Source organism: Somniosus microcephalus, chromosome 18, assembly GCF_052327205.1.
Source record: "Somniosus microcephalus isolate GS21.2 chromosome 18, FLI_Smic_1.0, whole genome shotgun sequence".
NCBI classification, from domain to species: domain Eukaryota; kingdom Metazoa; phylum Chordata; class Chondrichthyes; order Squaliformes; family Somniosidae; genus Somniosus; species Somniosus microcephalus.
Genome location: NC_141004.1, coordinates 78,309,918 through 78,454,096, shown reverse-complemented (window position 1 = coordinate 78,454,096; position 144,179 = coordinate 78,309,918). Strand labels below are relative to the sequence as shown.

General features: G+C 46.3%; 1 protein-coding gene across 2 annotated transcripts; it reads left to right on the top strand.

The window, feature by feature from the left end:
- The first annotated feature begins 85,441 nt into the window (after positions 1-85,441).
- Positions 85,442-129,985, top strand: LOC147105393 (uncharacterized). Of its 2 annotated transcripts, none has more exons than XM_086011701.1 (4): positions 85,442-85,746; positions 106,299-108,061; positions 117,852-118,676; positions 129,095-129,985. In XM_086011701.1, exons 2-4 carry the CDS (start codon positions 106,499-106,501, stop codon positions 129,578-129,580), a joined length of 2,874 nt encoding a protein of 957 aa, XP_085867827.1. In that variant the 5' UTR covers positions 85,442-85,746; positions 106,299-106,498; the 3' UTR covers positions 129,581-129,985. The 2 variants fall into 2 exon arrangements, with proteins under 2 accessions (XP_085867827.1, XP_085867826.1); XM_086011700.1 differs by lacking the exon at positions 85,442-85,746 and adding an exon at positions 87,210-87,312.
- Positions 129,986-144,179: the final 14,194 nt, after the last annotated feature.

The window sequence follows — 144,179 nt, the reverse complement described above, 5'->3', positions numbered from 1 at the left end:
ACTGTGTATTATAATGTCCCACATCCCGCGTATTTTACTGTTGCAGTCACAGAATCACAGAATCATAGAAACCCCACAGTGCAGATAGAGGCCATTTCGGCCCATCGAGCCTGCACCGACACATATCCCACCCAATCCCCGTAACCCCACATATTTAATCCCCCTAACACTAAGGGTCAATTTATCATAGCCAATCATCCTAACCCGCACACCTTTGGACTGTGGGAGGAAACCGGAGCACCCGGAGGAAACCCACGCAAACACGGGGAGAATGTGCAAACTCCACACAGACAGTCACCCGAGGCTGGATTCGAACCCACACCCCATGTATTATATTATCCCGTGCCTCATGCATTATAGTGTCCCACACCCCTTGCTGTATATACTGTCCTGCATAAAGTGAATTATATTGCCCCACAATCCTTGTATTATACTGTCCCACTCCCCGTGTATTACACTGACCCACACCCCGTGTATTATATTGCCCCACCCCGTGTATTATACTGTCCTACTCCCCGTGTATTACACTGACCCACATCCCGTGTATTTTACTGTCCCACTCCCCGTGTATTATACTGTTCCACACCCCATGTATTATACTGTCCCGCACTGTGTATTATATTGTCATGTATTGTGTATTATACTGTCCCGCACATGGTGTATTATATTGACCCACTCCGTATGTATTAAACTGTCCCACTCCCCATTAATTATACATCCCACATCCCGTGAATTATTCTGTTCCAAAGCCCATATATCATACAATCCTGCGCCGTGGTTTATACTGTACTGCACCGTGTATTATACTGTCCCACACCACGTGTATTATACTGTCACACACACTGTGTATTATACTGTTCCACTCCCCATTTATTATACTAACCCACTCCACGTGTATTATACTGTCCCTCTCGCATTGCATTATACTGTCCCACACTTTGTGTATTATACGGTCCCACACTCCTTGTATTATATTCTCCAACACCCGTATATTATACTGCCCTGCACATTGTATTATACTGTCCCACACCCCATGTATTATACGGTCCCACACATCATGTATTATACTGTCCCACACCCCATGTATTATACTGTCCCACACCCCATGTATTATACTGTCCCACACACCATGTATTATACTGTCCCACACACTCTGTATTATACTGTCACACACCCCGTGTATTATACTGTCCCACACCCCGTGTATTATACTGTCACACACCCCGTGTATTATACTCTCCCATACTCCGGTCATTATACTGTCCCACACCCCGTTTATTATACTGACTTCACCCCGTGAATAGGAGTGGGTCTTTGGTGCAGCGGTAGCGTCCCCGCCACTGGGTCAGAAGGTGTAGCGTTTCGAACCCCGCTCCAGACAGTCCTGGCAAGTGGAGTCGGAGCTCCGGCTCTAAATTCTGGGTTGACATCCAGCGGGATACTTGCGTCCGTGGGTGTGGGTGGCCCCCCCCTCGTATGGGTTGTGGGAGCCCGTAAAATCCTCCCGCCATAGGACTAACCACCCTAATGGCTGGTACGAAGATGGTTATGGTCACAGAAGGAGCGTAATCACGGCCAGTAAATCCTTCCACCACTTCATACAGTTCCCCAAAGGGAACAGTGTGAAGACACGTATGACGACGACCCCATGAATTGTAGTGTTCCAACTCGTGTATTATACTGTCCCACCCTGTGCATTATACTGATCCACACACTGTGTATTATACTGTCCCACAACCCATATATTGTACTGTCCCATGCATTATGAATTATACTGTCCCACACCCCATGCATTATACTGTCCCACACCCCGTGTATTACACTGTCTCACTCCCCGTGTATTATACTTTCTCACAACCCATGTATTATACTGTCCCACCCTGTGTATTAAACTGTCTCGCACCATGTATTATACTGTACCGCACCGTGTATTATACTGTCCCGCACCATGTATTATACTGTCACACTGCATTTTACTGTCCCAAACTCTTTGCATTATACTGTCCTGCACTGTGTATTATACTGTCGGGCACTGTTTATTATACTGTCCCGCACTGTGTATTATAATGTCCCACATCCCATGTATTTTACTGTTGCAGTCCCCATAGATTATATTGTCCCACACCCCATGTATTATATTATCCCGTGCCTTGTGCATTATAGTGTCCCACACCCCTTGTTGTATATACTGTCCTGCACAAAGTGAATTATATTGTCCCACAATCCTTGTATTATACTGTCCCACTCCCCGTGTATTACACTGACCCACACCCCGTGTATTATACTGTCCCACACTCCGTGTATTATACTGTCCCACACCACGTGTATTATGCTGTCCCACACCCCGTGTATTATACTGTCCCACACCACGTGTATTATACTCTCCCATACCACGTGTATTATACTGTCCCACCACGTGTATTAGACTGTCTCACACCCCATGTATTATACTGGCCCACTCCCCGTGTATTATATTGTCCCACACACCGTGTATTATACTGTCCCACACCCCGTGTATTATACTGTCCCACACCACGTGTATTATACTGTCCCACACCCCGTGTATTATACTCTCCCATACCACGTGTATTATACTGTCCCACACCACGTGTATTATACTGTCCCACACCCCGTGTATTATACTGTCCCACACCCCGTGTATTATACTGTCCCACACCACGTGTATTATACTGTCCCACACCCCGTGTATTATACTCTCCCATACCACGTGTATTATACTGTCCCACACCACGTGTATTATAGTGTCCCACACCACGTGTATTATACTGTCCCACACCACGTGTATTATACTGCCCCACATCCCGTGTATTATACTGTCACACACCCCGTGTATTATACTGTCTCACACCCCGTGTATTATACTGTCACACACCCCGTGTATTATACTGTCTCACACCACGTGTAATATACTGTCCCACACCCCGTGTATTACACTGTCCCACACCCCGTGTATTATACTGTCCCACTCCCCGTGTATTATACTGTCCCACTCCCCGTGTATTATACTGTCCCACACCACGTGTATTATACTGTCCCACACCCCGTGTATTATACTGTCCCACTCCCCGTGTATTATACTGTCCCACTCCCCGTGTATTATACTGTCCCACACCACGTGTATTATACTGTCCCACACCACGTGTATTATACTGTCCCACACCCCGTGTATTATACTGTCCCACACCCCGTGTATTATACTGTCCCACACCACGTGTATTATACTGTCCCACACCCCGTGTATTATACTCTCCCATACCACGTGTATTATACTGTCCCACACCACGTGTATTATACTGTCCCACACCACGTGTATTATACTGTCCCACACCACGTGTATTATACTGCCCCACACCCCGTGTATTATACTGTCCCACACCACGTGTAATATACTGTCCCACACCCCGTGTATTATACTGTCTCACACCCCGTGTATTATACTGTCACACACCCCGTGTATTATACTGTCTCACACCACGTGTAATATACTGTCCCACACCCCGTGTATTACACTGTCCCACACCCCGTGTATTATACTGTCCCACTCCCCGTGTATTATACTGTCCCACTCCCCGTGTATTATACTGTCCCACACCACGTGTATTATACTGTCCCACACCCCGTGTATTATACTGTCTCACACCCCGTGTATTATACTGTCCCACACCCCGTGTATTACACTGTCCCACACCCCGTGTATTATACTGTCCCACTCCCCGTGTATTATACTGTCCCACTCCCCGTGTATTATACTCTCCCATACCACGTGTATTATACTGTCCCACTCCCCGTGTATTGCACTGTCTCACACCCCGTGTATTGCACTGTCTCACACCCCGTGTATTATACTGTCACACATCCCGTGTATTATACTGTCCCACACCCCGTGTATTATACTGTCACACATCCCGTGTATTATACTGTCCCACACCCCGTGTATTATACTGTCCCACACCACGTCTATTATACTGTCTCACACCCCGTGTATTATACTGTCCCACTCCCCGTGTATTGCACTGTCTCACACCCCGTGTATTGCACTGTCTCACACCCCGTGTATTATACTGTCTCACACCCCGTGTATTATACTGTCACACACCCCGTGTATTATACTGTCTCACACCACGTGTAATATACTGTCCCACACCCCGTGTATTACACTGTCCCACACCCCGTGTATTATACTGTCCCACTCCCCGTGTATTATACTGTCCCACACCACGTGTATTATACTGTCCCACACCCCGTGTATTATACTGTCTCACACCCCGTGTATTATACTGTCCCACACCCCGTGTATTATACTGTCCCACACCACGTCTATTATACTGTCTCACACCCCGTGTATTATACTGTCCCACTCCCCGTGTATTGCACTGTCTCACACCCCGTGTATTGCACTGTCTCACACCCCGTGTATTATACTGTCACACATCCCGTGTATTATACTGTCCCACACCCCGTGTATTATACTGTCCCACACCCCGTGTATTATACTGTCCCACACCCCGTGAATTATACTGTCCCACACCACGTCTATTATACTGTCTCACACCCCGTGTATTATACTGTCCCACTCCCCGTGTATTGCACTGTCTCACACCCCGTGTATTGCACTGTCTCACACCCCGTGTATTATACTGTCACACATCCCGTGTATTATACTGTCCCACACCCCGTGTATTATACTGTCCCACACCCCGTGTATTATACTGTCCCACTCCCCGTGTATTGCACTGTCTCACACCCCGTGTATTGCACTGTCTCACACCCCGTGTATTATACTGTCACACATCCCGTGTATTATACTGTCCCACACCCCGTGTATTATACTGTCCCACACCCCGTGTATTATACTGTCCCACTCCCCGTGTATTATACTGTCCCACACCCCGTGTATTATACTGTCCCACACCACGTGTATTATACTGTCCCACCACGTGTATTATACTGTCTCACACCCCGTGTATTATACTGTCCCACACCCCGTGTATTATACTGTCCCACTCCCCGTGTATTATACTGTCCCACACCCCGTGTATTATACTGTCCCACTCCCCGTGTATTGTACTGTCCCACACCCCGTGTATTATACTGCCCCACACCACGTGTATTATACTGTCCCACACCACGTGTATTATACTGTCCCACCACGTGTATTATACTGTCCCACACCCCGTGTATTATACTGTCCCACACCCCGTGTATTACACTGTCCCACTCCCCGTGTATTATACTGTCTCACTCCCCGTGTATTATACTCTCCCATACCACGTGTATTATACTGTCTCACACCCCGTGTAGTATACTGTCCCACACCACGTGTGTTATACTGTCTCACACCCCGTGTATTACATTGTCTCACACCCCGTGTGTTATACTGTCTCACACCCCGTGTATTATACTGTCCCACACCACGTGTATTATACTCTCCCATACCACGTGTATTATACTGTCTCACACCCCGTGAATTATACTGTCTCACACCCCGTGTATTATACCGTCCCACACCACGTGTATTATACTCTCCCATACCACGTGTATTATACTGTCTCACACCCCGTGTATTATACTGTCTCACACCCCGTGTATTATACTGTCCCACACCACATGTATTATACTGTCTCACACACCGTGAATTATACTGTCCCAACCTTGTATTATACTGTCCCAACCTTGTATTATACTGTCCCACAGCCTATGATTGATACTCTCCCACAACCCATGTTTTATACAGTCCCGCACCATGTAGTATCCTGTCATGCAACTTTTGTGATACTGTTCTGCACTGTGTATTATACTGTTGCGCAATGTGCATTATTCTGTCCCACACCCCTTGTATTATATGGTCTCGTACTCTGTGATTTAATCTGTCATGCACTGTGTATTATACTTTCATGCACTGTGTATTATACTGTCACGCATTTTGTATTATACTGTCCCACACCCCTTATATTATACTGTCTCACTCTCCGTGTATTATATGTCCCACTCCCCATTTATTATACTGTCTCACACCACGTGTATTATACTGTCCTGACCTGTGTACTATACTGTCCAGCACCGTATTTTATACTGTCCCACACCGTGTATGAAACTGTCACGCACACTGTATTATACTGGACTGAACTATGTATTACACTGTCATGTATTGTGTATTATACTGACCCACTCCCCATGTATTAAACTGTCCCACTCTGCATGTATTATACTGCCACATGCCCTGTGCATTATACATTCCCACACACCATGTATTATACTGGCCCACACCCCGTGTATTTTACTGTCCCACTCCCCGTGTATTATACTGTCCCACACCCCATAAATTATATTGTCCCACTACCCATGTATTTTACTGTCACACACCCCATGTATTATACTGTTCCACTCCCCATGTATTATACAGTGCCACACCCCATGTATTATACTGTCACACACACTGTATTATACTCTCCCAGAACCCGTGTATTATACTGAGCTGAAAGGATAATTACTAGTCCTAGCACCTTTAAGGCTACCCCGGATCAGACGTATTCCTCAGACGTTCAATTTCAACTAAAGTTTGAGGTAGCTGAATCCTAAAGATGCTTAATTGGGTCTAACGGTCTGGACTATCTCTCCCTAAATGAAAGGAACAACCTGAACATGTTACCATCCTCCAGATAGCACTTTTAATATGTTTAGATAGACTGTAACGTTCCGGATATTATGAGGGTCTGGAAAAATCCCCCAGAATTCTGCAACTCCTCAGCAAAGCGTGTACAGAGATTGAGTTTGCGAGTTTGATACAGAACTATTATGTGAGTCAATTCTAAAAATATATAGATTTATTAAAGAACCGACATATAATTTATACTTGATGAGTCAATCGCAACATTAACAGTTCCAAAACAAGAAAGCTTACAATTCTATTAGCAGGGAACCTACTCTCAAATCTTAACTTCGCTGCAGTTTTACATTTCCTAGTTTTATTCAGGATATCCACCAAAATCAAATACAGTACCTTTGATCCCCGAGGTACAAATAGTTGGAGACTTACAGAGCTGGCTCTGAAGCCGAGAATCGCTTTGCCCCTTTAAGTGACTCTACTATCCCATTTGAGATTTTGATATTTAAATGCTGTTCCAGTGGTATTTCCTTTAAGGTTTTCTGCTGATGTAGTCTAATTATCTCTAGTCATTTTTCTGCTGACCCCTGCAATTCTTAGTCACTAGAGAGCCATGTCTCTCCTCTAGGTTTTCTAAATTTATCATAAAAAATGAAGTAACAGCAGGCGCGCTTTACTTGGTATCATTTTTATGAAGGCAGATGTTTGTTACTTTTATGTGCTTCTTTAGGAGGTGTAAATTAGAACACCTTATATAGGGTGTACTATTGTCTTGTTCCCAAAGGTTCAGGCTTCAGGAGCCTTTAACCTTCTGTTTCAATAAGGTTATTGATTCAGTGTCAACAACTTATCTTATCTCAATAGCCAGAATACTATCAGAGCGTTTTCATCGTTCGGTTTCTCGATTTCCAGACCCAGTTTGTCGTGTTTTAACAAGGCCAGAATTCTTTCATAGAATGGTGTATTTTTCTGAATAGGTTTATGGCTTATTCCTTCACAGAGCCACACCCCTTGTGTTATACTGTCCTGCACCTTTATTATACTATCCCACACCACCTGTAATATACTGTCCCACTCCCCATGTATTATACTGTACCACACCTTCCATTATACTGTATTGTACTGTCAATCTTCCTGTGTGTTATACTCTCCCACACCTCATGTATTATACTGTTCCAAATCCCGTGTATTATACTGTCCTGCCCTGTGTATTATACTGTCACACACTCTGTATTATACTGTCACCCACCCCATGTATTATACTGTCCTACCCTGTGTAGTATACTGTCCTACCCTGTGTAGTATACTGTCACACACTCTGTGTTATACTGTCCCGCACCCCATGTATTATATTGTCCGGTACTGTGTATTATACTGTCATGCACTCTGTATTATACTGTCACCCACCCCATGTATTATACTGTCATGCACTCTGTATTATACTGTCACCCACCACATGTATTATACTGTCCTACCCTGTGTAGTATACTGTCACACACTCTGTATTATACTGTACTGCACCCCATGTATTATACTGTCCTGCCCTGTGTAATCACACAGAATCACACAGAAACCCCACAGTGCAGATAGAGGCCATTTCGGCCCATCGAGCCTGCACCGACACATATCCCACCTGATCCCCATAACCCCTACACCAACACATATCCCACCCTATCCCTGTAACCCCACATATTTAATCCCCCTAACACTAAGGGTCAATTTATCATAGCCAATCAACCTAACCCGCACATCTTTGGACTGTGGGAGGAAACCGGAGCACCCGGAGAAAACCCACGCAAACACGGGGAGAATGTGCAAACTCCACACAGACAGTCGCCCGAGGTCGGATTCGAACCCGGGTCTCTGGCGCTGTGAGGCAACAGTGCTAACCACTATGCCACCGTGCTGTCACACACTCTGTATTATACTGTCACCCACCCCATGTATTATACTGTCCGGTACTGTGTATTATACTGTCATGCACTCTGTATTATACTGTACTGCACCCCATGTATTATACTGTCCTGCACTGTGTATAACACTGTCCCACACTGTGTATTGTGTATTATCCAGCCCCGCATACCGTGTATTATACTGACCCACTCCCCATGTATTAAAATGTCCCACTCCCCGTGTATTATACTGTCCCACTCCCCATGTACTATACTGTCACACACCCCGTGTATTATACAGTCCCACAATCCATGTATTATATTGTCCCACACACCATGCATTATACTGTCCCAGTCCCTGTGTATTTCAATGTCCCACTCCACATGTATTATACTGAGGCACACCCCGTGTGTTATACTGGCCTGCATCTTTAATTATACTATCCCACACCACGTCTATTATACTTTCCCACTCCCCATGTATTATACGGTTCCACACCCCGTGTATTATAATGTCCTACACTGTGTATTATACTGTCCTGCAATGTTTATTATACTGTCATATATTGTGTATTATGCTGTCCCACTCCCCGTGTATTTTACTGTTCCACACCCCATGTATTATACTGTCCTACACGGTGCATTATACTGCACCACACTGTGTATTATACTGTCACATATTGTGTATTTTACTGTCCCACCCACCATGTATTAATCTGTCCCACTCCCCATTAATTATACATCCCACATCCCGTGAATTATACTGTTCCACAGCCAATGTATCATACAGTCCTGCACCATGTTTGATGCTGTCGCACAGCATGTATTGTATTGTCCCGCACTGTGTATTATACTTTCCCACACCCTATGTATTATACGGTCCCACAGCTCGTGTATTATACTGTCACACACCCCATGTATTATACTGTCCCACACTCCTTGTATTATATTCTCCTACACCCCGTGATTTTTACTGACCCACGCTCCATGTATTATACTCTCCCACACACCGTGTATTATACTGTCACACACCCCGGTATTATATTGTCCCACTCCCCAAGTATTTCAATGTCCCACTGCACATGTATTATACTGAGGGACACCCTGTGTGTTATACTGTCCCACATCTTTTATTATACTATCTCACACCATGTCTATTATACTGTCCTGGTCCCCATGTATTATACGGTTCCACACCCCATGTATTATACTGTCCTACACTATGTGTTATACTGTTCCGCACTCTGTATTATACTGTCCCACTCCCCATGTATTATACTGTCCCACTCCCCATGTATTATACGGTTCCACACCCCATGTATTATACTGTCCCACACACCATGTATAATACTGACCCACTCCCCGTGTATTAAACTGTCCCACTCCCCATGAAAATTACATCCCACATCCCGTGAATTATACTGTTCCACAGCCCATGTATCATACAGTCCTGCACCGTGTTTGATACTATCCCACAGCATAAATTGTACTGTCCCACACCGTGTTTTATACTGTACCGCACCGAGTATTATACTGTCCCACACCATGTGTATTATACTGTCCCACTCTCCTTGCATTATACTGCCCCACTCCCCGTGTATTATACTGTCCCACTATCCTTGTGTTATACTGTCCCACACCCCATGTATTATACTGTCCCACTCTCCTTGTGTTATACTGTTCCACTCCCGTGTATTATTCTGTCCCACACCCCATGTATTATACTGTCCCTCTCTCCTTTCATTATACTGTCTCACACCCCGTGTATTATACTGTCCCACTCTCCTTGTATTATACTGTCCCACTCTCCTTTCATTATACTGTCTCACACCCCGTGTATGATACTGTCCCACTCTCCTTGTATTATACTGTCCCACTCTCCTTTCATTATACTGTCTCACACCCCATGTATTATACTGTCCCACTCTCCTTGTATTATACTGTCCCACTCTCCTTTCATTATACTGTCTCACACCCCGTGTATGATACTGTCCCACTCTCCTTGTATTATACTGTCCCACTCTCCTTTCATTATACTGTCTCACACCCTGTGTATTATACTGTCCCTCTCCCCCTGCATTATACTGTCCCTCTCCCCTTGCATTATACTGTCCCACACCCCGTGTATTATACTGTCCCACACCCCATGTATTATACTGTCCCACAACCCGTGTATTATACTGTCCCATGCCATGGGCATTATACGGCCCCACACTCTGTATATTACACTATCCCACTCCCCATGTATTAAACTCTCCCATACCATTTGCATTATAGCATCACACACCCCATGTATTACATTCTCCCATTCCCCGTGTATTATACTGACCCACACCCCGTGTATTAAACTCTCCCATAGCCTGTGCATTATACTGTCACACACCCTGTGTATTATACTGTCCCACCCAGTGCATTATACTGACCCACACTCCATGTATTATACTGTCCCACACCCTGTGTATTATACTGCTTTACACCCTGTGTAGTATGCTCTCCCACCCCTTTTTTAAAATGTCGTACAATGTGTATTATAGTGTGTCTCACTGTGTCTTATACTGTCCCGCACTGATAATTATACAGTCCCGAACCATGTATTATACTGGCCTGCACTGTGTATTATACAGTCCCGCACCATATATTATACTGTCGCACACTGTGTATTATATGGTCCTGCACTGTGAATTATACTGTCCCGCACTATGTATTATAATGTCCCGCATGGTGTATTATACTGTCATGCACTGTGTATTATACTGTCATGTTCCTTGTACTATACTGTCCCACACTGTGTATTATACTGTCCCTCACTGTGTATTTTACTGTCCTGCACTGTGTATTATACTGTAGCGCATTGTGTATTATAATCTCCCACACTGTGTATTATACTTTCATGCACTGTGTATTATACTGTCCCACACCATGTATTATACTGTCACACACCATGTATTATACTGTCACGCACTGTGTATTACACAATCACGCACTGTCTGTTATACTATCACGCACTGTGTATTATACTGTCATGCATTGTGTATTATACTATCACCTTGTGTATTATACAGTCCCACACCCCATGTATTATACTGTCCCACACCCCGTGTATTATAGTGTCACACACCCCGTGTATTATATTGTCCCAACTCGTGTATTATACAGCCCCACCCCGTGTATGATGCTGTTACTCACTCCGTGTATTATACTGTCCCACAATGTAAATTATACTGACCCACACTCCATGTATTATACTGTTCCACAACCCATGTATTGTACTGTTCCAACTCATGTATTATACTGTCCCACCCCGTGTATACTGTTACTAACCCCGTGCATTTTACTGTCCCAAACTGTGCATTATACTGGCCCACACTCCGTGTATTATACTGTCCCACAACCCGTGTATTGTATTGTCCCGCACATTGTGAATTATACTGTCCCACACACCGTTTTTTATACTCTCCCACACCCCGTGTATTATACTAATCAACACCCTGTGTAGTATACTGCCCCACCCCGTGTATTATGCTCTCCCACCCCTTGTATTATACAGTCCCACACTGTGTATTATACTGTCTCTCACTGTTTATTATACTGTCCCGCACTGCTAATTATACAGTCCCGCACCATGTATTACACTGTCCTGCACTGTGTATTAAACAGTCCCACACCATGTATTATACTGTTGCGCACTGTGTATTATATTGTCCTACACAGTGTACTAAACTGTTCTGCATGGTGTCTTATATTGTCATGCACTATGTATTATACTGTCATGCACTGTGTATTATACTGTCCCGCACTGTGTATTATACTGTCATGCACTATGTATTATACTGTCATGCACTGTGTATTATACTGTCCCGCACTGTGTATTATACTGTCATGCACTGTGTATTATACTGTCATGCTCCGTGTATTATACCATCCCACACTGTATATTATACTGTTGCGCATTGTGTATTATAATCTCCTGCATTGTGTATTATACTGTCATGCGCTGTGTATTACACTGTCCTGCACCATGTATTATACTGTCACACACTGTGTATTATACTATCACGCATTGTGTATTATACTGTCACACACTGTGTATTATACTGTCACAGACTGTGTATTATAATATCACGCATTGTGTATTATACTATCACGCACTGTCTATTATACTGTCACACACTGTGTATTATAATATCACGCATTGTGTATTATACTATCACGCACTGTCTATTATACTGTCACACATTGTGTATTATAATCTCCTGCACCATGTATTATACTGTCACACACTGTGTATTATACTATCACGCACTGTCTATTATACTGTCACGCACTGTGTATTATATTATCATGCACTGTGTATTATAATATTATCTTGTGAACTATACAGTCCCACAACCTGTGAATTATACAGTCCCACAACATTTTTTATACTATCCCGAACCATGTATTATACTGTCCCAGACCCCGTGTATTATACTGTCCCACACCCCGTGTATTATAGTGTCAAACACCCTGTGTATTATGCTCTCCTGCACCCCATGTATTATACTGCCCCATGCCCCGTGTATTATAGTGTCAAACACCCCATGTATTCTAATCTCCTGCACCCTGTGTAATATATTGTTGCACACCTCGTGTATTATATTCTCCCACAAGGCGTGTATACTCTCCCATACACTGTGTATTACACTGTCCCACACCCCATCTATTATACTCTCACACACCCCGTGCATTATACTAACCCACACTCCCTGTATTATGCTGTCCCACAACTCGTGTAATACACTGTCCCACACATTGTGAATTATACTCTCCCACACCCCGTGTATTATACTCTCCCACCCCTTGTATTGTGTATTATATTGTCCCACACTGTGTATTATACTGTCTCTCACTGTGTATTATACTGTCCCGCATGGTGTATTATACAGTCATGCACTGTGTATTATACTGTCATGCACTGTGTATTATACTGTCATGCACTGTGTATTATACTGTCATGCACTGTGTATTATACTGTTCCTCACTCTGTATTATACTGTCCCGCACTGTGTATTATACTGTCATGCACTGTGTATTATACTGTTCCTCACTCTGTATTATACTATCACGCACTATGTATTATACTGTCACGCACTGTGTATTAAACTATCACGCACTGTGTATTATACTATCAAGCACTGTGTATTAGTCAGTCGTGCACTGTGTATTATACTGTCCCACACTCTGTGTAATATACTGTCACGTACTGTGTATTATTCTGTCACACACTGTTTATTATACTGTCCCACACTCCATGTATTATACTGTCACATACAGTGTATTATACTGTCGTGCACTGTTTATTATACTGTCCCACACATCATGTATTATACTGCCCACACAACGTGTATTATACTGTCCCACACCCCGTGTATTATACTGACCGACACCACGTGTATTATATTGTCCCACACCCCATGCATTATACTCTCGCACACCTAGTATTATACTGACCCACACTCCATGTAATATACTGTCCCACACCCCGTATATTATACTGTCCACAATTCCTGTATTAAAGTCACCCACACCTCGTGTATTGTGCTGTCCCAACTCGTGTATTACACTGTCCCACACCCCGTGTATTACACTCTCCCATATACCATGCAATACCCTGACCCACACACCATGTATTTTATACTGTCACACACACCATGTATCATACTCACCCACAACCCATGTATTATGCTGTCCCACCCTGTGTATTGAACTGTCCCACACATTGTAAGTTATACTGTCCCACAGCCCGTGTATTACACTGTTCCACAATTCGTGTATTATGCTGTCCCAACTCGTGTAATATACTGTCCCAACTCGTGTATTATGCTGTTCCACACCCCGTGTATTACACTCTCCAAATCCCCGTGCATTATTCTGTCTCACTCCTCGTGTATTATACTGACCCACACCCTGTGTATTATACTGTCCCACCCCTTTTATTATACTGTCGCACAATGTTTATTGTACTGTCCTGCACTGTGTATTACACTGTTGCGCATTATGTATTATAATCTCCCACACTGTGTATTATACTGTCATGCACTGTGTATTATGCTGTCACACACCATGTAGTATACTGTCATTGTGGTAAACCACTGTTAAATCTGTACAGATCCGGGCATGTCTCCGCCCCTGGCTCCACCCCTAAGCCCGGGTATAAAGGTGACTCACCACCCTTCCCCCGGGAGCTCTTAGGATGGATCCACTAGCAGAGGCATGCTCCAGTTCTTAGTCAATAAAAGCCTACTTCATATAAGTTCAACTCGTAGTCTTTGGTGTTGTTGATAGTGCATCAATTTTATTGACTAAATTTTCGACATGGAGCTAAATCTTGAAGCCGAAACGTTTAGACCTGGATCCTCAAGCAGCAGATGCAGCCAATAACTTTGAACACTGGCTGAGCTGTTTCGAAGCCTTCCTGGAGGCCTCCAGCACTACCATCACTACAGATGACGCGAAACGGCTTGTCTTGAACTCACGGGTGAGCCACCGAGTCTACGCGATCATCCGAGATGCCACAACTTACGCGGCTGCCATCGCGACGCTAAAGGAACAATATGTGAGGCCTGTTAACGAGGTCTACGCCAGACACCTCCTGGCTACCCGAAAACAGCGCACCGGGGAATCGGGCGCTGAATATTTACTGGCACTGAGAGTCCTCGGCCGGGCCTGTAATTGCAAAGTGGTGATGGCCAAGGAATGCACGGAAGACCTGATCCGAGACGCCTACATAGCTGGCATCAGTTTCAACTATACTCGGCAGAGGCTGCTGGAAAAGAGGGAGCTCGACCTGCAGAAGATGGTGGCCCTCGCTAACTCATTAGACGTGGCCCTCCAGAACAGGGACGCCTACCCCCCTGACCGGATGGCCACGTGGATGTCACGGGAGCAGCCATCTTGGGACCCGGTAAGGCCACAAGCCGCCAGCAGCCCAACTACAGCTGCAATGACCAGAGGCCAGAAATGCTACTTCTGCGGCCAGGCCAAGCACCCCAGACAGCAATGCCCAGCAAAGGACGTGACCTGCTCCAAATGCGGCAAGAAAGGCCACTACGCGATAGTGTGCAGGGCGAAATCGACCCCCAATTCCAGCAGCGCTGCGTGTGAACCGTACAGGCCGCCATTTTGGACCCCACCAACCACGTGTGAGCTGTGCGGGCTGCCATTGGGCACCACCAGCCGCGGGGGAGCCGCCATCTTGGACACCATTTCAAGACCAGGCCCCCGGCGCAGGCAAATACTATAGCGACCCACCGACCTCGACGATGGCCTCCATCACCCTGGACCAATCTAGGCCCCATCAACTAGCCAGGTCCATGATGAACGTAAAGGTAAATGGCCATGCCACAAATTGCCTTTTCGACTGCGGAAGCACGGAGAGCTTCATCCACCCCGACACGGTGCGACGCTACTCCCTATTGGTTATGCCCACATGCCACCAGGTCTTTATGGCCTCAAAGTCCCATACAGCGGACGTCGGCGGCTACTGTGTAGTGACTCTGACAGTGAATGGCGTGGAGTACAGAGATTTTAAATTCCTCGTCCTGCCACAGCTCTGCGCTCCCGTACTGCTAGGATTAGACTTCCAGTGCCATCTGGAGAGCATCACGATGGCATATGGCGGGCCCCTGCCCCCACTTACAGTCTGCAGCCAGCAGAATTTAAACACGGCGCCGCACAAAGTATGCAGCCTGTCCACCCTGAAGGTCAAACCCCCCCCCGTTGTTCGCTAACCTCGCCAAAGACTGCAAGCCAAATGCTACTAAAAGCAGGCGGTACAGTGCCGGGGATAGGAGCTTTATTAAATCAGAAGTAGAAAGACTCCTGAGGGAAGGGATTATCGAGGGCAGCACCAGCCCATGGCGAGCCGAAGTGGTGGTAGTGAAGACCGGCGAAAAACAGCGCCTGGTTATTGATTACAGCCAGACGATCAATCGATACACGTAATTAGATGCATACCCACTTCCCCGCATAGCTGACATGGTCAATCAGATAGCACAATATCGGGTACTCTCGACGATTGATCTGAAGTCGGCATACCACCAGCTCCCCATCAGGCCTGAGGACCGCCAGTACACGGCATCGAGGCCGACGGTCGCCTCTGCCACTTCCTCCGAGTCCCCTTCGGCGTCACCAATGGGGTCTCGGTCTTCCAAAGGGTGATGGACCGGATGGTTGACCAGAACGCGCTGCAGGCCACCTTCCCCTATCTAGACAACATCACCATCTGCGGCCATGACTGGCATGACCACGACGCCAACCTAGAAAAATTCCTGCGTACCGCCCAACGGCTGAATCTGACATAGAACAGAGGAAAATGTATGTTCCGCACCACGCGCCTCGCTATTCTTAGCTGCGTGGTGGAAAACGGTGTCATCGGCCCCGACCCCGACCGAATGCGCCCCCTCCTGGAACTACCCCTCCCCCACTGCCTAAAAGCCCTGAAGAGATGCCTAGGGTTCTTCTCTTACTACGCCCAGTGGGTGCCCAACTATGCGGACAAAGCCCGGCCCCTCATCAAGTCAACCTCCTTCCCCCTGATGGCAGAGGCCCGTGCGGCCTTCACCCTCATAAAAGAGGACATTGCGAAGGCCACAATGCATGCAGTGGATGAGTCCATCCCTTTCCAAGTGGAGAGCGATGCATCCGACTTCACCCTAACCGCAACCCTTAACCAGGCGGGGAGACCCATGGCCTTCTTTTCAAGGACCCTCCAGGGCCCCGAAATTCGACACTCCTCAGTCGAGAAGGAGGCCGTGGCGATAGTGGAGGCTGTATGGCACTGGAGGCATTACCTGGCCGGTAAACGTTTCACCCTGCTCACTGACCAACGGTCAGTAGCATTTATGTTTAACAACAGACAAAGGGGGAAAATCAAAAATGGTAAGATATTGCGGTGGAGGATCGAGTTATCCACCTACAACCTCCCGGCCCGGGAAACTTAATGAGCCCCCAGACGCCCTATCCCGTGGGAAATGTGCCAACGCACAAGTCGATAGGCTACGGACCCTCCACAATGATCTCTGCCACACGGGGGTCACCAGGTTCTTCCATTTTATTAAAGCTCGCAACCTGCCTTACTCCATCGAGGAGGTTAGGACCATGACCAGGAACTGCCAGGTCTGCGCCGAATGCAAACTGCATTTTTATATGCCAGACAGGGCACACCTGATTAAAGCCACCTGCCCCTTCGAACGTCTCTGCGTCGATTTCAAGGGGCCCCTTCCCTCCTCTGACCGCAACACGTACTTCCTCAATATTATTGACGAGTACTCCCATTTACCCTTCACCATCCCCTGCCCGGACATGACCAGCGCCACAGTCATCAGCTGCCTCAACGAACTGTTCGCCATATTTGGCTTCCCCAATTACATCCACAGCAACAGGGGCTCATCATTCATGAGCGACGAGCTGCGCCAGTACCTGCTCGAGAAGGGCATAGCCACGAGCAGGACTACCAGCTACAACCCCCGGGGTAACAGACAGGTAGAGAGGGAGAACGCAATGGTGTGGAAGACTGCCATGCTCGCCCTAAAATCCAAGGGCCTCCCAATCTCCCGCTGGCAAGATGTCCTCCCCGATGCGCTCCACTCCATACGATCACTGCTCTGTACTGCCACAAACACCACCCCTCATGAGAAGATGTTCGTCTTCCCCAGGAAATCCACCTCGGGGACATCACTACCACCATGGCTGACGTCTCCAGGACCCGTCCTGCTCAGGAAAAACGTGAGGAGCCATAAGACGGATCCCCTGGTCGAAAAGGTTCACCTCCTCCACGCCAACCCACAGTACGCCTACGTGGCGTATCCTGACGGGCGGGAGGACACAGTCTCAATTCGAGACCTCGCACCCTCAGGTACCACCCGAAACACCATCGATCACCATCCACTACCTCCACCCACCACCACTACCCACAACGCACCACTGGGGTGTCTACCATGAACTGACGACATGCCGGTGCCATCCCTACCCCGAGAGGATGACACGCCAGTGCTCCGTCCCACGCGAGAAGCGGCCACGGGCAAAGAACCACCGCAACCGGCACCACGAAGATCATTACGGCAGACAAGACCCCCGGAGAGACTTTCATATACGAACTTTTGAAACACTTCACCCCGCCGGACTCTTTTTTAAACAAGGGGTGAATGTGGTAAACCACTGTTAACTCTGTACAGGTCCGGGCATGTCTCCGCCCCTGGCTCCACCCCTAAGCCCGCGAGCTCTTAGGATGGATCCACTAGCAGAGGCATGCTCCAGTTCTTAGTCAATAAAAGCCTACTTCGTATAAGTTCAACTCATAGTCTTTGGTGTTGTTGATAGTGCATCAGTCATGCACTGTGTTTTATACTGTCATGCTCCGTGTATTATACTGTCCCACACTGTATATTATACTGTTGTGCACTGTGTATTATACTGTCGTGCATTATGTATTATAATCTCCCACACTGTGTATTATACTGTCACGCACTGTCTATTATACTGTCCCGCACTGTGTTTTATACAATCATGCACTGTGTATTATATTGTCACACACAGTGTATTATACTGTCCGGCACTCCGTGTATTATACTATTGCACACTGTGTATTATACTGTCATGCACTGTTGATTATACTGACCCAAACTCTGTGTATTGTAGTGTCCCACACTCCATGTATTATACTGTCCCACTCCCCTTGTATTATACTGTCCCACTCCCCTTGTATTATACTTTCCCACACCCCGTGTATTATGCTGCCCCAGTCCCCATGTATTATAGTGTCCCGCACCCCGTGTATTATACTGTCCCACACATCGTGTATTATACTGACCCACACCCCGTGTATTATATTGTCCCACACCCCGTGTATTATACTGTCCCACACCCCATGTATTATACTGCCCCACACACCATATATTATACTGTCCCACAATCTGTGTATTGTACTCTCACACATCGTACATTGTACTGACCCAAAGCCCATGTATTATACTGTCCCGCACCTTTTATTATACTGTCCCGCACCCCATGTATTTTACTGTCCCGCACCCCGTGTATTATACTGTCCCACAATCTGAGTATTATACTCTCCCACACCTCCTGTATTATACTGTCCCACAGATTGTGAATGATCCTGTCCCACACCCCGAGTATTATACTCTCCCACACCCCCTGTATTATACTGACCCACACATTGTCAATTATATTGTCCAACACCCCGAGTATTATACACTCCCACTCCATGTATTATACTATCCCACCCCTTATATTATATTGGCCACAACCCATGAATTATATTGTCCCAGAACCCGTGCATTATACTGTCCCAGAACCAGTGTATTATACATCCTGCACCCCATGTATTATACTGTCCCGCACCGTGGATTATACTGTTCGGCACTGTGTATTCAACTGTCCTGCACCATGGATTATACTCTCCTGCACTGTGTATTATACTGTTATGCACTGTGTAGTATACTGTCACACACTGTGTAATATACTGTCACACACTGTGTAGTATACTGTCAAGCATTGTGTATTATACTGTCAAACACTGTGTATTATACTGTCACACACTGTGTATTTTACTGTCATGCACTTTGTATTATATTGTCCCACACTGTGTGTTATACTGTCACGCACTGTATATTATACTGTCCTGCACCCCGTGTATTATACTGTCCTACACCCGGTGTATTATACAGTCCCACACCCCATGTATTACACTGTCCCACTCCCCATATAATATACTGTCAGTACCCTGTGTATTATACTGTTCCCACACCCTGTGTATTATACTGCCATGCACCTTGTAATTTACTGTCCCACAATCGTGTATTATGCTGTTCCACTCCCCATGTATTATACTGTCTCACACACCATGTATTATACTCTCCCAACTCGTGTATTATACTGTCCCAACTCTTGTATTATACCGTCCCACTCCCCGTGTATTATACTGACCCAGTCCCCGTGCATTATACTGTCCCACTCCCCTTGTATTATACTGTCCCACATGCCATGTATTATACTGCCCCAGTCCCCGTGTATTATAGTGTCCTGCACCCCGTGTATTATACTGTCCCACACATCATGTATTATCCTGGGACACTGGCACCAGTACTGGGGCAGGAGGGAGCTGTTCCATTGGGATGGCCTTCACTTGGCCGGTGCTGGGACTGGAGTCCTGGCGGATCATATAACTAGGGCTGTAGAGAGGGCTTTAAACTAACTAGTGGGGGGGAGGTTCCTAGAGTGCAAATAATAAAAATGACAACAGAGAAGGTCATAGACTTAGGTAGCAGTGGGGAAATTAAAAACCAGAGCGTGTCAGGAAGGGGCAGAAGGTATGGAGTAAAAGGTAAAGTAATAAAAAGGGCAAAAGCAGGAACTAAGTGTCACAAAACATATTTGAAAGTTCTCTATCTGAATGCACGTAGCATTCGTAACAAAATAGACGAGTTAATGGCACAAATAACTACATATGGGTATGGGTATGATCTTGTGGCCATTACAGAAACATGGCTGCAGGGTGACAATGCCTGGGAATTAAACATACGTTAAATTTAACGATCAGGAAGGACAGGCAGGAAGGAAGGGGAGGTGGGGTGGCTACGTTAATAAAGGAAGGAATCACTGTAATACAGAGAAATGATATTGGGTCAAAAGATCAGGATAATGAAACAGTTTGGGTGGAGGTAAGGAATAATAAGGGGAAAAAACACTAGTGGGCGTAGTCTGTAGGCCTCCGAACAGTGGCAACTCTGTTGGACGGAGTATCAATCAGGAAATAGTTGAGGCTTGTAATAAGGGAACATCGATAATTATGGGGGATTTTAATTATCATATTAATTGGACAAATCAAATTGGGCAGGGCTGCCTTGAGGATGAGTTCATTGAGTGTATTAGGGATGGGTTTCTTGAGCAGTATGTAACTGAACCGACCAGGGGGCAAGCAACCTTAGATCTGGTCCTGTGTAACGAGACAGGATTAATTAAAAATGTCCTAGTAAAGGATCCCCTTGGAATGAGTGACCATAACATGGGTGAATTCCATATTCAATTAGAGGGTGAGAAGGTTGGATCTCAAACAAGCATGCTAAGCTTGAATAAAGGAGACGATGAAGGTATGAGAGCGGAATTGAGTAGAGTGGATTGGGAAAATAGATTAAAGGGTAAGACAATACATGATCAGTGGTGTACATTTAAGGGGTTATTTTGCAACTTCCAAAAAATATATATTCCACTGAGAAGAAAAGGGTGTAAAAGAAAATACAGCCATCCATGACTAAGTAAAGAAATTAAGGATAGTATTCGACTAAAAACAACGGCATATAAGGTAGCCAAATCTAGTGGGAGGATAGAGGATTGGGAAAACATTAAAAGACAGCAAAAAATAACAAAAAGATTGATTAAGAAAGGGAAGATAGATTATGAAAGTAAATTAGCAAAAAATATAAAAACAGATAGTAAGATGGGAGGGAAAGTAGTGAGTGAGGAGGACATAAAAAACCTGCAAGGGGACATGGGCAGAGATTTGGCAGATGGAATACAATACTGGAAAGTGTGAGGTTATGCACTTTGGCAGGAAAAATCGTAGAGCAAGTTATTATCTTAATGGCAAGAAACTGGAGAGTACTGAAGTACAAAGGGATCTGGGGGTCCTGGTGCACGAAACTCAAAAGGTTAGTATGCAGGTGCAGCAAGTGATTACGAAGGCCAATGGAATGTTGGCTTTCATTGATAGGGGGATAGAATATAAAAATAGGGAGGTATTGCTTCAGCTGTACAAGGTATTGGTGAGACCGCACCTGGAATACTGCGTACAGTTTTGGTGTCCATACTTAAGAAAAGACATACTTGCTCTCGAGTCAGTACATAGAAGGCTCACTCGGTTAATCCCGGGGATGAGGGGATGGACATATGAGGAGAGGTTGAGTAGATTGGGACTCTACTCATTGGAGTTCAGAAGAATGAGAGGCGATCTTATTGAAACATATAAGATTGTGAAGGGGTTGGATCGGGTGGATGCAGGGAAGATGTTCCCGATGATGGGTGAAACTAGAACTAGGGGGCATAGTCTTAGAATAAGGGGCTGCTCTTTCAAAACTGAGTTGAGGAGGAACTACTTCACTCAGAGGGTTGTAGGTCCATGGAATATGCTGCCCCAAAAAGCTGTAGAAGCTACATCATTACATAAATTTAAAACAGAAATAGACAGTTTCCTAGAAGTAAAGGGAATTAAGGGTTATGGGGAGCGGGCAGGAATTTGGACATGAGTCTAGGTTCAGATCGGTCATGGCCCTGTGGGTAGCGGAGTGGGCCCAGGGGCCGTGTAGCCTGATCCTGCTCCTATTTCATGTGTCTAATTCTGTTAGATTCAGGAGATGGTTCTGTGATAGTGGATTGGCGGTTAGGATCAGATCAGCCATGATCTTATTGAATGGCGGAGCAGGCTCGAGGGGCCGATTGGCCTACTCCTGTTCCTATTTCTTATGTTCTTATGTTCTTATACTGACCCACACCCCGTGTATTATAGTGTCCCACACCCCGTGTATTATACTGCCCCACACATCATGTATTATGCTGTCCCACACTCCTTGTATTATATTCTCTGACACCCTGTTTTTTACTGACTGACACCCTGTGTATTATACTCTCCCATACCCTTTGTATTATACTCTCCCACACCCCATGTATTATACTCTTACACACCCTGTATATTATACTGTTCCACACTGTGCATTATACTGACCCACACTCCATGTATTATACTGTCCCACAACCCGTGCATTGTACTGTCCCACACATTGTGAATTATACTCTCCCACACCCCGTGTATTACACTGTCACACTCCCCGTGTATTACACTCTCCCATACACCATGCATTATACTGACCCACACTCCATGAATTATACTGTCCCACAACTCATGCATTGTACTGTCCCACTCATTGTGAATTATACTGTATCACACCCCGTGTTTTATACTCTCCCACACCCCGGTTATTATACTGACCCACACCCTGTGTATTATACTGTCCCAGCACTTGTATTATACTGTCCCACACTATTTATTATAAAGTCCCGCACCATGTATTATACTGTCCTGCTTTGTGTATTATATTTTAATGCACTGTGTATTATAATCAAATCAAATCAAATCAACTTTTATTGTCATTGTTAGTGCACAAGTGCAGTACGACGAAATGTAGGCTTGCGGCTCCCAAGAGTGTACATTTAGATTAAGACATTTAAACATTCAACATACATTTGGCTTGTAATACATTAACATAAACATAACCATAATAAAGTGCATTGGCAGATGTGCGGGCTTTAGAGTTTATTTGTGGAGTTCAGTAGGATGACAGCCCTGGGAAAGAAACTGTTCCTAAATCTGGTCGTACGGGTGCGAATGCATCTGTAGCATCTCCCAGATGGCAGGAGGGCAAACAGACTGTGGCTGGGGTGGGTAGGGTCTTTGATGATGGACCGTGACCTCCGTATACAGCGTTTCTGGTATATGTGCTCTATGGTCGGTAGCCGGGTGCCGCTAATGCGTTGGGCAGTTTTGACTACCCGCTGCAGGGCTTTCCGGTCATAGTAGTTACAGCTGCCATACCATACTGTGATACAGTTTGTCAGGATGCTCTCTATTGTGCAGCGGTAAAAGTTAGAGAGGATCAGGATGCATGTGTATTATACTGTCATGCACTGTGTATTATATTGTCATGCACTGTGTATTATACTGTCATGCACTGGGTATTATACTGTCATGCTCCGTGTATTATACTGTCCCACACTATGTATTAAACTGTCCTGCACTGTTTATTATACTGTCGTGCATTGTGTATTATAACCTCCCACACTGTATTATACTGTCATGCACTGTGCATTATACTGTCCCGCACAATGTATTATACTGTCATGCACTGTGTATTTTACTATCACGCACTGTCTATTATACTGTCACGCACTGTGAATTACACTATCATGCACTGTGTATTATAATATCATCTTGTGAAATAAACAGTCCCATAACCCGTGTATTATACAGTCCCGCAACCTGTTTTAAACTATCTCACACCATGTATTATATTGTCCCGCACTGTGTATTATACTATCACACACTCTGCATTATATTATCACACACTGTATATTAGACATAGAAACATAGAAACATAGAAGATAGGAGCAGGAGTAGGCCATTCGGCCTTCGAGCCTGCTCCGCCATTCAATGAGATCATGGCTGATCATTCAAATTCAGTACCCTGGCCCTGCCTTCTCCCCATATCCCTTGATCCCTTTAGCCTCAAGAAATATATCCAACTCTTTCTTGAATATATTTAATGAACTGGCCTCCACCGCCCTCTGTGGCAGAGAATTCTACAGGTTCACCACTCTCTGGGTGAAGAAGTTCCTCCTCATTTCAGCCCTAAATGGCTTACCCCTTATCCTTAGACTATGACCCCTGGTTCTGGACTCCCTGGCCATCCGAAACATCCTTCCTGCATCTAGTCTGTCCAGACCTGACAGAATTTTATAGGTTTCGATGAGATCCCCTCTCAATCTTCTAAACTCCAGTGAGTATAAGCCCAATCGACACAATCTCTCCTCATATGTCATTCCTGCCATCCCAGGTATCAGCCTGGTGAATCTTCGCTGCACTCCCTCCATGGCAAGAACGTCCTTCCTCAAGTAAGGTGATCAAAACTGCACACAATACTCAAGGTGCGGTCTCACCAAGGCCCTGTACAACTGTAGCAAGACATCCTTGCTCCTGTACTCGAACCCTCTTGCTACGAAGACCAACATACCATTTGCCTTCTTAACCGCCTGCTGCACCTGCATGCTTACCTTCAGCGACTGTTGCACAATAACAGCCAGGTCTCTTTGCACTTCCCCTTCTCCCAATCTATTGCCATTCAAATAATAATCTGCCTTCCTGTTTTTGCCACCAAAGTGGATAACCTCACATTTATCCACATTATAGTGCATTTGCCATGTTTCTGCCCAATCACCCAACCTGTCCAAATCGTATTGGAGTTTCACGACATCCACCTCACAGCTTACCCTCCCACCCAGCTTTGTGTCATCTGCAAATTTGGAGATATTACATCCAATTCCCTCATCCAGATCATTAATATATATTGTGAACAGCTGGGGTCCTAGGACCGATCCTTGCGGTGCCCCACTAGTCACTGCCTGCCACTCGGAAAACGATCTGTTTATTCCAAATCTTTGCTTTCTGTCCGCCAACCAGTTCTCTATCCAAGTCAATACCTTGCCCCCAATCCCATGTGCCTTAATTTTGCATGCTAATCTCTAATGTGGGACCTTATCTAAAGCCTTCTGAAAGTCCAAACACACCACATCCACTGGTTCTCCCTTATCTATTTTACCAGTTACATCCTCAAATAATTCCAGTAGATTAGTCAAGCATGATTTACCTTTTGTAAATCCATGTTGACTTTGTCCGATCCTGTCACTGCTTTCCAAGTGCTCTGCTATTACATCTTTTATAATAGACTCCAGCATTTTCCCCACTACCGATGTCAGGCTTACCGGTCTATAATTCCCCGCTTTTTCTCTACCACCTTTTTTGAATAGTGGGGTAACATTAGCTACCCTCCAATCCATGGGTACCGTTCCAGAGTCTATCGAGTTCTGGAAGATGACCAGCAATGCATCTACTATCTCTAGGGCCAGTTCCTTAAGTACAATGGGATGTAGACCATCAGGCCCTGGGGATTTATCAGCCTTCAGTCCCATCAATTTTCCTAACACCATTTCACTACAAATACTGATTTCTTTCAGTTCCTCCCTTTCATCAGACCCTATGTTCCCCGACATCTCTGGGAGGTTATTTGTGTCCTCCTTTGTGAAGACAGAACCAAAGTATGTATTTAGTTGGTCTGCCATTTCCTTGTTTCCCATTATAAATTCCCCTGATTCTGACTGTTAGGGACCTACGCTTGACTTCACCAATCTTTTTTCTCTTCAAATATCTATAAAAGCTTTTACAGTCAGTTTTTATGTTCCATGCTAGCTTACTCTCATATTCTATTTTCCCTTTCTTAATTAATCCCTTTGTCCTCCTTTGTTGACTCCTAAACTGCTCCCAATCCTCAGGATTATTGCTTTTTCTAGCCAATTTATATGTCCTCTCCTTGGATCTTATGCTATTCCTAATTTCCCTTGTTTGCCACGGTTCAGTCACCTTTTTTGTTTTATTTTTATGCCAATCTGGGATGAACAAATTCTGTAGCTCATCCATTCGGTCTTTGAATGTTTGCCATTGCCTATCCACTGTCAACCCTTTGAGTGCCATTCCCCAATCAATCCTACCCAACTCGCTCCTCAGACCATCGTAGTTTCCTTTATTTAAATTGAGGACCCTTGTCTCTGAGTCAACTACTTCATTCTCCATCTTAATGAAGAATTCGATCATATTATGATCGCTCTGACCCAAGGGGCCTTGTACAACAAGATTGCTAATTAATCCTTTCTCATTACATAACACCCAGTCTAAGATGGCCTGATCTCTGGTTGGTTCATCAACATATTGGTCCAGGAAACCAGCCCGTAAACACTCCAGGAATTCCACCTCCACAGTATTGTTACTAATTTGGTTGGCCCAATCTATATGTAGATTAAAGTCACCCATGATGACTGCTGTGCCCTTATTGCACGCTTCTTTAATTTCCAATTTAATGCCATCCCCCACCTCCGCCTTACTGTTTGTAGGTCTATATACCACTCCCACTAATGTTTTTTTCCCCTTAGTATTTCTCAATTCCACCCATACAGATTCCACATCATCAGAGCTAATACCCTTCATTACAATTGTATTAATCCCTTCTTTAACCAGTAATGCTACCCCACCTCCCTTTCCTTTTTGCCTATCTTTCCTGAATATCGAATACCCCTGGATGTTGAGTTCCCAGTCTTGGCCATCCTTGAGCCACGTTTCCGTAATCCCAACCAAATCATATCCGTTTACCTCTATTTGCACAGCCAATTCATCCACCTTATTACAAATGCTCCTCGCATTAAGACACAAAGCCTTCAGGCTTGTTTTTTAAGTGCTCTTAGACCTATTAGAATTATTATTTACTGTGGCCACGTTTGTTTTAAAATGTTGATTTCTCTGACTGCCACTTTTGTTTTTCTCCTTCCTATCTTTTGCTTTTATCCCTGTTTTCCTTTCCTCTGTCTCCATGCTCAGGTTCCCAACCCCCTGCCATTTTAGTTTAAACACGCCCGAACAGCACTAGCAAACACTCCCCCTAGGACATCTGTCCCAGCCCTGCCCAGGTGCAAACCGTCCCATTTGTACTGCTCCCACCTCTCCCAGAACCGGTTCCAATGTCCAAGGAATTTGAATCCCTCCTCCTTGCACCATTCCTCTAGCCACATATTCATTTGAAATATCCTCCTATTTCTACTCTGACTAGCATGTGGCACTGGTAGCAATCCTGCGATTACTAACTTTGAGGTCCTATTTTTTAATTTACCTCCTAACTCCCTATACTCTGCTGATGATATTGTATTATACTGTCGTGTAATGTGTATTATACAGTCCCGCACTGTGTATTATACTGTCTGTCACTGTATTATACTGTCCCGCACTGTTTATTATACAGTCCCGCACCATGTATTATGTTGTTCTGCAGTGTGTATTGTACTGTCCTACGCCATGTATTATACTGTCCCACACTGTATATTATATTGTCCCACACTGTGTATTATACTATCACGCACTGTGTATTATACTATCACGCACTGTGTATTATACTTTCATGACCTGTGTATTACACTATCACACACTGTGATTATACTGTCACGCATGGTGTATTATACTGTCCCACACTCCATGTATTATATCATCATACACTGTGTATTATACTGTCCCACACTGTATATTATACAGTCCCGCACCATGTATTATACTGTCCTTGTGCATTATACTGTTGCGCATTGTGTATTATAATCTCCCACACTGTGTATTATACTGTCGTGCACTGTGTATTATATTGTCCCAAATTGTGTATTATACTGCCATGCTCCATGTATTATACTGTCCCGCACTGTGTATTATACTATCACGCACTGTGTATTATACTTTCACGACCTGTGTATTACACTATCAAACACTGTGATTATACTGTCACGCAAGGTGTATTATACTGTCCTGCACTCCATGTATTATATTATTGTGCACTGTGTATTATACTGTCCCGCACTGTTTATTATACAGTCCCTCACCGTGTATTATACTGTCCCGCACTGTTTATTATACAGTCCCACACCATGTATTATACTGTCCCGCACTATCTATTATACTGTCCCGCACTGTGTATTATACTGTCATGCACTGTGCATTACACTGTCCCGCACCATATATTATACTATCAGGCACTGTGAATTATATTATCATGCACTGTGTATCATAATAACATCTTGTGAATTATACTGTCCCACACCCCATGTATTATACAGTCCCACACCCCGTGTATTATACTCACCCACACCTAGCATTATACTGTCCCACACCCCGTGTATTATACTGTCCCACACACCATTTATTATACTGCCCCACCCCGTGTATTATACTGTCCCGCCCCTTGTATTATACTGTCACACAATGTGTATTATAGTCCCGCACTGTGTATTATACTGTCTCTCACTGTGTATTATACCGTCCCGCACTCTTTATTATACAGTCCCACACCATGTCTTATACTGTCCTGCACTGTGTATTAGACAGCCCTGCGCCATGTATTATACTGTCTCTCACTGTGTATTATACTGTCCAACGCTGTGTGTTATACTATCCCGCACTGTGTATTATACTGTCATGCACTGGTATTATACTGTCGGGCACTGTGAATTATATTATCATGCACTGTGTATTATAATATCATCTTGTGAATTATACAGTCCCACAACCCATATATTATACAGTCCCGCAATGTGTTTTATATTATCTCGCGCCATATATTATACTGTCCCGCACTCCGACTATTATACTGTCGTGCACTGTTTATTACACTGTCCCACACCAAGTATAATACTGTCGCACCTTCCATGCATTATACTGTCACACACCCCGTGTATTATACTGTCCCACACACCATGAATTATACTGTCCCACACGCCATGTATTATACTGTCCCACACACCATGTATTATACTGTCCCATACTCCGTGTATTGTAATGTCTCACACATCATGCATTGCACTGACCCACACCCTCTGTATTATACTGTCCCACAATCCGAGTATTATGCTCACCCACCCCCCAAGTATTATGCTGTTCCACCCCGTGTATTGTACTGTCCCACACATTGTGAATTATACTGTCCCACAGCCCGTGTATTACACTGTTCTACAATCCATGTATTATACTATCCCACAACCCGTGTATTGTACTGTCTCACACAACATGCATTGTACTGACCCACACCCCATGTATTATACTGACCCCGTGTATTACACTCTCCCACACCCCGTGTATTATATCATCCCACCCCGTGTATTATACTGTTACACACCCCATGTATTATAATGTCCCACCCTGTGCATTATACTGACCCACACCCCGTGTATTACACTCTCCCACACCCCGTGCATTTTATCATCCCACCCCATGTATTATACTGTTACACACCCCATGTATTATAATGTCCCACCCTGTGCATTATACTGACCCACACTCCGTGCATTTTACTGTCCCACAACCCGTGCATTGTACGGTCCCACACATTGTGAATTATATGGTCCAACACCCCCGTGTTTGATACCCCCTCACACTCCGTGTATTATACTGCCCCACCCCGTGTATTTTACTGTCCCACCCCTTGTATTATACTGTCGCACAATGTGTATTATACAGTCCCGCACTGTGTATTATATTGTCTCTCACTGTGTATTATACTGTCCTGCACTGTTTATTATACAGTCCCGCACCATGTATTATACTGTCACGCACTGTGTATTATACTGTCCCACACAGTGTATTATACTGCCCTGCACTGTGTATTATACTGTCCCGCACTGCTCATTATACTATCATGCACTGTATATTATTCTGTCATGCTCCATGTATTATACTGTCCCACACTGTATATTATACTGTCCCGCACTGTGTATTATACTGTCCTGCACTGTGTATTATACTGCTTTGCATTGTGTATTATAATCTCCCACACTGTGTATTATACTATCACACCCTATCTATTATACTGTCATGCACTGTGCATTATACGGTCCCGCACACCGTGTATTATACTGTCGCGCACTGTGTATTATACTGTCATGCACTATTTATTATACTGTCCCACACCTCAAGTATTATACTGTCCCACACACCATGGGATTGTGGGACAGTATAATACACAATGTGTGAGACAGTGCAATACATGGATTGTGGGACAGTGTATTACAGGGGCTGTGGGACAGTATAATTCACAATGTGTGGGACAGTACAATACACAAGTTGTGGTACAGTATGATACATGGGGTGTGGGACAGTATAATACATGGAGTGTGGGACAGTATAATACACGGTGTGTGAGACAGTATAATACATGGAGTGTGGTACAGTATAATGCAAGGAGTGTGGGACAGTATAATACTAGGTGTGTGGGACAGTATAATACTAGGTGTGGAAGAGTATAATACACAGAGTGTGTGACAGTTTAATACACGGGGTGTGGTACAGTATAATACAAGAGGTGTGGGTCAGTATAACACATGGGGTGTGGTACAGTATAATACACGGGGTATGGGGCAGTATAATACATGGGGTGTGGGACAGTATAATACACAGTGTGTGATACGAAAATGCACAGTGCGGGACAATATAATATATGGTGCGAGATAGTATAAAACACATTGCGGGACTGTATAACACACGAGTTGTGGGCCTGTATATTTCACAGGATGATATTGTATTATACTGTCACACAATGCATATTATACAGTCCTGCACTGTCTATTATACTGTCTCTCACTGTGTATTATACAGTCCCACACACCATGTATTATACTGCCTCACACATTGTGTATTGTACTGACGCACACTCCATATATTATACTGACCCACACCTCGTTTATTATACTGTCCTACACCCCGTGTATTATACTCAACCACACCCCATGTATTATGCTGTCCCAACTCGTGTATTATACTGACCCACACTCCATGTATTATTCTCTCCCATACCCCGTACATTATACTGTCACACACCCCGTGTAGTATATTTTCCCACACCCCGTGCACTATACTCTCCCATACCCGGTGTATTATACTGTCCCACAACTCGTGCATTGTACTGTCCCACACCCCGTGTATTACAGTGACCCACACCCCATGTATTATACTGATCCACACACACCCTGTGCATTATACTGCCCCACCCCATGTATTATACTGTCCCACCCCTTGTATTATACTGTCACACAATGTGTATTATACAGTCCTGCACCATGTATTATACTGTTCTGCACTGTGTATTATACAGTCCTGCACCATGCATTATACTGTCATGCACTGTGTATTAAACTGTCATGCACTGTTTATTATACTGTCACAGACTGTGTATTATAGTATCATGCACTGTGAAATATAATATCACCTTGTGAATTACACAGTCCCACAACCCATGTATTATACAGTCCCACAATGTGTTTTATACTATCCCGCACCATGTATTATACTATCACGCACTGCATATTATACTATCACACATTGTGTATTATACTCTCGTGCACTGTGTATTCTATTGTCCCACACTCCATGTATACTATCCCACACCCCATGTATTATAATGTCCCACACCCCATGTATCATATTGCCTCACTCCCCGTGTATTATAGAAACATAGAAACACATAGAAGATAGGAGCAGGAGTAGGCCATTTGGCCGCTGGAGCCTTGTCCGCCATTTAATGAGATCATGGCTGATCATCCAAATTCAGTACCCTGTCCCTGCTTTCTCCCCATATCCCTTGATCCCTTTAGCCTTAAGAAAAATATCTAACTCCTTCTTGAATATATTTTATGAATTGGCCTCAACTGCCTTCTTTGGTAGAGAATTCCACAGGTTCACCACTCTCTGGGTGAAGAAATTCCTCCTCATCTCAGTCCTAAATGGCTTGCCCCTTATCCTTTGACTTTGACCCCTGGTTCTGGACTCCGCTGCCATCGGGAACATCCTTCCTGCATCTAGTCTGTCTAGTCCTGTTAGAAGTTTATAAGTTTCAATGAGCTCCCCTCTCATTCTTCTAAACTCTAGAGAATATAAGCCTAATCAACCCAATCTCTCTTCATAAGTCATTCCTGCCATCCCAGGTATCAGTGTGGTGAATCTTCGCTGCACTCCCTCCATGGCAAGAACATCCTTCCTCAGATAAGGCGACCAATACTCAAGGTGTGGTCTCACCAAGGCCCTGTACAACTGCAGCAAGACATCATTGCTCCTGTACCCGAATCCTCTCGCTATGAGGGCCAACATACCATTTGCCTTCTTAACTGCCTGCTGCACCTGCATGCTTACCTTCAGCGATGGGGCACAAGGACACCCAGGTCTCGTTGCACTTCCCCTGCTCCCAATCTATTGCCATTCAGATAATAATCTGCCTTCCTGTTTTTGCCACCAAAGTGGATAACCTCACATTTGTCCACATTATACTCTATCTGCCATCCATCTGCCCAATCACCCAACTTGTACAAATCATACTGGAGTTTCTCTGTATCCCCCTCACAGCACACACGCCCACCCAGCTTTGTGTCATAAGCAAACTTGGAGATATTACATCTATTTTCCTTGTCTAGATCATTAATGTATATTGTGAATAGCTGGGGTCCAAGCACCAATCCCTGCGGTACCCCATTAGTCACTGCCTGCTAGTCTGCCACTCTGAAAAAGATCCATTTATTCCAACTCTTTGCTTCCTGTCTGCCAACCAGTTCTCTCTCCAAGTCAGTACCTTAGCCCCAATCCCGTGAGCTTTAACTTTGCACGCCAATCTCTTATGCAGGAGCTTTTCAAAAGCCTTCTGAAAGCCCAAATACACCACATCCACTGGTTCTCCCTTATCTATTCTACCAGTTATATCCTCAAAAAATTCCACTAGATTAGTGAAGCACGATTTACCTTTTGTAAATCCATGTTGACTTTGTCCGATCCTGTCAGTGTTTTCCAAGTGCTCTGCTATTACATCTTTTATAATGGATTCTAGCATTTTCCCCACTACTGATGTCAGGCTTACTGGTCTATAATTCCCCATTTTCTCTCTACCACCTTTTTTAAACAGTGTGATTACATTAGCTACCCTCCAATCCATGGGAACGGTTCCAGAGTCTACAGAATTTTGGAAGATGACCAGCAATGCATCTACTGTTTCTAGGGCCACTTCCTTAAATACCCTAGGATGTAGATTATCAGGCCCTGGGGATTATCAGCCTTCAATCCCATCAATTTCCCTAACACCATTTCCCTACAAATACTAATTTCATTCAGTTCCTCCCTCTCATTAAACCCTATGTTCCCCGACATCTCTGGGAGGTTATTTGTGTCCTCCTTTATGAAGTCAGAACCAATGTATGTATTTAATTGGTCTTCCATTTCTTTGTTCCCCATTATAAATTCACCTGATTCTGACTGCAAGGGACCTATCCTTGACTTCACCAATCTTTTTCTCTTCACATATCTAAAGAAGCTTTTACAGTCTGTTTTTATGTTCCCTACAAGCTTACTCTCGTATTCTATTTCCCCCCTCTTAATTAATTCCTTTGTCCTCCTTTGCTGAATCCTAAACTGCTCCCAATCCACAGGTTTGCTGCCTTTTCTGGCCAAATTATATGTCCTCTCCTTGGATCTTATGCTAGCCAAAAATTCCCTTGTTAGCCACAGTTGTGTCACCTCTTTTGCTTTATTTTTATGCCAAACAGGGAGAATCATATTCTGTAGTTCATCCATGCGATCTTTAAATGTTTGGTATTGCCTATCCACAATTAACCCTTTAAGTAACGCTCCCCAATCCATCCTAGACAACTCATGCCTCATACCATCATAGTTTCCTTTATTTAAATTCAGGACCCTAGTCTCTGAGTCAACTACTTCACTCTCCATCTTAATGAAGAATTCTATCATATTATGATCGCTCCTCCCCAAGGGGCCTCGCACAACAAGGTTGCTAATTAATCCTTTCTCATTACATAATACCTAGTCTAATGTGGCCTGATCTCTAGTTGGTTCTACATCATATTGGTCCAGGAAACCGTCCCGTATACACTCTAGAAATTCCTCCTCCACAGTATTGTTACTAACTTGGTTAGCCCAATCTATATGTAGATTGAAGTCACCCATGATAACTGCTGAGCCCTTATTGCACGCATCTCTAATTTCCCATTTAATGTCATCCCCAACCTCAGCATTATTGTTTGGGGGTCTGTATACAAATCCCACTTACGTTTTCTGCCCCTTGGTATTTCTCAGCTCTACCATACAGATTCCACATCTTCAGACCTAATATCCTTCCTTACTATTGTGTTAATCTCCTCTTTAACCAGCAATGCTACCCCACCTCCTTTTCCTTTTTCCCTGTCCTTCCTGAATATCGAATACCCCTGGATGTTGAATTCCCAGCCTTGGTCACCCTGGAGCCATGTCTCCATAACTCCAATGATATCATATCTGTTTACATCCATTTATGCAACTAATTTATCCACCTTATTACAAATGCTCCTCGCATTAAGACACAAAGCCTTCAGGCTTGTTTTTTTAACACTCTCAGTCCTTTTAGAATTATGATTTACTGTGGCCCTGTTTGATTTACACCCTTGGTTGTATTGTCCCACACCCTGTGCATTATACTCTCGCGCACCTGTGTATTATACTGTCCCACACCCTATGTATTATACTGTCCAGCAGCCCATGTATTATACTGTCCCTCACCCTGTGTATTGTACTGACCCACACTTTGTAAATTATACTGTCCCACCGCCTGTGTATTATACTGACCCCACCTCGTGTATTATACTGTCCCATTCATGTATTGTACTGACCCACACCTTGCAAATTATACACGCCCATTCCCCATGTATGATAATGTCTCACCCCTTGTATTATGCTGTTCCACAACCCATGAATTCTACTATCCCACACCCCATGTATTATACAGTCCTGCGACATGTTTATACTGTCCCGCACCTTGTATTATACTGTCCCGCAGCCCGTATATTATACTGTCCTGCACCCTGTGTATTATATTGACCCACACCTTGTGAATTATACACTCCCACAACCCGTGTATTATACAATTCCACAACGTGTTTTATACTGTCCCACACCCCGTGTATTATCATGTCACACACCCAGTGCATTAGACTGCCCTGCACCACATGTATTATAATGTCCAGCACTGTGTATTATACTGTCCCGCACTGTGTATTATACTGACCGCACCGTGTATTATACTGTCCCGTACCATGTATTTTACTGTCCCGCGCGCCATCCATTATATTGTCCCACACTGTGTATTTACAGTATTATACTGCCCCCCACTGTGCATTATATTGTCCCGTTCTGTGTATTATATTGTCCCACATTCCATGAATTATACTCTCCCACACCCCGTGCATAATGCTGCCTCACACCCCGTGAAATATAGTGGTCATCACCCCGTGTGTTATATTGTCTCACACCCCGTGTATTAGACTGTCTCACACCCCGTGTATTATATTTTCCCACCCAGTGTATTATTCTGTCCAACACCCCATGTATTACACTGTCATACTCCCCGTGTATTATTCTATCCCACATCCCGTTTATTACACTGTCACACTCCCCGTGTATTACACTGTCCCATACCCCGTGCATTATACTGTCCCACCCCGTGTATTATACTGTTACACACCCCGTGTATTATACTGTCCCACCCTGTGCATTATACTGACCCACACCCCGTGTATTATACTGTCCCACCCTGTGCATTATACTGACCCACACTCCGTGTATTATACTGCCCCACACCCCGTGTATTATACTGTCACACTCCCCGTGTATTATACTGTCCCACCCCGTGTACTGTCTCACACCGTGTATTATACTGTTACACACCCCGTGTATTATACTGTCCCACCCTGTGCATTATACTGACCCACACTCCGTGTATTATACTGTCCCACACCCCGTGTATTATACTGTCACACTCCCCGTGTATTATACTGTCCCACCCCATGTATTATACTGTCTCCCACCGTGTATAATACTGTTACACACCCCGTGTATTATACTGTCCCACCCCGTGTATTATACTGTCCCATACCCCGTGCATTATACTGTCCCACCCCGTGTATTATACTGTCTCGCACCCCGTGCATTATACTGTCCCACCCCGTGTATTATACTGTCCCACCCCGTGTATTATACTGTCACACTCCCCGTGTATTATACTGTCCCACCCCGTGTATTACACTGTCACACTCCCCGTGTATTATACTGTCCCACCCCTTGTATTATACTGTCCCACCCCGTGTATTATACTGCCTCACACTCCGTGTATTATACTGTCCCACCCTGTGCATTATACTGACCCACACTCCGTGTATTATACTGTCCCACAACCCGTGTATTGTACTGTCCCGCACATTGTTTATTATACTGAACCACACCCTGTGTATTATACTGTCGAGAAATGTGTATTATACAGTCCCACACCGTGTAGTATACTGTCTCTCACTGTGTATTATACTGTCCCGCACTGTGTATTATGCTGTCATGAACTGTGTATTATACTGTAATGCACTGTGTATTATTCTGTCCTGCACCGTGTATTATAATGTCCCGCACTGTGTATTATACTGTCTCGCACTGTGTATTATACTGTCATGAACTGTGTATTATGCTGTCCTGCACCGTGTATTATAATGTCACGCACTGTTTATTATACTGTCCCACACTGTGTATTATGCTGTCATGAACTGTGTATTATACTGTAATGCACTGTGTATTATTCTGTCCTGCACCGTGTATTATACTGTCCCGCACTGTGTATTATACTGTCTTGCACCCCGTGCATTATATTGTCCCACCCCGTGTATTATACAGTCTCACACCCCGTGTAGTAGACTGTCTCACACCCCGTGTATTATTCTGTCCCACATCCCATGTATTATTCTGTCCCACATCCCGTGTATTGTACTGTCCTGCACATTGTGTGTTATACTGAACCACACCCTGTGTATTATACTGTCGAGCGATGTGTATTATACAGTCCCACACCATGCATTATACTGTCTCTCACTGTGTATTATACTGTCCTGCACTGTGTATTTTACTGTCCCGCACTGTGTATTATACTGTAATGCATTGTGTATTATACTGTAATGCACTGTGTATTATACTGTAATGCACTGTGTATTATGCTGTCCCGCACCATGTATTATACTGTCCCGCATTGTGTATTATACTGTCATGCACTGTTTATTAAACTATCACACATTGTGTATTATACTGTCATGCTCCATGTATTATACTGTCCCACACTGTATATTGTACTGTCCCACACTGTGTATTATACTGTCCGGCACTGTGTATTATACTGTCATACACTGTTTATTAAACTATCACACATTGTGTATTATACTGTCATGCTCCATGTATTATACTGTCCCACACTGTATATTGTACTGTCCCACACTGTGTATTATACTGTCCGGCACTGTGTATTATACTGTCATGCATTGTGTATTATAATCTCCTGTAATGATCAATAACATGTCATTCTGGAGTGGTACACTAGATGGTGTCGTAGAGCTGTATAGAGCTGTATATTTAGTTGTATGTGTTTAAGACTACACTACCCATGATGCACTAGGATACCCAGAAGGCAGTAGTCAAGATGGCTGCCTGCACACAGAAGCACACATGCTAAATCTCTACAGATGCTGTACCTAGAGAACATGTACTGAATAAATGTCTAGCTAGAAGCTAGCTGTTCATAATAAGAATGTCTAGTTATTAATGAACATAACATGGTACCAGGATTGGTAAGATCTGCTGAATATTGTGCAATGCGACATGGAGAATTTGAAGCCACCAGAGCGTTTGAAACTCACAGGAAATGTTGACTACAATTGGCAGACTTTTAAACAACAATTCGAACTCTACATTGCTGCCATCGGGTACGGTATGAAGCCAGATGCAAGGAAAATAGCATTGCTGCTCACGGTTGCAGGCCCACAGGCAATAGAGGTATTTAATACATTTGTACTAATCCAGAGGAGAACAGAGAAAAATTGGACGATGTGCTAAAGAAGTTTGACACACATTGTTCTCCCAAAAAGAATGAAACCTATGAGAGGTACATCTTCCGTTCTCGGACACAGCAGCAAAATGAGACTTTTGATAGTTTTTGACTGATCTGAAACTGAAAGCACAGACATGTAATTTCTCTGAGCTGAAAGCATCCATGATTCGTAGCCAGATTGTGTTTGGTATTCATGATAAAAAAGTCAGGGAACGTCTGTTGAGAGAAACCGAACTAACATTGGAAATTGCTGTGAAAATATGCCAAGCTAGCGAGCTAGCTCAAAAGCATGCCAAGACTTTCAGTGAAATCAATGATGATGCGACTGCTGTAAGTGCTGCTGTCGGTGCTGTGTCCTACAAGGGGAAGAAACATGGGCAGAACAGAAGTGAAAAGCAATCAGAGGAAGGAAGTTTTAATTGTAAACGCTGTGATTACAAACACCAGTTAAAGCAATGCCCAGCGTTTGGAAAAATGTGCACAAAATGTCATGGAAAGAATCATTTTGCCAAACAATGCTTTTCAAAAGTAAATACAAAGAAAGGGCAACAAGTCCGAGTTAATGTGATTGAGGACACTGATTTAAGTGAGACATTTTTTGTAGGAATGGTGTCATGTGACAATATAGAAAAGGATACAGAAAATGTGCAGCCCTCAGGAATAAACAATGCTGAACATAACGTCAATGCAGTAAAAGAGGACAAATGGATGATCCCACTGCAGGTAAATGGAGCATTAGTTACATTGAAACTAGACACTGGGGCAAAAGCAAACTTAATCAGTATGAGTGACATTAAAAATATGAAAGAAAAGCCCAAATTACAGAAAAAGTCAATACTACTGAAGAGCTATAATGGACAGAAAATAGATAGCTTAGGTGTATGCAGACTTAAAGTGACAGTCAAAGACAAAGTGCATAATCTCATGGCAGCACGGTGGCATAGTGGTTAGCACTGTTGCCTCACAGCGCCAGAGACCTGGGTTCGAATCCGGCCTCGGGCGACTGTCTGTGTGGAGTTTGCACATTCTCCCCGTGTTTGCGTGGGTTTTCTCTGGGTGCTCCGGTTTCCTCCCACAGTCCAAAGATGTGCGGGTTAGGTTGATCGGCTATGATAAATTGACCCTTAGTGTTAGGGGGATTAAATACAGGGATAGGGTGGGATATGTGTCGGTGCAGGCTCGATGGGCCGAAATGGCCTCTATCTGCATTGTGGGGTTTCTGTGATTTCTGTGATTTCTGTGATTTCTGTGATCTCATGTTTTCTGTTGTGGTTGAAGGACTTGATTCACTACTGGGTGACAAAGCTTGTGAGGACTTACAACTGGTCAAGAGAGTCTACCGTATAAACTGTGCCATAAGCAGACCAGATGACTCAGTGGATTCTGTAGTGATTAATTTCCAGGATGTGTTCAAAGGATTTGGAGTTCTACCATTCACTTACAAGATCCAGCTAAAGGAGAATGCTCAGCCAGTGGTACATGCTCCAAGAAGAGTTCCAGCACCCCTGCGTGACAGGCTCAAGAAAGAACTGGACAGAATGACCACACTAGGAGTCATCAGGAAAGTCGAAGAGCCAACAGACTGGGTTAACTCCATGGTATGTGTAAAGAAAAAGAACAATGATCTAAGAATATGCATGGATCCAAAGGACTTAAATGCAAACATAAAACGTGAACACTACCAGGTTCCCAAGCGAGAAGAAATCACCAGTGAAATGTTAGGTGCCAGATACTTTACTAAGCTCGATGCCTCACAAGGATTTTGGCAACTAAAACTGGATGAAGAGACCACCAAATACTGTACCTTCAACACACCATTTGGCAGGTATTGTTTCCTCAGAATGCCTTTCGGGATAATATCTGCATCTGAAATCTTTCATAGAGCGATGGAACACATAATTGAAGGTCTGGAAGGAGTTCGGGTCTATGTTGATGACATCATCATCTGGGGCTCCACACTGAAAGAACACAATGAGAGACTGACTAAAGTGCTACAGAGCATACGCCGGAATGGACTGAAGCTCAACAAAGCCAAGTGTCAGTTTGGCATCCAGGAAGTCACTTTCCTAGGAGATAATCTATTTCGTAAAGGAACAGAGCCAGATATGGAAAAAGTAAACGCCATACTCAACATGCCCCGACCCACTGATAAAAAAGGAGTGCTACGCATCATGGGGATGACAAGCTTCATTGGAAAGTTCATTCCTAACTTGTCAGCCAAGACAACCTGTCTGCGAGACCTGCTACATAAAACAAATGAGTTCGCATGGACAGAAAAACATGAACAAGAGTGGATGAACCTCAAAACAGTGCTGACAACCACACCTATACTCACTTTCTTTGACCCAACAAAGAGAATCAAAGTTTCAATGGATGCATCAAAAGATGGCCTAGGTGCGGTCTTGCTACAAGCAGAGGGTGAAGATTGGAAGCCTGTTGCCTATGCCTCCAGGTCTATGACTGATACTGATTGTCGATACGCCCAGATTGAAAAGGAATGTCTAGGCTTGGTAGTTGGACTAGAAAAGTTTCATGGCTACATATATGGACTTCCCACCTTCACAGTTGAGACAGACCACAGCCCACTGGCTGCCATCATAAAAAAGAACCTGAATGAGATGTCTCCAAGGATTCAACGACTCATGATGAAGCTGCAAGGATATGACTTTGAAATGATCTTTGAACTGATCTGCACACCAGGCAAATACATTGTGTTAGCAGATGCACTAGCCCAAGCACCCACAATGAGTCATGTGAGCTCTACTGAAGAAGACGTGGATGTTCATGTGATTATGGTCACTGCTGCGCTGCCCGTGTCAGACACAAAATCAAAGCAAATAGCAGAAGAAACAGTAAAAGATACAGTATTACAAACAGTAATAGAGAACATTCATCATGGTTGGCCAAAAGGTTCCTGTCCAAAATATTTTCACATAAGGTCAGAATTGAGTGTCGCAAGTGGACTATTACTAAAACAGAACAGAATAGTCATTCCACAGGCTCTACGTCAAGACATGCTCAAAAGGATTCATGAGGGACACCTCGGAATTGAAAATGCAAAAGGAGAGCAAGAGACACTGTTTATTGGCCTGGCATAAATAAGGACTTTGAGAACATGATAGGCAGATGTGAGACATGTCAGAAACACCAGAACAGTCTCATGAAAACACATCAGACATACCCGTGTTGAGAAGATCCACACATGAAGTAAAAAAGCCTGATGGACTTAATCTTTGAGTACAAAGAAAACCATATTGAAAATGTGTTGACTGCTGTAAAAATGTTTATGTTTATACAGCAATAACAAAAGTGTTACTGATATCTTCTTTATCGTGTTTCTTGAAAGTTGATTGATATTGATTTTGTTAACCTCGAAGAAAGGGGGATGTAATGATCAATAACTTGTCATTCTGGAGTGGTACACTAGATGGGGCCGTAGAGCTGTATAGAGCTGTATATTTAGTTGTATGTGTTTAAGACTACACTACCCACGATGCACTAGGATACCCAGAAGGCAGTAGTCAAGATGGCTGCCTGCACACAGAAGCACACATGCTAAATCTCTACAGATGCTGTACCTAGAGAACGTGTACTGAATAAATGTCTAGCTAGAAGCTAACTGTTCATAATAAGAATGTTTAGTTATTAATGAACATAACATCTCCCACACTGTGTTATACTGTCATGCACTCTGTATTATACTGTCCCCATCATGTATTATACTGTTACACACTGTGTATTCTACTATCATGCACTGTCTATTAGACTGTCATGCCATGTGAATTATACAGTCATGCATTGTGTATTATACTATCACCTTGTGAATTATACAGTCCCACAACCTGTGCATTGTACAGTCCCGCAACATGTTTTATATTATTCTGCATCATGTGTTATACTGTCCCGCGCTGTGTATTATACTGTCTCACACCCTGTTTATTATACTATCATGCACTGTGTATTATACTGTCTCACACCCTGCGTATTATACAATCACGCACTGTGTATTATATTGTCCCACCCTGTGTACTATACTATCATGCACTGTGTATTATGCTGTCGCACACTGTGTATTATACAGTCCTGCACTCCATGTATTATACTGTCACACACTTTTTATTATACTGTCCCACACCACATGTATTATATTGCCCCACACCACGTGTATTATACTGTCCCACACCTCGTGTAATATACTATCCCGCACCCCCCATGTATTATACTATCGCGCACCTCATGTATTATACTGTCCAACACCCCATGTATTTTACTGTCCCGCCCCCCGTGTATTGTACTGACCCACACGTTGTAAATTATACTGTCCCACAGCCTGTGCATTATACTGATCCACACCTCGTGTATTATACTGTCCCACTCATGTATTGTACTGACCCACAATTTGAGAATTATACACTCCCACTCCCCGTAAATTATAGTGTCTTGCCCCTTGTATTATGCTGTCACACAACCCATGAATTATACTGCGGATGCTGGAAATCCGAAATAACAACAGAAAACGCTGGAAAAACGCAGCAGGCCAGGCAACATCCGTAGAGAGAAAGCGAGTCAACATTTCAGGTCGAAACCCTTCTTCAGAACTGAGAAAAGGCAGGAAATTAAACAGATTAAAAGGCAGTTTGGGGGCAGGGAAATGGGGAAGGGGATGAAAGAAGAGACATTAAGAGATATTCAAGGGGAGACGAGGTGGTAATAGGACAGGTAAAGAAACAAAGGATGGCTCTAGATGAAGTGTGAAATGCGTTGGCAGAGTGAAAGACAGCTGCCATGTGGGAGGGAGAAAAAAAGGGAAAGGCACAAACCAAAAGTGTGGCTAAAAAATATATAAATATAATAGGGGCCAAGGTTATGAACTGAAATTGTTGAACTCGATATTGAGTCCAGAAGGCTGTAAAGTGCCTGAAATGAAGAGTAGATTGCCTTTCTAAAGCTAGGCTTTATTAACCTTAAAAACCAGCAGCACATCTTAAGCACCCAGTCTCAACCAAAGCTGTGGAGAACTGAATTTAAGATGGCCACCACAGATCACATGACATCAACTACCAATGAGTTTACAGCATATATCTCAAGGCAGGAAAACAGGCAACCAATTACAATGCTTCTTATAAAACAAGAATAATCACCACATTCACCCCTCCTTTTAAAATATACTTCAACCTAGGTAGCCTTTACAATTTACAATTAATTATTTATAACTAAAACAATACATGTATAATGTTTCAACAATTTTAAAATGTTATTATCAAATTATTTTAAAAGTCCATTTTTAATCAGTCAACCAGATATTTTGTTCATGTCGACCTTCTTAACCTTGGTGAAATTCCTTGCCCTCCCACACCAGGAGACACAGAAATATCTTCTGCAGGGAGGCTATCAATATCCCGATTATCAACGGTTTCCGGATTGGAAGTCCCACTAGAAGGTAAACTGGGAGGGTCATGAACATCCATCGGGGGCAGACTAAGAGAATTGTAAGTGTCTGCAATAGGATTGGAAACATTCGTAGTATCTGTGACGACATCAACATTATCTGAATTATGGCTATTGTTAATATCCTCAAAAGAGGGCTGGCCACCACAAGGAGCTAAGTCTTTAACTGAAACCGTACTTTCTTTCCCATCTTGGAATCGAATGTGAGCATATTGGGAATTTGCCTCCAATAGCTCCACCTCCTCCATTAAAGGATCATACTTTGACAGTCTAACATGGCGTCGGAGCAGCACAGGTCCCTGCATAGTAAGCCATGAAGGTACCGAATATCCCATAGTGGATCTCTGTGGATAGTTGAAGAGCCTTTCATGGGGAGTCACATTAGTAGCCGTTGAAAGCAATGATCTAATGGAATGCAGGGCATCAGGCAATACCATTTCCCACTGTGTATTCTTAAGGTTCCGGGATGTCAGAGCCAACATAACTGCCTTCCAGATCACCCCATTGTATCATTCGCACTGTCCATTACCCTGGGGATTATACGGGGTAGTTCTGCTAGTAGAAATTCCCCGACTCTGGAGGTATTCCTTCAACTGGGAAGACACAAAAGAACTTCCCTGATCCGAATGGATATACGCAGGCATCCCAAAGATGACAAAAAGTTGAGTCAGACATTTGATAACTGTAGCAGCTGATACATCTGCACAAGGAAAGGCAAAAGGAAACCTTGAAAACTCATCCACAACAGTAAATATATATCGATTCTGAGTCGTTGAAGGAAGAGGCCCCTTAAAATCAACACTCAGACGTTCAAAGGGAGAAGTAGCCTTTATAAGATGAGCTCGTTGAGGCTTAAAGAAATTCGGTTTACACCGAGCACAGACAGAGCATGACGAAGTCATCCACTTGATGTCTTCAACTGAAAAGGGCAAATTCTTACTGCGTACGAAGTGTATCATCCTCGCAACACCAGGATGGCACAAAGCATTATGAAGATTAATAAGCATATCTCTGTGAATCACAGAACAATAAGCCCTCAACAGTGCATCAGCGGCAACATTATCCTTCCCCGGACGACAGACTATATCAAAATGTTAGCATGCCAACTCAATCCTCCACCTCATTATTTTATCATTCTTAATCTTTCCAAAATGTTTGACATCAAACATGAAGGACACAGATTTTTGGTCAGTTACTAACGTAAAATGGCGCCCAGATAAATAATGTCTCCATTTACGCAGTGCTTCTACTATTGCGTACGCCTCTTTCTCTATTGATGAATGTCTCTTCTCACTATTGTTCAGAGTACGTGAGAAAAAGGCCACAGGTCTTCCATTTTGGTTCAGAGTAGCCCCAATTGCAAAATCAGAAGCGTCCGTCTCAATCACAAAGGGAACCTGCTCATCAATAGAATGCACAACTGCTCCAAGGATATCCTTTTTAAGATTATCAAAACACATCCTGGCCTCCCATGATAGAGGATGTGTCGTAACTCGAATAAGGGGCCGGATCTTCTGTGAGAAGTTTGCAATCCAATTAGAATAATAAGAAAACAGTCCAACAACTCGTTGCAAAGCCTTAGAATTAGTAGGACAAGGTAAATCAATCAGTGGTCGCAGCCATTCTGGATCTGGTTTAATCTTGTTCCCGAGATAATATACCCCAGTAAATTTACCTCGGTGGTCGAAAAGATACACTTCTCTTTATTAAAAGTTAAGCCAACTTTTTCCGCAGCTTGAAGGAATCTTTCTAAATTAAAATCATGCTCCACCCTTGATTTGCCACACACCGTAATGTCATCTAAATATGAAAAGGTGTCAGAAAGAGAGTTATCACTTATAAAAGCATCCATTGCCCATTGAAAACAGGTGACACCGTTGGTAACACCAAATGGTACTCGGCAAAACTGATACAGCTTTCCGCCAGCCTCAAAGGTCGTATATGGTTGGTCCCTCTTAACGATAGGAATCTGATGATAAGCACTCTTTAGGTCAATAGTGCTAAAAACCTTATATTGAGATACTTTATTGATAAGCTCATCAATCTTAGGCAAGGGGTACGCATCTAATTGAGTATGCCTGTTAATAGTTTGAGAGTAGTCTATCACCATTCGCTTCTTATGTCTCTCATTAGTGGTGACAACTACCTGTGCCCGCCAGGGTGAGAAACTAGGTTCAATGATTCCGTCCGATAAAAGACGTTGAACTTCAGAATTAATAAATTCTTTATCCTGACTGCTATACCTTCTTGACTTGGTAGCAATTGGCTTACAATCCGGCATCAAATTGGAAAAAAGTGATAATGGAGAAATGGATAAAGAAGTTAATCCACAAATAGACAAAGGTGGCTTAGTTCCTCCAAAAGAAAGACTGAGAGACTCATGTAATTGAAGCACATCATGACCAATCAAAATATCCGCACAGAGATTAGGCAGAATGGATAGGCGTATATCAGTATATGTATTACCTAGGAGAATTAATTTCACAAGGCAACAACCAGCTACTTGTGAGGTGAGAGTCGTCTGAGCCATACACACCTGATAAGTAACAGGCAAAATTTTCAAACGCTTCTCCCTCACAAACTGAAGACTTATAAAGCTCTCAGTACTGCCCATATCTATAAGGGCCTTCACTTCTAACCCATTAAATTGGGCCATAACTATAGCTTTGTTTAGGCCATGGGCAAAGGTGGCAGAAACTGATGCAATAAATTGAAATGAAGAGTAGATTGCCTTTCTAAAGCTAGGCTTTATTAACCTTAAAAACCAGCAGCACATCTTAAGCACCCAGTCTCAACCAAAGCTGTGGAGAACTGAATTTAAGATGGCCACCACAGATCACATGACATCAACTACCAATGAGTTTACAGCATATATCTCAAGGTAGGAAAACAGGCAACCAATTACAATGCTTCTTATAAAACAAGAATAATCACCACAGTGCCTAACTAGAAGATGAGGTGCTGTTCCTTGAGCTTATGCTGAGCTTCCGTGGAACAATGCAGGAGCCCTAGTATGGTGAGGTCTGAGTCTGAGTGGAGTGGTGAATTGAATGAAGCTCAGGGTCACCCTTACGGACTGAACGAAGGAGTTCCGCAAAGCGGTCACCCAATCTGCGTTTGGTCTCCCCAATGTAGAGGAGACCACATCATGAGCAACGAGGGGTTCAGGTGGTTTATATATAGAACAACAGATACCCGGGAGTGAGTTACAGGCTGGAATCTAATCGAGGGGTTCAGGTGGTTTATATATAGAATAACAGATACCTGGGAGTGAGTTACAGGCTGGAATCTAATCGAGGGGTTCAGGTGGTTTATATATAGAACAGATACCCGGGTGTGAGTTACAAGCTGGCATCTAATCAAGGGGCTCGGGTGGTTTATATATAGAACGACAAATACCTGGGAGACAGTTACAGGCTGGAATCAAAGTGGGGTTTGGGCGTTTATATACAGAATAACAGATACCCGGGAGTGAGTTACAGGCTGGAATCTAATCGAGGGGTTCAGGTGGTTTATATATAGAATAATAGATACACAGGAATGAGTTACAGGCTGGAATTAGATTGTATTAAATTGCAAGAAGTACAAGTAAATTGCTGTTTCACCTGGAAGGGGTGTTTGGAGCCCTGAACAGTGGGAAGGGGGGTGGTATATGGGCAGGTGTTGCATCTCCTGCGCTTGCACGGGAAGGTGCCAGGCGAAGGGGAAGAGGTGCTGGGAGTGATAGAGGAGTGGACTAGGGTGTCACAGAGGGAGCAGCCCCTACGAGACCATGAAGTATACTGTCCCACACCCCATATATTATACAGTCCCGCAACGTGTTTTACACTGTCCCTCACCATGTATTATATTGTCCCACACCCTATGCATTATACTGACCCACACCACATGTATTGCACTGACCCACACCTTGTGAAATATACACTCCCACAACCCGTGTATTATACAGCCCCACAACGTGTTTTATACTGTCCCGCACCCCGTGTATTATCCTGTCACACACCCGGTGCATTACACTGTCTCACACCCCGTGAATTATACTGTTCCACACACCGTGAATTATACTGTCCCACACCCCGTGAATTAAACTGTCTCACACACCCTGAATTATACTGTCTCACACCCCGTGAATTATACTGTCTCACACCCCGTGAATTACACTGTCTCACACCCCGTGAATTATACTGTCTCACACCCTGTGAATTATACTGTCCCACACCCCGTGAATTATACTGTCTCACACCCCGTGAAGTACACTGTCTCACACCCCGTGAATTATACTGTCTCACACCCCGTGAATTATACTGTCTCACACCCCGTGAATTATACTGTCTCACACCCCGTGAATTATACTGTCTCACACCCCGTGAATTACACTGTCTCACACCCCGTGAATTATACTGTCTCACTCCCCGTGAATTACACTGTCTCACACCCCGTGAATTATAGTGTCCCACACCCCGTGAATTACACTGTCTCACACCCCCTGAATTATACTGTCTCACACCCCGTGAATTATAATGTCCCACACCCCGCGAATTATACTGTCCCACACCCGTGAAATATAATGTCCCACATGCCGTGTATTATACTGTCTCACACCCCGTGAATTATACTGCCTCACTCCCCGTGAATTATACTGTCCCACACCCCGTGAATTATACTGTTCCACACCCCGTGAAATATACTGTCCCACACCCCGTGAATTATACTGTCCCACGCCCCGTGAATTATACTGTCTCACACCCCGTGAATTATACTGTCCCACACCCCGTGAATTACACTGTCTCACACCCCCTGAATTATACTGTCTCACACCCCGTGAATTATAATGTCCCACACCCCGTGAATTATACTGTCCCACACCCCGTGAATTATAATGTCCCACATCCCGTGTATTATACTGTCTCACACCCCGTGAATTATACTGTCTCACACTCCGTGAATTATACTGTCTCACTCCCCGTGAATTATACTGTCCCACACCCCGTGAATTATACTGTCCCACACCCCGTGAATTATACTGCCCCACGCCCCGTGAAATATACTGTCCCACAACCCGTGAATTATACTGTCTCACACACCGTGAATTATACTGTCCCACACACCGTGACTTATACTGTCTCACACACCTTGAATTATACAGTCTCACACACCGTGAATTATACTGTCCCACACCCCGTGAATTATACTGTCCCACACCCCATGAATTATACTGTCCCACACCCCGTGAAATATACTGTCCCACACCCCGTGAATTATACTGTCTCACACACCGTGAATTATACTGTCTCACACACCGTGAATTATACAGACTCACACACCGTGAATTATACTGTCTCACTGCCCGAGAATTATACTGTCTCACACAACCGTGAATAATACTGTCCCACACCCCGTGAATTACAGTGTCCCACTCCCCGTGAATTATACTGTCCCACTTCCCTCGAATTACACTGTCTCACTCCCGTGAATTACACTGTCTCACACCCCGTGAATTATACTGTCACACACACCATGTATTGTACTGTCCCACACATTGAAAATTATACTGTCCCACAGCCCGTGTAATACACTGTTCCACAATCCGTGTATTATGCTGTCCCAACTCGTGTAATATGCTGTCCCAACTCGTGTATTACACTGTTCCACACCCCATGTATTACACTATCCCATACCCCATGCATTATACTGTCTCACTCCCCATCTATGATACTGACCCACACCCTGTGTATTGTACTGTCCCACCCCATGTATTATACTGTCCCACCCCTTGTATTATATTGTCGCACAATGTTTCTTATACAGTCCCACACTGTGTATTATGCTGTCTCTCACTGTGTATTATACCATCCTGCACTGTTTATTATACAGTTCCGCACCATGTATTATACTGTCCTGCATTGTGTATTATACAGTCCTGTGCCATGTATTATACTGTTGCGCATTGTGTATTATACTCTCCAGCACTGTGTGTTGTACAATCCCGCACTGTGGATTATACTGCCATGCTCCATGTGTTATACTGTCCGGCAATGTGTATTATACTATCACGCACTGTGTATTATACTTTCACGACCTGTGTATTACACTATCAAACACTGTGATTATATTGTTACGCATGGTGTATTATACTGTCCCGCACTCCATGTATTATATTATTGTGCGCTGCGTATTATACTGTCCCACACTGTTTATTATACAGTCCCGCACCATGTATTATAATGTCCCACATTGTTTATTATACAGTCCCGCACCATGTATTATAATGTCCCGCACTGTTTATTATACAGTCCCGCACCATGTATTATACTGTCCTGCAGTGTGTAATATACTGTCACGCATGGTGTGTTGTACTACCCCGACTGTGTATTATACTGTCATGCACTGTGTATTATACTGTCCCACACCATGTATTATACAGTCGCGCATTGTGTATTATACTCTCCAGCACTGTGTGTTGTACAATCCCGCATTGTGTATTATACTGCCATGCATTGTGTATTACACTGTCATGCACTATGTATTATACTGTCCCGCACTGTGCATTATACTATCACGCACTGTGTATTATACTATCACGCACTGTGTATTATACTATCACGCACTGTGTATTATACTTTCATGACCTGTGTATTACACTATCACACACTGTGATTATACTGTCACACATGGTGTATTATACTGTCCCGCACTCCATGTATTATATCATCGTGCACCCTGTATTATACTGTCCCGCACTGTTTATTATACAGTCCCGCACCATGTATTATACTGTCCTGCAGTTTGCATTATACTGTTGCGCATTGTGTATTATAAACTCCCACACTGTGTATTATACTGTCATGCACTGTGTATTATATTGTCCCGCACTGTGGATTATACTGCCATGCTCCATGTGTTATACTGTCCCGCAATGTGTATTATACTATCACGCACTGTGTATTATACTTTCACGACCTGTGTATTACACTATCAAACACTGTGATTATATTGTCACGCATGGTGTATTATACTGTCCCGCACTCCATGTATTATATTATTGTGCACTGCGTATTATACTGTCCCACACTGTTTATTATACAGTCTCGCACCATGTATTATACTGTCCTGCAGTGTGTAATATACTGTCACGCATGGTGTGTTATACTACCCCGACTGTGTATTATACTGTCATGCACTGTGTATTATACTGTCCCACACCATGTATTATACTGTCCTGCAGTGTGTATTATACTGTCCTGCACTGTGTGTTATACTATCCCACACTGTGTATTATACTGTCGCGCACAGTGTATTATACTATCACGCACTGTGTATTATACTGTCATACTCCATGTATTATACTGTACCACAATGTATACTATATTGTCCCGCACTGTCTATTATACTGTCACGCACTGTGAATTATACTATCATGCACTGTGTATTATATTATCACGTACTGTGCAATATACTGTCCCACACTCCATGTATTATACTGTCGCGCACTGTGTATTATACTGTCGCGCAATGTTTATTATACTGTCCCACACCCCATGTATTATACTGTCCCACACACCATGTATTACACTCTCCCACTCCCCGTGTATTATACTGTCCCATACCCCGTGTATTATACTGTCCAAGCCCCATGTATTCTTCCAACCCACACCACATGTATTATACTGTCCAACACCCCATGTATTATACTGTCGCGCAATGTTTATTATACTGTCCCACACCCCATGTATTATACTGTCTCACACATCTTGCATTGTACTGACCCACACCCCCTGTATTATACTGTCCCACAATCCGAGTATTATACTCACCCACCCCCCATGTATTATGCTGTCCCAACTCGTGTATTATGCTGTTCCACCCCGTGTATTGTACTGTCCCACACATTGTGAATTATACTGTCCCACAGCCCGTGTATTACACTGTTTCATAATCCGTGCATTATACTATCCCACAACCCGTGTATTGTACTGTCTCACACAACATGCATTGTACTGTCCCACACCCCGTGTATTATACTGACCCCGTGTATTACACTCTCCCACACCCCGTGTATTATACTGTCTCACACATCAGGCATTGTACTGACCCACACCCCGTGTATTATACTGACCCACACCCCATGTATTACACTCTCCCACCCTGTGGATTATACTGACCCACACTCCGTGCATTATACTGTCCCACAACCCGTGCATTGTGCTGTCCCACACATTTTGAATTATATGGTCCCACACCCCCGTGTTTTATACTCCCTCACACTCCGTGTATTATACTGTCCTACCCCTTGTATTATACTGTCGCACAATGTGTATTATACAGTCCCACACTGTGTATTATATTGTCTCTCACTGTGTATTATACTGTCCCACCCTGTGTATTATACTGTCCCGCACTGTTTATTATACAATCCCGCATCATGTATTATACTGTCGCGCACTGTGTATTATACTGTCCCACACTGTGTATTATACTGTCATGTACTGTGTATTATACTGTCCCGCACTGTGTATTATAATGTCCCGCACTGTTTATTATACTATCATGCACTGTGTATTATTCTGTCATGCTCCATATATTATACTGTCCCACACTGTATATTATACTGTCCCGCACTGTTTATTATACTGTCCTGCACTGTGTATTATACTGCTCTGCATTGTGTATTATAATCTCCCACACTGTGTATTATACTGTCACACACTGTGTATTATAATCTCCCACACTGTGTATTATACTGTCACACACTGTGTATTATACTATCACGCACTGTCTATTATACTGTCACGCACTGTGTATTATACTATCACGCACTGTCTATTATACTATCACGCACTGTCTATTATACTGTCACGCACTGTGTATTATACTATCATGCACTGTGTATTATAATATCATCTTGTAAATTATACAGTCCCACAACCCGTGTATTATACAATCCTGCAACGTGTTTTATAATATCTCGCACCATGTATTATACTGTCCTGCACTGTGTATTATTCTATCACACCCTATGTACTATACTGTCATGCACTGTGTATTATACGGTCCCGCACTCCGTGTATTATACTGTCGCGCACTGTGTATTATACTGTCATGCACTATTTAATATACTGTCCCACACCTCATGTATTAAACTGTCCCACACACCGTGGGATTGTGGGACAGTATAATACACGGGGTGCGGGAAAGCAGTATAATACATGGGGTGAGGGAGAGTACAATACACGGAGTGTGGGTCAGTATAATACATGTGGTGTGGGTCAGCACAATACACGGAGTGTGAGACAGTACAATAAATGTGTTGTGGGACAGTGTATTACAGGGGCTGTGGGACAGTATAATTCACAATGTGTGGGACAGTAATACAATACACGAGTTGTGGGACAGTATAATACACGGGGCGTGGGACAGTATAATACATGGAGTGTGGGACAGTATAATACACGGGGTGTGGGACAGTATAATACATGGAGTGTGGGACAGTATAATACATGGGGTGTGGAGATAATACACGGGGTGTGGGACAGTATAATACATGGAGTGTGGGACAGTATAATACACGGGGTGTGGGACAGTATAATACATGGAGTGTGGGACAGTATAATGCAAGGGGTGTGGGACAGTATAATACTAGGTGTGGAAGAGTATAATACATGGAGTGCGTGACAGTGTAATACACGGGGTGTGGTACAGTATAATACAAGAGGTGTGGGGCAGTATAATACACGGGTTGTGGGACAGTATAATACAGAGTGCATGATAGTATAATACGCAGTGTGGGACAATATAATACATGATGCGAGATAGAATAAAACACATTGTGGGACTGTATAATACAGGAATTGTGGGACTGTATAATTGAAAGGATGATATTGGCCCAGTAATTCGGGTCCCAACGCGTGAGTAAGCACTGTGTACTCACGCGTGGGCCCGATGGAAGTGCCGGTTTTCAGCATGCACAGCGCATGCGCGGAAAACCGTCATTTCCTTTCCTCTGAACCAAGGGGTTCAGAGGTCAAACGCGTGCGCACAGGAGTCTGCGCGTGCGCGCTGAAATTCCTTTTTTTTACAGGGTTGCCCGTGCGATAAGGCCTCCAGTTTTTACGTGAGAAAAAAGCAGACGTAAGTACTTAGTTTTAAAAGGTAAGCGGTCTATTAATTAAAGTTAGAATTTTTTTTCCACAGGTTTATTATTTTTAAAGACTTTACAGTAAGGTAAGTGTATTTTTAGATCCGATTTGTTCAAAAATTATTTTTTTCAAAAATTTGAATAATTGTTTAAATTAGTTTTTTACAGTTATTAATAGTTCATTTAATTAGTGGGATTTTTTAAAACTTTTATTTGAAGTTTAAGTACTGTTTTGGGCGCCCGGAGTTTTCATGAGTTTGACAGTTCTTACTATCAAACTCATGAATGAACTTTTGCAAACTCCGATTGGTTCCCCGGGGCTCACGTGATCCCAGCCGGCTCATCGAACTAACTACGCCGCTGGATCACGCAAGCACAGCGTGCCGGGAGCTGAACCGGGCCACTGACAGGAAATCCACGCAGGGCCAGGCTTCAACTGTCGGCACGCTATGTCAGTGTAGGTCGGGGGCTTGCACCCGTGGGAAGCCCCCGACACCAATTTCTGGGCCATTGTGTTATACTGTCGCACAATGTGTATTATACAGTCCCGCACTGTCTATTATACTGTCTCTCACTGTGTATTATACAGTCCCACACACCATGTATTATACTGCCTCACACATCGTGTATTGTACTGACGCACACTCCATGTATTGTACTGTCCCACACCCCATGTATTATACTGTCCCACACCCCGTGTATTATACTGTCCCACAATTTGTGTATTACACTTTCCCATATCCCGTGCAATATACTGACCCACACCCCATTTATTATACTGTCCCACACCCCGTGTATTATACTCACCCACACCCCATGTATCATGCTGTCCCAACTCGTGTATTATACTGATGCACACTCCATGTATTATTCTCTCCCATACCCCATGCATTATACTGTCACACACCCCGTGTATTATATTTTCCCACACCCCATGTACTATACTCTCCCATACCCCGTGTATTATACTGTCCCACAACTCGTGCATTGTACTGTCCCACACCCCGTATATTATACTGACCCACACCCTGTGCATTGTACTGCCCCACCCCATGTATTATACTGTCCCACCCCTTGTATTATACTGTCACACAATGTGTATTATACAGTCCTGCACCATGTATTATACTGTTCTGCACTGTGTATTATACAGTCCTGCACCATGCGTTATACTGTCACGCACTGTGTATTATACTCTCCCGCACTGTGTGGAATACTATCCCGCATAGTTTATTATACTGTCACGCACTGTGTATTATACTATCATGCACTGTGAAATATAATATCACCTTGTGAATTACGCAGTCCCACAACCAGTGTATTATACAGTCCCACAATGTGTTTTATACTATCTCGCACCATGTATTATACTATCACGCACTGCATATTATACTATCAAACATTGTGTATTATACTGTCGCGTACTGTGTATTCTATTGTCCCACACTCCATGTATTATACTGTTGCGCACTGTGTATTATACAGTTGTGCACTGTTTATTATACTGTCCCACACCCCATGTATTATACTGTCCCACATCCCTGTATTATACTATCCCACACCCCATGTATTATATTGCCTCACACCCCGTGTATTATAAAAACATAAAAACACATAGAAGATAGGAGCAGGAGTAGGCCATTTCGCCCCTGGATCCTGTTCTGCCATTTAATGAGATCATGGCTGATCATTCAAATTCAGTACCCTGTCCCTGCTTTCTCCCCATATCCCTTGATTCCTTTAGCCTTAAGAAATATATCTAACTCCTTCTTGAATATATTTAATAAATTGGCCTCAACTGCCTTCTGCGGTAGAGAATTCCACAGGTGCACCACTCTCTGGGTGAAGAAATTCCTCCTCATCTCAGTCCTAAGTGGCTTACCCCTCATCCTTAGACTGTGTCCCCTGGTTCTGGACTCCCCCACCATCGGGAACATCCTTCCTGCATCTAGGCTGACTAGTCCTGTTAGAAGTTTAAAAGGTTCAATGATTTCCCCTCTCATTCTTCTAAACTCTAGCGAATATAAGCCTAATCGACCCAATCTCTCCTCATACGTCATTCCTGCCATCCCAGGTATCAGCCTGGTGAAACTTCGCTGCACTCACTCCATGGCAAGAACATCCTTCCTCAGATAAGGCGACCAAACATGCACACAATACTCAAGGTGTGGTCTCACCAAGGCCCTGTACAACTGCAGCAAATCATCGCTGCTCCTGTACCCGAATCCTCTCACTATGAGGGCCAACATACCATTTGCCTTCTTAACTGCCTGCTGCACCTGCATGCTTACCTTCAGCGATTGGTGCACAAGGACACCCAGGTCTCGTTGCACTTCCCCTTCTCCCAATCTATTGCCGTTCAGATAATAATCTGTCTTCCTGTTTTTGCCACCAAAGTGAATAACCTAACATTTGTCCACATCTTACTCTATCTGCCATCCATCTGCCCAATCACCCAACTTGTCCAAATCATACTGGAGTTTCTCTGTATCCCCCTCACAGCACACACGTCCACCCAGCTTTGTCTCATAAGCAAACTTGGAGACATTACACCTATTTCCCTCGTCTAGATCATTAATGAATATTGTGAATAGCTGGGGTCCTAGCACCGATCCCTGCGGTACCCCATTATTCACTGCCTGCTGTTCTGCCACTCTGAAAAAGACCCATTTATTCCAAGTCTTTGCTTCCTGTCTGCCAACCAGTTCTCTCTCCAAGTCAGTACCTTACCTCCAATCCCATGTGCTTTAACTTTGCACGCTAATCTCTTATGCGGAACCATATTAAAAGCCTTCTGAAAGCCCAAATACACCACATCCACTGGTTCTCCCTTATCTATTCTACCAGTTACATCCTCAAAAAATTCCACTAGATTAGTCAAGCACGATTTACCTTTGGTAAATCCATTTTGACTTTGTCCGATCCTGTCACTGTTTTCCAAGTGCTCTACTATTACATCTTTTAAATAATGGACTCTATCATTTTCCCAACTACTGATGTCAGGCTTACTGGTCGATAATTCCCCATTTTCTCTCTACCACCTTTTTTAAACAGTGGGGTTACATTAGCTACCCTCCAATCCATGGGAACTGTTCCAGAGTCTATAGAATTTTGGAAGATGACATGCAATGCATCTACTGTTTCTAGGGCCACTTCCTTAAATACTCTGGGATGTAGATTATCAGGCCCTGGGGGTTTATCAGCCTTCAGTCCCATCAATTTCCCTAACACCATTTCCCTACAAATACTGATTTCATTCAGTTCCTCCCTCTCATTAGACCCTATGTTCCCCGACATCTCTGGAAGGTTATTTGTGTCCTCCTTTATGAAGACAGAACCAAAGTATGTATTTAATTGGTCTGCCATTTCTTTGTTCCCCATTATAAATTCCCCTGATTCTGACTGCAAGGGACCTATGCTTGACTTCACCAATCTTTTTCTCTTCACATATCTAAAGAAGCTTTTACAGTCAAATTTTATGTTCCCTGCAAGCTTACTCTCATATTCCATTTTCCCCCTCTTAATTAATTCCTTTGTCCTCCTTTGCTGAATCCTAAACTGCTCCCAATCCACAGGTTTGCTGCTTTTTCCGGCCAAATTATATGCCCTCTCCTTGGATCTTACGCTATCCCAAAATTCCCTTGTTAGCCACGGTTGTGTCACCTCTTTTGCTTTATTTTTATGCCAAACAGGGAGGAACATATTCTGTAGTTCATCCATGCAATCTACAAATGTTTGCCATTGCCTATCCACCATTAACCCTTTAAGTAATGCTCCCCAATCCATCCTAGCCAACTCACGCCTCATACCATCATAGTTTCCTTTATTTAAATTCAGGACCCTAGTCTCTGAGTCAACTACTTCACTCTCCATCTTAATGAAGAATTCTACATATTATGATCGCTCCTCCCCAAGGGGCCTCGCACAACAAGGTTGCTAATTAATCCTTTCTCATTACATAATACCCAGTCTAATGTGGCCTGATCTCTAGTTGGTTGTGCATCATATTGGATTAGGAAACGATCCCATGTACACTCTAGGAATTCCTCCTCCACAGTATTGTTACTAACTTGGTTAGCCCAATCTATATGTAGATTGAAGTCACCCATGATAACTGCTGAGCCCTTATTGCACGCATCTCTAATTTCCCGTTTAATGTCATCCCCAACCTCAGCATTACTGTTTGGGGGTCTGTATACAACTCCCACTAATGTTTTCTGCCCCTTGCTATTTCTCAGCTCTGCCATACAGATTCCACATCTTCAGAGCTAATATCCTTCCTTACTATTGTGTTAATCTCCTCTTTAACCAGCAATGCTACCCCACCTCCTTTTCCTTATTCCCTGTCCTTCCTGAATATTGAATACCCCTGGATGTTGAATTCCCAGCCTTGGTCAACCTGGAGCCATGTCTTCATAATTCCAATTATATCATATCCATTTACATCCATTTATGCAACTAATTTATCCACCTTATTACAAATGCTCCTCGCATCAAGACACAAAGCCTTCAGGCTTGTTTTTTTAACACTCCCAGTCCTTTTAGAATTATTATTTACTGTGGCCCTGTTTGATTTACACCCTTGGTTGTATTGTCCCACACCCTTTGTATTATACTCTCGCGAACCCTGTGTATTATATTGTCCCACACCCTATGTATTATACTGTCCAGCAGCCCATGTATTATACTGTCCCTCACCCTGTGTATTGTACTGACCCACACTTTGTAAATTATACTGTCCCACCACCTGTGTATTATACTGACCTCCACCTCGTGTATTATACTGTCCCATTCATGTATTGTACTGACCCACACCTTGCAAATTATACACGCCCATTCCCCGTGTATTATAATGTCTCACCCCTTGTATTATGCTGTTCCACAACCCATGAATTCTACTATCCCACACCCCGTGTATTATACAGTCCTGCGACATGTTGATACTGTCCCGCACCATATATTATACTGTTCCGTACCATGTATTATTCTTTCCCGCACCTTGTATTATACTGTCCTGCAGCCCGTATATTTTATACTGTCCTGCACCCTGTGTATTATACTGTCCCACACCCCGTGTATTATACTGTCTCACCCCATGTATTGTACTGACCCACACCTTGTAAATTATACTGTCCCACATCCCGTGTATTATATTGACCCACACCTTGTGAATTATACACTCCCACAACCCGTGTAATATACAATCCCACAATGTGTTTAAACTGTCCCACACCCCATGTATTATCCTGTCACACACCCGGTGCATTATACTGCACTGTACCCCATGTATTATACTGTCCTGCACTGTGTATTATACTGTCCCGCACTGTGTATTTTACTGTCCCGCATGCCATGCATTATATTGTCCCACACTGTGTATTTTACAGTCCCACACCCCATGTATTATACTGCCCCCCACTGTGTATTATATTGTCCCGTTCTGTGTATTATACTGTCTCACACCCCATGAATTATACTGTCTCACACCCCGTGTATTATACTGTCTCACACCCCGTGTATTACACTGTCTCACACCCCGTGTATGATACTGTCCCACCCTGTGCATTATACTGACCCACACTCCATGTATTATACTGTCCCACAACCCATGTATTGTACTGTCCCGCACATTGTGTATTATACTGAACCACACCCTGTGTATTATACTGTCGAGCAATGTGTATTATACAGTCTCACACCATGTAGTATACTGTCTCTCACTGTGTATTATACTGTCCCACACTGTGTATTTTACTGTCATGCACTGTGTATTATACTGTCATGCACTGTGTATTATACTGTAATGCACTGTGTATTATGCTGTCCCACACTGTGTATTATACTGTCCCGCACTGTATATTATACTGTCACGCACTGTGTATTATACTATCACGCACCGTCTATTATACTGTCATGCCATGTGAATTATACAGTCATGCATTGTGTATTATACTATCACCTTGTGAATTATACAGTCCCACAAAATGTGTATTATACAGTCCCGCAACATGTTTTATATTATTCTGCACCATGTGTTATACTGTCCCGCACTGTGTATTATATTGTCTCACACCCTGTGTATTATACTATCATGCACTGTGTATTATACTGTCTCACACACTGTGTATTATACGATCATGCACTGTGTATTATATTGTCCCACCCTCATAGAGTCATAGAGTTTTACAGCACAGAAAGAGGCCCTTCGGCCCATCGTGTCTGCGCCGCCCACCCATCCCTGTCCAGTCTAATCCCATTTTCCAGCATTTGGTCCATAGCCTTGTATGCAATGGCATTTCAAGTGCTCATCCAAATGCTTCTTGAATGTTGTGAGGGTTCCTGCCTCTACCACCCTTTCAGGCAGTGAGTTCCAGATTCCAACCACCCTCTGGGTGAAAAAGTTCCTCCTCAAATCCCCTCTAAATCTCCTGCCCCTTACCCTGAATCTATGCCCCCTTGTTATTGACCCCCCTACTAAGGGGAAAATTTCCTCTTTATCTACCCTATCTATGCCCCTCATCATTTTGTACACCTCAATCAGGTCCCCCCTCGGCCTTCTTTGCTCCAAGGAAAACAACCCCAGCCTGTTTAGTCTTTCTTTATAGCTGAGGCGCTCCATCCCAGGGAACATCCTGGTGAATCTTCTCTGCACCCTCTCCAAAGCAATCACATCCTTCCTATAGTGAGGCGACCAGAACTGCACACAGTACTCCAGCTGTGGCCTCACCAGCGTTTTGTACAGCTCCATCATAACCTCCCTGCTCTTATATTCTATGCCTCGGCTAATGAAGGCAAGTATCCCATATGCCTTTTTAACCACCTTGTCTACCTGTTCCGCTGCCTTCAGGGATCAATGTACATGTACACAAAGGTCCCTTTGACCCTCTGTACTTCCTAGGGTCCTACCACTCATTGTGCATTCCCTTGCCTTATTTGTCCGTCCAAAATGCATCACGTCGCACTTTTCAGGGTTAAATTCCATTTGCCACTTTTCCGCCCATCTGACCAACCCATTTATATCGTCCTGTAGCCTAAGGCTTTCCTCCTCGCAATTTACCACCCCACCAATTTTCGTGTCATCTGCGAACTTACTGATCATACCTTTTACATTCTCATCCAAATCATTTATGTAGATTACAAACAACAAGGGACCCAGCACCGATCCCTGAGGTACCCCACTGGACACAGGCTTCCAGTCACAAAAGCAACCTTCGACCATCACCCTCTGCCTCCTGCCACTCAGCCAGTTTAGGATCCAATGCGCCAAGGCACCCTGGATTCCATGGGCTCTTACCTTCTTGACCAGTCTCCTATGCGGGACTTTGTCAAAAGCTTTACTGAAGTCCATGTAAACCACATCCACAGCATTTCCCTCATCCACCCCCCTAGTCACCCCCTCGAAAAATTCAATCAGATTTGTCAGACATGATTTACCCTTGACAAAGCCATGCTGACTATCCCCGATTAATCCTTGCCTCTCCAAGTGGAGACTAATTTTGTCCCTCAGAATTTTTTCCAATAATTTCCCTACCACAGATGTTAGGCTCACTGGCCTGTAATTCCCTGGTTTATCCCTGCTACCCTTCTTGTATAATGGTACTACATTAGCTGTTCTCCAGTCCTCTGGTACATCCCCTGTGGCCAGAGAGGTTCTGAAAATTTGTGTCAGAGCCCCTGCAATCTCTTCCCCTGCCTCCCACAGCAGCCTGGGATACATTTCGTCCGGGCCTGGGGATTTATCCACTTTTTGGCCTGCTAAAACCGCTAGCACCTCCTCCCTCTCGATGCTAATATGTTCAAGTATGTCACAGTCCCCTTGCCCGATTTCTATGTCTGCATCGTCTCTCTCCATAGTGAACACAGATGCAAAAAATTCATTTACTGTGTATTATACTATCATGCACTGTGTATTATGCTGTCGCACACTGTGTATTATACAGTCCCGCACTCCGTGTATTATACTGTCGCACACTCTTTATTATACTGTCCCACACCCCATGTATTATATTGCCCCACGCCCCATGTATTATACTGTCCCACACCCCGTCTAATATACTATCCCGCACCCCCCATGTATGATACTATCTCGCACCTCATGTATTATACTGTCCAACACCCCATGTATTTTACTGTCCTGCCCCCATGTATTGTACTGACCCACACGTTGTAAATTATACTGTCCCACAGCCTATGCATTATACTGACCCACACCTCTTGTATTATACTGTCCCATTGCCTGTGCATTATACTGATCCACACCTTGTGTATTATACTGTCACACTCATGTATTGTACTGACCCACAATTTGCGAATTATACACTCCCACTCCCCGTAAATTATAGTGTCTCACCCCTTGTATTATGCTGTCCCACAACCCATGAATTATACTGCGGATGCTGGAAATCCGAAATAACAACAGAAAACGCTGGAAAAACTCAGCAGGCCAGGCAACATCCGTAGAGAGAAACCGAGTCAATATTTCAGGTCGAAACCCTTCTTCAGAACTGAGAAAAGGCAGGAAATTAAACAGATTAAAAGGCAGTTTGGGGGCAGGGAGATGGGGAAGGGGATGAAAGAAGAGACGTTAAGAGATATTCAAGGGGAGACATGTAAGGGTGCCGGTTAGTTCCCTCAGTAACCCCTAGATGGCACCTTCACTTGTTTGTTTCCTTTTGCTAAATTGTTACTAGTTTACTTAACTGCCTTTTATCACGTTTATTGGTTTCACCTGTTTTTGCTTGTATTTAGGCACTGTGGTATCTTCCCTCTGTGCTCAGTCTTGATAAGCCGTTTGCCTAGTGGTAGCTTGTCTTGAGCTCCTATGTTTATAACTGTTTACCTGTGTGATTCCAGTAAAGTACTTTTATTTAAGACTGCATACCTGCTTCTCGCCTCATCTGTCTGCACTTGGGTCCAGAACCAGCCTTGCCCTGAAAGCAAGACTGAGCCAGTATGGACCCAGCAGTGATGGAGGAACTTCGTTCTTTTCTCTCCCATCAAGCTGCTTTCCTTGGCCGCCTTGAGCAACTTCTCCAAAGCATTTCCGACAAGGTAGATATGTGGACTCAGACCATTCAACACCCAGCCGCTGTGGCTTCTGCTCAGGATGTTCCTCCTCAGTCAGTTCCTTTGGGTGCTACCCCACCGGTCGCCGATCTCCAGACTCACCGAGAGCCTCGCCTACCCGCGCCAGAGCGCTATGACGGTCATCCGGGCAAGTGTCACGGCTTCTTGACCCAGTGCTTCACAGTTTTTGAACTCCAACCCTCCATTTTCCTATCACCCCGCTCTAAGGTAGCGTTCATCATATCACTACTCTCGGGAAAAGCTCTCGCCTGGGCTACTGCTATCTGGGAGCAGCAATCTGTCGTCTGCTCGGACATTCTCCTTTTCATCGAAGAGATGAGCAAAGTCTTTGACCATCCTGTGAGTGGACGGGAGGCAGCTAAGAGACTTTTGAATCTCCGCCAGGGCAACTGCATCGTACCTGACTTCGCCATTGAGTTCCGCACACTCGCTGCGGAGAGCTGCTGGAACACCAAGGCCCTTCTCTCCACGTTTCTTCATGGCCTCTCTGAATCTATCAAAGATGAACTGGCTTCCAGAGAGGTTCCGGAGGACCTTGACATGCTCATCTCCCTTGCCATCAGAGTGGATAACCGCCTCCGGGAGCATGGTAGAGAGAGGAGATTCACTACTTCCACAGAGGTGAGATCTTCCGGTGTTTCAAATCTGACCAAGAGTTTCCAAATACCCCCAAGTCCACCTGTTAGCACTAAAGAGGAACCTATGCAACTCGGCAGAACTCGGCTCTCTCAGTTTGAGAGACAGAGGCGATTGAGAGAGGGGCGTTGTCTTTACTGTGGCCTGTCTGGCCATCTCAGAGCCACATGCCCTGAGCTTCAGGAAAAATCCAGGAGGATTGGGAAAATACGGACAGATCAAATCCCTTCTCCTACCCCTTCTGTCTTTCAAACCCTGCTTCCCGCTCGTCTCTCTTGGGAGGGACAACAGTACAACCTGCAGGCGTTTATTGACTCCGGGGCCATTGGCTGTTTTATCAAAGCCACCCTAGTGCGCAGCCTGAAAATTCCTTTTTCCCGCCTTGACAAGCCTTTACAAGTCACTGCCCTCGACGGCAGGCCCCTTGGTTCTGGGCGTATTCATCATATCACCGGAGTATTACATGTCCAAGTAGGGGAGAGACATCAAGATTTGCTGCAATTTCACCTTATCGATTCACCTGAGCTCCCTCTCGTGCTTGGACATCCGTGGCTCTCTCTTCACAACCCTCATATTGACTGGACTACCGGGACTGTGCTGGAGTAGGGTCCTTCATGTCTAGCCAACTGTCTTAAGGTCTTCCCTAATCTGCCCTGTCCTTCCTCTCCCGAGCCAGCTGATCAGCTGGACCTTGCTCATGTGCCCCCTGAATATCCGGAACTCTATGCTGTGTTTAGTAAGAGCCGGTGCACGACACTCCCCCCACACTGGTCCTACGACTGTGCCATTGATCTCCTGCCTGGCACTAGCCCCCCTCGGGGTCGGCTCTACGCTCTCTCTGGCCCTGAGAATGTTTCCATGGAAGAATACATCAAGGAAGCCTTTGCTACAGGTTTCATTCGCCCTTCCACCTCCCCAGTGGGTGCTGGCTTCTTTTTTGTAAAGAAGAAGGATGGTGGTCTCAGGCCTTGCATAGACTATCGGGGGCTTAACAAAATTGTCATTAAAAACCGCTATCCTCTCCCTTTGATGTCTTCAGCGTTTGAGCAGCTGCAGGGAGCTACCATCTTCTCCAAACTTGACCTCCGCAACGCATACAACCTGGTCTGCATTAGGGAGGGGGATGAATGGAAGACTGCCTTTATCACCCCTAGCGGTCACTGGGAATACCTCATCATGCACTTTGGTATCTTCCAAGCTCTGGTCAATGACATGCTCCGGGACCTGCTGAACCAGTTCATGTTTGTTTATTTGGATGACATTCTCATCTTCTCAAAGTCCCCCCAGCAGCATGTCCAACACGTCAGACAGGTTCTGCAGAGGCTTTTGGAGAAACGTCTCTTTGTCAAATCCGAGAAATGTGAATTCCACGTCTCTAACGTCACCTTCCTGGGCTACGTCATCTCCTGTGGAAGTGTCCAGATGGATCCTAGCAAGGTTCAAGCCATCTTGAACTGGCCGCGTCCCATGTCGGTTAAGCAGGTTCAGCAGTTCCTGGGATTCACCAACTTTTACAGAAGCTTCATCCGCAAATTCAGCTCCATTGCTGCCTCCCTCTCCGCATTGACCAAGGGCTCGTCTTTACGGTTCAGTTGGTCTTCTGAAGCGGAACGGGCCTTCCAGGAGCTCAAACAACGTTTCACCTCTGCTCCCATTCTGGTACACCTGGACCCCACCCTGCCCTTTATCGTAGAGGTGGATGCCTCAGATATTGGAGTCGGGGCTGCCCTGTCCCAGCGCTCCCCTAAGGACCAAAAGCTACATCCCTGTGCCTTCTGTTCCCGTCGCCTGAAGCCAGCAGAGAGTAACTATGATGTCGGCAACAGGGAGCTCTTGGCAGTTAAGTTGGCCTTGGAGGAGTGGAGACACTGGTTGGAGGGAGCAGAGCATCCTTTTGTCGTCTGGACCAACCATAAAAATCTGACATATATCCAGGACGCCAAGCGCCTCAACCCTCGGCAGGCCAGGTGGGCTCTCTTCTTTATCTGGTTCAACTTTCTCCTGTCTTACCACCCAGGGTCTAAGAACCTCAAACCGGATGCCCTTTCTCGCCGGTTGGACCCCTCGGAAAAGGACCGGACCCCAGAACCTATCATCCCCAGTTCCTGCATCGTTGCTCCCGTCGCATGGGAGATTGAGACTGTGGTGCAAGGGGCCCAACTTCAGGAGGCTGACCCTGGAGGAGGCCCTCCTAATAGCCTTTATGTCCCCAGTCAGTTGCGCACCCAGGTCCTTCAGTGGGGGCACTCTTCTCGATTGACTGTTCATCCTGGGATCCGTCGGACTCTCGAGTTCCTTAAGAGGAGATTCTGGTGGCCCTCTATTGAAGCCAACACCCAGGCCTTTGTCTCCGCTTGTCCCGTCTGTGCCCAGAACAAGACATCCCAACAACCTCCGCTTGGTCTCCTGCATCCCTTGCCCATCCCCAGCCGTCCCTGGTCTCATATCGCCCTGGATTTCATCACCGGGCTAACTCCATCTGAGGGATTCACTACCATCCTAGTTGTGGTCGATCGCTTTTCCAAAGCTGCTCACTTCATCCCTCTTGTCAAGCTTCCCTCTGCCAGAGAGACTGCCCAGCTGGTTGTCCAGCATGTCTTCCGCCTCGATGGCTTGCCCCTGGATGTCGTCTCTGACCGTGGTCCCCAGTTCTCATCCAGGTTCTGGAAGGCTTTTTGTTCCCTCCTGGGCGCTTCCGTCAGTCTCTCCTCTGGGTTCCACCCACAGTCTAATGGCCAGACTGAGAGAACCAACCAAGATCTGGAAAGGGTGCTAAGAAGCTTTGTGTCCTCCAATCCTTCCACCTGGAGCAAGTATCTGGTCTGGGCAGTGTACACGCACAATACCCTTCAGAGCTCCTCCACTGGCCTCTCACCTTTCGAATGTCAATATGGCTTCCAACCGCCACTCTTCCCTGAACAGGAGAGGGAGGTAGGAGTCCCAGCTGCCATGGGGTTCATCCAACGCTGCCACTGTACCTGGAGGAGGGTCCGATCCGCCTTGCAGCTTGCTTCTTCTCGGCAGAAAGTGCAGACTGACCGACACCGCCACCCAGCTCCTCGGTTCTGGACCGGACAGAAGGTCTGGCTGTCTACCCGGAATCTTCCGCTCCATGTGGAGTCCCACAAGTTGGCTCCTGGTTCATCAGACCTTTTAGTATTTTGGAAAAAGTAAACCCTGTGGCCTACCGGCTCCTCCTTCCTCGGTCGATGAAGATACATCCCATGTTCCACATCTCTCACCTCAAGGCAGTACTTACCCGTCCCTTGGTTCCTGCTTCCAGACCTCCCCCCCGGCCCCGCATGATTGATGGTCAGCAAGCCTACACTGTCCGTCGCCTCCTTGATAGTCACCGGGTTAGGAGGAGCATTCAATACCTGGACGACTGGGAGGGTTATGATCCTGAAGAGCGTTCCTGGGTTCCGGCCCGGGACATTTTGAATCCTGAACTCATCAGGGATTTTCGCCGTCGCCACCCTGATCGTCCAGGAGGAATGTCAGGAGCCGTTCCTAGGGGAGGGGGTCCTGTGAGGGTACCGGTTAGTTCCCTCAGTAACCCCTAGATGGCACCTTCACTTGTTTGTTTCCTTTTGCTAAATTGTTACTAGTTTACTTAACTGCCTTTTATTAGGTTTATTGGTTTCACCTGGTTTTGCTTGTATTTAAGTTATGTGGTTTCTTCCCTCTGTGCTCAGTCTTGACAAGCCGTTTACCTAGTGGTAGCTTGTCTTGAGCTCCTATGTTTGTAACTGTTTACCTGTGTGATTCTAGTAAATTACTTTTATTTAAGACTGCATACCTGCTTCTCGCCTCGTCTGTCTGCACTTGGGTCCAGAACCAGCCTCGCCCTGACAAGACGAGGTGGTAATAGGACAGGTAAAGAAACAAAGGATGGCTCTAGATGAAGTGTGAAATGCACTGGCAGAGTGAGAGACAGCTGCCATGTGGGAGAGAGAGAAAAAGGGAAAGGCACAAACCAAAAGTGTGGATAAAAAATATATAAATATAATGGGCCAGTAATTCCTGTCCCAACACGTGAGTACGGTCGGGATACTCTCGCGTCTGGCCGGAGGAAATGCCGGTTTTCAGCATGCACAGCGCATGCGGGGAAAACTGGCATTTCCTGCCCTCTGAACGAAGGGGTTCAGAGGCAGAACGCACACGACTGCACAGTCAGCGCATGCGCAGTAAAATTCCTCTTTTTTTTCAGTGTTGCACGCGTGTAAAGACCTCCGGTCTTTACGCATGGAAAAACAAAATGTAAGTATTTCGTTTTTCAGGTAAGTGAGCTTTTAGTACAATGTAGAAATTTTTTTTCCACAGGTTTGTTATTTTTAAAGAATTTACAGGATGGTAAGTTTAGTTTTAGACCCTATCATTTAAACATTTACTTTTTTCAAAAAATTGATTAATTGTTTAAAACATTTTTAAAAACGTATTTATAGTTATTATAATCAGTGGGATGTTTTTAAAATGTTTATTTAAAGTTAAAGTAGTGTTTTGGCAGCCCATACTTTTCATGAGTTTGACAGCTCTTACTGTCAAACTCATGAATGAGTTTCCCCTCCCCTGATTGGCTGCACAGTGCTCACCTGATCCCAGCCGGCACATCGCACTAACGATGCCACTGGATCAGGTTAGCACAGCGCGCCGACAGCCGAACCGGGCCTGTGACAGGAAATGCAAGCAGGCCCGGGCTTCAGATGTCGGCGCGCAGGGTGAGTGCACATCGGGGGCTTGCACGCGCGGCAAGCTCCCAATCCTAATTTCAGGGCCAACAGGGGCCAAGGTTATGAACTGAAATTGTTGAACTCGATATTGAGTCCAGAAGGCTGTAAAGTGCCTAACCAGAAGATGAGGTGCTGTTCCTCGAGCTTACGCTGAGCTTCCGTGGAACAATGCAAGAGGCCAAGGACAGTGAGGTCTGAGTGGGAATGGAGCGGTGAATTGAAATGACAGGTGACTGGAAGCTTGGGGTCAACCTTATGGGCTGCAGGGAGGTGTTCCGCAAAGCGGTCACCCAATCTGCATTTGGTCTCCCCAATGTAGAGGAGACCACATCATGAGCAGCGAATACAGTGTATTAGATTGCAAGAAGTACAAGTAAATCGCTGTTTCACGTGGAAGGGGTGTTTGGAGCCCTGGACAGTGGGAAGGGGGAAGGTATATGGGCAGGTGTTGCATCTCCTGCGCTTGCACGGGAACATGCCGGGCAAAGGGGAAAGGGTGCTGGGGGTGATAGAGGAGTGGACTAGGGTGTCACAGAGGGAGCGGCCCCTACGAGACCATGAAGTATACTGTCCCACACCTCGTATATTATACAGTCCCGCAACGTGTTTTATACTGTCCCACACCCTATGTATTATACTGACCCACACCACATGTATTGCACTGACCCACACCTTGCGAATTATACACTCCTACAACCCGTGTATTATACAGCCCCACAACGTGTTTTATACTGTCCCGCACCCCGTGTATTGTCCTGTCACACACCCGGTGCATTATACTGTCCCGCACGCCATGTATTATATTGTCCCCCACTGTGTATTATACAGTCCTACATCCCATGAATTATACTCTCCCACACCCCATGAATTATACTGTCTCACACCCCGTGTATTATACTGCCTCACACCCCGTGAATTATACTGTCTCACACCCCGTGACTTATACTGTCTCACACCCCATGAATTATACTGTCCCACACCCCGTGAATTATACTGTCCCACACCCCGTGAATTATACTGCCCCACACCCCGTGAATTATACTGCCCCACACCCCGTGAATTACACTGTCTCACACCCCGTGAATTACACTGTCCCACAACCCGTGAATTATACTGTCCCACACCCCGTGTATTATACTGTCCCACACCCCGTGAATTATACTGTCCACCACCCCGTGTATTATACTGTCCCACACCCCGTGAATCATACTGCCCTACACCCCGTGAATTATACTGTCCCACACCCCGTGAATTACACTGTCTCACACCCCGTGAATTATACTGCCCCACACCCCGTGAATTATACTGTCCCACACCCCGTGAATTACACTGTCTCACACCCCGTGAATTATACTGCCCCACACCCCGTGATTTAAACTGTCCCACACCCCGTGAATTATACTGCCCCACACCCAGTGAATTATACTGTCTCACACCCCGTGAATTATGATGTCCCACAACCCGTGAATTATACTGTCCCACTCCCCGTGAATTATAATGTCCCACACCCTGTGAATTATACTGTCTCACACCCCGTGAATTATACTGTCCCACACCCCGTGAATTATACTGTCTCACACCCCGTGAATTATACTGTCTCACACCCCGTGAATTACACTGTCTCACACCCTGTGAATTATACTGTCTCACACCCCGTGAATTATACTGTCCCACACCCTGTGAATTATACTGTCTCACACCCCGTGAATTATGATGTCCCACAACCCGTGAATTATACTGTCCCACTCCCCGTGAATTATAATGTCCCACACCCTGTGAATTATACTGTCTCACACCCCGTGAATTATACTGTCCCACACCCCGTGAACTATACTGTCTCACACCCCGTGAATTATACTGTCTCACACAACCGTGAATTACACTGTCACACACCCCGTGAATGATATCACACCCCGTGAATTATACTGTCTCACACCCCGTGAATTATACTGTCCCACTCCCCGTGAATTATACTGTCTCACACCCCGTGAATTATGCTGTCTCACACCCCGTGAATTATACTGTTCCCCTCCCCGTGAATTATACTGTCTCACACCCCGTGAATTATACTGTCCCACTCCCCGTGAATTATACTGTCTCACACTCCATGAATTATGCTGTCTCACACCCCGTGAATTATGCTGTCTCACACCCCGTGAATTATACTGTTCCCCTCCCCGTGAATTATACTGTCCCACACCCCGTGAATTATACTGTCCCACACCCCGTGAATTACACTGCCCCACACCCCATGAATTATACTGCCCCACACCCCGTGAATTATACTTCCCCACACCCCGTGAATTATACTGCCCCACACCCCGTGAATTATACTATCCCACACACCGTGAATTACACTGTCTCACACCCCGTGAATTATACTGCCCCACACCCCGTGATTTAAACTGTCCCACACCCCGTGAATTATGATGTCCCACAACCCGTGAATTATACTGTCCCACTCCCCGTGAATTATAATGTCCCACACCCTGTGAATTATACTGTCTCACACCCCGTGAATTATACTGTCCCACACCCCGTGAATTATACTGTCTCACACCCCGTGAATTATACTGTCTCACACAACCGTGAATTACACTGTCACACACCCCGTGAATTATATCACACCCCGTGAATTATACTGTCTCACACCTCGTGAATTATTCTGTCTCACACCCCGTGAATTATGCTGTCTCACACCCCGTGAATTATACTGTTCCCCTCCCCGTGAATTATACTGTCTCACACCCCGTGAATTATACTGTCACACACCCCGTGAATTATACTGTCTCACACCTCGTGAATTATTCTGTCTCACACCCCGTGAATTATACTGTCTCACACCCCGTGAATTATACTGCCTCACACCCCGTGAATTATACTGTCTCACACCCCGTGACTTATACTGTCTCACACCCCATGAATTATACTGTCCCACACCCCGTGAATTATACTGTCCCACACCCCGTGAATTATACTGCCCCACACCCCGTGAATTATACTGCCCCACACCCCGTGAATTACACTGTCTCACACCCCGTGAATTACACTGTCCCACAACCCGTGAATTATACTGTCCCACACCCCGTGTATTATACTGTCCCACACCCCGTGAATTATACTGTCCACCACCCCGTGTATTATACTGTCCCACACCCCGTGAATCATACTGCCCTACACCCCGTGAATTATACTGTCCCACACCCCGTGAATTACACTGTCTCACACCCCGTGAATTATACTGCCCCACACCCCGTGAATTATACTGTCCCACACCCCGTGAATTACACTGTCTCACACCCCGTGAATTATACTGCCCCACACCCCGTGATTTAAACTGTCCCACACCCCGTGAATTATACTGCCCCACACCCAGTGAATTATACTGTCTCACACCCCGTGAATTATGATGTCCCACAACCCGTGAATTATACTGTCCCACTCCCCGTGAATTATAATGTCCCACACCCTGTGAATTATACTGTCTCACACCCCGTGAATTATACTGTCCCACACCCCGTGAATTATACTGTCTCACACCCCGTGAATTATACTGTCTCACACCCCGTGAATTACACTGTCTCACACCCTGTGAATTATACTGTCTCACACCCCGTGAATTATACTGTCCCACACCCTGTGAATTATACTGTCTCACACCCCGTGAATTATGATGTCCCACAACCCGTGAATTATACTGTCCCACTCCCCGTGAATTATAATGTCCCACACCCTGTGAATTATACTGTCTCACACCCCGTGAATTATACTGTCCCACACCCCGTGAACTATACTGTCTCACACCCCGTGAATTATACTGTCTCACACAACCGTGAATTACACTGTCACACACCCCGTGAATGATATCACACCCCGTGAATTATACTGTCTCACACCCCGTGAATTATACTGTCCCACTCCCCGTGAATTATACTGTCTCACACCCCGTGAATTATGCTGTCTCACACCCCGTGAATTATACTGTTCCCCTCCCCGTGAATTATACTGTCTCACACCCCGTGAATTATACTGTCCCACTCCCCGTGAATTATACTGTCTCACACTCCATGAATTATGCTGTCTCACACCCCGTGAATTATGCTGTCTCACACCCCGTGAATTATACTGTTCCCCTCCCCGTGAATTATACTGTCCCACACCCCGTGAATTATACTGTCCCACACCCCGTGAATTACACTGCCCCACACCCCATGAATTATACTGCCCCACACCCCGTGAATTATACTTCCCCACACCCCGTGAATTATACTGCCCCACACCCCGTGAATTATACTATCCCACACACCGTGAATTACACTGTCTCACACCCCGTGAATTATACTGCCCCACACCCCGTGATTTAAACTGTCCCACACCCCGTGAATTATGATGTCCCACAACCCGTGAATTATACTGTCCCACTCCCCGTGAATTATAATGTCCCACACCCTGTGAATTATACTGTCTCACACCCCGTGAATTATACTGTCCCACACCCCGTGAATTATACTGTCTCACACCCCGTGAATTATACTGTCTCACACAACCGTGAATTACACTGTCACACACCCCGTGAATTATATCACACCCCGTGAATTATACTGTCTCACACCTCGTGAATTATTCTGTCTCACACCCCGTGAATTATGCTGTCTCACACCCCGTGAATTATACTGTTCCCCTCCCCGTGAATTATACTGTCTCACACCCCGTGAATTATACTGTCACACACCCCGTGAATTATACTGTCTCACACCTCGTGAATTATTCTGTCTCACACCCCGTGAATTATACTGTCTCACACCCCGTGAATTATACTGTCTCACACCCCGTGAATTATACTGTCTTACACCCCGTGAATTATACTGTCACACACCCCGTGAATTATACTGTCCCACTCCCCGTTAATTATACTGTCTCACACCACGTGAATTATACTGTCCCACACCCCCTGTATTATATTCACACCCCTTGAATTATACTGTCCCACACCCCATGAATTACACTGTCCCACACGCCGTGAATTATACTGTCACACCCCGTGAATTATACTGTCACACCCCCCATTAATTATACTGTCTCACGCCCCGTGAATTATACTGTCCCACACCCCGTGAATTATACTGTCCAACACCCCGTGAATTACACTGTCCCACACCCCGTGAATTATACTTCCCCACACCCCGTGAATTATACTGCCCCACACCCCGTGAATTATACTGCCCCACACCCCGTGAATTACACTGTCTCACACCCCGTGAATTATAATGTCCCACACCCTGTGAATTATACTGTCTCACACCCCGTGAATTATACTGTCCCACACCCCGTGAATTATACTGTCTCACACCCCGTGAATTATACTGTCTCACACAACCGTGAATTACACTGTCACACACCCCGTGAATTATATCACACCCCGTGAATTATACTGTCTCACACCCCGTGAATTATACTGTCTCACACCCCGTGAATTATACTGTCTCACACCCCGTGAATTATACTGTTCCCCTCCCCGTGAATTATACTGTCTCACACCCCGTGAATTACACTGTCCCACTCCCCGTGAATTATACTGTCTCACACCCCGTGAATTATACTGTCTCCGTGAATTATACTGTCTCACACCCCGTGAATTATACTGTTCCCCTCCCCGTGAATTATACTGTCTCACACCCCGTGAATTACACTGTCCCACTCCCCGTGAATTATACTGTCTCACACCTCGTGAATTATGCTGTCTCACACCCCGTGAATTATACTGTCTCACACCCCGTGAATTATACTGTCCCACACCCCGTGAATTATACTGTCCCACACCCCGTGAATTATACTGTCTCACACCCCGTGAATTATACTGTCTCACACAACCGTGAATTACACTGTCACACACCCCGTGAATTATACTGTCTCACACCCCGTGAATTATACTGTCTCACACAACCGTGAATTACACTGTCACACACCCCGTGAATTATATCACACCCCGTGAATTATACTGTCTCACACCCCGTGAATTATACTGTCTCACACCCCGTGAATTATACTGTCCCACTCCCCGTGAATTATACTGTCTCACACCCCGTGAATTATACTGTCACACACCCCGTGAATTATACTGTCTCACACCCTTTGAATTATACTGTCCCACTCCCCGTTAATTATACTGTCTCACACCACGTGAATTATACTGTCCCACACCCCCTGTATTATATTCACACCCCTTGAATTATACTGTCACACCCCGTGAATTACACTCTCACACCCCATGAATTATACTGTCCCACACCCCGTGAATTATACTGTCTCACACCCCGTGAATTATAGTCCCACACCCCGTGAATGATACTGTCTCAAACCCTGTGAATGATACTGTCTCACACCCCGTGAATTATCCTGTCCCACACCCCATGAATTACACTGTCCCACACCCCGTGAATTATACTCTCCCACACCCCGTGAATTATACTGTCACACCCCGTGAGTTATACTGTCACACTCCCCGTGAATTATACTAGAACATAAGAACATAAGAAATAGGAGCAGGAGTAGGCCAATCGGCCCCTCGAGCCTGCTCCGCCATTCAATAAGATCAGGGCTGATCTGATCCTAACCGCCAATCTCTATCACAGAACTATCTCCTGAAACTAACAGAATTAGACACAGGAAATAGGAGCAGGATCAGGCTACACGGCCCCTGGGCCTGCTCTGCTACCAACAGGGCCATGACCGATCCAAACCTAGACTCATGTCCAAATTCCTGCCCGCTCCCCATAACCCTTAATTCCCTTTACTTCTAGGAAACTGTCTATTTCTGTTTTAAATTTATGTAATGATGTAGCTTCTACAGTTTTTTGGGGCAGCATATTCCATGGACCTACCACCCTCTGAGTGAATTAGTTCCTCCACATCTCAGTTTTGAAAGAGCAGCCCCTTATTCTAAGACTATGCCCCCTCGTTCTAGTTTCACCCATCATCGGGAACATCCTCCCCGCATCCACCCGATCCAACCCCTTCACAATCTTATATGTTTCAATAAGATCGCCTCTCATTCTTCTGAACTCCAATGAGTAGAGTCCCAATCTACTCAACCTCTCCTCATATGTCCATCCCCTCATCCCCGGGATTAACCGAGTGAACCTTCTTTGTACTGACTCGAGAGCAAGTATGTCTTTACTTAAATATGGACACCAGAACTGTATGCAGTATTCCAGGTGCGGTTTCACCAATACCTTGTACAACTGAAGCAATACCTCCCTATTTTTATATTCTATCCCCCTAGCAATGAAAGCCAACATTCCATTGACCTTCTTAATTATTTGCTGCACCTGTATACTAACCTTTTGAGTTTCGTGCACCAGGACCCCCAGATCCCTTTGTACTTCAGTGCTTTCCAGTTTCTTGCCATTAAGATAATAACTTGCCCTACGATTTTTCCTGCCAAAGTGCATAACCTCACACGTTCCAGTATTGTATTCCATCTGCCAAATCTCTGCCCACTTACTTAGCCTGTCTATGTCCCCTTGCAGGTTTTTTATGTCCTCCTCACTTACTACTTTCCCTCCCACCTTAGTATCATCTGCAAACTTTGATATGTTACACTCGGTCCCCTCCTCCAAATCGTTAATATAGATTGTAAAGAGTTGGGGACCCAGCACTGACCCCTGTGGAACACCACTAGTTACTGATTGCCAGTCCAAGAATGAACCATTTATCCCAACTCTCTGCCTTCTGTTAGATAGCCAATCCTCTATCCATGCCAGAATATTACCCCCAGTCACGTGATTTTTTATCTTAAGCAATAATCTTTTGTGTGGCACCTTGTCAAATGCCTTTTGGAAGTCTAAATACACTACGTCCACTGGTTCCCCTTTATCCACCCTATATGTTACTTCCTCAAAGAACTCCAGCAAATTTGTCAAACATGACTTCCCCTTCATAAAACCATGCTTACTTTGTCCTACTGTCATACACCCCGTGAATTAGACTGTCTCACACCTCGTGTATTATACTGGCCCACACCCCGTGTATTATATTGTCACACTTCCCGTGAATTATACTGTCTCACACCCCGTGCATTATACTGTCTCACACCCCGTGAATTATACTGTCCCACACCCCGTGAATTATACTGTTTCACACCCCTACTGTTTCACACCCCTGTATTATACTGTTTCACACCCCGTGTATGCTCTCGACAGGGCAGTCCCACAATCAATGGATCAGATCAAAGCTCTGCAGTACTGCTACATCCGGTCGTGAATTGTGATAGACCATTAAACAACTAACAGGAGGAGGAGGCTCCATGAATATCCCCATCCTCAATGATGGTGGAGCCCAGCACTTGAGTGTAAAGGACAAGGCTGAAACGTTTGCAACCATCTTCAGCCAGAAGTGCCCAGTGGATGATGCATATAGGCCTACTCCCAAGGTCTCCAACATCACAGAAGCCAGTCTTCAGCCAATTCGATTCACTCCATGTGATATCAAGAAACAGCTGAGCACACTGGATACAGCAAAGGCTATGGGCCCCAACAACATCCCAGCTATCATGCTGAAGACTTGTGCTCCAGAACTAGCTGCACCTCTAGCCAAGCTGTTCCAATACAGCTACAACACTGGCATCTAGTCGACAATGTGGAAAATTGCCCAGGTATGTCCTGTCCACAAAAAGCAGGACAAATCCAATCTGGCCAATTACCGCCCCATCAGTCTACTCTCAATCATCAGCAAAGTGATGGAAGGTGTCATGAACAGTGCTATCAAGCGGCACTTACTCACCAATAACCTGCTCACCAATGCCCAGTTTGAGTTCCGCCAGGACCACTCAGCTCCAGACCTTATTACAGCCTTGGTCCAAACATGCAAAAAGGAGCTGAATTCCAGAGGTGAGGTGAGAGTGACTGCCCTTGACATCAAGGCAGCATTTGACCGAGTGTGGCATCAACGAGCCCTAGTAAAACTGAAGTCAATGGGAATCAGGGGGAAACAACTCCACTGGCTGGAGTCATACCTAGCACAAAGGAAGATGGTTGTAGTGATTGAAGGCCAATCATCACAGCCCCAGGACATCGCTGCAGGAGTTCCTCAGGGCAGCGTCCAAGGCCCAACCATATTCAGCTGCTTCATCAATGACCTTCCCTCCAACTTAAGGTCAGAAATGGGGATGTTTGCTGATGACTGCACAGTGTTCAGTGCCATTCACAACTCCTCAGATAATGATGCAGTCCATGCCCACGTGCAACAAGACCTGGACATCATTCATGCTTGGGCTGATAAGTGGCAGGTAACATCCGCGCCACACAAGTGCCAGGCAATGACTATCTTCAACAAGTGAGAGTCTAACCACCTCCCCTTGACATTCAACAGCGTTATCATCTCGGAATCCTCCAACATCAACATCCTGGGGGGTCACCATTGACCAGAAACTTAACTGGACCAGTCACATAAATACGGTGGCAACAAGAACAGGTCAGAGGCTGGGTATTCTGCGGCGAGTGTCTCACCTCCTGACTTCCCAAAGCCACTCCACCATCTACAAGGCTCAAGTCAGGAGTGTGATGGAATACTCTCCACTTGTCTGGATGAGTGCAGCTACAACAACACTCAAGAAGCTCGACACCATCCAGGACAAAGCAGCCCGTTTGATTGGCACCCCATCAACCACCTTAAACATTCACTCCCTCCACCACCGGTGTACCGTGGCTGCAGTGTGTACCATCTACAAGATGCACTGCAGCAACTCACCAAGGCATTTTCGGCAGCACCTCCCAAACCCGCGACCTCTACCACCTAGAAGGACAAGGGCAGCAGGCACATGGGGACACCACCACCTCCAAGCTCCCCTCCAAGTCACACACTAGCCTGACTTAGAAATATATCGCCAATCCTTCATCGTCGCTGGGTCAAAATCCTGGAACTCCCTACCTAACAGCACTGTGAGAGTACCTACACCACACGAACTGCAGCCGTTCAAGAAGGTGGCTCACCACCACCTTCTCAAGGGCAATTAGGGATGGGCAATAAATGCTGGCCTTGCCAACGACGCCCAGATCCCATAAACGAATAAAAAAAATACTGTCTCACACCCCGTGTATTATACTGTCTCACACCCCGTGTATTATACTGTCTCACACCCCGTGTATTATATTGTCTGACACTCCGTGACTTATACTGCGATATACCGTGAGATATGTGTTTCCTTCAGTCGTTGCCTCCGACATTTTCAGTGAGTTTCTGCACTGATTCTCGCTTTAACCAATTGTTCAGCCACTTTACTCTGTCAGTCAGTGACATGCATTGCCTTCTAATTGGTCGCATCCTTGGAAACTAAACAGTTATGTTAACAAGACAGTTAATTATCAAACTAAATATATTCTCCCTCCCCCTATGTTTTCTTAAACAATCGCTTGGCTGTACTATCAACGAGAACGACCTGATGTAAAACTGCTCTTGGAGATCCGGGCCCATTCAACCAGTTGTGCCCCATTGCAGACTGTGATCACTTATATACCCCTGCGAAGAGACGGGGTGTTTTAAACACAGATTTGACCTTTTCTGGGTCGGAGTATAACACGTGTTCCTTCCTGTTAAACATCCCTCATGCTCATCCCTTCCAACCGGGATTGCCGAATGTTGGTTTTGAGGAACAGATTGTGGCTGTCTGTGCACCAACTCCACACTTCTCAATCGGCAGAGACTGTCACTCAACATAGGGACTTGCACCAATTCAAAATAGCCTTGCTTTTAATACATACAAGTTGCACAAACTTTGGCATTGCACACAACTGCAGATCTGCACTGACATTTCTGCACTGTCTATACAGTTGCACGTATATGTACAGTTGTGCATATATATTTACATAGACTGTACATAGATATACCCAGATAGTCATATGTTCAGCATTTTCTGATGAAAGGTCATTCCTCTCTGCAAACCTGCTGAGTGTTTCCAGCATTTTCTGTTTTTATATCCAGCATCCGCAGTATTTTGCGTTTGTTTTGGTACATATGTGCATCTCTGTGTTGATCACATACAGATGATACTGTACTGGTCCACATGCACACGTCCGATGTTTAATATGTAGATGTTCAGTTGACTTAGGCGGTCACTCTGCCCAACTAATACTTGTATTTATAATATACTGCTCTTGTATTTATAACCCGCCTTTAATATAAATGTCCCCGGGCGCTTCCTAAAAGAGGGAGGGGCGGACGCTGAGTCCGAGTTTATGAAACTGAAGGCCTGTTTGAAACGACTTCGACCCCGGGGAGAGATGGCATAAGGCAAAGGGCTTTAAGAAGAGATGTGCAGCGCGCACGGCCCGAATGAGCGAAGGTTCTGCCGCCCCGTGAGGCAATGGCGGGTGGGCGCACAGTAGGTTACAGTCCACAGGGTGCAGGGGTTGGGGAGGGCTGAAGTTAGTCGCAGAGGTCGGGTGGGAAAGGCCAGGGGGAGATTTGTGAAATAAAAACAGGAAATGCTGGAAATACTCAGAAGGTCAAGCAGCATCTGTGGAAAGAGAAACAGAGTTAACGTTTCAGGTTGATGACCTTTCGTCAGAACTGGAAAAAGCTGGAGATGGAACAGGTTTTTAAGCAAGTGTAGGGGCAGCGAAAGGGGGGAGGGGAGGAAAGGACAAAAGGGAAGGTCTGTGATAGGATGGAAGGCAGGAGAGATTAAGAAGCATTAAGAGATATTAATAGATGGTGCGAGGCAAAAGGAGATGGTAATGGGACAAGTTAAGAAACAAAAGATGGCTCTAGATGAAGTGTAAATGGCAGAATGATCGACAGCTGCCATGTGAGAGAGACAGAAAAAAGGGAGATTTGTGAATGCAGACACAGATGTTGAGGTAAATGCGGGGAGCCAGCGCAGGCTTTTGAAGACGGGGTGATTATTAAGCAGGTTTTCAGTAGCAGGGCTTTCAGCTCTAGCCGGGGACAGGATACGACAGTCAAGAGTTTGAACATGCTGGGGTTTGTGTAGCCTGGAGTTCAGGAGGCCGCACAGAGAGTAGGGAGTAGGCCCAGCCCAGAGATGACAGCGGCATGGCTCACGAATGAAAGTTCCAGCAATGGTGGGAGTGAGGAGGGAGAGAAGAGAGTAAGGTTATACAGCTGGAAGGAATGATTTTGGGGATTGGTAGCACTTGTTTGGAAAAAAGATCTGAACTTCCAAAAGAAAAATAATTAGGAGCAATGTTGCTGACAGAGCGGAATGAATGGGGGTTGAAGCTGAACTCAGGGCCGCACATTACATCGAGGATATGCAATATCATGCCCTGGGCAAGGATTGGTGGAGGTGGATATACTCAGGGGCTAGGGAGCAGAGCTTCCAAGTGTGATAGCTTAAATCTTGCCATTACTGAATTGAAGAAAGTTAAGCCAGTAGGGTATGGCAGCTTAATGGTTTTGATAGTAGACTAGCAACCTAGAGGTCGAGAATTCAACTCCCACAATGGGAAATTGTGAATAAATCTGAAAATTTGCAGGTTAGCACCAAGGAAAACTGAGAATGAAAGCTGTTGCAGTGTCCTTCACCATTGCCTTTCAGAGCAACAGTAGACAATTCAGCCCCTTGAGCCTGTTCTGTCATTTAAATAGATCATTCCTGATCTGTATCTCAACTCTATTTACCTGCCTTGGTTCCGTAATCCTTAATACCCTTACCCAACGAAAATCTATCAATCTCAGTTTTGAAATCCTCAATTGACCTACCCCCGACAGATTTCTTTGGGGAGAGGTTTCCAGATTTCCACTGCCCTTTGTGTGATGAAGTGATTCCTGACATCACCCCTGAATGGGCTCTAATTTTAAGGTTGCGCTCCTTGTTCTGGATTCCCTCCACCAGGGCAAATAGTTTCTCTCCATCCACCATATCAACTCCTTTAATCATCTTAAACACCTGAATTAGATCACTGCTGAATCTTCTCTGCTCCAGGGAATACAAGCCTAGTCTATGGAACCTGTCCTCAATTTAGGGAAAGAAGGGAACCCTTACTTGGTCTGGCCTATGCATGGCTCCAGACCCACACTATGTGGTTGACTCCTTAGAGAAGGGGTTAATTAATAATCTTGTTGTGTGGGGTCCTTTAGGGAAGAGTGACCATAACATGTAGAATTTTTCATTAAGATGGAAAGTGAAGAAGTCCAATCCGAAACTAGGGTCCTAAATCTAAACAAAGGAAACTGCGAAGGTATGAGGAGTGAGTTGGTTATGATAGATTGGGGAGCTTCATTAAAAGGTGTGACAGTGGATAGGCAATGGCTAACATTTAAGGAACGAATGCATGAATTGCAACAGTTATACATTCCTTTCTGGTGCAAAAACACAAAAGCAAAGGTGGCCCAACCATGGCTAACAAAAGAAATTAAGGATATTACTGGATCCATAGAGGAGTCATATAAAGTTGCCAGAAAAAGTAGCAAGCCTGAGGATTGGGAGCAGTTTAGAGTTCAGCAAAAAAGGATCAAGAGATTGATTAAGAGGAGAAAAATAGAGCATGAGAGTAAACTTGTAAGGAACATAAAAGCGGACTGTAAAAGCGTCTACAAGCATGTAAAAAGAAAAAGAGTAGTGAAGACAACTGTAGGTCCCTTGCAGTCAGAAATGGGAGAATTTATAATGGGTAACAAGGAAATGGCAGCGCAATTAAACAAATACTTTGGTTCTGTCTTCACGGAAGAGGACACAAATAACTTCCCAGAAATGCTAGGTAACCAAGGGTCTAGTGAGAAGGAGGAATTAAAGGAAATTAGTATTTGTAAAAAAGATAGTGCTGGAGAAATTAATGGGACTGAAAGCCGATAAATCTCCAGGGCCTGATAATCTGCATCCCAGAGTACTAAAAGAGGTAGCCATGGAAATAGTGGATGCATTGGCAGTGATGTTCCAAAATTCTATAGATTATGGAACAGTTCCTGCAGATTGGAGGGTGGCAAATGTAACCTCACTATTTAAAAAATGCGGGACAGAGAAAACCGGGAACTACAGACCGGTTAGCCTAACATTAGTAGTAGGGAAAATGCTAGAGTCCATTATAAAGAATGTGATAACAGGACACTTAGAAAATATCAACGGGATTAGACAAAGTCAACATGGATTTATGAAAGGGAAATCGTGTTTGACAAACCTACTGGAGTTTTTTGAGGATGTAACTGGTATAATAGATAAGGGAGAACAAGTGGATGTGGTGTATTTGGATTTTCAGAAGGCCTTTGATAAAGTCCCACATAAGAGGTTAGTGTGCAAAATTAAAGCACATGGGATTGGAGATAATATATTGGCATGGATTGAAAATTGGTTAACAGACAGGAAACAGAGAGTAGGAATAAATGGGTCTTTTTCGGGGTGGCAGGCGGTGACTAGTGGGGTACCACAGGGATCAGTGCTTGGGCCCCAGCTATTCACAATATATATCAATGATTTTGCTGAAGGAACCAAATGTGCTAATGACACAAAACTAGGTGGGATTGTGAGTTGTGAGGAGGATGCAAAGAGGCTTCAAGGCGATTTAGACAAGTTGAGTGAGTGGGCAAATACATGGCAGACGCAGTATAACGTGGATAAATGTGAAGTTATCCCCTTCGGTAGGAAAAACAGAAAGGCAGAGTATTATTTAAATAGTGATAGATTGGGAAATGTTGATGTACAAAGGGACCTTGTACACCAGTCACTGAAAGCAAACAGACAGGTGCAGCAAGCAGTTAGGAAGGCAAATGGTATGTTGGCCTTTATTGCAAGAGGATTTGAGTACAGGAGCAAGGATGTCTTACTACAGTTATACAGGGCCTTGGTGAGACCACACCTGGAGTACTGTGGACAGTTTTGGTCTCCTTACCTAAGAAAGGATATACTTGCCATAGAGGGAGTGCAGCAAAGGTTCACCAGACTGATTCCTGGGATGGCAGGACTGTCATATGAGGAGAGATTGGGTTGACTAGGCCTGTATTCACGAGAGTTTAGAAGAATGAGAGGGAATCTCATTGAAACGTATACAATTCTGACAGAGCTAGACAGACTGGATGCAGGGAGAGTGTTTCCCCTGGCTGGGAGGTCTAGAACGAGAGGTCACAGTCTCAGGATACGGGGTTGGACATTTAGGACTGAGATGAGGAGAAATATCTTCACTTAGAGGATGGTGAACCTGTGGAATTCTCTACCACAGAAGGCTGTGGAGGCCAAGTCACTGAATATATTTTAGGAGATAGATAGATTTCTAGACACAAAAAGCATCAAGGGGTATGGGGAGAGAGCGGGAATATGGTATTGAGATAGAGGATCAGCCATGATCATATTGAATGGTGAAGCAGGCTCGAAGGGCCACATGGCCTGCTCCTGCTCCAATTTTTCTGTTTCTATGAGTCCACATCCCATGAACAAATAACATATCTGCGAGGTAATTTTGGACAAGCAGCCAGACGGCATGATGGGAGTCGAGTGGTAAAGCTGGGAGTTGCCAGCATGCACATGAAAGCTGGCCACATTCTTCGAACTCTTTCATAGGGAAGCATGTAAACATAGGACAGTTTGAGGTAGAAAGGTTGACGCTGGCCTGGGTCACAGGAAGGAATGTGGTGGCTACCTTGGGAGAGGTCAGAATGTAAAAGTAGTACGAGGGAGCTGGGCCAAGGGTAGAACAGTCCAGACCACACACTCACTGCCAGTTCACCATTCCAAAGCAGGATGCTCAGGAGAGGTTAAACCTGACCTCAGTCTCTCGCTTGCTTCCTGGAGTTCCTGCTCCTTCGCAAATCTCAAGGCAGAGACTATTATTTATGCATTTACTTCATCTGTGCAAGGCTGGAACTGTTACCAAAATTCAAGCCATGGACCAATATATAATTACATAACATTTACAGCACAGAAACAACGTGTCTGTTCCGGTGTTTATGCTCCACACAAGCCTCCTCTCACCCTACTACATCTCACCCTATCAGCATATCCTTCTATTCCTTTCTCCCTCATGTACTTATCTAGCCTCCCCTTAAATGCATCCATGCTATTTGCCTCAACTACTCCCTGTGGTAGTGAGTTCCACATTCTAAGCGCTCCTGAATTCCTTATTGGATTTATTATTTATGGCCCCTAGTTTTGGACCGCCCAGAAATGGACACATCTTCTCTACGTCTACCGTATCAGACCCCTTCATAATTTTAAAGACCTCTGTCAGGTCATCCCTCTGCCTTCTCTTTTCTAGAGAAAAGAGCCCCAGCCTGTTGAGTCTTTCCTGATAGTTATAACCTGTCAATTCTGGTATCATCCTTGTAAAACTTTTATGCACCGTCCTCAGTGCCTTTTTGTAATATGGAGATCAGAACTGTCACAGTACTGCTAGTGTGGTCTGGCTAGGGTTCGATGCATGTTTACTATCACTTCCCTACTTTTCAATTCCATTGCTCCGGAAATGTAGTTAGGGAGAAACGTCACTCATGTCTGTGAAACACAAGTGCCCTTTAAAACAGCTCCTGTGGGCTGCGGCCTCCCATTCGGCTCCGTTTCACTGATAAGCAGGAGCGGTTAATGAGGGGGGGGGGGGGGTGAGTTGGCGACTGGGGAAGGAAGAGGGAGGACACTGGGAGACTGGAGAGGAGCGGCGCCTTCCCGAAAAGATACATTCTTACATGGGAACGTCGGGCCTTAACAGGGGGGATTCGGGGCCTGGGTGAAAATGCACGATTGGGTTTCAAAGCAAAGTGAGTGCTTGGAAGGCAAATCCGCCGAGAGCTGAAGGGGAGCAGCAGAGCAGGTGAGCCGGTGAGCCAGCAGGCGCCCACCATGCGGGAGGAACAATAGCGGCTGCAGCTTCCGACTGCCCGCTGCATTTCCAGCACTCGCTGCACCGGCGCACGGGTGAGTGAAGACTGCACTGCATCCCCGCTCCCTTCACAGGCAGCCTCAGATTGCACCCGCCCTTTCAACTGGCTGCTCGACACAATTCACAGGCAGCACAGTAACGTGTACCGTAGCCCCAAAGGGCTGCTGGGTTTTCTGGTTTTGTGTTCACAAGCTGCGAATTGATTGATGCTCCGCCCGCGTAGAATCCTGAGCAACTTTCGCAGGAGAATCAAGCTTCCCATAAAAGGCACGGTATTAACTGGCAGGCACGCACTTCCGTGGACAGTGCGCGCTGTTAACTCGTTGTTGGAGTAACTAGGCCGATGTAAGATTTAGTCCTTTGTAGACCGATCTCTTCCCCCCCCCTCCCATGACTCTCTGTGCAGATGTTTACACATTAGCGGCCGAACCTGCCAGCCCGCCCACCCTGTTTTTGTGCCGCTCTCTCGTGTGTGCGCGCTGCGTTCTGCCTCGGGAGAGGAGGGCGGTGGGAGGATAAAGAGCACCATCCATTGCCCAGGACTCGTTACTGCCAGAACCCAGGCCTCAGTGCCCGCTGTCTCCTGCCTCATCTCTCTGCACTCCAAGCTCGTGAGATCTTAGCCCCCGCTTGGTGTTTAAAAGGACAGCAGCCGGCGCACTTGCTGGGATGCCTGTACTCAGCGCCGCTAATCCTGCCTTGTGCTCGGTATTTTCTCCGATTCCCCCGCCCCTGCCCTGAACTCAGTTACTCTTAATGGGCTGCGGTGCTTTCCCCTGTCGAGTCTCTGCTGTGGGCCAAGCCTGTCTCCCAATTCCCCTGTGTTTACAGAATCACAGAAACCTCAAAGTGCAGATAGAGGCCACTTGGGCCCATCGAGCCTGCACCGACACATATCCCACCCGATTACCTTTCAATTATCTCAGCCCCCAAACGATGTCTCTACCGTATGTGCCTGGCGCCTCTGCCCTGCTCGCTATCCCCAACAAATGTGTATTGTTTGTACTGCCATTGCATTTATCAGTTCATTTGCACCGTGCATATATCCCTGAATCGCCCCTCCTGTCACCCAGGCTATGTTGGGTGTGCGCCCAGTGTCTTACATTTACTCCCTGAAATGTCCCCACGGCCACATCATCCCCAGGCTGTTCCCTTGCCGAGGATCCCTCAGGCCCCTGAATTCCCCTTGGGAATTGCCCCCCCTGCCTGTCACGCATTCCTCAAGTTCTGTTTTTGCCTTCCCCGGCCCCCCCACACCCCGGTTTACCCCTGTGTTTTTACCGACCGAATTGCACAACCTTGCATTTTCCCCGCCCTGCAATTGTGCTCAGAATTTTCCCTGCAATTGTCCCCCGCCCCGCATTAACCCTGTGAATTGCAGCAGCCCTGATTGAACTCGCCTGGCCTGACCTCTGACCCCTGCACTGGCCCAGGGGGCGGGGCGGGGCGGGGCCCCGCTGTGATTGACAGGTGGGCGGGGCGGTCCGGGAGCCGAGCTCGGACTCGGGCTGCGGGGGGAGGGGAGGGTAGCGGGGCCCGGACACACAGGCGGCGAGAGAGCGGGGCGGGGAACACGGCGGGGTCCGAGCAAGCCTCCACAGGTAATCGCTTCTGCTCTCCTCTCCGCGCGGCGCCGCTCGCAGCCCGGCCCCAGACCCAGAGTCTCGGCAGTTCGCTCACCCACCGGGGCCGAGCCTGGGCCCCGCCGGCGCTCGGGTGGGGTGGGGGGTGAGGGCTGCAGGCCTCAGGCCTCTCCGCTCGGTGATGGGGGCTGGAGCCGGGCCCTCGCCCTCTCTCCCGGGGTCGCTGGGCCTGGCGACGGCTCTCGGACGGGCCCCAGAGCCGCCATTTCAAGGCCGGCTGCAGGGCGAGCGGCGGCCACAGGGCGGCGCCCAGCAACATCCCAGAGCCTGCAGCTCCGGGAGCCCCGCCCCGCACCGCCCCCGCCAGCCCGGACCGCACCTGCTGCCATCCGGCCGGCCAATAAAGGGCCGCCAGTCTAACAACCTGTGAATTACTGAGACAACAGCTTAGCCGATCCACAACAATTCATACTTAGCACCAGACAGAGAGAAGTAAACTGGGCTTTCAGGCAGGGGGTTAGCAGTAGGTTCTGGTTATCATAGAAACATAGAAGATAGGAGCAGGAGTAGGCCATTCGGCCCCTCGAGCCTGCTCCGCCATTCAATGCGATCATGGCTGATCATCCAAATTCAGTACCCGGTCCCTGCTTTCTCCCCATACCCCTTAATTCCTTTAGCATTAAGAAATATATCCAACTCCTTCTTGAATATATTTAATGAATTGGCCTCTACTGCCTTCTGTGGTAGAGAATTCCACAGGTTCACCACTCTGGGTGAAGAAATTCCTCCTCGTTTCTGTCCTAAAAGGCCAACCCCTTATCCTTAGACTGTGACCCCTGGTTCTGGACTCCCCGACCATCGGGAACATCCTTCCTGCATCTAGCCTGTCCAGTCCTGCCAGAATGTTATAAGTTTCAATGAGATCCCCTCATTCTTCTAAACTCCAGCGAGTATAAGCCCAATCGACCCAATCTCTCCTCATACGTCATTCCTGCCATCCCAGGTATCAGCATGGTGAATCTTCACTGAACTCCTTCCATGGCAAGAATATCCTTCCTCAGATAAGGTGACCAAAACTGCACACAATGCTCAACATGTGGTCTCACCAAGGCCCTGTACAACTGCAGCAAGACATCCTTGTTCCTGTACTCAAACCCTCTCGCTACAAAGGCCAACATACCATTTGCCTTCTTAACCGCCTGCTGCACCTGCATGCTTACCTTCAGCGACTGGTGCACAAGGACACCAGGATTCATTGCACTTTCCCTTCTCCCAATCTATTGCCATTCAGATAATAGTCTGCCTTCCTGTTTTTGCCACCAAAGTGGATAACCTCACATTTATCCACATTATATTGCATCTGCCATACTTCTGCCCAATCACCCAACCTGTCCAAATCATCCTGTAGTTTCTCGGCATCCTCCTCACAGCACACACGCCCACCCAGCTTTGTGTCATCTGCAAATTTGGAGATATTACATCTAGTTCCCTTGTCTAGATCATTAATATATATTGTGAATAGCTGGGGTCCAAGAACCGATCCCTGCGGTACCCCACTAGTCACTGCCTGGCGCTCAGAAAGACCTGTTTATTCCAACTCTTTGCTTTCTATTTGCCAACCAGTTCTCTATCCAAGTCAATACTTTGCCCCCAATCCCATGTGCCTTAACTTTACACGCTAATCTCTTATGTGGGACCTTATCGAAAGCCTTCTGAAAGTCCAAATACACCACATCCACTGGTTCTCCCTTATCTATTTTACTAGTTACATCCTCAAAAAATTCCAGTAGATGTGCGGGTTAGGTTGATTGGCTATGATAAATTGACCCTTAGTGTTAGGGGGATTAAATACATGGGGTTACGGGGATAGGGTGGGATATGTGTTGGTGTAGGGGTTACGGGGATCGGGTGGGATATGTGTCGGTGCAGGCTCGATGGGCCGAAATGGCCTCTATCTGCACTGTGGGGTTTCTGTGATTCTGTGATTAGTCAAGCACGATTTACCTTTTGTAAACCCATGTTGACTTTGTCCGATCCTGTCACTGTTTTCCACGTGCTGTGCTATTACATCTTTTATAATGGACTCTAGCATTTTCCCCACTACCGATGTCAGGCTTACCGGTCTGTAATTCCCCGTTTTCTCTCTACCACCTTTTTTGAATAGTGGGGTAACATTAGGTACCCTCCAATCCATGGGTACTTTTCCAGATTCCATCGAATTTTGGAAGATGATCAGCAATGCATCTACTATTTCTAGGGCCACTTCCTTAAGTACCCTAGGATGTAGATTATCAGGCCCTGGGGATTTATCGGCCTTCAATCCCATCAATTTCCCTAACACCATTTCCCTACAAATACTGATATCAGAACGGAATAACAAGTAAGATCAGCACCTCGCAGCAGCTATTGACCATAAATAGAACTGCTAGGACATAGAATCATAGAAATTTACAGCACAGAAGGAGGCCGTTCAGCCCATCTTCTCCGTGCCGGCCCACAAAGAGCTAATCGCACTTTCCAGCACTTCAGGGCACTTCAAGTGCATATCCAAGTACTTTATAAATGCGATGAGGGTCTCTGCCTCTACCACCCTTTCAGGCAGTGAGTTCCACAAAAAATTCTCTTCAAATCCCCCCTAAACCTCCGACCAATTACTTTAAATCCACGCCCCCTGGTTATTGACCTCTCTGCTAATGGAAATAGGTCCTTCCTATCCACTCTATCTAGGCCCCTCATAATTTTATACACCTCAATTAGTTCTCCCCTCAGCCTCCTCTGTTCCAAAGAAAACAACCCCAGCCTATCCAATCTTTCCTCATAGCTAAAATTCCCGAGCCTAGGCAACATCCTCGTCAATCTCCTCTGCGCCCCCTCTAGTGCAATCACATCCTTCCTCCTGTAATGTGGTGACCAGAACTGCACGCAGTATTCTAGCTGCGGCCTAACTAGTGTTTTATACAGTTCAAGCATAACCTTCCTGCTCTTATATTCTATACCTCGGCTAATAAAGGCAAGTATCCCGTATGCCTTCTTAACCATCTTATCTACCTGTCCTGCTACCTTCAGGGATCCGTGGACATGCACTCCAAGGTCCCTCTGATCTTCTGCACTTCTCGTGTCCTACCATTTATAGTGTATTCCCTTGCCTTGTTAGCCCTCCCCAAATGCATTACCTCACGCTTTTCCAGATTGAATTCCATTTGCCACTGTTCTGCCCACCTGACCAGTCCATTGCTATCTTCCTGCAGTCTGCAGCTTTTTTCTTCATTATCAACCACACGGTCATTTTTTTTATCATCTGCAAACTTCTTAATCATACTTCCTACATTCAAGTCCAAATCATTGATATATACCACAAAAAGCAAAGGACCGAGTACTGAGCCCTGCGGAACCCCACTGGAAACAGCCTTCCAGTTACAAAAACACCCTTCAACCGTTATTCTTTGTTTCATGCCTCTGAGCCAGTTTTGGATCCAACTTGCCACTTTGCCTTGGATCCCATAGGCTTTTACTTTCGTGGCCAGTCAGCCATGTGGGGCCTTATCAAAAGCTTTGCTAAAATCCATATCGACTACATCAAATGCACTACCTTCATCGACACTCCTCAAAAAATTCAATCAAATTAGTCAGACACAACCTTCCCTTAACAAATCCATGCTGACTGTCCCTGATTAATCTGTGTCTTTCTAAATGAAGATTTATCCTGTCCTTCAATTTTTTCCAATAATTTTCCCATCACCGAGGTTAGGCTGACTGGCCTGTAATTACTCGGTCTATTCCTTTCTCCCTTTTTAAACAACGGTACCATGTTCGCAGTCCTCCAGTCCTCTGGCACCACACCTGTCGATTCTTTTAACAATCTGGGATACATTTAATCCGGGCCTGGGGATTTATCCACTTTCAAAGATGCTAAGCCCCTTAATACTTCCTCCTTCACTATGTTTATTTCATCTAATATTTCACACCCCTCCTCCCTGATTGCAATGTCTGCATCGTCCGTCTCTTTTTTGAAAACAGTATTCATTAAGAACCATACCCATGACTTCCGCTTCCACACACAGGTTACCTTTATGGCCCCTAATCGGCCCTACTCTTACATTAGTTATCCTCTTGCTCTTAATGTATTTATAAAACATCTTTGGGTTTTCCTTGATTTTACTTGCCAATATTTTTTCATGCCCTCTCTTTGCTTTCCTAATTTCCTTTTTAATTTCACCGCTGCATTTTCTGTACTCCTGGCTTTCTGCAGTATTGAGTCTGTGGTATCTATCATATGCTTCACTTATTTTCTTTGTCCTACCCTGTATGCCTCTTGACATCCAGGGAGCTCTAGATTTGTTGAAAATTGACCAGTCTCTTGGACTGGGGAACTTAAATTAATAGTTAACTTCAACCAGCTAAATTACAGTGTCTTGTCTGTTTGCAGAGGTTACGAGTGGAGTGTGGTAGGGTGGGATGGGGTGGGGTAAGGTCACATTTAAAAACGAGTCTTCAGTTGATGACACTGGGCAACCCACTACATTTGAAAGAGAAAATGCAGCCTAAGGAACCCTTTCATCAGAACCGACTAATCGTTTTTTTAAATGCAGGTTGTCAGGTTACCTTTTAGGATGGCAATAAAGGCAGATTTGATCTCAACTCAGCACTTCTAGAGCTTGTCCTATTGCAATATAGAGACAGAGATTTTGTGATGTAGTGAAGATGTCCTTCAGACAGAAGAGCCTCTCATCTTCTGTACAAGAGATCTTGGGTGTTAATGCTATTCAGGTTATTTCTGAAATACCCTAGGACTGTAAGCTCACTGGATTGTAGAGGCGAGTTGAGTGTTGATCAAACCGCCAAATGTGGGCCAGAAGGGTGTACAGCAAACCCTCTGGGGCACGTCTAACCCCAAACCCTCTGGGGCACGTCTAACCCCAAACCCTCTGGGGCACGTCTAACCCCAAACCCTCTGGGGCACGTCTAACCCCAAACCCTCTGGGGCACGTCTAACCCCAAACCCTCTGGGGCACGTCCAACCCCAAACCCTCTGGGGCACGTCCAACCCCAAACCCTCTGGGGCACGTCCAACCCCAAACCCTCTGGGGCACGTCCAACCCCAAACCCTCTGGGGCACGTCCAACCCCAAACCCTCTGGGGCACGTCCAACCCCAAACCCTCTGGGGCACGTCCAACCCCAAACCCTCTGGGGCACGTCCAACCCCAAACCCTCTGGGGCACGTCTAACCCCAAACCCTCTGGGGCACGTCCAACCCCAAACCCTCTGGGGCACGTCCAACCCCAAACCCTCTGGGGCACGTCCAACCCCAAACCCTCTGGGGCACGTCCAACCCCAAACCCTCTGGGGCACGTCCAACCCCAAACCCCCTGGGGCACGTCTAACCCCAAACCCTCTGGGGCACGTCTAACCCCAAACCCTCTGGGGCACGTCCAACCCCAAACCCTCTGGGGCACGTCCAACCTCAAACCCTCTGGGGCACGCCCAACCCCAAACCCTCTGGGGCACGTCCAACCTCAAACCCTCTGGGGCACGCCCAACCCCAAACCCTCTGGGGCACGTCCAACCCCAAACCCTCTGGGGCACGTCCAACCCCAAACCCTCTGGGGCACGTCCAACCCCAAACCCTCTGGGGCACGTCCAACCCCAAACCCTTTGGGGCACGTCCAACCCCAAACCCTCTGGGGCACGTCCAACCCCAAACCCTCTGGGGCACGTCCAACCCCAAACCCTCTGGGGCACGTCCAACCCCAAACCCTCTGGGGCACGTCCAACCCCAAACCCTCTGGGGCACGTCGAACCCCAAACCCTCTGGGGCACGTCCAACCCCAAACCCTCTGGGGCACGTCCAACCCCAAACCCTCTGGGGCACGTCGAACCCCAAACCCTCTGGGGCACGTCCAACCCCAAACCCTCTGGGGCACGTCCAACCCCAAACCCCGTGGGGCACGTCTAATCCCAAACCCCCTGGGGCACGTCGAACCCCAAACCCTCTGGGGCACGTCCAACCCCAAACCCTCTGGGGCACGTCCAACCCCAAACCCTCTGGGGCACGTCCAACCCCAAACCCCGTGGGGCACGTCTAATCCCAAACCCCCTGGGGCACGTCGAACCCCAAACCCCCTGGGGCACGTCCAACCCCAAACCCCCTGGGGCACGTCCAACCCCAAACCCTCTGGGGCACGTCCAACCCCAAACCCCGTGGGGCACGTCCAACCCCAAACCCCCTGGGGCACGTCGAACCCCAAACCCCCTGGGGCACGTCTAACCCCAAACCCTCTGGGGCACGTCCAACCCCAAACCCCCTGGGGCACGTCCAACCCCAAACCCTCTGGGGCACGTCCAACCCCAAACCCTCTGGGGCACGTCCAACCCCAAACCCCGTGGGGCACGTCCAACCCCAAACCCCGTGGGGCACGTCCAACCCCAAACTCTCTGGGGCATGTCTAACCGAGGGTCGCTCGGAAACGCACCTATTCAAGTGGATCCATCTTGATGGGGCTCCCTACACAAACTGTTCAATTCTGACCTGTTCACGGCCAAGCGGTAGCTGCTGTGGAGGATTGTGCGACATGGACGGACGGAACCTTCTGTTGGCTGACAGAGATATAAACCAGCAGTGCTAGTTTGTAGACTGACTCCAAAACACAAGTTTGAGAGCATGCTGTGATAAGCTAACACGAACGGGTTGGTTGCTTACTACTGGTGTTTATAGGTAGAATACCTCCTCATACAGTGATTCGATCACAGGGTCTTGGAAATGGCATGAAAGATTGTTATGAAGGATGTGTGTGTTTCTAGTACACTAAATGCTGTAGCGGCATCTAATGCCAGTTTCCGTTGTCCTTTTATTTACCAAACCGAGCTGGATACTTGCTACTTAATTGATAGCCATTGGTTATATGGAAATCTTACACGTGTTACCAGATGATAACAGGAAATGACGCACTATTGGCTAAAACAATGGCGCGCTTTTGTTAATACGCTATTAACCGAGTTATTGACTAACCATTGGTAGGATTATCTGCGGATTAATAGAATCTCAGACTCTGGGATAAGAAAGGGAAAAGGAACATTGCTGCTGTCCTATATAATTCAGCCCACAGCGGAAGCCCCATCGCTGTCCTGCTAACTGTTGATAGGAATTACTAGCTGCACCTGTTAAACTGAAGCTTCGTTCTCCCAGACAGGAGAAAAAGAATAAAGTGAGCTCGTGTTAGTAATTGAGGGAACTTCACTTTGGACAATAATCATGATTTGAGATGCACTGATGGTGATGTTAGGAGGAATCTTGAGAGTGTGGTAGATACTGGCCTTTCTGCTTTTCGAAATGGAAGCTACTTAATTTCTAATTCCACTTTTGTACAGTGATGTTTGTGTTTGGCCCCATAACACAGAAGTGGGAGGACCGCCTGGTGCCTTTACCTCTGGGCTTGGTGAAACCAGCCGCACTCACCCAGGATACTTGGGATCGCAGGGCAAGGTTTCTCAACAGCTTGCCTGGATGGCCATGGAACACTAGGGGGGGAAATTCAGTTGGTTGCGACTCCCGTTAGCGGCTTAAGAGGGCGCTAAGTAGTGCGCAAACCAACTAGCGCTCGGGCGCGGCACTGCCCACGTCTCCTGCCAAATTCAGCGGGAGGTTAGTGGTGGCGCTAACTGTTAGCGCTGCGCCGCTGGCAATGACGTCATCGGTGTGCGCCACGCTCACGCCCCGGCCGCGATCTTCGGGAGTGCCCCCTGATTTACCGCCGGACGCTATGTCCGACAGGGTCAGGGTGGCGTACCTGCGGCCGGGGAGGCGCAAATTAAAGGCGAGGTGTGGGGCGGCCATTTTTGTTGTTGGCCGCCTGCCAGCACCTGCCTGCGCTCCCGTCCCCGGCCTTGCAGAGTGCCGGCTGCGCTCCAAGAGCCCGGCACTTCTCTTGGGTGCCGGGCTCTTTTGCCTGCACTCCCGATCCCCGGGGGCCCAGCTGGGCCCGAGATCGCGCTGCACAAGGCCCCTCCCCTTTAAGAAGAGGAGGAAGGCCTGCAATACCGCAGCGCAACATGCCGCGGCGTGTGGCGCTGCGGCACTTAACGCCACGATATTCACTTGCAGTGCCCCAAGAGGGTGGTGGGGCGCCTCCAGTAGCGCCCCGCTTCCCTTTGGGGCGCAACCACCCAATTTCCGGCGCGGGGCGCTAATTTTTCCGGGGCGGTACTTTTAGCGGCCCAAACGGGGCTATACTGAATTTCTCCCCCTAGGTCTCATCTCTTTTTCTATATGGCTGACACTGGTGAGGTATTTATGTCTATCCCGAGTGGCTTTGAGCCAACGACATTGTGTGGGGGTGGAGTCCCATTGGAGGGAGACCGCATATGGCTGCCAAGTTCCCTGAATTGAAGGGCTTTAGTGAACCCGGATGACCATGAAACATCCACTATTTATTTTACATTTGGGATGTGGTTGATATCTAGGTAAGGGTATCGAGGGACATGGATCAAAGGCGGGTAACTGGAGTTGGGTTACAGATCGGCCATGATCTAATAGTATGGCAGAACTGCTCCTTCCTGTGTCACCAGTTCTGGGAGCTTCCTTGGGCATTTTCTGCTGCCACCCCACAAATAACCAGATTTCAGAACTTGCTTTGGGGACATTGAACTCGCAACCTCTGGGTCGCTAGTCTCGCACTACAATCACTAGGCTACCCTGCCCATATTATAGAAGCTTCCGGGACCATTGGGCACCAGGGGGTTGAATCTATTGATCCAAAGTTGGACAACTGTTTTTTTTTGATACAACAGTTTTTTTCCACTTGGGAAGATTTTTTTATTTGTAGTGGGTTCCTTAAAATAGAGATGGGGTACTTACAGTTGTTCCCAATGCCACCGCTTATTGATATGTACAAAACAACGCGCTGGCCTTTCATGGCTGGGACCTGGGCTCAAATCTTAGAAACTTAGGAAAACCACGGGAGGGTGAGAGGAGTCAATGGGAACTGGTGCAGTAGAGCACGTCCTTGAGGTTGGGGCTGAGACAGATTGTTGGGACTGACTGGAGTGGGCTATAACGCTGCCATGCAGTGCCTGACCTGGGAGATTCGCTTTTCAGGCCTGCCTGCTGGCGTGTGGTTTTTTGGAGGGCAGCGATGCCGGAAGAACCTAGCCGTAGTCCAAGGAACAGCAAGGTCTCTGCTGCCCGAAGGCTATGCCAGGTAAATGACACATCCACATTAACCCCAAATTACCACTGCCACAGCGACGGGCTGGTTTGACCAGGTTAATGAATCTGATGTGTTCTGGTTTTAATCTCCGGGAAGTTTCTCAAATGCTTACAGTTCCTAGTGGCAACTTCGCACTTCTACTCTGGGTAAGCCGGACGTTAGCTGTGATTAATGCCTGCAACCTAGGCTTCCCTTTGGCTTACTTGCTGCCTTTTTTTGGTCGGGGGGTGGGGTTGGGGGGGTGGGGGGGACTGGGATATGCTCCGGCTTTGATTCGATAGAGTTTGGGAGTGACACTTTGGCAGTCTGGACGGGAACCAAACCAGACTTGAAACGCTACCCACCAGCTGAGGGCATGGTCCGCACCAGCTGAGGGCATGGTCCACACCAGCTGAGGGCATGGTCCGCACCAGCTGAGGGCATGGTCCGCACCGGCTGAGGGCATGGTCCGCACCGGCTGAGGGCATGGTCCCCACCGGCTGAGGGCATGGTCCGCTCCGGCTGAGGGCATGGTCCGCACCGGCTGAGGGGCATGGTCCGCACCGGCTGAGGGGCATGGTCCGCACCGGCTGAGGGCATGGTCCGCACCGGCTGAGGGGCATGGTCCGCACCGGCTGAGGGGCATGGTCCGCACCGGCTGAGGGCATGGTCCGCTCCGGCTGAGGGCATGGTCCGCACCGGCTGAGGGCATGGTCCGCACCGGCTGAGGGGCATGGTCCGCACCGGCTGAGGGGCATGGTCCGCACCGGCTGAGGGGCATGGTCCGCACCGGCTGAGGGCATGGTCCGCACCGGCTGAGGGGCATGGTCCGCACCGGCTGAGGGGCATGGTCCGCACCGGCTGAGGGGCATGGTCCGCACCGGCTGAGGGGCATGGTCCGCACCGGCTGAGGGGCATTGTCCGCACCGGCTGAGGGCATGGTCCGCACTGGCTGAGGGGCATGGGCCCCACCGGCTGAGGGGTGATGCGCTATCAACAACACCAAAGACTACGAGATGGACTTATATGAAGTAGGCTTTTGTTGACTAAGAACTGGAGCATGCCTCTGCTAGTGAATCCATCCTAAGAGCTCCTGGGGGAAGGGTGGTGAGTCACCTTTATACCCGGGCTCAGGGGTGGAGACATGCCTGGACTTGTACAGAGTTAACTGGTTTACCACACAGACATGTACAGGGTTAACAGTGGTTTACCACATTCACCCCTCGTTTAAAAAAAGAGTCCGGCGGGGTGAAGTGTTTCAAAAGTTCGTATACGAAAGTCTCTCCGGGGGTCTTGTCTGCCGTAATGATCTTCGTGGTGCCGGTTGTGGCGGTTCTTTGCCCGCGGCCGCTTCTCGCGTGGGACGGAGCACTGGCGTGTCATCCTCTCGGGGTAGGGATGGCAGTTCGTGGTAGACACCCCGGTGGTGCGTTGTGGGTAGTGGTGGTGGGTGGAGGTAGTGGATGGTGATCGATGGTGTTTCGGGTGGTACCTGAGGGTGCGAGGTCTCGAATTGAGACTGTGTCCTCCCGCCCGTCCGGATACGCCACGTAGGCGTACTGTGGGTTGGCGTGGAGGAGGTGAACCTTTTCGACCAGGGGGTCCGTCTTATGGCTCCTCACGTGTTTCCTGAGCAGGACGGGTTCCGGAGACGTCAGCCATGGCGGTAGTGATGTCCCTGAGGTGGATTTCCTGGGGAAGACGAACATCTTCTCGTGAGGGGTGGCATTTGTGGCAGTACAGAGCAATGATCGTATGGAGTGGAGCGCATCGGGGAGGACATCTTGCCAGCAGGAGATTGGGAGGCCCTTGGATTTTAGGGCGAGCATGGCGGTCTTCCACACCGCTGCGTTCTCCCTCTCTACCTGTCCGTTACCCCGGGGGTTGTAGCTGGTAGTCCTGCTCGTGGCTATGCCCTTCTCGAGCAGGTACTGGCGCAGCTCGTCGCTCATGAATGACGAGCCCCTGTCGCTGTGGATGTAATTGGGGAAGCCAAATATGGCGAACAGGTCGTTGAGGCACCTGATGACTGTGGCGCTGGTCATGTCCGGGCAGGGGATGGCGAAGGGGAAACGGGAGTACTCGTCAATAATATTGAGGAAGTACGTGTTGCAGTCAGAGGAGGGAAGGGGCCCCTTGAAATCGACGCTGAGACGTTCAAAGGGGCGGGTGGCTTTAATCAGGTGTGCCCTGTCTGGCCTATAAAAATGCGGTTTGCATTCGGCGCAGACCTGGCAGTTCCTGGTCATGGTCCTGACCTCCTCGATGGAGTAAGGCAGGTTGCGAGCTTTAATAAAGTGGAAGAACCTGGTGACCCCCGGGTGGCAGAGATCATTGTGGAGGGTCCGTAGCCTATCGACTTGTGCGTTGGCACATGTCCCACGGGATAGGGCGTCTGGGGGCTCATTAAGTTTCCCGGGCCGGTATAAGATATCGTAGTTGTAGGTGGATAACTCGATCCTCCACCGCAATATCTTATTTTTGATTTTCCCCCTTTGTCTGTTGTTAAACATAAATGCTACTGACCGTTGGTCAGTGAGCAGGGTGAAACGTTTACCGGCCAGGTAATGCCTCCAGTGCCGTACAGCCTCCACTATCGCCTGGGCCTCCTCGACTGAGGAGTGTCGAATTTCGGGGCCCTGGAGGGTCCGTGAAAAGAAGGCCACGGGTCTCCCCGCCTGGTTAAGGGTTGCGGCTAGGGCGAAGTCGGATGCATCGCTCTCCACTTGGAAAGGGATGGACTCATCCACTGCGTGCATTGTGGCCTTCGCAATGTCCTCTTTTATGAGGGTGAAGGCCGCACGGGCCTCTGCCGTCAGGGGGAAGGAGGTTGACTTGATGAGGGGCCGGGCTTTGTCCGCATAGTTGGGCACCCACTGGGCGTAGTAAGAGAAGAACCCTAGGCATCTCTTCAGGGCTTTTAGGCAGTGGTGGGGGGGGGTTAGTTCCAGGAGGGGGTGCATTCGGTCGGGGTCGGGGCCGATGACTCCGTTTTCCACCACGCAGCCAAGAATAGCGGGGCGCGCGGAACATACATTTTTCTCTGTTGTATGTCAGATTCAGCCGTTGGGCCGTACGGAGGAATTTTTGTAGGTTGGCGTCGTGGTCCTGCCGGTCATGGCCGCAGATGGTGACGTTGTTTAGATAGGGGAAGGTGGCCTGCAGCGCGTTCTGGTCAACCATCCGGTCCATCTCCCTTTGGAAGACCGAGACCCCGTTGGTGACGCCGAAGGGGACTCGGAGGAAGTGGTAGAGGCGACCGTGTACTGGCGGTCCTCAGGCCTGATGGGGAGCTGGTGGTATGCCGACTTCAGATCAATCGTCGAGAATACCCGATATTGTGCTATCTGGTTGACCATGTCAGATATGCGGGGAAGTGGGTATGCGTCTAATTGCGTGTATCGATTGATCGTCTGGCTGTAATCAATAACCAGGCGCTGTTTTTCGACGGTCTTTACTACCACCACTTGGGCTCGCCATGGGCTGGTGCTGCCCTCGATAATCCCTTCCCTCAGGAGTCTTTCTACTTCTGATTTAATAAAGCTCCTATCCCCGGCACTGTACCGCCTGCTTTTAGTAGCAATTGGCTTGCAGTCTTTGGCGAGGTTAGCGAACAACGGGGGGGGTTTGACCTTCAGGGTGGACAGGCTGCATACTTTGCGCGGCGCCGTGTTTAAATTCTGCCGGCTGCAGACTGTAAGTGGGGGCAGGGGCCCGCCATATGCCATCGTGACGCTCTCCAGATGGCACTGGAAGTCTAATCCTAGCAGTACGGGAGCGCAGAGCTGTGGCAGGACGAGGAATTTAAACTCTCTGTACTCCACGCCGTTCACTGTCAGAGTCGCTACACAGTAGCCGCCGGCGTCCGCCGTATGGGACTTTGAGGCCATAAAGACCTGGTGGCGTGTGTGCATAACCGATAGGGAGTAGCGTCGCACCGTGTCGGGGTGGATGAAGCTCTCCGTGCTTCCGCAGTCGAAAAGGCAGTTTGTGGCATGGCCATTTACCTTTACGTTCATCATGGACCTGGCTAGTTGATGGGGCCTAGATTGGTCCAGGGTGATGGAGGCCATCGTCGAGGTCGGTGGGTCGCTGTAGTATACGCCCGCGCCGGGGGCCTGGTCCCGGAATGGTGTCCAAGATGGCGACTCCCCCTCGGCTGGTGGTGCCCAAAATGGCGGCCCGCACGGCTCACACGTGGTTGGTGGGGTCCAAAATGGCGGCCTGTACGGTTCACACGCGGCGCTGCTGGAATTGGGGGTCGATTTTGCCCTGCACACTCTCGCATAGTGGCCTTTCTTGCCGCATTTGGAGCAGGTCGCGTCCTTTGCTGGGCATTGCTGTCCTGGCCTGGCCGCAGAAGTAGCATTTCTGGCCTCTGGTCATTGCAGCTGTAGTTGGGCTGCTGGCGGCTTGTGGCCTTACCGGGTCCCAAGATGGCTGCTCCCGTGGCATCCACGTGGCCATCCGGTCAGGGGGGTAGGCGTCCATGTTCTGGAGGGCCACGTCTAGCGAGTTAGCGAGGGCCACCGTCTTCTGCAGGTCGAGCCCCCTCTGTTCCAGCAGCCTCTGCCGAGTATAGTTGAACCTGATGCCGGCTACGTAGGCGTCTCGGATCAGGTCTTCCGTGCATTCCTTGGCCGTCACCGCTTTGCCATTACAGTCCCGGCCGAGGACTCTCAGTGCCAGTAAATATTCGGCGCCCGATTCCCCGGGGCGCTGTTTTCGGGTAGCCAGGAGGTGTCTGGCGTAGACCTCGTTAACAGGCCTCACGTATTGTTCCTTTAGCGTCACGATGGCGGCCGCGTAAGTAGTGGCGTCTCGGATGATCGAGTAGACTCGGTGGCTCACCCATGAGTTCAAGACAAGCCGTTTCGCGTCATCTGTAGTGACGGTAGTGCTGGAGGCCTCCAGGAAGGCTTCGAAACAGTTCAGCCAGTGTTCAAAGTTATTGGCTGCATCTGCTGCTTGAGGATCCAGGTCCAAACGTTCCGGCTTCAAGATTTGCTCCATGTCGAAAATTAGTCAATAAAATTGATGCGCTATGAACAACACCAAAGACTACGAGATGGACTTATATGAAGTAGGCTTTTATTGACTAAGAACTGGAGCATGCCTCTGCTAGTGAATCCATCCTAAGAGCTCCCGGGGGAAGGGTGGTGAGTCACCTTTATACCCGGGCTTAGGGGTGGAGACATGCCCGGACTTGTACGGAGTTAACAGTGGTTTACCACACAGACATGTACAGGGTTAACAGTGGTTTACCACAAGGGGCATGGGCCCCACCGGCTGAGGGGCATGGGCCCCACCAGCCGAGGGACATGGGTCCCTCGCTGATCAGTCATTGAAGATGGAAACAATAGAAGTAAAGCCAGAGCCATAACGGGATATTGCAGTGTAATTGGGGCTGGGAATGAAGCCGGTCCGCCCCAGTCTGTGTCAAAGCCCACATCTAGCCCCTACTGCATTTATAGTGCCTATACTCTGTGGCAGTCTTTACCCGCTAGCTTATATGTGGCTCCCTGTGCAATCTCCACTTTCTTGCATTATTATTGCTGCTTTAAAGCAGATCGTGCACTGCTCATAAGACACGGTGTAGATACAGCCCTTTGTGATGTGCATTTTGGGAACTATAGATGGCTGCTACACGAGTCTTGAATTTTAAGATTAGTTGTTAAATTAGCATTACCAAAACAGGAAACGCACAGTGGTGATTGCTTAACTGGTTGAGTAATGGGGGGGTTATATATAAAGCATACACTTACTGTATTTATGTGTCTTTCACACTGGTGAGGGAAGGGTACTACCTTTACCTCCTCTATCTTTGCTGCTATGAGCTCGCCTTAAAAGATGGTCTTCTGCCCTGATAGGTAAAGGCGTCTCCTTCTCTCTGCCATTTAGTTGTAACTCCCTTAATGCTGGCAGACTGCTGCGGCACTGTTGACCATTTGATATTTATTTTCTAAAATTCGGGGAGCGAGAAAATCATCGGCTTGTAGTGAAACTGAGAACTGTGTACAATCACACTGCATACAATCACACTGCATAAGCTTACTCTCTCCCAGCCAAGAGAACTAAACCAGGCAGCCCAACGGAGGTTCCATGTCACAGATGGACACTTCTAACTCCTGAAATAAAAGCAGAAATTGCTGCAAACACTCAGCCGGTCAGGCAGCATCGTCAGAGAGAGAAACAGAGTTGGCGTTTCCGGTCAATGACCCTTCGTCAGAACTGAAACTGAACCCCACGGAACTGATTTCTTCCTCTTCCCTCCGACCTGAAACGTTAACTCTGTTTCTCTCTCCACAGATGCTGTCTGACCTGCAGAGTATTTCCAGCATGTTTTTTATTTCCGATTTCCAGCATCCGCAGTATTTAGCATCGGCAGAGAGAGAAACGGAGTTATGTCTAACTCCTGATTGGTTTCTGAATTGTTGCTTTAAGGACCATACAATTTTCTAGACTGGCGAATGATTTTAAAATCTAACTCATAACTTCTCGCCCTTTACTGGAAGCAGACGGTGAATCCTGCCCTTGGGCCCTTCCACTCTACCTATCTTTAAATCTGCAGCAGTTCTAAATAACCAGACGGAATCAAGAATATTGCAGCTGGTGAGGAGATTTGGTAGATCCGATGCCCCAATCTGTCGCTCCCGTCCATGCACTCATTTTGTAACTCTCTGTGCATTTGATAGTCAGTGTAGAAAAGAGTTAGCCTGCAGCGTTCTAGAATAACGATTCTTCGATTATCATTACTTTCTTTGAGACACCTTTCCGTAAATTGCAGTGCCGTCAGGTCAGATGTAGCCAAGTTGTAGAGAGTGCTGACCATTTGTGGCCACATGGCGAGGCTGGCTGGACACCTGCCATCACACCGCCTGTGGGAGTGGGCAACAGCGCCTGTCTGGTGGCACATTGCGAGCAGCGTTTCTTCCACCCAAACCGCCTGCGCTTTCCAACGGCGACGTCATTGCAGTTCCAGGGTGGTCACTTGGCCGAACTAGTCAGTCAATCGGCTCCAAACCGTATAAATTACTTTCCCGGGGCAGAATCTTACTCTCTTTAGAAAGTCACTGGTAAAATTCTAGTAGGGATGGCAGTAGGAATCGGGATTTAATTGCATCCACCTTCAGCTCCTGCTTCACGTGATCTGAGAAAGTCCAACGCTGAGGGGGCCGCCCCAACCCCCTTACGATAACCGTGGAGGTCCCCCGGGCAGCAGCAGCAGCGAATGTTGTGCTGTCCTCGCACTGTCCCCATCAGTCTCACCCCCACCAGAAGCAGATGGTGACCAGTTTTGTGCAATCCATGTGACATAATTGTGTACAACGAACTGTTCTACATGATTTCGCCACCAATTGAACACTCCTAATGTATCATTCAACCAGTATAGTGCGGAGCCTGTGTGTTTATGTATATATTTATGTTTGCATGGATACGGGTGATAATGTACCTGTTTATGTATGTGTATACGTGAGTATCTATGTATCTATATTTATTTCTGTGTGTTTATACGTATGTGTGATGTGCGCGTGATTCTGTCCCTTTCTGAGTGTGTGTTTAATTTCTGTGTATTTCTGTGTCTGTTTATGTATGTGTGTATATTTGTATAGAAATCTGAAGGATTTCCTACAGAAATCGGAAGGATTGCGTGTCCCCCCCACAACAAAAACACTTGATAATTACATTAGGTTACATGTTCAAATCAGTACTTCCGCTGTCTTCGTTGCTCCAGTCGCCTTTCTGTGCGGTCATCTGCTCCGCCTGTACATTTGGCGTTCTGAGGCGATGCTAACAAAAACCTTACTGTGTTGTGAGCAGGAAGTGACTCCATTTGAGAAGCAAACAGACATTCTGATGTCTACTTTCAACCCGCGTGTATTTAAATGTTGCTGTAAATTGACTACATTTTGTAGCGCTAGTTCTGTTGTGGAGCAGTTGTATTGAGAGGAGACCAGGGCTCCTCTATATCCTTGGACTGGCTCCCAAATATAATTAACCCAATTGGCAGACTTTCCAGGTATTTGACAAGGAATCCAGCACAGTTCAGCTGAAGACCGTCAGAAACAAGCGACCATCTCCCAATGAATGATTCCATATTTTCACTTCGTATTGGGGGGGTGGCTAAACGCTGTCATGGAAACGATTGATTAATTTATTATATTGCCATTCTGGCTTCACTCGGCAATGTCTCAATCAACCATTTCCAGCTGTTTCTTGTTCCACTGCCCCAAGCGCTCTGCTCTCGTAGTTCGACCATCAGCTTCGCATAGCACATTGGTCGTACCTATATTGAACCAATTGTTGGATCCCCATATAGACTAGTGTGGACCTTCTATCAGAGTGTTTTGTCTGAAGGAGACTAATGCTGTATACACATAAGCATCCAGCTGTTGTAGGTGGGAAGATGGAATATCGATGGCTAAATGAGAACCAGTTGACGGGTAATTGAGTGGATGGGGGAGGGAGTGAAAGAGCTGGTGACTGGCTGGGCTGGAGTTGGAGGGCTCTTTTCATTACAGCAGAGCAGAGGAGAAGGGATGATTTGATCGAGGTATTTACAATTATGAAATGATAGGATAGAGTAGATAGCAACAGTGATTTGAGAGGCCCAGAACAAGGGGACATAAAATATTTAGGACAGAGCAGGAGAACCCTGTTTTATGCACAGAGGGTTGTGAGACTGTGGATTGCACGACTGGAGTTAAAGATTGAAGCAGAGAGCATGTCAACATTTCAGAATAGATTAGACATGAGAGGGAGGGAGGATAAAGGAATGTGGGACCAGGACGGGCACATGGGACTGGACGACTGTTGGTGTGGGGGATAAACTCTTCACATGGACTGGTTGCACCGTACGGCCTGTTTCCATGTTGTAGATCTGAGTCATTTTAAGTGTTTGTTGCATGTGTGGAAACAGATGTGAGGGAGTTGAGGTTTGGAGAGTGCGGCTGTTTCGCACAGATTTAAAAGCAGGTTGTTCATTCACCATCAGGTTTCCAGCCAGCTTGTGTTTCAAGATGTTTCCAACTGACACGGAAATAAACTGCCAACCGCATGCTGCTGAATGGTGAATTACTATTGGTGCACAGGCACCTAGCCAGAAGGCAGAACCTCTGCAAGACTTGATGTATGTTGCGCCAGATAGCAGTAAGAGGTGTCTAAGAATGGAGAAAATCTTACAGCCCCCAGCTCCCCAAACCCGGGATGGTGTATTGTGACACGTGGATACCTGGTCATCACCGAGCAGGTTGGAAACAAGTGAGTGGGGACCTCGCCGACTTTCCGCTAGCCCACAATGGCGCACCGCGACCCGGGTGGAGATCATGGCTGATCCTCCTACCCTGGGCTCTCTCGCTAAGTGGATAATTTGGGTGTCCTTGCTTGGACTCTGGTGTGCCAACTCGGTGGAAGCTTCTTTCTGCCAACATTTGGCTCGGCCTGTGTTAGGTGGCTTGGACACAGTGAGTCTTGCAGTACTGGGGGAACATGAGCGGATATAGGTTGCCTAAGACAGATTGAGACCCAAGTGAGAAGTGCCTCTGGTTGTAGTCTGCATCAACCTGCCATCGGCCCAGGGCACTGCTGAGCCAGGAGACAGCGAGTCCCATTGCAGGCAGTCCATATATTTGGATGGGGGGATGGGGAGGGATGGCAAGTTTTCCGGTAGGATTATTTGCGAGAAGTTTTTATGTTGACTCCTGCTCTAACCTGGATTGTCGCGGCTTTGTTTAATTGTGAATTCAACACCCCCAGTAATACAGACATTGGTTTATTTGAGGTATACCTGTAATTAATCTTTCCCCTTTTTGTGCTTTCAGGACTTGGAGCCACTGCCCAGCCCCCTAAGTTCAGAGGACTGTCTCTCCTTGCACCTCTCAACATCAAGAGGCATCCCGCCAGCGTTCAGGACCGTGTTGAGCGGAGGGTCTCCCATTCCAGTTTCTATTTTGTGCAAAGCCCCCAACCAACAATCAGCACCCACTCGAGAGCCTCCCAGGAGGCTGGATCCAGAGGAACTATGAACCAAAACCAGCTGGGTCCTGTGCCCCAGACGGCACTTACCCCCAAGCCATCTGGTGGAGGTCAGGCCAGCAGCGGTGAGCAAGTTCACTCCAACATCGCCTCTCCTGCAAGTGGCTCGGCCGCCAGCCCTTCCCCAGCCGCTCGTTCAGGGATGGCGCAGAGCGTGTCCAGCCCTGGGACCTACATCCAGATTCCTGTCAACGCTGAGGTTCGCTGTATCTCCACGTTCGCCTTGCCCGTGGCAGTCCAGGAGAAGATTTTCGGAGGAACCCACAACCTGCCCAAGGGTGGAGATGGTACCAAACCCTCCACAGCCATTTTAATCTGCCCGGTGAACCCAGTAAAGGTGACCGAGGCCAAGCGCCTCCTGCCTTTGGTGCCCAAACCATCGTCGCTGATTCGCGGGGCTAAAGGTGTGACTGATCCGGTTCAGGAGACACCCACCGCCTCACCAGCGGCCAAAGTGCCGAGCAAAGAGCCTTCCTCACGGAGACAAGACACCAAAATGAACGGGGCAGGAAAAGAAGCTCCTGTTGCCCCAACACCAGTTTCTGTAAAATTTTGCAACAACCTGGCCTCTCAGGTGCTGAAGATGTTCGTGAAGCAGCAGGCAAAGGGGGCCAGCATGGACAGTTTGATGAAGGCTTACGCCAGCAAGCCATTGGATACCAAGGCTGGGAATTCATTCAAAGAAAACGCGCTGCTCCTCTACAATGGGCAACTGTACTTCTTAGCCCAAAAAGGCATTGAGATTCCCACCGGTGCAGACAAAGGGAGGCTGCCTCTAAGGGAATCGGGACCACGTGAGCCGAAGGGGGTTCTTGGCGAGCCAGGATCTGTTGAGCGGAGCCAGTCTCTTGGCGAACCAGGGCAGGTTGAGTTGAGCCGGTCTCTTGGCGAGCCAGGGCCTGTTGAGCCGAGCCAGTCTCTTGGCGAGCCAGGACGGGTTGAGCCGAGCCCGTCTCTTGGCGAGCCAGGACGGGTTGAGCCGAGCCGGTCTCTTGGCGAGCCAGGGCCTGTTGAGCCGAGCCGGTCTCTTGGCGAGCCAGGGCCTGTTGAGCCGAGCCAGTCTCTTGGCGAACCAGGGCAGGTTGAGCTGAGCCGGTCTCTTGGCGAGCCAGGGCCTGTTGAGCCGAGCCAGTCTCTTGGCGAGCCAGGACGGGTTGAGCCGAGCCGGTCTCTTGGCGAGCCAGGACGGGTTGAGCCGAGCCCGTCTCTTGGCGAGCCAGGGCGGGTTGAGCCGAGCCGGTCTCTTGGCAAGCCAGGGCCTGTTGAGCCGAGCCGGTCTCTTGGCGAGCCAGGACAGGTTGAGCCGAACCGGTCCCTTGGTGAGCCAGGACGGGCTGAACAGAGGATCGAGACCAGTCAAACCTCGCTCAGCACTACAACTACAAGACAGGATGCCGGTTCACTTGAAATGAGCAATGAACTTGACACGAAAGGAAAGGAACGTGACATAAAGAGAGACGACTGGTTAAATAATCCTAGTGGGATGGGTATTGGTGCCCGTGACACGAGTTGGCATCCAGTTGAGAATGGATTGGATCTGGCACAACAGGTGAACAGCTTTGAAAACTAGTATCTAACATGCATGCATTTGCACAAATGGGTTCCATGCAACCATCCAGCTAATGATCATAATTATGAACGGTTTGTTATAATGGGAGCCCATTTTCTTACTGGGCAGTGCACTTGTTGATCAATCCCTAGTTGCTGTCTGTTTAATAATGTATGTAGTAAGAACCTTGGACATACAACCATTCTTCTCCATGGGACAGTGTGCTCTAACCTAATTCACAAGGAGAGTAGCTAGCTAAATCTTGAAGTGTATCTTTTTTATGTGGTGAAGTACTGCTGCCCCCTCCCCAGAACCTACAATTTCATCCCTGGGTCAGTCTGCATTTGGCCCTCTGATCCACTCTTGGTAATGGCTTACTTCTGCTCCCAATGGTGAGTCACAATGGGGAACTACAGACCAGTTAGCCTGACCTCAGCAGTAGGGAAAATGCTAGAATCTATCATTAAGGACGTGGTAACAGGGCAGTTAGAAAATAATAATAGGATTGGGCAGAGTCAACACGGATTTATGAAAGGGAAATTGTGTTTGACGAATCTGTTAGAGTTTTTTGAGGTTGTAACTAGCAGAATAGATAAAGGGGAACCAGTGGATGTGGTGTATTTGGATTTTCAGAAGGCATTCGATAAGGTGCCACACGAGGTTATTAAACAAAATTAGGGCTCATAGGATTGGGGGTAATATACTAGCATGGAGTGAGGATTGGTTAACGGACAGAAAACAAAGAGTAGGAATAAACGGGTCATTTTGGGGTTGGCAGGCTGTAACTAGTGGGGTACCACAAGGATCAGTGCTTGGGCCTCAGCTATTCACAATCTACATCAATGATTTGGACGAGGGGACCAAATGTAATATATCCAAGTTTGCTGATGATACAAAGCTGGGTGGGAATGTAAGTTGTGAGGAGGACGCAAGGAGGCTTCAAGGGGATATAGACAGGCAAGAACATGGCAAATGGAATATAATGTGGAGAAATGTGAAGTTATCCACTTTGGTAGGAAAAATAGAAAACCAGTGTATTTTTTAAATGGTAAGAGATTGGGAAATGTTGGTGTTCAGAGGGACCTGGGTGTCCGTGTACACAAATCACTGAAAGTTAACATGCAGGTACAGCAAGCAATTAGGAAAACAAATGGTATGTTGGCCCTTATTACAAGAGGATTTGAGTATAAGAGTAAAGACGTCTTACTGCAATTATATCGGGCCCTGGTGAGACCACACCTGGAGTATTGTGTACAGTTTTGGTCTCCTTACCTAAGGAAGGATATACTTGCCATAGAGGGAGTGCAACGAAGGTTCACCAGACTGGTTCCTGGGATGGGGGGGATTGTCCTATGAGGAGAGATTGAGTAGACTGGGCCTGTATTCCCTAGAGTTTAGAAGAATGAGAGGTGATCTCATTGAAACATACAACATTCTTACAGGGCTTGACAGGGTCGATGCAGGGAGGATGTTTCCCCTGGCTGGGGAGTCTCGAATCAGGGGTCATAGCCTCATAATAGGGAGTCGGCCATTTAGGACTGAGATGAGGAATTTCTTCACTCAGAGGGTGGTGAATCTTTGGAATTCTCTGCCCCAGAGGGCTGTGGAGGCTCAGTCGTTGAGTATATTCAAGACAGAGATCAATAGATTTTTGACTACTAAGGGAATCAAGGGATATGGGGATAGTGCAGGAACGTGGAGATGAGGTAGAAGATCAGCCATGATCTTATTGAATGGCGGAGCAGGCTCGAAGGGCCAAATGGCCGACTGCTCCAATTTCTTATGTTCTTATGTCACTGCAGCTAACCCAGGGTGGTGGGACTGGTTGAATTAAGGTCTGAGTTCCCCAATTCCTTTAAAACATACTTAAAATGTCTGTTTTGCAGGAGACATGAGAAAGTGATGGGAGTATAAAAAAAATAGGAATTCACTTTCTGGGGTGGGTTGACTGGTAGCACAAGGTAACTCGAGCTGCATTAAATGAGAATTGGGTGCTCTCTGACTTGTAATAAGACTTCTGATTTCAGCAGTACCTTGTGTGTTTTAGCACTTGGTGCTGAAGTAGTGATTGGCATAAAGCCAAACTGAACTAGTGCTTCACTGCTTTACTCCCACATGGCATGTGGGAAAAACATCACAAGGACAGTATCATTTTTTGAAAATGTTCTTTTGCACGGGCAGAAGCCAGGGTTTCACATTAATGGACTTGGAGTGCCACCTGCTGGAAGATTCAGTCTCAGTTTGAAATGATCTGTGGATTTGAAGGCAGTGTTTTCAAAGAGCTTGCCCTATCTGTCAGAAGGCTCGCAGATTGATCAGTGGTACATCGGCTGATGCGATATTGAAATGGCCAAGCCCAGTGTGGAGGTGATGTGGAGGCTCTCTGTGCATTTTCATCAATTCGTTGCTGACTCCATATCACCTCAATCGATAAAGTGCCTCCAAGAAGTCTGCTTTCCTCTTCATTACCAAATAGCACTTCCCACTCTCCCCACCCACCCCCCCCCCCCCGAGTCATTCTTGACTCACAAGTTTAGCATTGGCGCAAAGTGCTTTTGGCATTGCACTGACACTTTTGTGGTGTAAATCCAGTGTTGAGGCATGAAGTAAAGTGAGGCCCCTTCCTCCAGGGAGTTTTTGTGCAGTGCCAGATGTAGCCTTGACTCTGAATTCAGGGAACAAAGGGATATGGGGATAGGCAGGAATTCAGAATTCTGAATTCAGGCTGCATTTACATTATAACATGGCGTATTAATGCATATGAAGAATATTAGGGAAAAAAATCAAGGATAAGAGGAGGCTGTTGGCCCATGAATGCCGATCACTCTAATACTCCTAACTGTCCACACTCCCATCTAATTGCATGTTGAATGCCCCTAATATCTTTGACTGCTTCATAGGAACAGGAGTAGGCCATTCAGCCCCTCGAGCCTGTCCTGCCATTCAATGAGATCATGACTGATCTGTAACCTACATTCATTTACCAGCCTTAGCTCCATATCTCTTAATACCCTTGGCTAGCAAAAATCTATCGATCTTGGATTTAAAATTATTAATTGAGCTAGCATCTACTGCTTTTTATGGGAGAGTGTTCCACACTTCTACCACCCTTTGCATGAAGATGTGTTTCCTAACTTCTCTCCTGAATGGCCTGGCTCTCATTTTAAGATTATGTCCCCTTGTCCTATGCTCCCCCACCAGCGGAAAAAGTTTCTCTCTACCCTTTCAATTATTTTCAAAATCCTAAAAACCTCAATCAAATCACCCCTTAATGTTCCATATTCCAGGGAACACAGGTCTAGTTTATACGATCTCTCCTCATAATCTAACCCTTGGAGCCCTGGTAACATTCTGGTGAATCTGCGCTGCACTCCTTCCAAGGCCAGTATATGCTTTCTAAGGTGCAGTACCCAGAACTGTACACCGTGCTCCAGATGTGGTCTAACCAGGGCTTTGTATAGCTGCAGCAAAACTTCCTCCCCTTTATATTCTAGCCCTCTCGTGATAAAGACTAAGGCCTAGAAATTCATTAAGGCGCTGCCAGCTTTGCGGCCAGTTACCGCCTAAAGAGGGCTTCTGCGCCAAAAATGAGTTTGCGCTGATATTCAGCGCAGCGGTATTGGCGGCGGTAGCCGTTAGCGCTGCGCCGGCACCGATGACGTCATCGGTGTGCGCAGTGCCCCGGTTCCGCCCCGAAACCGGCCCGATCCCCATATTTAGTAGCGGCCGCCTCCTCCAAAGCGGCCGCAAACAGCGACCAGAAAACGGGGCCGTGCTGTAGCCTTAGTGGGGCGCTTTAAAGGGGAAGGTGCGGCCGGCCGCTTTTTCGGCGGCCGCCTGCCCGCACCTCCTTCCCCGGCCTCCTCCACCGCCCCCCCCCCCCCCCCGCGGCATTGCCGGCTGCTTTCCGCGAACCCGGCACTTCTCCGTGGTGCCGGGCTCATTTGCCGGCACTCTCCAGTGGCGATCTCCCCGTTGCAGGCAGCTCCCCCTTAAGAGAAGGAGGAGGCCTGCAGTACTGCAGCCTGCCGCTCCGCAGCGGCGCCAAGAGCGCTGAAATTCAGTGTCAGCGCCCCAAGCGGAGGCGGGCACACCCTGGTATAGCACCCGGTTCTGAATTGGGGTGCAAACACTGAATATCTGACGATCGCTAATGGCTCCCCGCCCAGCGCTAACTTTTGGGCACGAGCGAGCTGGCCGCCCCAAAGTGAATTTCTAGGCCTAACATTCTTGATTATTTTTTGTTCCTGATCCACTACATTTAGTAATCTGTGTACATGGACCCCTAAATCTCTCTGGACCTCCACTGTTCCTAGCTTTTCACAATTTAAAAAATAAATAAATACTCGGGTCTGTCTTTTTTTGGACCAAAATAGATGACCTCACACCGATGTTGAGATCGATCTGCCACAGTTTTGCCCACTCACTTAATCTCTCAATGTCTCTTTATAATTTAATGCTCCCACCTACACTCCTCCAGCCCTCTGTTCCTGCACACACCCCTTGATCCTCCGCTGCTCCAACACCAGCCTATTTCTTCATTCCACTCCCCTATTGGTGGCCACTATTCACCACCTTGCATGTACCCTGAGAAACGCACTCCCTTGCCACCTCCCTCTCTGCTTCCTTCAGATATTCCTCTTTGACCATGCTTTTGGCTTCTTCTGTTCCTCTCTCCATTTCCCCATAACTCTTTCCCCCCCCCCCCCACCCTGTGAAAAATAGAGTTCTTTAATAGTCACTGCCCTGTAATGTGGCCTGACATGTCTGTATAGAATGAGAGGTACACAAATATAAGTTGATGCCATTCTCTTATCAATGTGGATTTCCTATGACTTGTAGGCATGTTCGTTCAAGACTGGGGCTAAGCAGCATTCTGCAATATAGAGTGGTACTTTCCAACTGAAAAGTAGTTAAACTGGTTTCACAAAGGGCTTAAGAAAATACGAAAATTTTAGTTTTGTCTTTACATTAATTTTAATCAGTTATTTTATTGGTGGGATAAAATTACTTTCACTTTGAATGTATCTGATATTTAAGATTTTTTCCTCTTTTCCCCCCTCACCATTTTTAATATAAAGTGCTCACTACAATTGGGTTAGATTTTCCACTCATTGACTCAATGTGTGGACAATCCAGCACAACTTCCATTCAACACATTGCCATTTCCAGTACAGGCCCTGTGATTGATTGAATAATCTGTGCTTGTTCTTTCAAACCCTATAGTGCAGTCTCTAAACAAAATGGCAGGTGAGGGTGTTACTGATGGTAGGAGTTCCTGAGTGAGGAGGACATTTTGGAAAATTGAGACGGTGGGTTAGATTAGGTCATTGAGTGAATTGTGGAGGAATTTCCCAGAGTTTTTCCTGAAATTGTCTGCAGGTTTTTAGCTTTTTTTACCTCCCCAGAAAGTCCTGTTACTAGAGTTTGGGAGGTTGATGGACCTCAAAGTCCGTTTGTTGAGATAAATGTTGTTGAAAGTCTTGCTACTGTCCACAAACCTTACTTCTTGCATCATGCATTTTATAATAGCAAATCTATGTCACAAGGAAATCCCTATCTAAATATTTAAAACATTCCACCATCACACATTCAGTTGAGTCAGTCAAAATATTTTTTGGGAATAATTTTTATCTACTGTTCTTTTTCTCAGTAATTGAAATTTCTTATGTTCAAAATCAGGTTCTAAACAAAATGTTTAAAAATCCATATTTTACAATGACATGATTTAAATTAATGTTCTTTTTGTCTTTTCAATGCCTTCACCTCAGTCATAGAGTCATAGAGTAATACAGCACGGATAGAGGCCCTTCGGCCCATCGTGTCCGCGCCGGCCATCAAGCCCTGTCTAATCTAATCCCATATTCCAGCATTTGGTCCGTAGCCTTGTATGCTATGGCATTTCAAGTGCTCATCCAAATGCTTCTTAAATGTTGTGAGGGTTCCTGCCTCCACAACCCTTTCAGGCAGTGAGTTCCAGACTCCAACCACCCTCTGGGTGAAAAAGTTCTTTCTCAAATCCCCTCTAAACCTCCCGCCCTTTACCTTGAATCTATGCCCCCTAGTTATTGACCCCTCTACTAAGGGAAAAAGCTCCTCAGCATCCATCCTATCTATGCCCCTCATAATTTTGTACACCTCAATCATGTCCCCCCTCAGCCTCCTCTGCTCCAAGGAAAACAAACCCAATCTGCCCAGTCTCTCTTCATAGCTGAAGCGCTGCAGCCCTGGTAACATCCTGGTGAACCTCCTCTGCACCCTCTCTAACGCGATCACATCCTTCCTGTAGTGTGGCGACCAGAACTGCACACAGTATTCCAGCTGTGGCCTAACCAGTGTTTTATACAGCTCCATCATAACCTCCTTGCTCTTATATTCAATGCCTCGGCTAATGAAGGCAAGTATCCCATATGCCTTTTTTACCACCTTATCCACCTGTTCCGCCGCCTTCAGGGATCTGTGTACTTGCACACCCAGATCCCTCTGACCCTCCGTCTTGCCTAGGGTCTTTCCATTCATTGTGTATTCCCTTGCCTTGTTAGTCCCCCCAAAGTGCATCACCTCGCACTTTTCCGGGTTAAATTCCATTTGCCACTGTTCCGCCCATCTGACCAACCCATCTATATCGTCCTGCAGACTGAGGCTACCCTCCTCGCTATTTACCACCCTACCAATTTTTGTATCATCCGCGAACTTACTGATCATACCTTTTACATTCATATCCAAGTCATTAATGTAGACCACAAACAGCAAGGGACCCAGCACCGATCCCTGTGGTACCCCACTGGCCACAGGCTTCCAGTCACAAAAACAACCTTCGACCATCACCCTCTGCCTTCTGCCACTAAGCCAGTTTTGTATCCAATGTGCCAAGGCACCCTGGATTCCATGGGCTCTTACCTTCTTGACCAGTCTCCTGTGCGGGACTTTATCGAAGGCCTTACTGAAATCCATGTATACCACATCCACTGCGTTACCCTCATCCACACACCTAGTCACCCCCTCAAAAAATTCAATCAAATTAGTCAGACATGATCTTCCCTTGACAAAGCCATGTTGACTATCCCTGATTAATCCTTGCCTCTCCAAGTGGAGACAAATTTTGTCCCTCAGAATTTTTTCCAATAATTTTCCTACCACTGATGTTAGGCTCACTGGCCTGTAGTTCCCCGGTTTTTCCCTACTACCCTTCTTGAATAATGGTACTACATTAACGGTTCTCCAGTCCTCTGGCACATCCCCTGTGGCCAGAGAGGTCCTGAATATATGTGTTAGAGCCCCCGCAATCTCTTCCTTTGCCTCACACAGCAGCCTGGGATACATTTCATCCGGGCCTGGGGATTTATCCATTTTTAGGCCAGCTAAAACCGGCAATACCTCCTCCCTCTCGATGTTAATATGTTCGAGCATATCACAGTCCCCCCGCCCTATTTCTATGTCTACATCGTCCTTCTCCATAGTGAAAACAGATGCAAAAAATTCATTTAGAACCCCTCCTACATCTTCCGGCTCCACACACAGATTGCCACTTTTGTCCCTAATGGGCCCTATTTTTTCCCTAGTTATCCTCTTACCCTTAATATACTTATAAAACATCTTAGGATTTTCCTTTATTTTGCTCGCCAGTGTTATTTCATGGCCCCTCCTTGATCTCCTAATTTCTTTTTTAAGTATCCCCCTGCACTTTTTGTACTCCTCTCGGGCTTCCTCCGACTTTAGCCTTTTGTACCTACCAAAAGCCCTCCTTTTTTTCCTAATCCATTCTCGTATATCCCCTGACATCCAAGGTTCCCTGTGGTTTTTGGAACCACCCTTGACCTTTACGGGAACATGTTGCCATTGTATGATCTCAATCTCCCTTCTGAAAGCCTCCCATTGCTCCGATGCGGATTTTCCTACAAGTAGCTGATCCCAGTCTATTTTGGCCAGATCCTGCCTTATCCCATTAAAATCGGCCTTCCCCCAATTTAGAACCTTTATTTCCGGCCCATCCCTGTCCTTTTCCATGACCACCTTAAATCTTACCATATTATGGTCACTATCACCAAAGTGCTCACCTACTAGCACTTTTTCCACTTGGCCGGCCACATTCCCTAGAATTAGGTCCAGTACCGCCCCCTCTCTTGTAGGACTTTCTACATGCTGGCTCAAAAAGCTCTCCTGGATGCACTTTAAGAATTCTGCACCCTCTGAGCCTTTCACACTCTGACTATCCCAGTTAATATTGGGGAAGTTGAAATCCCCCATTATTATTACCCTATTATTTGCACATTTCTCTGAGATTTGCCTACATATCTGTTCCTCTATCTCCCCCTGACTGTTTGGAGGCCTATAGTACACTCCCAGCAAAGTGCTTGCCCCCTTTTTGTTTTTAAGCTCCACCCATATGGCCTCATTAGAGGAACCCGCTAATATATCATCCCTCGTTACTGCAGTAATTGACTCCTTAATTAATATTGCGACACCCCCTCCTCTTATACCTCCCCCTCTGTCTCGCCTGAAGATTCTGTACCCCGGAATATTGAGCTGCCAGTCTTGCCCCTCCCTCAACCATGTCTCCGTGATAGCAACAATATCATACTCCCATGTGTTTATCAACACCTTCAGTTCATCCACCTTATTTGCAAGACTCCTTGCATTAAAATAGATGCCATCCAGCCTTGCCCTTATATATTTGCCCTGTCTACCAAGCTGACTTGTTTTTTTCTCTATAATTGGCAGCACATCACCCCCTATTTCAGCTCCCCTCTGTATCCCATCCCCCTGCCAAGTTAGTTTAAACCCCCCCCAACAGTGCTAGCAAACCTCTGGAAAAAGATGTTTTTACCTCCAAAAGTTGGAAAGCTTCTAATCACAGCAGTGTATTCTGAGCATGTGCAGATTTCTCCAGCATGCATCACCGTGAGGTGAAGGGTAGACGGGTGTGTCCCTTCATCCTGTGAGGATTTCGTAGAATCATAGAATGATACCAATGCCCTTTCGAAGGTTTTGGGAAAAATGCTGTTAAGCCACTAACTCTTTGAGCAGTTGTGCAACTGCACTGGCTGCAATGTAAGGTTCTTTATTCTGATCAGGATACATGTGGTGTGAATCACAGAAGAATCACAGAAACCCCACAGTGCAGGTAGAGGTCATTTCGGCCCATCGAGCCTGCACCGACACATATCCCACCCGATCCCCGTAACCCCTACACCAACACATATCCCACCCTATCCCCGTAACCCCACGTATTTAATCCCCCTAACACTAAGGGTCAATTTTATCATAGCCAATCAACCTAACCCGCACATCTTTGGACTGTGGGAGGAAACCGGAGCACCCGGAGGAAACCCACGCAAACACGGGGAGAATGTGCAAACTCCACACAGACGGTCACCCGAGGCCGGATTCGAACCCGGGTCCCTGGCGCTGTGAGGCAACAGTGCTAACCACTATGCCACCGTGCTGGTTGAAGAACTGCTGAATTATGGGCTGAAAATAGTTTTGGTTATGCCTCAGAATCACTCTCTGCCCACAAAACCTTTATTCACCTCAGGAGTGCAGTCGTTTGTTTTTTTCCCTTCTCTACTTGTTAATTAAAGCAGGAGTAGACAGGAGAGTCGAGCAGTTTCCCTTTGTACTCCCGCCCACTTCTTTGCTAAAAGTTGTAAATGGAAGGAAATATAGCGTGTGCATGGTTTGCTGATGTGACTCCCATGTGTTTTTTTATTGTGTGGAGCTGATTGCACATTGTGTGTTGTTTTGTAGTGCAATACTTTTACTGAAATCCCTGCATCTCGTATTTTCACAGGTTCTGAAACAGTTGCCAAATACCCTTCCAGAAAGCTGTGCAAGAAGCTCTCCATTTTCTGAGGATAGAGACTTATTGTTAAAAGCAGGAATCTATGCTGATGTCCAAGTTCACCTTTATAGAATCTCCTTGACTGGCATTGCTGATACTTCAGGATGTCGATTGGAAAGTCCTATAAAATATATTCCACAACTCTCTAAGGAGCCTGATCCAGTGGATTTAGAAAAATGTCTAGAACTCTCTCAGGAGCCTGGGGCGGTAGAACTGGAGGAATGCCCAGAGCTCACCAGGGAGCATGACCCAGCAGGATTGGAAGAGTGTCCAGAGCTTTTCAAGGAGGCCGGGCTAGCAGATTTGGAAGAATGTCCAAGTGTCTCGAGGATGCCTGGCCCAGTAGCATCCAAAGAATGTCCAAAGCTCTCCAAAGAACTTGGCCCAGTAGTAAAGGAAGAATGTGCAGCTATCTCTAGAGTGCTTAGCCCAGCAGAATTGGAGGGGTGCCCAGCTATCTCAAGGGAGCCCAGCCCAGTAACATTGGAAGAATGTCCAGCTTTCTCCACAAAGCCTGGCCCAACAGAATTGGAGAAGTTTACAGCCATCTCAAGGGAGTCCAGCCTATTGGCATTGGAAGAATGTCACGATTATTCCAAAAAACGTGTCCCAATAGCGTTGGAAGAAGGTGCAGATGCCTATAGAGTACCTAGCCCAACAGAATTGGGAGAATATTCAGAACCCCCTGTGAACTCTAGTTCAGCAAATTTGGTGGACTGTCTTTCTGAATCTGAAGAAGGATACCATAGTAAATACAGAAGGAAGAGAAAAGAGGTATTTAATTTTACTGAGCACATGGTGATGATCTGTTTTAACACTCAGTGCCGCAGGAAAAGCTGAGGTAGATGAAACTGAAGTGAGAAATTGGGAAGGCAAATCAAACCATGTTTCACTCTGCATGAATTGCAAAAAATTTGTGAGCTTAATGCCTACTCTTGGTTGTGTAGTAGTGGTTGTGTAGTATTTCAATGCCTATGAATGGGGGAGTCATCCAGAATGGAAAGGAAGGGGAATTGATAATGTTGGAATTAGTGCTTGCCGGGACTTTTATTTGTTTGATTCCAGTCTAGCTCTGAAAGGGGGAGGGGAGAATTATATTCAGAAGATCAACGTTGTTTGTCTGTAACAAGGTTATAGGAGTATTCCACAGGCGTACCTAACTGGAAAAGGGTGCTGGGCTGTATGCTGTCTGGTTACCACTGAACAACCCCTGAAAGGCTCAATTTTATATCCAGTAAAAAATTTAATTCTGAAACCTTTATGATGAATGAAGCATGAGTTGAGTCTCCCTGAGGGTAGAGATGAAGGAGAGTACATGTTCCTCTATAGTTACAATGTTTAAGACCATTCTTGGGCCAACACTTGACCTGCCTGTGGTCAACACAAACTAATCTAGTGCTTTTTTTTGTACTCGTGTTTTTGTAGTGTAAAAGCAGTTACATTTTCACAACTTGTTTTGGTCCTTTGCTTTTAATTTTGGAATCTGAATAAACAAGCAGAACTTTCCCCTCTAGATTCCCCAGCTGCAGATATAATTGGTTAAGCAACCTATTCCCGTGTGACTACCCACTGCTTCCCTGTGAAGCTTGGAAATCCACGACCATTTCAGTGTAGTACGTTCTGTATAAATGGACAGTTGGGTTTGTATTCTCCTCAGTCCCCAGGAAAAAGTGTCAATTTAGAAGCACAGTGCTAGTAATTGTAAGGGAATCAGAACATAGTGAAAACCATGAGGATAACATTTCACCTGTGCCTTAAATGTCACTCTTGGTTGTTTTCTGCTCTCGTTCTCTTCTGAGGTAATGGCCCTAGCAGGAGTCCAGTTTTGTGGTGTCAGTAGTCCTCTGACACTGAAAACAAATGATGCTCTTCCTCGGTGACCCTGACTCGTGAGTGTGGGCAGGCAATCGCCTGTAGAGAGCATCATAACTGAGTGCTATCCTGACCCTGCGAGCACGTTCAGTATAGGTTACTGGACAGCAGCAGGGAGCTGGAAGAAGGCCTAGCAGAGATCGGTTAACTCAGTACAGCTAGAATTTGGGACTGCGGGTCTGTGTTTCTCAGTAGATCATGTTGCGGTGAATCTACTCACTGAACCATCACAGGAGGGAGGAGGGGAGTACGACAGCCACCTCATCCTTTAGTAATGTGTACTTGTTCAGTTTTACTACAGCTATTTATATCTTTTGTCACCGCTCTTGTGGCTAGTGGTCCTGTATTGTGTGGCTGGGAGAGGAAGTGATAAATTAATATTTCAATATAGCCAGCTAATAGGAATGAGTTGAAGAGAAAAATGTATCAAATGATAAAACTGACTAGTTGATCTCCTGGCATTGTGCACTGAAGTCAAGACCAGGTGTGCACTTCAGGTGATGTTAGAGGGCAGGGGATAATTGGACCAGGGCGCAGAGATGTAATTCAGTCCCCATTGTAAAGTTGTATATTTTTATGTGTTTCCATTGTAAATTCCTATGTCCACAAAATAGGAACTGTCTATGTAAACTTGTCACAGTAATTACACCCTCTTGCCAGTGGAGGTGTTTCCATTATAAATGAGGACATGGGCATTTGCAATGGAAAAACTTGACAGGAAGCATGCGGGGATAGAAGATTTTTAAATAAAGATAGATTTACTAACCCCTTACTCTTGTTCAGGAAGCTAGGCCTTATTATCTTGTTATTATAATACCAAGTGTTGCTTTCTCTTTCTGGTGACCTCCTCCAAAGCTGACTGCTCATCGAGTCAGAGGGAATGCAAAGAAGGGACATTGAGTGGGACCCACTGCTCTGTCAAAAGAGCAAATGTGTGCTCCATTCTGCTGTCTCCTAAAGGAGTATAGCTAATGAAGAAAGAAAATGGGCTTGTATAGCATACATCAAATATCTAGTGGTCACCCTTCAGCTAAAGAAATACATACCAATGTACAATATCCTAATTCGTCAATAGGCTACCTGGCTTTCTTTACTCTTCCTCATCCATCCTCTCCTCTCCAATATGTGTTTCTTCCTCAGCAATTAGCCTGTTTTCTTTATCAAGGAGTTTCTTTCTCTTGATCTTGCTGTTGTACCTCCTGGTGGGCTCCTCCTGTGGTCGAATAGTTGCATGGGAGGGAAGGTCATGAGGTAGCGTCCTCAATGACCTTTCATACTTGGGTTTACCATGCTGGTACGTGAAGTAGCCGTCACCAGTCCTGATTTACGCCAAAGGTAAGTTGTATACTTGTGCAATCTTGGTTTGATTTTTTTTGTGGTTATTTTGATGTTTTGTCTCTGCATTAATTGTCCGATATCATTTTTGCTTATTTAATATTTGCTTGAGGTTGTTACCTTGAGTGCAGGGAGGAACTAATCTTCTTCCAGTATCAATGCTAGAATGGCATTGAGAACCCAAGTTTGAACCCAAGACTTGGACATGTAAATTTAGCTACTCTGAACGCATGTTTTGCCCCCCTTATTTTGGTTGAGCAGTTTATTGGGCTACATCTTGGTATTGGAGCAATTAATGGGGGTGGAGAGATCAGTAGGAGACTTGCCCCACGCATAAAGTCCCTTCTTTACACTTCCCTCTGAGGACCAGGTGGTGAGCAGGATGAAAACAAGAGAAAGCTCAAAATAATTTTTTGACCAACCTTCAAAGACTGTATATAGTAGACAGAAAACCGTAGATGATGGATGGGAGTTACTTGGAATGAGATGTGTTGGCAATTTAAGGCTTTTTGGTTTGTTTACGGAGTACACTTATACTGCAGCTACTGGTCGGAGACTGATTATGGGTTTCAGTTAGGAAGTACCTAGTTTATACTGCCTGCCTGGAACTGCTACGTTCCTGCTCAGGAGCATGCAAACAATTCCCATGTCCACACAACACCACCTACAAAGGTTGTTCCATTATATCGAGTTACTTGCAGCACAGAAACAGACCTTCGGCCCAGCTTGTCTATGCTGGCGTTTGTGCTCCACATGAGCCTCCTCCTACCCCTCTTCGTCCAACCCCATCAGCATATCCTCCTATTCCTTTCTCCCTCATGTGATTATCTAGCTTCCCCTTAAATGCATCTATGCTGTTCGCCTCAACTACTCCTTGTAGCGAGTTCCACATTCTAACCACTCTCTGGGTAAAGAAGTTTCTCCTGAATTCCTATTGGATTTAGCAGCGACTGTCTTATATTTATGACCTCTTGTTTTGGACACCCCCGTAAGTTTTTAAAAATTGTTCCAGGGATGTGGCAAGGCCAGCATCTATTGCCTATCCCTAATTGCCCTTGAGAAGGTGGTGGTGAGCCGCCACCTTAAACCGCTGCATTCCATGTGGTGAAGGTACTCCCACAGTGCTGTTAGGGAGGGAGTTCCAGGATTTTGACCCAGCGATGATGAAGGAACAGCGATATATTTCCAAGTCAGGATGGTGTGTAACTTGGAGAGGAACTTGCACGTGGTTGTGTTCCCATGGAAGTGAATGTTTAAGGTGGTGGATGAGGTGCCGATCAAGCGGGCTGCTGTGTCCTGGATGGTGTCGAGCTTCTTGAATGTTGTTGGAGCTGCACTCATCCAGGCAAGTGGAGAGTATTTCATCACACTCTTGACTTGTGCTTTTGTAGATGGTGGAAAGGCTTTGGGGAGTCAGGAGGTGAGACCCTTGCCGCAGAATACCCAGCCTCTGACCTGCTCTTGTAGCCACAATATTTATGTGGCTGGTCGAGTTAAGTTTCAGGTCAATGATGACTCCCAGGATGTTGACGGTGGGAGATTCGGCGATGGTAATGCTGTTGAATGTCAAGGGGCGGTGGTTAGACTCTCGCTTGTTGGAGATAGTCATTGCCTGGCACTTTTGTGAAGCGAATGTTACCTGCCACTTACCAGCCCAAGCCTGAATGTCATCCAGGTCTTGCTGCATTCGGGCATGAACTGCTTCATTATCTGAGGAGTTGCAAATGGAACTGAACACTGCAATCATCAGCGAACTTCCCCTCTTCTGACCTTATGATGGAGGGAAGGTCATTGATGAAGCAGCTGAAGATGATTGGGCCCAGGACACTGCTCTGAGGAACCCCTGCAGCAAATCCTGGGGCTGAGATGATTGACCTCCAACAACTACAACCATCTTCCTTTGTGCTAGGTATGACTCCAGCCAGTGGAGAGTTTTCTCCCCGATTCCCATTGACTTCAATTTTACTAGGGCTCCTTGATGCCACACTAGCATTGTCAACCACACCTTCCATCGCTTTGCTTTGCTGATGATTGAGAGTAGGCTGATGGGGTGGTAATTGGATTTGTCCTGCTTTTTGTGGACAGGACGTCCACGGGCTGTTTTCCACATTGTCAGGTAGATGCCAGTGTTTTAGCTATACTGGAACAGCTTGGCTAGAGATGCGGCTAGTTCTGGAGCACAAATCTTCAGCACGATAGCCGGGATGTTGTCAGGGCCCATAGCCTTTGCTGTATCCAGTGCACTCAGCCGTTTCTTGACATCACGTGGAGTGAATCGAATTGGCTGAAGACTGGCTTCTGTGATGTTGGGGACCTCGGGAGGAGGCCGATATGGATCATCCGCTCGGCACTTCTGGCTGAAGATGGTTGCAAACGCATCAGCCTTGTCTTTTGCACTCACGTGCTGGGCTCCGTCATCATGAGGATGGGGATATTCATGGAGCCTCCTCCTCCCGTTAGTTGTTTAATTGTCCACCACCATTCATGACTGGATGTGGCAGGACTGCAGAGCTTTGATCTGATCTGTTGATTTTGGGATTGCTTAGCTCTGTCTATTGCATGCTGCTGCCGCTGTTTATCATGCATGTAGTCCTGTGTTGCAGCTTCCCCAGGTTGTCACCTCATTTTCAGGTACGCCTGGTACTGCTCCTGGCATAACAACAGAAATTGCTGGAAAAACTCAGCAGGCCAGGCAACATCCGTGGAGAGAAATTTGAGTTGACGTTTCGGGTCGAAACCCTTCTTCAAAACTGGAAAGAAAAGAAAATAGATCGAAGGCAGGGCTGCGATCAAACAAAAGAAGTAAAAGAGACAATAAAAGGTATTCGAAACCAGACGAGATGGTAATAGGCCAGTGGAGACAAAAGACAGCTGAGATTAGGTGTGAAGTGTGCTGGCAGGATAGGAGACAGCTGCCAGGTGGGAGAGAGAAAAAAAGGAAAGGTGGGGGGGGGGAAAGGAAGACCCAAAACAAAGGGGTGGAAAAAATTATAAGTAAAAAAGTAATAGGGGCCGAGGTTATGATCTGAAATTGTTGAAACAGCTGTCTCCTTTCCTGCCAGCACACTTCACACCTAATCTCAGCTGTCTTTTGTCTCCACTGGCCTATTACCATCGCGTCTGGTTTCGAATACCTTTCATTGTCTCTTTTACTTCTTTTGTTCGATCGTAGCCCTGCCTTCGATCTATTTTCTTTTCTTTCCCGTTTTGAAGAAGGGTTTCGACCCAAAACGTCAACTCAAATTTCTCTCCACGGATGTTGCCTGACCTGCTGAGTTTTTCCAGCAATTTCTGTTGTTATTTCGGATTTCCAGCATCTGCAGTATTTTGCTATCGTACTGCTCCTGGCATGATCTTTTACAATCCTCATTGAACCAGGGTTGGTCCCCTGGCTTGATGGTAATGGTGGAGTGAGGGATATGCCGGGCCATGAGGTTACAGATTGTGGTGGAATACAATTCTGCTGCTGCTGATGGCCCACAGTGCCTCATGGATGCCCAGTTTTGAGTTGATGGATCTGTTCTGAATCTATCCCATTTACTATGGTGTACTGCCACACAACACGATGGAGGGTGTCCTCTGTGTGAAGATGGGACTTCGTCTCCACAAGGACTGTGCTGTTGTCACTCCTACTAATACTGTCATGGACAAATGCATCTGCGACAGGTAGATTGGAGAGGACGAGGTCAAGTAGGTATTTTTCCCTCGTGCTGGTTCTCTCACAACCTGCCACAAGCCCATCTGGCCTTCATGACTTGGCCAGCAAGGTCAGTAGTCGTACTACCGAGGCACACTTGGTGATGGACATTGAAGTCACCCACCCAGAGTAAATTCTGTGCCGTTGCTACCTTCAGTGCATCTTCCAAGTGGTGTTCAACGCAAGTTAGATTAGTTTATCAGTTATTCCCCCCACCCCTTTTCTATCTTAAATGTCTTTATCTTTTTTGATCTCTTCTAATGTCATGCCCACCTTGTTAGTCTTCCTAGTAAATACTGAGGCATGGTAACTATTCAATATTTCTGATAATTTGCTGTCATTACCTAATGAGTTTATCTTGTGCATCCCTTAGTGGCCATATCCATATTCCTGATTTTCCTTTTGCTATTTGTGTCTATAGAATAATTGCTATTTCTTTTTATATTCCTTGATAATTTAATTTCATAGTTCCTTTTTGCTTTCTGAATTTTTTTGACTTCTTTCCTAACCTCTTTGTATTCCCTTTTGTTGTCATCCTCTTTATTGTCTATGTACTTCATGTACACCTTTTTTTAGTTTCAATTTTACCCTTATTTCTTTATTCATCCACGGTGTTTCATTATTGGCTATGATATTCCAGTTCTCCTGAATTCTGTTGATCACCTTTTAAAATATTTCCCTCTGCTGATCTGTCATTTTGTCTGTTCATTTTTTTCCACTTTACTGTCCCTAGTTCCATTCTCATCCCCTCAATTAGTTTTTCTCCAATCTACTACTTTGGCCTTTTGTCTTTTTCAGTTATTATTTTAAACTTTATGTTATGATCGCTATTGCCTGTATCTTCCCATGCACTTCTCTTTATCTGCTGAGGTACTTTTTGCATTACTAGATCCAGTAGTGATTCCTCTCGTTTGGATTCTTATGTACTGGGTAAGAACGGAGTCCTGAACACACTGTAAAAACTCTGTTCCCTTTTCCCCTTTCCAGTGATACAACTCTTGCCAGTTTATTTGGTGGGTAGTTGAAATCTCTCATGAATATTCTATGTCTTTTATCATTTCATAGATTTGCCTACATATTTCTTGCTCCACTTCCCTTCCACTATTAGGTGGTCTGTAGATTACCACTATTCATAAGACATAGGAGCAGGAGTAGGTCATTTGGCCCCTTGAGCCTGCTCCGCCATTCAATAAGGTCATGGTTGATCTGATCTTGGTCTCAACTCCACTTCCCTGCCCGCTCCCCATATCCCTTGACTCCCTTATCGTTCAAAAATCTGTCTATGACCCAACCTCCACAGCTCTCTGGGGATGAGAATTCCAAAGATTCACGACCTTCTGAGAGAAGAAATTCCTCCTCATTTCCGATTTAAAGGGGTTTCCCCTTATTCTGAAATTATGCCCCCTAGTTCTAGATTCTCCCACGAGGGGAAACATCCTTTCTGCATCTACCCTGTCAAGCCCCTTCAGAATCTTATGTTTCAATAAGATCCCCTCTCATTCTTCTAAACTCCAATGCGTATAGGCCCAACCTGCTCAACATTTGTTCATTGGACAACCCCTTCATCTCCAGAATCAACCTCGTGAACCTTTTCTGAACTGCCTCCAATGCAAGTATATCCTTCCTTAAATAAGGAGACCAAAACTGTACGCAGTACTCCAGGTGTGGTCTCACCAACGCCCTGTACAGTTGTAACAGGACTTCCCTACTTTTCTACTCCATTCCCTTTGCAATAAAGGCCAACATTCCATTTGCCTTCCTAATTACTTGCTGTACCTGCATGCTAACGTTTATGATTCATGTACAAGGACCCCCAGATCCCGCTGTACCTCAGCATTTTGTAATCTCTCCCCATTTAAATAATAACTAGCTTTTTTATTTTTCCTACCAAAGTGGATAACCTCGCATTTTCCCACATTAAACTCCACCTGCCAGATTTTTGCCCACTCACTTAGCCTATCTATATCCCTTTGGAGATTCTTTGCTTTCCCACCTATCTTTGTATCATCAGCAAATTTGGCTACATTACACTCGGTCCCTTTATCCAAGTCATTAATATAGATTGTAAATAGTCGAGGCCCCAGCACCGATCCCTGTGGCACCCCACTAGTTAGTTTGCCAACCTGAAAATGACCCATTTATCCCGACTCTCTGTTTTCTGTTAGTTAGCCAATCCTCTATCCATGCTAATATATTACCCCCAACCCCGTGAGCTCTTATCTTGTACAGTAACCTTTTATGTGGCACCTTATCGAATGCCTTCTGGAAATCCAAATACACCACATCTACTGGTTCCCCTTCATCCACCCTGCTCATTACATCCTCAAAGATTTCCCTTTCATAAAATCATGCTGACTCTGTTTGACTATATTATGATTTTCTAAATCTCCTGCTACCGCTTCCTTAATGAAGGACTCCAGCATTTTCCCAATGACAGATGTAAGGCTAACTGGTCGATAGTTGCCTGCTTTCTGTCTCCCTCCTTTATTAAATAGAGGTGTTACATAGAAACATAGAAGATAGGAACAGGAGTAGGCCATTCGGCCCCTCGAGCCTGCTCCACCATTCAATGCAATCATGGCTGATCATCCAAATTCAGTACCCGGTCCCTGCTTTCTCCCCATACCCCTTGATCCCTTTAGCCTTAAGAAATATATCCAACTCCTTCTTGAATATATTTAATGAATTGGCCTCTACTGCCTTCTGTGGCAGAGAATTCCACAGGTTCACCACTCTCTGGGTGAAGAAATTCCTCCTAATTTCTGTCCTAAATGGCCTACCCCTTATCCTTAGACTGTGACCCCTGGTTCTGGACGCCCCAACCATCCTTCCTGCATCTAGTCTGTCCAGTCCTGTCAGAAATTTAGTACAGTACAGCTATCGCACCTTCCTTCCTTCCCTGTTCTTTCTAAATATGTTACAGCCTGCACTATTTAACTGCCAGTCCTGTTCTATAAGCCATCTACATCTGGTTCCTCGCTGTGAATTATTACCTCCAGTTTCCCTCATTTTGTTTTGGGCACTGTGTACATTACTGTACAGGCAATTTCATTTTTTTATTAATTGTTCCACTCACTTTATTTTTAAGTCATTTTATACTTGCATTCTATAACTATCTGTTCCTTGATTGTTTGTTACCCTTATTCCTTGCCTTGGAGATCTTTGCTCTCATCTCCTATTTCTTTTATCTTCAGGCTTATGTTATAATCACCAGATCCCTCCGTCCATCTTATTAGTTTTAAGTCCTATCCGCAGCCCTATTTATCCAATCAGCTAGGACACTGGTCCCACTCCGGTTGAGGTGGAGCCTGTCCCAGTGGTACAGCTCCTTCCTGTCCCAGTACTAGTACTGGTGCCAGTGTCCCATGAATGAGGGCCTAGGAATTTACAATGGTAATACATAAAAATAAAGGAATTTCTTTCCTCAGAGAATGTGGAACTCTCTGCCACATGGAGTGCTTGAATAGATAGCATTGATGGGTTTAAGGAAAGTCTTGATACATACATGAGGGAGAGGGATCCAGAGGCAGGGTGGAAAGAGGTAATCGGAGTGTGAGGAGGCTTGGGTTGAGTATAAACACCAGGCTAGCCTAGTTGGGCCGAATAGCCTGTGACAGTGCTGTAGGTTCTATGTAATATATATGCATAGGCCTCTCCCAGCAGTTAGTTTCAGTGTCAAAGTTTAATGAACTCCAGGTTGGTTTAAGTGTCTCAGTGGTGTAAGAAACCCCTGAGCACTCTGTAAACTGAGTTTGACACTGCAGGTCTGTGAGATTAGCTCTCTCGGGTAGTCACCCCTCTGGAATCGGGTGAGGCCCACACTCCAGCTTTATACAGCGACTTTGCAGCAATGCTAAAGTTGCAGTATAAACACGCTCTTGGTTGACTTCATGTTTATCAGTTAACCAAATTTTAACATGTTTTAACAATTGGAACCAAGCCATCCTGTCGAAGTTCTATATATTGAGAATTTTAGTGAGTTCCATAACCATTTTCTGGTTTAGTTTGTGGATTTAAATCGATGCCGTTTTCCATCATTATCCTTGCCAGTTGGATAGTCTCTAGCCTGCATTTACAAAAGCAAAGTCTTTTAAATTTTAACAAAGTATTTTAGTAATGGCTCACACAAGCAAATCTTACTTGGATCATTACTAGACTTATTGCCCTAAAGGTGAGACTGTTGGGTTTAAGCTTAAGGATGGAGAACACACTGGCCCACTGAATATACTTTGTCCTATTCTTCACTAAAGGATAAAAACACACTAATCCTTTTACATTTTTCATGTAGGTTGAAGTTGAGATTCAGACCTCTGGCTGTCTAAACCCAGACTGGACTGATGAATCTATAACTGCCAAGAGGACAAAGCACCATGAAGAGGACACTCATTCTGAAACCTCTGCCGATTCTCAAATGGAGACTTGTGTGGACCTTGATGTAGGATGCACGGAGAGTGTCGACACTGAGCATTCTGTCCCAACACTGCCAAGCTGTCTCAAAGTTTCATCCTCGCTCGAGCTGAGCAGTCTGGCTGCCCAAGAGGAGAGGAGCACACCTCCGTCCCTTCATAAACCGCACCCTCTCAAGTGGGAAAACCCTGCAAGCCTCCCACCGCCCAGCCCACTTGAGGTAGATGAAACAGTCAGAGACGAGAAAATAAATCGCCTCAAAGAAATTCTGAAGGAGAAGCAGGCGGCATTGGATAAGATGAGGAAGAAACTCTCCGTTTCAAATACCACCTCAAATTCTGCTACTTTGGAGTCCTTTACACTGTAGTTCATGGATGGAGTGAACTGTATATGTTAATATGTTATATAATGCATGTTAAACACCAACTTTCAAGAAGGTAGTGAGAAGAGTTACCTACAAACACAGGAAACCAAACACTGGATGGGCCAACGACAGCCTCCCAAGGAATCCTACAACTGTCACACATTCCGACAGGAAGTTTGTGACCCATACTTGTTCCTGTATATTTAAATTCAATAGTTGTGAATAGTCACTTTATTTTAAAAAAAAGAGGATTTCTACATTGTTCTTTGAAATTCCAAGATTTCAATTTGTATTTTGCTATTGGTGTATAGACTATTGGGGTGTTTAATAGAGCTCTTTTTCCCATTGTCCAAAAGCAAAATCATTGTTGTTTACTATTGTTCAATATTAAAAGGCACTTGCAATAAATCTGTTGTATTAAATAAAGATTAGCTGGAATAAGAATGCAGTTTCATCTCAAAAATCTTAGCTAGCAAGTTTTTAAATTTATGATTCTCACTTTTTGGTACAAGAGATCCTATCCAGGGTCGTGAGGTTAGTCAGTGAATAAATCAAATGTGTTTCTAATGAATTGGGGGTTCCAGCTTTGTGTTATGGGATCAGTGCCTGCAGTCTGTCCCTTTTACTGTGAAGATCGGTGACCTATCTTACTGTATAGAGTTTTGCCTGGGTTTTCATGTGTAACCTAGCCCGCGGGTGACCACGCAGTGCCCAGAAGCACTTGAACAATGTATTCAGCAGCGGCCTTTACTAAGGACCCGCGCTGGTGAAAGGCGAGGGGCATAAGGCTCCTCTTTGCTTGCTGAGGCTTTGCCTGATGGTTTGACTGGAAAATAGCCACAGTCGAGGCAGCTAAGAGCATTGTGTGGCTGCTGGTTATTGACTGCTGGGGTGAATTGATTGCATTTGGAGCTGCTCAAGGGAAGAGGTAAACATGGACTACTATTCATTTAAGATTTTCTTCCTTTAATATGCAAATTAGGTACTTCAGAGAACAGGGTAGCAGAATGGCTTAGCTGCTGACCTTTCACCTCTGGGACCTGGGTACAAACCTCGCCCATTCTGGCATCATGAATGGCTCTGGCTGTAAGCATCCGATGTGAAACTAGCTCGTCGCAGTCCATTTCCAAGTGGACAATAACCCACAGCACAAAACTGTTTTAATTTGGCCATAATTGGGAATCTGAGGAAACAGGATGGCTGGTGTGGCAAATGGGGGAGGGCGGGGTGGAAAAAGTCTCACTGGTGTAGTTCAAGGACTGAGGCAGAGGAGACAGCTTTAGGCTGGCTGTTAGGATAAATGTGGGAGTGCTTGATATTGCCACCACGTGCTTGAAAGGGGAAGAGTGCTACTCATCAGCCTGTGCCTTGAGCGCAATAAAGTGAGGTAGTTGAAATGACCACCTTTGACAATTGAGTTATTGTAAGATTGTGGGTAGCAAACTACAGCCTGGAGCATCCTGCCTGCATTCTTCTACTGGGTTTGCACTCGGGTGCTAGTGATAGGGGGAAGAATACTACTACTTTGACATCCAGTGGCAGCAGCATACAGATTGCACAAATTTAGCTCCCCTTCGTAACATACGGTTTATCTGGAGCACTAGTTCATGTGCAACAAAGCACCAGGAAGCACTTTTTCACAGTGTGATCAATATGTGGAGTGACCTTCAAGGTAAAGGACTGAAAATCTTGCATCATTGTTGTGGATCATTGGGAGGGGCCAAAACGAATTTCTATGGAAAGATGAACGAGCTGGGACTTGAGTATCCGATGCTCCATTTAGTGCATTCCTTCTGATGCCTAATCTGTACAGCTAGCAGGGTGTAACCAGTGACTCATACACTTCTGAATCATTCACATCTGTACAGATCTTTATCACACTTTTTTATACTTCATTCACGGGATGTGGGCATTGCTGGTAAGGCTGGCATTTATTGCCCATCCCTAGCTGTCCTTGAGAAGGTGGTGGTGGGCTGCCTTCTTGAACCGCTGTAGTTCATGTGAAGATGCTCCCACGCTGCTGGCAGGCACAGAGTCCTAGCATTTTTGACCCAGCGACAATGAAGGAATGGTGATAAGTCCAAGTCAGGATCGTGTGTGACTTAGAGGGGAACTTGGAGGTGATGGTGTCCCTAGGCACCTGCTGCCCTTGCCTAATCCCAACCTTTGAAGAGCAGAAACAATGCTGGGACTTCTTTCACCCCATTTACCAAACCAGCTTTTTTTTAAATATAACACTCCTGAGTGAAGCTGCCAGTTATTGACCATAGTGCTACACTTGGAAACTGATTCCTACAATAATGGTTGCACAGGGGCAGGGTACTTTCACTTCCATCATCCTGGACTGGGTTTGAACACTGCTGCTGGGGTGAAAGAGCAGTAACTTACTAAGCCAACCATTCATTTTTGGAGGTGTAGTCAAGGTAGGTTGTTGGAATATAGTAAATAAAACATACATTTAACAGAGTGAGTGTTGAGTGGTTAATTTTAATTCAGAATTGCTACACTGAATACAAGACAATGTAGCTGTCAAGTCTTGGCTCTGGTAGCATTTTCACCTCTGACTCAAAAGGTTGCGGGTTCAAGCGTGTTTCCAGGGACTGGAGCACATAATCCAGGCCGACACTGCACAGAGGGAGTGCTGCACTTATCTCAGATGAGAGATGTTAAACGAAGGCTCCATCTGCCCCCTCATGTAGATTTGCCAATGCCCTCTGCAAAGAAGAGCAGGGGAGGTCTGGAAAATATTTATCCCTGGACTAATATCACTAAAACATTAACTGGTCATTTCTCATTGCTATTTGCTCAGGTATAACAAGCAGGTGTGGAGCAACGCTCCCTCTTCTCTGTCCCAGCTCCAAAAGAGCAACAACGTTTTCCCCTATGGCCTCTGCATGAAAAAGAAAACAAACTTACATAGCATCTTTCACATCCTCAGGCTGGCCCGAAACACTTGACAGCCAATTAATTATTTCTGAAATATAACCACTGCTACGTAGGCAAATGCTGCAACCAACTTGCCAAGAGCAAGGTCCCACAACCAGCAATGAGCGCATGTGCAAGATGCATTGCAGCAACTCGCCAAGGCTTCTTCGACAGCACTTCCCAAACCCGTAACCTCTACTACCTAGAAGGACATGAGTAGCAGGTGCATGGGAACACCACCACCTGCAAGTTCCGCTCCAAGTCACAAACCATCCTGACTTGGAAGTATATCGCTGTTCCTTCATCGTCGCTGGGTCAAAATCCTGGAACTCCCTCCCTAACAGCACTGTGGGAGTACCTTCACCACATGGACTGCAGTGGTTCAAGAAGGCAGCTCACCACCACCTTCTCAAGGGCAACTAGGGATGGGCAGTAAATGCTGGCCTTGCCAGCAACACCCACATCCCCCCAAAAAAGTGACCAGTTATTTTTTTTGGTTCAGGGAGGAATGTTGGACAGGATACTGGGAGAAATCCCTGCTCTTTGAACATTGCCATGGAATCCTTTACATCCACCTGAACAGGTGAACATCTCAAAAAACCAGCACCTTGATTAAAAAAGCACCCCAATTACATAGTATTTACAGCACAGAAACAGACCATTTAGCCCTACTGGTCCATGCTGGAGTTTATGCTCCCACATAAGCCTCCTCCCACCCCTCTTCATCTAACCCCATCAACATATTCTGTTCCTTTCTCCCTCATGAGTTTATCTAGCTTCTCCTTAAACACATCTACCTCAACTATTCCTTGTGGTAGCGAGTTCCACATTCTAACCACCCTCTGGCTAAGGAAGTTTCTCCTGAATTTCCTATTTGATTTATTAGTGACTGTCTTATAGTTTGGTCTCCCCCGGCACTAAGCTCATGGTCTACAGAGCAATAGTGATACCCGCCCTCCTGTATGCTTCAGAGACATGGACCATGTACGGCAGGCACCTCAAAGCACTGGAGAGGTACCACCAACGCTGCCCCTGCAAGATCCTGCAAATCCATTGGCAGGATAGGTGCACCAACGTCAGTGTTCTCGCTCAGGCCAACCTCCCCAGCATCGAAGCTCTGACCACGCTCGATCAGCTCTGATGGACGGGCCACATCGTCCGCATGCCTGATACGAGATTCCCAAAACAAGTGCTCTACTCGGAGCTCCGACACGGCAAGAGAGCCCCAGGTGGGCAGGGGAAATGCTTCAAGGACACCCTCAAAGCCTCCTTGAAAAAGAGCAACATTCCCACCGACACCTGGGAACCCAAGGCCGCACAAAGTGGAGGAGAAGCATCCGGGAAGACGCCGAACACCTCGAGTCTCTTTGCCGGGAGCAAGCGGAAGTCAAGCACAAACAGTGGAAGGAATGCACGTCAACCCAAGCACCCCACCCACCCGCCCCTTCAACTACCATCTGCCCCACCTGCTACAGAGACTGTAGGTCCCGCATTGGACTCATCAATCACCTGAGAACTCATTTTTAATGTGGAAGCAAGTCATCCTCGGTTCCGAGGGATTGCCTAAGAAGATATCACATGATGCCCAGAATGTATATTGAAACGAGGTTCCTTCTCGCCAAACCTCCAGACTTGACATAATAGCCATCTTGATGGTTTAACTGTTAATCAGTTCAACTTGGCATGCAGCCTTAACATTACAAAAGGAACAGGACGATCCCAAATAGTTAATCTGATACTACTTGGGTGCTTCCATTGTTCTGGCCAATACCTGATACTCGCACCTCACATGGGATGTAGCCAACATGTCTGCTAGTTGCTACTTCCATTGTTCTGACTAATCTCCAATATTAGCATATCCTAATTGAATATGATGGGACACCGGACACAAAAGCAAGTTCTAATATCCCCCCACTAATGAACCTTAGTTTCAAACTCTGGTTCCATTTTTTTTCCCCATGCAGCTCTCAGCCTGATCACCTTGAGTCTACAAACTTACGAATTGTGCAGTACCAGCTTATTTACTAATAATTTTGTGGATTTTGCTAATTGCGTGTGAGCTTCGCATAATCATGGAGACCCTCCAGAAGGCCCCCATAAATAGGCAGAGCCTGCCGGACCCGCAGCTGATCCTCCAACTGGCGACACATGCCACGTATATGTATCAAATTAATGATCAACACAAATTGAACAACTGAGAGAGCATACGAGCCCAGACGGATTGCCCCACATTACAGTATGTACCATTTCCCACCATTTGTGGTGTCCCAAGATTTAGATTCTTTTCTTGATATCCCCTACCACTTCAGTTAACATGAGGTGAGACAAATTAAGGCAGCTACTGTGGCCCAATCCGTCAGGCATATGCAGAGAGATTAAATTAAAAACAATCGGAACTATTTCATTATATAACAAATCGCCTGATTCCATCACTTCCAATCCATTTGTTTGTGGATTAGGGAGTAACATGGGACAAGGGGGATGCGGAGTAACATGGGACAAGGGGGGCGCGGAGTAACATGGGACAAGGGGGACCCGGAGTAACATGGGACAAGGGGGACCCGGAGTAACATGGGACAAGGGGGACCCGGAGTAACATGGGACAAGGGGGACCCGGAGTAACATGGGACAAGGGGGACCCGGAGTAACATGGGACAAGGGGGACCCGGAGTAACATGGGACAAGGGGGGCCCGGAGTAACATGGGACAAGGGGGACGCGGAGTAACATGGGACAAGGGGGACCCGGAGTAACATGGGACAAGGGGGACCCGGAGTAACATGGGACAAGGGGGACCCGGAGTAACATGGGACAAGGGGGACCCGGAGTAACGTGGGACAAGGGGGACGCGGAGTAACATGGGACAAGGGGGACCCGGAGTAACGTGGGACAAGGGGGACCCGGAGTAACGTGGGACAAGGGGGACCCGGAGTAACGTGGGACAAGGGGGACCCGGAGTAACGTGGGACAAGGGGGACCCGGAGTAACGTGGGACAAGGGGGACGCGGAGTAACGTGGGACAAGGGGGACCCGGAGTAACGTGGGACAAGGGGGACCCGGAGTAACATGGGACAAGAGGGACCCGGAGTAACATGGGACAAGGGGGACCCGGAGTAACATGGGACAAGGGGGACGCGGAGTAACATGGGACAAGGGGGGCCCGGAGTAACATGGGACAAGGGGGACCCGGAGTAACGTGGGACAAGGGGGACCCGGAGTAACGTGGGACAAGGGGGACCCGGAGTAACGTGGGACAAGGGGGACCCGGAGTAACGTGGGACAAGGGGGACCCGGAGTAACATGGGACAAGGGGGACCCGGAGTAACGTGGGACAAGGGGGATGCGGAGTAACATGGGACAAGGGGGACCTGGAGTAACGTGGGACAAGGGGGACCCAGAGTAACATGGGACAAGGGGGACCCGGAGTAACATGGGACAAGGGGGACCCGGAGTAACATGGGACAAGGGGGACCCAGACTTCCGGCGTTTTCACTTGGTTTCCCAATGGCCTCTAACCTCACTCGAGAGCTGACATCGGCACTGTCGTCACCCGGTTCACAACAGACGTTTTCACTGTGCCTATTCCAGAACTGGGGCCAGTTTAACATTTGAAATAGTACCAGGCCATTCTTTCCATCAGATTGTCCGGATATTTTCCCTTTATAGGGCACCCAGACATCCCCTACAGGAGGGGCAAACATGCCAAATTGGTCTTGAAACCACCATCACCGGATCCCCACTGCTGTTCCATTACCGTTACAAATGTATTTTACCTGAACCCCATTCCCTTCCTCCACACCAATTGTTCGATTTCCATACAACAGTTCTTCCATGTAACCAGGGCTTGCCACCTCCCAGCGGCAGTTCCACCATCGACTCAGTCATTCCTCGATTTCTCTCATCCTTTCTTCTTCTCTGGTTGGATAATATTTATATTGTTCATCTTGAGAGCCACTCCGGCACCAACCCTTAATCACTGCGGAGTGACACGTTTGAAGCATGCCCAATTCGATTATCATATGCATACGCCCAACGATTCTCGCCATACCTGGAAAGTGATCAAACACAGAATCTGGCTACTTATCAGTCTGTTTGCTGTTTCTTCTGGCCTCGCCTCCGGTCCTGCTTTGGCCAGTGTGAGGATAACTGGGGTGAGGGAGAGGGTCCCGGTGCCATATAGTCACTGGACATTACCCACGTGGGCTGGGTAGTTGGATGGGGCCACAGCTCCCTGTCGGTAATGGCCATTGGTTCATCATGTGGCCACCATTCATCCGCATTATCCAGCATGATCATTTTTAAACTGCCTACTTGTCCCTTAGGTACCGAACCTTTATATGGTTTCAGCTGGTTAACATGGACCCTCCGGTCTGCATTTTTCCGCTTGGACCCTTGACAGTGTGTTTTATATACTTGTGGACTTAATTAGTCAGTTATCGGGTAAGGACCCTCGAACTTTGGGTTCCATTTCCCCTCTTGACGATTGACCCGGGCCATCACCTGGTCTCCCACCTTATAATCTTCAGAATTGGCTGACGAAGTCCCAGGGGACCCTATTCTGGCCGTACCCAAGTTACAGGCTGCGGACCGCTGCACCTGCTCCAAATGGATTTGGAGAGATTGCATTCTGTGATCCATGTGGACTCCCTTCACCTGGGGGCCAGACAGACAACCAGCCACCCACACTTCCGGCAGCCGCATTCTCCTCCCAGTCATAATTTCATCGGGGTTAAACCCCGTACTCTTGGAGGGGGTTCCCCTAACAGCCATTAGAAGGAGGGGTAGCAGGCTGTCTCACTCCTTCCCTGAATCAGTGAGGGCTTTCGCTAACTGATTTTTAAGGGTTCGGTTCATTCGTTCCACTATTTCTGCTGCTTGGGGATTATATGGGATGTTAAAACATGACTTAATCCCCAACAATTTAAGAGCTTCTTTCGTCACCTGACCTGTGAAATGGGAACCTTGATCAGATTCGATATTTTCTGGCAGACCCCATCTTATGTTCATTAATAACTAGACATTCTTATTATGAACACAGCTAGCTTCTAGCTAGTCATTTATTCAGTACACGTTCTCTAGGTACAGTATCTGTAGAGATGCAGCATGTGTGCTCCTGTGTGCAGGCTGCCATCTTGACTGTTGCCTTGTGGGTAGCCTAGTGCCTCATGGGTAATGTAGTCTTAATATCTATACAGCTGGGTAGTGTAGTCTTATATACATACAGCTATATACAGCTCTACACAGCTCTATGGCTCCACCTGGTGTCCACTATAGACTGACATGTTATTGATCATTACATCCCCCTTTCTTTGAGGTTTAACAAAATCAATATCAATCAACTTTCAAGAAAACAATAAAGATAATATCAGTAACACTTTTGTTAGTGCTCTATAAACATAAACATTTTCAAACCAGTCAACACATTTTCAAAGCTTTACATTGTACTCAAAGATTAAGTCTATCAGGCTTTTTTACTTCACGTGTGGATCTTCTCAACACGCATAAGTCTGATGTGTCTTCATGAGATTGTGAATGACAAGATGCAGTTGCGGCATTGTCATCAATCTGGTCTTGAATAGTCCCTTGTGTTTTTAGGAGGGAACGGCGGTTCCTCCTGAGAATCTGTCCTTCCTCAGTCCTACTTCCTCAAGAACTGTAGCTTTCCTGTTCCATGTATCTGGATCCTCAATCCTGACAACATCATCCCTTGTCAATGGTTTTAGAGTTTTGGATGACTTGTCATAGTATGATTTCTGTTTCCACTTTAACAGTTGAAGTCTCTGTCTCAGTTCCTCACTTTGCTGTTCTTTTGCACAGCAGGGTAGCGTGGTGCACAACTTGCAACCCATTAATAGTTCAGCAGGTGAAGAACCACAGTCTAAAGGTGAGGCTCGGTAGCTCAGCAGGGCGAGATAAGGATCAGACTTGCTTTCTGTCGCTTTCTTCAGTAGCTGCTTGAGAACTTGAACACCTTTCTCTGCCTTACCATTTGACTGAGCATACAAAGGACTGGATGTGATGTGCTGAAAGTCATAATGTGCTGCAAACTGTTGCCACTCCTTACAGTTGAAGCACGGACCATTGTCGCTAACGGCAATCCTGGGAATTCCATGTCTGGTGAAGATGGATTTCACATGCATTATGACACTGCTTGCTGTGGTGCTTGAGAGCAGCGCCATCTCAGGATAGTTAGATACATAGATACATAGAGATAGGAACAGGAGTAGGCCATTCGGCCCTTCGAGCCTGCTCCGCCATTCAATGAGATCATGGCTGATCTTCGTCTGAGATCATAGCTGATCTTACCAGTTCAGTACCCCGTCCCCGCCTTTTCTCCGTAACCCTTAATCCCCTTAGCCTTCAGAAATATATCCAATTCTCTCTTGAAAATATTTATTGAATTAGCCTTCACAGCCCTCTGTGGCAGGGAATTCCACAGGCTCACCACTCTTTGAGTGAAGAAATTCTTCCTCATCTCTGTTTTAAATGATTTGCCCGCTATTTTTAGACTGTGGCCCCTGGTTCTGTGCTCCCCGGCCATTGGAAACATTCTCTCTGAATTCAGCCTGTCCAGGCCTGCCATAATTTTATATGTTTCGATGAGATCCCCTCTCAATCTTCTAAACTCCAGTGAGTACAAGCCCAAACTATTTAATCTCTCTTCGTAGGTCATTCCCGCCATTCCAGGTATCAGCCTGGTGAATCGCCGTTGCACTCTTTCCATGGCAAGAACATCCTTCCGCAGATGGGGCGACCAAAACTGTACACAATACTCCAGATGCGGTCTCACCAGCACCTTGTACAGCTGTAGTAAGGTATCCCTATTCCTATACTCGAACCCCCTTGATATGAAGGCCAACATACCATTTGCCTTCTTAATCGCCTGTTGCACCTGCATGCTCTCCTTCAGTGACTGGTGCACAAGAACACCCAGGTCCCTCTGCACTTCCCCATCTCCCAATCTATTGCCATTTAGATAATAATCCACCCTCCTGTTTTTACCCCCAAAGTGGATAACCTCGCATTTATCCACATTATAGTGCATCTGCCACGTATCCGCCCATTCCCCCAACCTGTCCAAATCGCACTGTAGCCTCCTGACATCCTCATCAGAGCCCACCCCTCCTCCTAGTTTAGTGTCGTCAGCGAATTTGGAAATATTGCATCCAATTCCCTGATCCAGATCATTTATATATATTGTGAACAGCTGGGGTCCCAGGACAGATCCTTGCGGCACCCCGCTGGTCACTGCCTGCCACTCCGAAAACGAGCCGTTTATTCCAACTCTCTGTTTTCTATCCGCCAGCCAGTTCTCTATCCACGTTAATACTTTGCCCCCAATCCCATGAGCCTTAATTTTGCATGATAATCTTTTGTGTGGAACCTTATCGAAGGCTTTCTGGAAGTCAAGGTACACCACATCCACTGGCTCTCCCCCATCTATTTTACCAGTTACTTCCTCAAAAAATTCCAGCAGATTAGTCAAACACGATTTACCCTTTGTAAATCCATGTTGACTCTGTCCGATCCTTTCCCCATTTGTCAAGTGCTCCGCTATTTTATCCTTAATAATGGACTCTAGCATTTTGCCCACAACCGATGTAAGGCTTACTGGTCTATAATTCCCTGCTTTCTCTCTACCCCCCTTTTTAAATATTGGGGTAACATTAGCTACCCTCCAATCCACGGGTACTGTTCCCGAGTCAATGGAGTTCCGGAAGATGATCCTTAGAGCATCTGCTATCTCCAGGGCCACCTCCTTAAGTACCCTAGGATGTAGTTTATCAGGCCCCGGGGATTTGTCGGCCTTCAGTCCCCTCAACTTACCCAACACCATATCCCTAGAGATACTAATTTCTGTCAGAATAGTAGTCAATCACTATTAGATAGTCTTTGCCATTTAAATGAAAAAGGTCCATACCAACCTTTTGCCATGGTGCTGTTGGTATGTCAGCTACTATCATTGGTTCCTTTGCTTGTTTGTTTTGGTGTTTCTGACATGTCTCACATTTGCCTATCATGTTCTCAATGTCCTTATTTATGCCAGGCCAATAAACAGTGTCTCTTGCCCTCCTTTTGCATTTTTCAATTCCGAGGTGTCCCTCACGAATCCTTTTGAGCATGTCTTGACATAGAGCCTGTGGAATGACTATTCTGTTCTGTTTTAGTAATAGTCCACTTGCGACACTCAATTCTGACCTTATGTGAAAATATTTTGGACAGGAACCTTTTGGCCAACCATGATGAATGTTCTCTATTACTGTTTGTAATACTGTATCTTTTACTGTTTCTTCTGCTATTTGCTTTGATTTTGTGTCTGACACAGGCAGCGCAGCAGTGACCATACTCACATGAACATCCACGTCTTCTTCATGTCTTTCTGTCCATGCGAACTCATTTGTTTTACGTAGCAGGTCTCGCAGACAGGCTGTCTTGGCTGACAAGTTAGGAATGAACTTTCCAATGAAGTTTATCATCCCCATGATGCGTAGCACTCCTTTTTTGTCAGTGGGTCGGGGCATTTTGAGTATGGCGTTTACTTTTTCCATATCTGGCTCTATTCCTTTACCAGATAGATTATCTCCTAGGAAAGTGACTTCCTGGACGCCAAACTGACACTTGGCTTTGTTGAGCTTCAGTCCATTCCAGCGTATGCTCTGTAGCACTTTAGTCAGTCTCTCATTGTGTTCTTTCAGTGTGGAGCCCCAGATGATGATGTCATCAACATAGACCCGAACTCCTTCCAGACCTTCAATTATGTGTTCCATCGCTCTATGAAAGATTTCAGATGCAGATATTATCCCGAAAGGCATTCTGAGGAAACAATACCTGCCAAATGGTGTGTTGAAGGTACAGTATTTGGTGCTCTCTTCATCCAGTTTTAGTTGCCAAAATCCTTGTGAGGCATCGAGCTTTGTAAAGTATCTGGCACCTGACATTTCACTGGTGATTTCTTCTCGCTTGGGAATCTGGTAGTGTTCACGTTTTATGTTTGCATTTAAGTCCTTTGGATCCATGCATATTCTTAGATCATTGTTCTTTTTCTTTACACATACCATGGAGTTAACCCAGTCTGTTGGCTCTTCGACTTTCCTGATGACTCCTAGTGTGGTCATTCTGTCCAGTTCATTCTTGAGCCGGTCACACAGGGGTGCTGGAACTCTTCGTGGAGCATGTACCACTGGCTGAGCATCCTCCTTTAGCGGGATCTTGTAAGTGAATGGTAAAACTCCAAATCCTTTGAACACATCCTGGAAATTATTCACTACAGAATCCACTGAGTCATCTGGTCTGCTTATGGCACAGTTTATACGGTAGACTCTCTTGACCAGTTCTAAGTCCTCACAAGCTTTGTCACCCAGCAGTGAATCAAGTCTTTCAGCCACAACAAAAAACATGAGATGATGCACTTTGTCTTTGACTGTCACTTTAAGTCTGCATACACCTAAGCTATCTATTTTTTGTCCATTATAGTCCTTCAGTAGTACTGACTTTTTCTGTATTTTGGGCTTTTCTTTCATATTGTTAATGTCACTCATATTGATTAAGTTTGCTTTTGCCCCAGTGTCTAGTTTCAAGGTAACTAATGCTCCATTTACCTGCAGGAGGATCATCCATTTGTCCTCTTTTACTGCATTAACTTTATATTCAGCATTGTCCATTTCTGAGGGCTACACATTTTCTGTATCCTTTTTGATATTGTCACATGACACCATTCCTACAAAAAATGTCTCACTTAAATCAGTGTCCTCAATTATATCAACTCGTTGCCCTTTCTTAGTTTTTACTTTTGAAAAGCATTGTTTGGCAAAGTGATTCTTTCCATTACACTTTGTGCACATTTTTCCAAATGCTGGGCATTGTCTTAACTGGTGTTTGTAACCACAGCATTTACAATTAAAAATGTCATCCTCCGATTGAGTTTCATTTCTGGTCTGCCCACGTTTCTTCCCCTTGTAGGACACAGCACCGACAGCAGCATTATCACTCATTACAATCGCATCATTATTGATTTCACTGAAAGTCTTCGCGTGTCATAGAGTCATAGAGTCATAGACTTTTACAGCACAGAAAGAGGCCCTTCGGCCCATCGTGTCTGCGCCACCCATCCATCCCTGTCCAGTCTAATCCCATTTTCCAGCATTTGGTCCATAGCCTTGTATGCAACGGCATTTCAAGTGCTCATCCAAATGCTTCTTGAATGTTGTGAGGGTTCCTGCCTCTACCACCCTTTTAGGCATTGAGTTCCACATTCCAACCACCCTCTGGGTGAAAAAGTTCCTCCTCAAATCCCCTCTAAATCTCCTGCCCCTTACCCTGAATCTATGCCCCCTTGTTATTGACCCCCCTACTAAGGGGAAAAGTTTCTCTTTGTCTACCCTATCTATGCCCCTCATCATTTTGTACACCTCAATCAGGTCCCCCCTCAGCCTTCTTTGCTCCAAGGAAAACAACCCCAGCCTGTTTAGTCTTTCTTCATAGCTGAGGCGCTCCATCCCAGGTAACATCCTGGTGAATCTTCTCTGCACCCTCTCCAAAGCAATCACATCCTTCCTATAGTGAGGTGACCAGAACTGCACACAGTACTCCAGCTGTGGCCTCACCAGCGTTTTGTACAGCTCCATCATAACCTCCCTGCTCTTATATTCTATGCCTCGGCTAATGAAGGCAAGTATCCCATATGCCTTTTGAACCACCTTATCTACCTGTTCCGCTGCCTTCAGGGATCTATGTACATGTACACCAAGGTCCCTCTGACCCTCTGTACTTCCTAGGGTCCTACCACTCATTGTGTATTCCCTTGCCTTATTTGTCCGTCCAAAATGCATCACCTCGCACTTTTCAGGGTTAAATTCCATTTGCCACTTTTCCACCCATCTGACCAACCCGTTTATATCGTCCTGTAGCCTGAGGCTTTCCTCCTCGCAATTTACCACCCCACCAATTTTCGTGTCATCTGCGAACTTACTGATCATACCTTTTACATTCTCATCCAAATCATTTATGTAGATCACAAACAACAAGGGACCCAGCACCGATCCCTGAGGTACCCCACTGGACACAGGCTTCCAGTCACAAAAGCAACCTTCGACCATCACCCTCTGCCTCCTGCCACTCAGCCAGTTTAGGATCCAATGCGCCAAGGCACCCTGGATCCCATGGGCTCTTACCTTCTTGACCAGTCTCCTATGCGGGACTTTGTCAAAAGCTTTACTGAAGTCCATGTAAACCACATCCACAGCATTTCCCTCATCCACCCCCCTAGTCACCCCCTCGAAAAATTCAATCAGATTTGTCAGACATGATTTACCCTTGACAAAGCCATGCTGACTATCCCCGATTAATCCTTGCCTCTCCAAGTGGAGATTAATTTTGTCCCTCAGAATTTTTTCCAATAATTTCCCTACCACAGATGTTAGGCTCACTGGCCTGTAATTCCCTGGTTTATCCCTGCTACCCCTCTTGTATAATGGTACTACATTATCTGTTCTCCAGTCCTCTGGTACATCCCCTGTGGCCAGAGAGGTTCTGAAAATTTGTGTCAGAGCCCCTGCAATCTCCTCCTTTGCCTCCCACAGCAGCCTGGGATACATCTCGTCTGGGCCTGGGGATTTATCCACTTTTTGGCCTGCTAAAACCGCTAGCACCTCCTCCCTCTCAATGCTAATATGTTCAAG

Coding starts and splice junctions, on each gene's coding strand:
- LOC147105393 (XM_086011701.1), top strand. CDS start 106,499: ATGAACCAAAACCAGCTGGGTCCTGTGCCCCAGACGGCACTTACCCCC. Junction 108,062..117,851: donor GATTGGATCTGGCACAACAG/GTGAACAGCTTT, acceptor GTATTTTCACAG/GTTCTGAAACAGTTGCCAAA. Junction 118,677..129,094: donor ACAGAAGGAAGAGAAAAGAG/GTATTTAATTTT, acceptor TTTTTCATGTAG/GTTGAAGTTGAGATTCAGAC.